The sequence below is a fragment of the Grammomys surdaster genome, unplaced genomic scaffold (genome assembly GCF_004785775.1).
Source record: "Grammomys surdaster isolate TR1022 unplaced genomic scaffold, NIH_TR_1.0 61, whole genome shotgun sequence".
NCBI lineage: Eukaryota > Metazoa > Chordata > Mammalia > Rodentia > Muridae > Grammomys > Grammomys surdaster.
In genome coordinates, this window is record NW_021604563.1 from 17,450,126 (window position 1) to 17,594,304 (window position 144,179).

The 144,179-nt window shown below is 35.4% G+C and overlaps 1 protein-coding gene and 1 pseudogene across 1 annotated transcript; one reads left to right on the top strand and one right to left on the bottom strand.

Annotated features, from left to right (window-relative positions):
* Positions 1–18,986: 18,986 nt before the first annotated feature.
* On the top strand, positions 18,987–19,142 carry LOC114623132 (annotated as a pseudogene).
* Positions 19,143–69,309: 50,167 nt separating this feature from the next.
* LOC114622974 (dentin sialophosphoprotein-like) lies at positions 69,310–111,398 on the bottom strand. The gene is made up of 4 exons (XM_028769635.1): positions 110,549–111,398; positions 106,327–106,416; positions 79,278–81,739; positions 69,310–69,886 (listed from the first exon to the last, which is right to left on the bottom strand). Exons 1-4 carry the CDS (start codon positions 111,393–111,395, stop codon positions 69,845–69,847), a joined length of 3,441 nt encoding a protein of 1,146 aa, XP_028625468.1. The 5' UTR covers positions 111,396–111,398; the 3' UTR covers positions 69,310–69,844.
* Between the last annotated feature and the right edge of the window lie 32,781 nt (positions 111,399–144,179).

A 144,179-nucleotide genomic window follows, 5' to 3' on the forward strand; every position in this document is an offset into this window, starting at 1 on the left:
TTAGGTCATTATACAGGGAGGTAGCTAAATAAACAATTCAGTCTCCTTAGAGCAATAGCTTGAAAGAATCCCTGTGACTCAATTTAGATATCCTGGGAAGTCTGATCTTCATAAGTAGGCTTCAGAATATGTTCTAGGAGAGGAACTTTTTATTTGTATGAATAATTGAGAAAACAGCACACCATGTCTGCTCCTTTGTTTGCATTCTTACTCCCGCTTTATTTTTTATTGTGGAATTTTTACATTATGCTATGGTTTTAATAAAGTTGCTTCTTTTGAAAAAAATACAGGAGAGGGAAATAATCAGGAGAGGCAAAGAGAGAGAAGGACCTGTGCGGGAGAGAGGAAGGGAGGGGAAGGAAAAAGAGGGTCAGGATCAGGATGGGAAGGCAGGAGAGAATCCCAGAGGGCCAAGAGAATGAATGGAGATAAATAACATCAGGGGTAGTGGTGGAGGCACCCTGTAGAAAGTACCAGAGACCTAGAGGTGAGAGACTCTAAGGACTCAATGGGGGTGATGTTAGCCAAAATGTTCAACATTGGGAAAAGGGTACTAGAAAGAGTCCACTTCCAGTAGATAGACAGGGCCTCAAGTGGAAGGACCGGGTTACCAACCCACAGTCAAAATTTCTGACCCAGAACTATTCTTATCTAAAAGAACTGCAGGGACAAAAAAGAAGAGAAGACTGAAGGAAAGATAGTCCAATGCCTGGCCCAAATTGGGCTCCATCTCCTGGGAGGTTCCAAGGCCTGACACTATTACTGCTACTGTGATTTGCTTACATACTGCCATGTCTGTCATCTTAGAGGCTCTACTAGCAGCTGACTGAGACAAGTATAGATACTTACACCCAACCATTGAACTAAAGTTGGGGACCCCTATGAAGAAATTAGGGGAAGGATTGAAGAAGCTGAAGGGGAGAGCAGCCCCTTAGGAAGACCAATAGTCTCAACTTACCAGACCCCAGGGAGCTCTCAGAGACTGAGCCACCAACCAGGAGCGTACACTGGCTGGTCCAATGCCCCTGGCATATATATATAGCAGAGATCTATCTGGTCTGGCTTCAGTGGGAGAAGATGAGCTTAGTCCTGGAGAGCCTTGAGGGCCCAGGGAAGGGGGAAGCCTGGTGTGGGAGAAAGCACCCTCTAGGAGGCAAAGGGGAGGAAGAACGAGAGGAGGAACTGTGGGAGGAACTGAAGGGCACAATGACTGAAATGTAAATAAATAACATAACTTAAATAAAGAAAGAATAAGAAAAAATCATACAAGTAATCTTTCAGTGTAGTATCCTATTGAGACACATATTTAGTTTCACAAAAAGAACTTTATTACTTTGCCTAAGGCATTTTATGTGAAGGTGAAGCTAATTTTCACAGACCATAATAACCAGACTTCGGTTTTACAAGTCTTTGTACAGCTATATACTTTTATTTCTTTGGGAAAAATGCATAAGCCTGGAATGACAGGATCATGTGTATAATACATGTTTAACTTCTGTTTCATAACTTAATTTGCAGTTTCTAGCAGCAATGTGTGGATATTCTAGTCACTCTGTAGTTTCAAAGGTGTTCTGTACTGTCAGTGATTTTTTTTGGCCATTTTTAGTAAGTCATACAATGACTGAAAAATGTTGGAAATTATTTTTCATAATTATTTTTATCTGAATAACTTTGATAAAGAAATGTCAGGTCAAATATTTTTCATTCATAGTTTTTCTATTCGCTCATTGAGAATTCATTGTATATTTTGAATATAACCATATTCAAATACAGGGCTTATAAATATTTTTTCTTCTGTATTTTATATTTTAATTTTCTTTATCACTCAAAAATAAGATATTTCATTCCAATGCTTCAATCTATCAGTATATTTGTGGATTGTGATTCTAATAACTTAGAATGTATATGTTCTTCCCATTATTACAATAATTTATCTTCCCTCCTCCTCCTCCTCCTCCTCCTCCTCCTCCTCCTCCTCTTCCTCTTCGTGTGTGTGTGTGTGTGTGTGTGTGTGTGTGTGTGTGTGTGTGTACTGTAGGGTCTCATGTATGTCAAGCTGACCTCAAACAAGCTCTACAGAAGATGACTCTGACTTGATCTTCCAGTGTTTGCCTATAAGTGCAGGCATTAGAGGCAAGAGCAACCATGCCTGGTTTAAATAGTGCTGAGGATCAAACCAATCACCGAACCAACTGAGTCACATCCTCAGTCCTTTATTAATATGAAATTGCCTTTATTTATTAGTTTTATATAGAGGTCATGATAGATATCAAAATTTATTATATTGTAATTTAATATAATATTAGTAATGTTAATAACATAGATATTATGATTTATAATATATTAATAATACATATAATATATACAATAATGCAATCCATAGGTTGTTTAGATTTAGTTTGTCAACTTCTATTTTAAAGGTTATTAAAATTTTGGCTTTAATTATAATAAAAACAATAAATGACTTTAGAAAGTTATACTGTCTTAATACTACTGAGCCCTTTGAACCACATAATGTCATGTTTTACTTTGAGTATATTTTAAAATACTTTAGCAATGTTTTAAATTTTCTAATGTATACTTTTTAGATATATTTTTCATAGCAATCTCTAAAGATTTAAAATATTTAAAAGTGATTACCTTTTAATTATTTTTGAGTGTGTGTATGCATGTGAGCATGCATGTGTCAAAGCATATATGGATGTCTGAGGACAACTTGCAGAAGTGAGTTCTTTCCTTCAACCATGTGGGTCTTGAGGCTGAAACTCAAGTCTGGCAGTAAGCACCATTATCTGCTGAGCCTTCTTACTAAATCATTCAGGTATTTAGTATATTTGGATAATATTTTACATGGCATTTTAGAATTTTAATTTTGGGTTTGTTTGTGGTTAAAATAAAGATATCCAAACAATTTTTGTACACTGATTTTTAAATCCTAGAATCTTGCTCATTTAATTTACTACACATAGCTTTCAAAATGACTTGGATCAATTTTCTATATAGATAATCAGGTTACCTGTGATAAAAATCCCCCCATTTATCCACCTTTCTTGGCTGACAATACAGAATAAAAATCTCAAGTATAATATTGAATATATAATAGGAATAGGCACTTCAGCTTTCTTCCTGACCTTAGAATGAAATACTTATTTCAAAATTAATTCTGATGTTAAATCTATTTAATTTATGACTATTTTTATCAAATGAAGAAAATTCTTTTTCATTCCTTGTGTGTTGTGAGTTATCATGGGTAATTGATATTGTCATAGGTTATTTTGGTGTCTACTGAATTAGGATAATTTTTAATGTATTTACATGGCATAATTATATGGAGTATTTTTTCACACTGCTGTAGTTAAAAATCCACAATAAAATTTATCATTTACCTATTTCCTATGTAGTTCACTGTGGTAAGTACTTTTTACATTGCTGTTAAATATAACAGACAATTTTTCCTGTCATTTTATTCTTTTGTTGGACATTTTCTTTATTTACATTTCAAATGTTATTCCCTTTCCAGGTTTTCCCTCTGAAAACCCCCTGTCCTATCCTCCCCCCTGCTTCAATGAGGGTACTCCCACCTCTACCCTGATATTTCCCTACACTTTGGCATCAAACACCCTCAGGCCCAAGGGCCACTCTTCCCACATAGAACTGAAATATATCTCTACTAAATGTCTCTCACTTGCTGTGCTCCCATGGTTCAATTTTCTATATTTGTGAATTTAATTAGTTTAGGAATTTTATAGTATTAGTACTTTTATGGCTGGGGTTATAAGCTGCCCTGTGTGAGTACTGGGAAGAGAACTCATTAATATTGGTTATATCAAGGCCAAGCCCTTCCTTCATCTAGATTTAGGGTTAGTTTGTTTCATTGTTCTTACAAGGGTGAATTTTAGTTGTTAATTTTTGATTGTTCTTTTTTCTCTATGTGTTTGTTCATTTGTATTTGTTGAGTTTTGTTTTTGTTTTTTTTTTCAACTTGATGCAAATGAAAGACACTGGGGAAGAAGGAATCTTAATCAGAAAATGGCTCCATATGATTGACCTACACACAGGTCTATTGGGCATTTTGTTGATTAATGAATAATGTAGGAGATGTCTCCTAGACTGGTTGTTTTAGAGTAGAATGCAAGCACTCTGAACCATCCACAGGGAGCAAGCCAGTACTTAGTATTTCTCTATGGTCTCTACTCTACTTCCTGCCTCCAGGTTCTAGCTTTGCGTTCCTACTCTGATTTCTCTTGTCACTGGTGGGGACATGAAAGCCAAATAAAGATTTGGTTTGCCAAAGTTTCTTTTGGACTTGGGTTTTATTATAGCACCACAAAACATTATGGCAGTGTTTATGGTTATAACTTCCTTCTTAGAACTGCTTTTGTTGTATCTCCTAAGTTTTTGGTATATTTTAGATTCTTTATTTTTATTTTTTCTACATCAAAGTATTTTTAAATTTTTCATTTGACTGCTTTGATTCATGTGTTGTTTTATAGTATATTGTTTAATTCCAACATACTTGTGGATTATTTTTTATAAAGTAATTGAGAGTCGAAATATTATTTTGATCAAACATGAAATGTAGAAACTAGAAATAACAATTCATTTATGTTTCGAACCTCTTTTCCCACCAGATCGAACTTAAATAAAGTTGAATTTGACTTATGCTCTCTAAAGAACAAGAGGAAAACAAGTTCTCAATATATGAAGCCTAAAATCTGTGATCAAAAATTCTGTCAGTCTTTTATACATGCATATTCTTGAGAAATTTTCTATATAGAATTTCTACCCTTATCTTTTTTTTCTTGTCTAATATGTCTCTTAAGTTATATAGGCATCATGGTGATACCTATTATAAAATGAACAAGCAATTATTAATCATAAACATAACATACTGCAATTTTTACTGCATTAGGGACTTGTAAACTCAGTCAGATTTCAGAACAAAAATCCCCCAGATTTACTTTAGTTGTAATAAGGGTTTATTTGCTAGAGTCGTCTAAGTTTTGCATGACAGATATATTTCTATGTACTTCATTGGATAATAGCCACCATTTGGAGTTTTCAGTTTATAATTCCATTACTGGCCTTCGAAATAAGTTTTGAATGAATTTACTGTTCTTGAAGATTTTTGGTCTCAAATGCCTTGGCCTTCTCTATTGAGGTGAAAACAGTGAGTGAATTAACATTCAGTGGTTTATGAATGGCCAAATTTAAAATAATATTGACTTCAAAGTTTTAATTCTGTTACTCTGTTGATTTAAAAGGTACATTGACATATAAAATTTCTTTTAAAATAGAAATTAATGTGTTGAGAGTTTTTATATCAAATTAATTAAAGGGTCTGTATTATTTGTAAGGATTTTTATTTTTCTTTCATTTAGTTAAGGAAAGATACTTTTAAAACTTTAATCCTTTTAAAATATACTGAATCTTATTTTATGACCAACTTAGTGGTCTAACCTAGAAAATTTCCATGATTACTTAAGAATGTGTGTTTCTGTTTATTTTTTATGTATTTGCATTTGTTTGTGTGTGTATGCTTTCATGCTTGTATAGTACATGTGATACTAGACATGCTACATGTACTATAGTATGCTTGTGGAGATAAGAGGAAAGCCCACACATTTGGGAGTCAGCATGTTCCTTTTACCATGTAGATAACAGGATGTACTTCAGATCACCAATATTGTCAACAAATGTCTTCACCTTGCCCTTATTTTTTAAAAAGCAACTCTTGACTTAAAGTCCATATTTCTTCTGATTAACTTTGGGCATTTGTGCTTTCAATTAGTTTCCATTTTCTACCACTGTGCTACACACAGCCCCAGCCCCGTTTCCATTTTCATGGGAAAATTTTTCATCCTTTAATTTTCTATGTGCACTTATATAATATGGCTTAAATCTGTTATTTTTTAAAATAAATTGAGACGATCTGTCCTATGATGATAGAATGTATTCCATTTAAATGTAATTACTGATGTTGAAGTAATTGACATTTGTTTGTTTTATTTTTCTCTTAGTATTGTGGCTCTTGTTCCTCTCCTTCCTACTTTCCTCTGAAGTTCATTCACTTTGTTACAGTTACATTCAGTGATAACCATTTCTTCCTTTTGTATATTCCAAAGATGTTTTCTTTCTGGTTACCATTGCAATTGCATAGCATATATTAAAATTTTAATCTTGTATTTTAAATTGACAACTATTTCCATCAAGGTGAAAAACTCTACTGATGGATCTTCTGCATTTTGTTACTACAACAAATACATATATTTATTTTATATACTATCAATATAGATAATTAATTTTTAAAATAATTATTTTAACACAAGATCTCATGATGTAGTTGATGTATCCTTGAGAACCTACTGCCTATGCAGAAGTGTTAGGATTATAGGTCTGTGTTAACAGACCACTTAAAATATTTTTGTCATTTAAATTATATATATTACAAGTTTGTTGGCAGACAAAAATTACCCAAATGTAGGTTACTCTTTTTGTCTATGTGTCTAATATTACCCAAAATATGATTTCACATTAAAGCAAAAGCAAACTCAGAAGCTTTTTGATATTAGATGTTATATCACAACTTAGATCAGTAAAACTATACTGAGATGACATTTTAGTCATCTCTTGAACTCAGTGTATTTTTGTTAAGTAATTATTTCTGTTTTCAAAGTATGCTATCTCACTAATAAAAAGTAAACATAGTTGTAACATAAATATTTGTTGAAACTGCTTCCCATCAAATTACTATCAAGGCTCCACCCTACTTAGCTTCAGATAGCGGATGAAATAGGATGAGTTAAGGGTGATAACAACCATATATGACTTTTAATGTTTTAATTTTCATTTTCCATGTGTATGTTTGAAGTTAATTATATTTCAATATAGACAAGTATTTATCTTAATTGAAACAATTTTATGTGTCCTTTCTTTCACTTCTTAAATAATATCACATTCTATGATTTTGTAGGAAAAATAATAGTAAATACTGAAAATGAAATAATTATAGGCTGACTTTTTACTTCTTTTTCAATAAATAATACTTGTTAATTTTTTACATTACATAAAATTCTTGAGAAAAACTTATGAAGACTTCTGGGTTCTTACTTCACATTATGACATAGTAATTTGAATATTTTAAATTTAACCAGCAAAGATTTATCACAGAGAATACTTTTAGCATTTCTAGACTAGAAAAAAAAATGTGATGGAGAGAATGCCATGGAATACATTCACTTAGACTTCACTTGAACATTAAAAGGTAAGGAGAATGAGTCACATGTTAATTGTCAGTATTAAAACACGTTTGCTTTGAAGCAGCTGAATTTGTTTTGATGTTATTTAAGTAGTCAAATGTCTGAGACTTGTTACTGTTAGTTGTTTTGTATCTAATGACACATTTTAACTCTTTTGTAAGTCATTTAATGAACAGTAATGGATTTAACTCTTTTGAAGTACCACAACTTCTTTTTCTTTTTTTTTTATTGGATGTTTTATTTACATTTCATATTTTGTCCCCTTAACCCATCCCCCACCCACCCAGGAACCCCCTATCCCCTCACCCCTCATCCTTCTTCTCTGGGGATGTAACCCCTACCTACCCCCCACTCCCACCTTCCCACCCTCAAAATTCCCACCCCCTGGGGCATCCAGTCTTCATGAGGTCAAGGATCTCTTCTTCCACCTATGCCCAGCAGGGCCCTCCACTCTTAAGTATTCAACTGAAGCCCTGGATCCCTCCCTAAGTGCTCCCAGGCTGGTGGTTTAGACCCTGGGAGCTGTGGTTGGTTGTTATTGTTGCTCTCCTCATGGGGCCACAAACCCTTTCAGCTCCAATGGCCTTGACTCTAACTCTTCCATTGGGAACCCCATTATCAGTTCAATGGCTAGTTGTGAGCATCTGCCTCTGAATATGTCAGACTCTTGAAGACCTCTGAGGAGACATCCATATCAGGCTCTTATCAGCATGCACTTCCTGACTTTCACATCAGCATCAAAAGAAAAAAACTTCTTTTTCATGAAGACAAGAGGCCAACAGGCATGATGAAACATAAACACTGCCCTTCTTCCCTATTTTTTTCCCAAATGCCAATCTTCTCTTACTTCCTGTCTTGACAGCATAAAATGCACTTATTGTTTAAGTATATTTTTGGTGTCTTTTCAGGAGAATTCTAGCTATTTTAATTAGAATTCTTTTTTCTGGGAAATCTCACATAGCATCTCTGATAATTGATAGAATTTTATTTTCTTAGTTATTAGTTAAGTACTGTCAAGAAGGAGGTTATTTTTTCCTCCAGACAATAAGAAAGTTGTGCTTGGGTCTCTAAGGCATAAATTATAGACAGTAGCAATGAACCAGTATTAAATTCAACATAATTAAAATTGAGATTGGGATATAATAAACTCACTAAGGGAAGAACAACCCTTCCTCCTGGCATGTTGAATACAAATGTTAGCAATATTCTCTTTGAAATTAAGGGTAATTTAATTTAATTTTAATTAAACATGAATATAGAGCCTGGTATAGACAAACATTCCTTGTTAATGTTAGTCAACTCACCTTAAAATTTGCAGGATGTAGTTTAAAATACCAAAAAGATTTTTAAATTTGGAATTAATTTGTGGCAGAGCATATTTTATTTACATGAAATTTTTTGTTACAATGGTAAAATTGCACCCATCTACTTCTATAGACATGGTGTTTAACATACACAGAGATTAAAGGTGATACACTTGAAAGAATAATAGATTTTCAAGTAATTTGTGGCACAGAGCTATAGTCAATTCATGAACAGCAGAATAATGAAGATAAATAAGAAATGATTTGGTAATTGTATTGTGCAGTCTTTCAAAAATTCTAGCAAATTAATGTAAAAGTAATCAAATAACACATGTTTCTTCATTATACAAAACAATATCAGCCTGAAAAAGGCAGCTGAACAACCAGTTTAATAAAAGAAGTTACTAGTATATAGAATATCTTATTTTTTGTAGTTGTAAATGCCAGTACACTGTGGTTATTGATGAATGTTGAATGAAACTATTGTATAAGGTATCTAAAGGTATTTTGGCTCTTAGTTTTACATTGAGTAAACACAGTAAGATAAATATTAGCTCTGATTAAAATGATTTCATTTGTAAATTTGGGCACATTTTTAGATAATTTAGGATAAGGGAAATGAGCACTTATACTTGTATCTGTAGATACTTACATATTAACTTCTGGGGCCAATATCATAAATGCAAATAAATCGTAGTTGTAAAAAGCCCTCAGATAGAAAGTGTAACATTTTTTCTTCCTTAAGAGCAAAATACTGTCTCTGTTTCAGAATATCAGGAGTATATAAAACAATTATGTTTAGAATCATTGCAATTATGCCTGTATTGCTGAAAATTTTATTTTACAGGTTAACTCAATTAAATGTTTAATTGTCCAGAAGTCCTATTTCACTCTTATCTTTCTTATGTCCCCTTTCTAGGTCAGTGTTTCTCAGAGCCCTAGAATCATCAAAATCCTCATCATTATCCAGAGGCTTGTTAAATGATTGAGTTGTATGAGTTAGATATGGGCCCCAGAAATATGTGTTTTAATAAGATCTATAGTATATTCTGACCTTGAGAACCACTTTACAGATTGTTCTCATGTACTCCTATGGCTTCAAATATTATCATCACTGTAGATGATTCACAAATTATGTCTCCAGTTGAATCTTTTACTCTAAGTGCTACTCAAAAGAACTGTCTATTTTAAATTCCATACGATATATGAAGATACCCTACATGCTCTCAGATAAAACTCATACTCTTGTCCCAGAAACATGATACCCTTCTACTATTCCACATTTTACTGAAAATTATGATGAAATTTATCTTGGTTTATGTATCAGACACTTAGTCATCCTTGACACTTTCTACACCTTCAAGTCCCATAGAAAATGGAGTTGCTTTTACCTCTGAACGGTGTCTTGAATATATGTACTGGTTTTCAATTTAATTGCCACCATTATAGTTCAAATAAGTCTTTTTACCTATCTCACTGTAATGCCTTTAATCTCCCCACCCAAGCTTCTTCTTGGTATGATCTTACTTATTTCTGAAATGTGTTTAACTAGATCTTTGCCTCTTGGAATAAAGTTATTTACTTGAAGGCTCATAGACATTTGAATGTATCAATGTACCTTACCTGTAAGCCTTATCCCATCTCATTTATTTCCATACACTGGAACCCTGGTTTTAATACACTAAATCACAACAGAATGAAAATTAAACAAATTTTTATCTTTAAAATGTCATCATTTTGTTTGATTGAAGGACATACCTGTAACATAATTGTTCTTCAATATACATTAAGGAAATAAATTAACACAAACTACTTACTAATTCATCTCATCCAAGCATGTACCAGCAAAGTAGAAATCCTTGATTTTTGCATGGGTGGCTTGGAAAGCACTATGGGAAAAAGGCAAAAAGCAGAGGATTCATTTTCCTTGCTAACAATGACTGGAACATTTAATACAGTAACACTCTGAAAGAACTGAAACAGCCATATAGGAAAATATCTAATACAGTGGTTTTCAACCTGTGGGTTTCATACTCATTGGGAGTTGAATGTTCCTTTCATAGGGTTTGCCTAAGACTATGAGAAAACACAGTATTGACATTGTGATTCATAACAGTAGCAAAATTATAGTTATAAAGTAGAAATGAAGATAATTTTATGATTGGGAGGGTCACCACAAGATGAAGCACTATATTAAGCATTAGGAAGGCTGAGGCAGAGCATATATATAAACACACACACACGTATGTATATGTATATGTATATAATGAAGCCTTTAAAGGTTTAAATAACTTGCCAAAGGTAATATGTTAGCATCAGAATCTTAAGGATAACATTGCTTCTTTATCAGGTACTCTGAGAATATTCTGAATCTTAAAAGATTTGGAGCACGAATTTTTTAAGCAAACTGATGGACTATGATGATTTAATATAACTGAGTTATTAATCAGATTCTATACTTCTGAAGAATAATGAAATTCCTCTCAGACAGTTCTTTTAAATTCCAGTAGGTATTTCTCTATTAATATGTAGAAACAAATAACATGACAATCTTTCTTTAGATCTATGTCTTGTCAATAATAAATGATGTATCTGTGCCTAGGAAATAATTTATATCTATCCATCCATTTATCTGCTTTCTATTTGTCATATATCTATGTACCTATATATTATATAGCTGTCTAGAAAGAAATATGGCACTTGAATACTAATGTCACCTTAGCAATAATATAAATTATGCCTTAGTGGAAAAAAATAGAAATTTTCTGAGGATCCTACTTTGCTTAATTTATTCATTAATATAATTTAATATAACCAACAATTATATATGCATATAATCCCAACTCTCATCTTTTGCTTGCTAGTTTTCCATGTATTTAAATGATATTAGAACTAACAGAAAATTTCTATGTACCCATCATTCATTAATTATTGTATCTCATGGTTTATATTTCCATGCATAAAATATATGCTTTCTAGTAGTAAATTATGGAACTAAATACAAAACAACAGACACTTTTAAAATGTTCTATTAAAACAGAATCCCAAGAGTATCAAATTGAAAGTAGCTGATGTACTATAGAATACTCTAATATTATAGTATATTTATGACACCAAGTTTATTTTGGTCAAAACAAATTCATGCATAGTTCCTATTTCAGTATTTTCCAGTCAATGCAATATAATTTGATGATATCTCTAGTAATAGTTGTGATTGTTCTAATAAATTTTATAAGTCACTCTACAAGGCTGAGTTTTCTGATATCAACTTTTATACAAAAATATCTTTCTATAATCACTTGGCTTCTATACTTTCATCCTATTCTAGCAAGAAACGATCATCCTTATACTGTTTTATTGATTACAATATTATTTTCAATTACTAGGAATTTTACATTTAGTTCAATTCTTTTCTATTCATCGTATGTATTAAAAGGTTACTTTGTGACAGACAATATTCTCAGGAACTGGTAGAAAACATCTACTCTTACTCATCTGTAAAATAGGTATGCTGACCTTGATTAAGAAACTCTCTTTAAGGGCTAATATCCAAAGTATACAAAGAACTGAAGAAATTAGACTCTAGACAATCAAAGAACCCTATTAAAAAATGGAGCACAGAGCTGAACAAAGAATTCTCAACTGAGGAAGCTCGAATGGTTGAGAAGCACCTAAAGAAGTGTTCAGCATCCCTAGTCATCAGGGAAATGCAAATGAAATCAACACTGAGATTCCACCTCACACCAGTCAGAATGGCTAAGATCAAAAACATAGGTGACAGCACATGTTGGCGAGGATGTGGAGAAAGAGGAACACTCCTCCACTGTTGGTGGGATTGTAAACTGGTACAACCACTATGGAAACCAGTCTGGCGGTATCTCAGAAAATTGAACATAGTGTTACCTGAGGACCCAGCTATACCATTCCTGGGCATATACCCAAAAGACGTTTCAACATACAACAGGGACACATGCTCCACCATGTTCATAGCAGCCTTATTTATAATAGCCAGAAGTTGGAAAGAACCCAGATGCCCTTCAACAGAAGAATGGATGCAGAAAATGTGGTACATTTTTACAATGGAGTACTACTCAGCTATAAAAAACAATGAGTTCATGAAATTCTTATATCATCTTGAGTGAGGTGACCCAATCTCAAAAGAACATACATGGTATGCACTCACTGATAAGTGGATATTAAACTACGTATAGACCACATAAAACTCACATAGAAGAAGGAAGATCAAAGTGTGGATGCTTTGGTCCTTTCTAGAAGGAGTATCAAAAGTTTCAACCAGAGCTCCCAAAGTCTAAACTGCCAGCCAGAGAGCACAAAGGGAGGGACTCATGCACCTGTATAGGGAATTGAGGGTAACCTTGTTAGACTTCATTGAAAATGGAGGGCCATGGTCCCCGAAATTTTGGATCCTCTACTATGTGGGAATTAGAGAGCAGGGAGATGGGACTGGGAGGATGTTTGGAGCACACCCTCACAAAAGTTAGGAGGAGGGGCTATGGGATAAGGGGTTTTGGGGGAGAATGGGAGAGGAGATAACATTGAAAGGTAAACACGTATAATATCCAATAAAAAAAACCCCACACAGAGAAAGGGTCTAAAAAAAAGAGAGAGAGAGGGAGAGAGTTTACTTATTTTAAATTATTTTCAAAAGTTTCTAGGAGTTGCTAATTGCCTAAGATCCTATTTTAAGCTCTCCATAAAAGAATTTAAGTCTCTGTTCAATATTCTCAAGAGAGAGGTAAACCCTAATTTTCCTCAAAAATTAATTGACAAAAGAGAGGTAATCTCACAAAAAGTAGAAGAAGCTATTACTAATCGATATATTATATAGTCTGATTAGTTGTCGGCGGTGCTATAGCAGTCCTTTGACAAAAGATTATTAATATAGATTTATATATCCTTAAAGAGGGTCTTCATGTCTCTCTGAGTGTGGAAGGAGCAACTGTTGGCGCTTCTGCCCTGATTTTACAAGAACTCTGAAAAATTGGCTTTAAAAACAAAAGAGGGGGAACAGTACCCCCTCAGAAGGAGTACCCCTGAAATACTCTCCATCATGCCTTGTCCACTTTTATCTCTCTAAAGCTGAAAGCTCATGACAAATCTGCTGCTGACTGCCTCTGGCACCACCAAGACCAACAAAACTTTGCCACAGATATGGGGAAGGACCCTCTTACCCTTAAAGGGAATGGCCCAGACCCAGTTCGAGGATTGATATGCCTGTCTGATACCACAGAAGGCACAGCTAACCAGCTACCAAAAAGATTAATGAAGTAAATAGATACCCCCACAAAGTCAGGCCCAACCATAAATATGATGAATAACAATTTACATCCAGGGAAGAGAAATCTCCCTGAGAATTCCCTTCTTTTTCCTTTCTAAGTAAAAATGAATCACCCATGATATCTGCTGCTAGAAGTTGTAATCCAGATGCTGGCCTCCGAACTTATGCTACTCAGACCTTTGAAGGGCCACTGACAAGAACATCAAACAGCTAGAGATTGACATCACTAATCTTAAGAAATCCCTCATTTCGCTGTCTGAAGAGACTTCCTAAAATTGCAAAGATCCTTATTGGACTTGATTTATTCTATTACAATAGAAAAGGCTGTGTACAGCTCTTGACTGTGTACAGCCCTTAGAGAACAAGGTTGCCTTTACATAGACAAGACAAGGAGGGTTAAAGAGAGCATGAAATAGGTAGTGAAGGCCTTAAGAAAAATCAGAGAAAGAGACAGATGAATTCTGGTACAAGAATTGGTTTTCAGCCTCTCCAAGGTTGTCAACCCTATTTCCTCCCATCTTGGGACCATTATTTGGGTTCTTTTTGCTTTTTCTGCTGGTCCCTGGCCCTCAAATAGGTGGACTAACTCTGTGATACAACAGATAAATAATTTGGTAGCAAAACCTACTCAGATACATTACCATAAGTTAGCTATGGAGGACCATGAGACTCAAGATGAGGTTGTTACTTTATACAGGGTGTTCCCAAAACCCATCTCCACCCAACCTAAAAGAGGGGACTTCGGCCCCTAGACCAAAAAGAGAGGGGCCACACAGAACCCCCTCTGACTGGCGATCTGAATTCTTGCTTAGGCTGCGAGGCTAAGCACTGCAAGGGAATATAAATGAAAGATAAAAATATCTCTCTGGGTTCCCTGAGGGACAAGCCTGACTGCATAGGGGTTGATGTCAAAAGTATCCCCTCTCCAGGAAAAAGATATCAGGACAGGTATGGCCCTCATGCCTCACTGGACAACGACAGGGGGACTGGAGCCATTACAAGGTCCCCTTCAAATACTGGAGGTCAGGTCTCTATCCCCGCCTTCACAAGTTTAGAATTGCCACAGCCCTTCTATACTTAGAGAAGGGAGGAGATGTCAGGGGTAGCCCTGCTTACACACTGAAGGCCTAAAATCAGCCATAGGCCTAAACTTAGCAATAGGTCTGTCATACAAGTATACTAACATCAAGTCTTGGGTCTCAGTGGAAAAACATTGAAACAGATGGCTATAAGCTAATGTAAACAGGCAGCTTTTGTGGAAATTTACAAGCCTGAGTAGTCATAGACCTTGTAAATAGGTAGCCTTGGCAGATAATACCAACTTAGATAAGTACAAGTGAGTTATATGCAGAGTCATAGTGACTTGTCCCCTGAACCTTCACCCAGCCCATACCCGGTTTTGAAGATATCTGTATTCCCCCTGAACACCCACACTCCATTGTCATTCCCTTCCCCACATCCTGCCTTTCTGTGTTTATAACCCCTGTGTGAATGAATTACGATTTGAGAAAAAATAAATTATTATATATATATATGAGAAACTCTCTTTAAGAATTTTTTAATTAATTAATTAATTAATTAATATTCCAGATTTTATTCCCCTCCCTGTAACCCTCCAATTGTTCCACATCTCATGCCTCCTCTCTGCCCTGTCTCCACAAGGATGTCCCCACCCCCCACCACCACCCCACCAGACCTCTAAACTCCCTGGGGCTCCAAGTCTCTTGAGGGTTAGATGCCTCTTCTCGACTAAACCTAGATCCTTTAAAAAATTATTTTCAAGTAAGTCTAGAAATACACATAAAAGATAAAATCCAAATGATTCCTTTTAAGGGAAGCCTTCATTTTGAAAATATTTTAAATGTTTTGGCAGTGTGATAATGAATTAAGAGTTCAAACTTGCTCTTTGGTTGTAGCTTAGCATTAGAGTACATTCCTAGCTTGCTCACAATTCTTAGGTCCATGTTCAGTTTTCCCTAAATCCAGAAGACTGCCAGTTGTTAAATGATTCGGGTAAATACATTTAATCCCTCAGTCATCTCATCTGTTGAAGCAGGATGATACACCCCTTGAGATGTATTATATTACATAACACAGGCAAACTATTTAGCACACTGAAACAGGTGCTACAATCAGACTTTCATAGGATCAGACGTTTTCAAATATTTTTCAAGGCTAGCAACTGGAACATTGTATATACTTGTCAAATGGGTTCATTGTGAGAGTTGAGACTAGATTTGGGTTTCCAAGTTTTATTGTACCAAAAACTATAGATGAAGCAGGTTTTCTGATATTGCTTTAAGTGCATATACATGTGCAGTGGACTTTTAACTTTCTCTTACCAATTCAAGTATATAACTTACTAAATTCCATCAATTTTGGTTTGTATATACATTCATTACAGCTTATAATTATTTGAGATGTTAATTCCAGTAACTGACATATATTCAAATTCAGATATGAAATTCCAATCAAAGAATGAAACCTCAAGAAGGAAAGGCCAATTTTTCAATTGTTAGTTACCCATGGTATGATTTTTCATTTTATGGTTCATAGCTTACAATTTCCTGTACTGCTGCCTTCTTAATTTGTGATACTCTTAGTAACCTAGCAACCACTGTATTACATACTTGCCTACTTCCTGCTATTACTCCCTGGGCTATGTCATCTATCTAGATGAGTGCTACTATTTTTCAATCAGATATTTAGTTATATTTAGTTTATTTAGTTTATTATGTTCCTATGGTAAATATCTCAGAATACCTCAGCTTGTTTCTTTTATGAAAGGAGAAGACAATTTTGAAATAACACCTTTTTCAGCCTTTTAAAAGTAGATTATAGTAGAGCTTTGCTAATATAATTTTCTTTTTAATTTTCTAGGTAACCAAAGGTAGTGTTTTTAAGATTCCAAAAATAAGTTTATGCAAAATTACATTAAATTGACTTGTAGAAAATATTTTGTTTTACAAGTTTTTAGTTTATCCAAGTCCAAGCAGAGACAAGGTGGCTAGTCATATCCAGAAAGACCACTTTTAATAATTTGGAAAGAATGAAGCCATCAGATTTCTGGTTTTAACATGCACCAGTCATTGATCTATTCTATTTCACTTTTGAATAATAGCACTTCTGTAAAATAGCTTCAGAAGGGATACTAATGCAAAATTTATATAGAGAAACAATTAACAGCGTCTATAGTTTGGGTTTATATACAAAATAATGTATAAATTCACAAACAACATCATTTTCAAGAACTGGCTCTTCACATGAAAATGTGCTGATGATATCAGGCATGGTCATGACAGGATGGCTATAGACCATGAGATAATCATCAGCCATATTTTATCTACTTCTAGAAATACTAAAGAAATACAAGTAAAGTTCTTTTGCTGCATCAAGAACAGATGACCTTATTACACAGCAATTTTCACCCTGAATATTCTGAATGATTATGTCAAACATTTGATGCTCTATTTTCTGTAGTCTTTGTATGATGGCATTCAAATTTGACATTAAAAATAGAGCATTCAGTGGCTCAAATAAGGACATATCCTGTTTGTTATTCAACCTTTTTGTTAATCAAACTTAGTGAACAGTCTTTGCATGTCAATGTTAGAAGATTTATCATGGTCAAACGTTTCCATGTTTCAGTGTTCTTTGCCTCCAATTTTAACCTAAGAATAATAGGAATAGAAGAAGATGAATGGATAGAACTAGAAAATTTCATCCTGACTGAGGTAACTCAGACCCAAAGGGACATGGACATTATGAACTCACTAATAAGTGGCTATTAGCCAAAAGAGTACAGAAAACCCAGGATATAATCCATAGAACTCAAGAAGGTTAACAAGCCAAAGGGCCTAAGTGAGGATGCCTCAGTCCCACTTGGGAAGCAGAGGGAGTGAGGGACCTGGGTGGGAGAGGGTACAAGGAGGGAAAGAGGTGAACATAATCAGGTATTGGAGGGAACAGGACTGAAGCCTTGAGGGCCAGCATAAAGAATGGAAACAGGAAACCTCTGGTGGTAGGAGTTGGGGGACCCTCTAAAATATACCAGAGACCTGGGACATCCTCTTAGAGACAGGGGAAGGAGGAATAGGATTGGAACTGTCAGAGGGCAGACTGAGAGGGGGATAATGACTGGGCTGTAAAAAAAGATTAAAAAGGAAGAAGAGGAAAAGGAAAAAGAAGAGGAAGAAGAGGAAGAGAAGGAGGGGAGGAGGGGAAGGAGAAGGAGGAGGAGGAGGAAGAGGAGGAAATAATTACCACCTTTGTCATCTTGGCTCAACAAAATCATAGAAGAAAACTTTCCAAACCTAAAGAAAGAGATGCCACTTCCGGTTTCCATCTGCCCACCCAGAGCTGACCCTGTGCCACAGCAATCTGCACTCTAATCCCACCTGGAGAGAGTTTGTCTCCCAGGAGTGCTGACATACCTAAGATAACAGGTGAGACCACCACTACTGGCCCAAGTGGGATCCGGCCAGAACTGACAGGAACCAGGAACCGTAGAGCAGCCCTGGATACACAGGCAGTGACACGATCCTTCCGGTTTCCATCTGCCCACCCTCCCCCCACCCCCAGAGCTGACCCTGTGCCACAGATATCAGCATCCCAATCCTTCCCAGAGAAAGCATGTCTCTCAGGAGTGCTGAGACACATAAGACTACATGCTCACAGGCTCACAAGAGGGATAAGCTCCCATCAGAGACAGCAAGACCAGCTAACACCAGAGATAACCAGATTGTGAGAGGCAAGTGGAAGAACATAAGCAACAGAAATCAAGGCTACTTGGCATCATCAGAACCCAGTTCTCCCATCACAGCAAGCCCTGGATATCCCAATACAATACACAAGAAAAGCAAGATTTTGATTTCAAATCACATTTCATGATGATGATAGAGGACTTTAAGAAGGACATAAACAACTCCCTTAAAGAAATACAGGATCACACAGGTAAACAGGTAGAAGTACTTAAAGAGGAAACATCAAGTCCCTAAAAGAAATATGAAAAAACACAACCAAACAGGTGAAGTAATTGAACAAAATCATTCACAATCTAAAAATGGATTTCTCTTCTCCTTTCCTCTGCCATTGTGCATACTATACCTGATTCAGTTTCTTGCCATGTCTTCTCATAAGACTTTCAGAATCAAGTGATCCCTAGCCAAGAAACAAAAGCAAAATCGTCCTATTGCTTACTGGATCCGGTTGAAAACTGGTAACAAAATCAGGTACAACTCTAAGAGAAGACATTGGCAGAGAAGAAAACTGGGTCTGTAAGGATTTACACAATGATGAGACTGAGAGTTTATAATGAATTGTGGTAATTGATCAGTCCTACCAGATGGATTTCAACACTTTTAACTTAGAGACTTGTTCGTGTCTAAATGAGGGTGTCTGTCCTGTAATAAAATTAGGAACCTTTCAAAAAAAAAAAGAAATCACAAAAAGAGACAACCCTGGATTTAGAAACCTAGGAAAGGGATCAGGAGTCATAGATGCAACAAGCATACAAGATATAAAAGAGAGAATCTCAGGTATAGAAGATACCATAGAAAACATTGACACAACAGTCCAAAAATGCAAAATGGAACAAGCTCCTAACCCAAAACATCCAGGAAATCCAAGGCACAATGAGAAGTTCAAACCTAAGGATAATAAGTATAGAAGAGAGTGAAGATTCCCAACTTAAAGGGCCAATAAATATCTTCAACAAAATTATAGAAGAAACCTTCTTAACCTAAAAAACGAGATGGCCATAAACATACAAGAAGCCAAAACATACAGAACTCCAAATAGACTAGACCAGAAAAAATTCCTCCTGTCATATAATAATCAAAACACCCAATGCACAAAACAAAGAATATTAAAAGCTGTAAGGGAAAAAGATCAAGTAACATATAAAGGCAGACCTATAAGAATTACACCAGACATCTTAACAGAGACTCTAAAAGCCAGAAGATTCTGGGCAGATGTCATACAGACTCTAAGAGAACACAAGTGCAAACCCAGGCTACTATATCCAGCATCTATTACCACAGATGGAGAAACCAATATATTGCATAGCAAAAACAAATTTAAAAAACCTCTTTCCATAAATCCAGCCATACAAAGGGTGACAGATGGAAAAGTCCAACATAAGGAGGGAAACTACACTCTAGAAAAAGCAAGAAAGTAACTTTCTTTCAACAAACCCAAAAGAAGATAGCCACACAAACATAATTCTACCTCTAACAACAAAAATAGTAGGAAATAACAATTACTGGTTCTTAATATCTCTTAACATCAATAGATTCAATTCCCAATACAAAGACATAGTGTAACAGATGGATACTTAAACAGGATCCAGCATTTTGCTGCATACAGGAAATGCACCTCAGTGCAATGACAAAGATAGACCTTATCTCAGAGTAAAAGTCTGGAAAGATTTTTCCAAGGAAATGATCCCAAGAAACAAGCTGAAGTAGCCATTCTAATATCTAATAAAATGGAATTTCAACTAAAAGTTATCAAAAACATGAGGAAGAAAACTTCATTTCATCAAAGGAAAAATCTACCAAAAATGAACTCTCAACTCTGAAGATCTATGTGCCAAATGCTACAACACCCACATTTATAAAAGAAACTTTACTAAAACTCAAAAAACACATTGAACCTCACATAATAATAGTGAGAGAGTTCAACACTCCACTCTCACCAATGGAGAGATCATGGAACCAGAAACTAAACAAAAACACTGGGAGAGATACAGAAGTTAGGAACTAAATGGATTTAACAGATGTCTACAGAACATTTCATCCTAAAACAAAAGAATATACCTTCTCATCACCTCAGTGTACCATCTCCAAAATTGACCATATAATTGGTCACAAAACAGGCCTCACCAGATACAAGGAGACTGAAATAATCCCAAGGCATCCTATCAGATCACCATGACATAAGGGTATTCTTCAATAACAACAAAATCAAGAGGAAGCCCACATAGACATGGATGCTGAACAAGCCTCTATTCAATGATAATTTGGTAAGAGAAGAAATATAAAGAAATTACTTTTTAGAATTTAATGAAAATGAAGTCACAGCATACCTAAACTTATAGGACACAATGAAAGCAGTGCTAAGAGGAAAACTCATAGTTCTTAGTGCCTCAGTAAAGAAATTGGAGAGAGCATAAACTAGCAGCTTAACAGCATACCTGAAAGCTCTAGAACAAAAATAAGCAAATACACCCAAGAGGAGAAAATGGCAGGAAATAAACTCACTGGTGAAATCAAACAAGTAGATAAATAAGACAACTACAAAAAAATCAAAAAAATCAGCAGCTGGTTCTTTAAGAAAATCAGAAAATTAGACACATTATCTAGAGGGCACAGAGACAGTCTCCAAATTAACAAAAGCATAAATGAAAAGGGAGATGTAACAACAGAAATCAAAGACATTCAAACAATTATCAAATCCTACTACAAAACCCTATACTCAACAAAACTGGAAAATCTAGATGAAATGGATAATTTTCTAGATAGATACCAGGTTACAAGGTTAAATCAGGATCAGGTAAACCATCTATATAGTCCCATAAATTCTAATGAAATAGAAGCAGTCATTAAAAGTCTCGGGGGGGGGGGCGGCCCAAAAAAAGAGCTCAGGACTTTATGTAGAGCTTTTTTGAAAAGATGGTTTTAGTGCAGAATTCTATAAGACCTTCAAAGAAGACCTAATTCCAATACTCTTCAAACTATTCCACAAACTAGAAACAGAAGGAACACTACCCAATTCATTCTATGAAGACAAAGACTCAACAAAAAAAGTGAATTTAAAATCAATTTTCCTTATGAATATTAATACAAAAATACTCAATAAAATTCTTACAAACCAAATTCAAGAAAACATCAAAGCAATCATTCACCATGATCAAGTAGGCTTTATCCCAGAGATGCAGGGAGGGTTCAATATATAGAAATCCATAAACGTAATCCACTATATAAACAAACTCAAAAAAACCCACATTATCATTTCATTACATGCTGAAAAAGCATTTGACAAAATTCAACAAACCTTCAGGTTAAAAGTCATAGAAATAACAGAAACTCAAAGTCCATATCTAAACAGCAAAAGCAATGTACAGCAAACCAGCAGGCAATATCAAACTAAATGGAGAGAAACTTGAAGCAATCCCACTAAAACCAAGGACTAGACAAGGCTGCCCACTCTCATCCTACCTATTCAATATAGTACTGGAAGTCCTAGCCAGAGCAATTAGACAACACAAGGAGATCAAAGGGATATAAATTGGAAAGGAAGAAGTCAAAATATCACTATTGGCAGATAATATGATAGTATACTTAAGTGACCCTAAATATTCCATGAGAGAACTCCTAAACCTGATAAGGAACTTCAGCAATGTGGCTGGACATAAAATTAACTCAGACAAATCAGTAGCCTTCCTCTACTCAAAGAATAAACAGGCTGAGAAACAAGTTAGGGAAACAACACCCTTCACAATAGTCACAAATAATATAAAATATCTTGGTGTAATACTTACCACGCAAGTGAAAAATATGTACAAGAACTTCAAGTCTCTCAAGAAATTAATCAAGGAAGACCTTAGAATATGGAAAGATCTCCTTCCCATGCCCATGGATTGGCAGGATTAACATAGTATAATGGCCATCTTACCAAATTCAATCTACAGATTCAATACAATCCCCAGCAAAATTCTAACTCAATTCTACACAGAGATAGAAAGAGCAATTCTCAAATTCATTTGAAATAAAAAAAAGCCCATGATAACGAAAACTATTCTCAACAATAACAGAACTTCTGGGAGAATCACCATCCTGATCTCAAGCTATACTACAGAGCAATAGTGATAAAAATGCATGGTATTGGTACAGAAACAGGAAGGAAGATCAATGGAATATAATTGAAGATCCAGAAATGAACCCACACACCTATGGTCACTTGATCTTTGACAAAGGAGCTAAAACTGTCCAGTGGAAAAAGGACAGAATTTTCAACAAATGGTGCTGGTTCAACTGGAGGACAACATGTAGAAGAATACAAATGGATTTATTCTTATCTCCTTGTACAAAGCTCAAGTTCAAGTGGATAAAGACCTTCACATAAATCCAGATACACTGAAACTATTAGAAGTGAAAGTCAGGAAGAGCCTCGAATACATGAGCACAGGGGAAAAGTTCCTGAACAGAACTCCAATGGCCTAGGCTCTAAAAGCAAGTATAGATAAATGGGACCTCATAAAATTGAAAAGCTTTTGTAAGGCAAAGGACACTGTCATCAGGACAAAATAACAACCAACAGATTTGGAAAAAAACTTTAACAATCCTACATCTAAGAGAGGGCTAATATCCAATATATACACCAAACTCAAGAAGTTGGACTCCATCATACCAAATAACCCTATTAAAAATGGGGTATGGAGCTAAACAAAGACTTCCCAACTGAGGAATTATGAATGATAGAGAAGCACCTAAAGAAATGTTCAACATCCTTAGTCATCAGGGATGTCACATCAGTCAGAATGGCTAAGATCAAAAACTCAGGTAACGGTAGATGCTGGTGAGGATTTGGAGAAAGAGGAACACTCCTCCATTGCTGATGGGATTGCAAGCTGGTACAACCTCTCTGGAAATCAATGTAGCGGTTCTTCAGAAAATTGAACATAGTACTACTTGTGGATCCAGCTATACCACCCCTGGGCATATATCCAAAAGATATTCCAACATATAACAAGGACACATGCTCCACTGTGTTCAAAGTAGCCTTATTTATAATACCCAGAAGCTGGAAACAACCCAGAAGATCCTCAACAGAAGAATGGATACAGAAAATGGGGTACATTTACACAATGGTGTACTGCTCAGCCATTAAAAACTATGAATTCATGAAATTCTTAGGCAAATGGATGGAACTAGAAAATATCATCCTGAGTGAGGTAACCTAGTCACAAAAGAACACACATGGTATGTACTCACTGATAATTAGATACTAGGAAAAAAGCTTGGAATATCCATGATACAATTCACAGACCATAAGAAGCTCAAGAAGAAGGAACACCACAATGTGCATGCTTCAGTACTACTTTTTAGAGTGAACAAAATAATCTTGGGAGGTACTTGTGAGGAAGAGAGGAGGTGGAGCAGAAAAGGGGGGTAGGATCAGTTGTGGGAGGAAATGGGGGAGATATACAGAGGGTCAAGTCAGAAAATTTAATAGAAGTGTTTAGCGGTGGGGGATGGGGAACTGGGGTAGCCACCATCAAGTCACAGATGCCTGGAAAACAAGAGGCTCCCAGGCCCCAAAGCGGATGACATTAGCTGAAATACCCAAAAGAGGTGAGAGAGAGCCTGTAGAGATCATTTCCAGACGTTAGTCATGACCCTTGGTTGAGGGATGGGGACACACACCTACCTCAAAAATATTAACCCAGAATTGTTGCTGTCTAAAGGAAACACAGAGACAAAGAGTAGAGCAGAGACTGAAGGAAAGGCCATCCAGAGACTGCCCCACCTGGCAATTCATGCTATATGCAGACACCGAACCCAAACACTATTGCTGATGCCAAGAAGTGCTTGCTGACAGGAGCCTGATATAGTAGTCTTCTGAGAGGCTCTGCCAGAGCCTGACAAATACACATGTGGATGCTTGCAACCAACCATTGGACTGAGCACAGGGACCCCAATGGAGGAGTTAGAGAAAGGACCGAATGAGCTGAAGGGGTTTTCAACCCAATAGGAAGGACAACAATATCAACCAACTAGAAACCCCAGAGCTACCAGGGACTAAGTCAACAACCAAAGAGTACACATGGAGGGACCCATGTCTTCAGTCGTGTATGTAGCAGAGAATGGCCTTATCTGGCATCATTGGGAGGAAATGCCCTTGGTCCTGTGAAGGCTCGATGCCCCAGTGTAAGGGTATGTTATGGTGGTGAGGTGCAAGTGCGTAGGTGGGTAGGGGAGCACACTCATAGAAGCAGGGGGACAGGGGAGGGGATAGGAGGTTTGTGGAGGGGAAACTAGGAAAGGGGATAACATTTGAAATGTAAATAAATAAAATAATCAATAAAAAATAAAAGTATCAGTAAAAAATACTTCATCTAAAAATAAGCTTACTATTTTAAAAGCTCAGGTATTTTTGAAGTAAATACTATTTCATAATGTGAATTGTATATTCTTTCTTAATCTTTTTTAAAATAGAAAATTTCATTTAATTACTATACATTTAAAACATTAAAACATGATCAAATTCTATCTCTAAAGTTGCATAACATTGATAGTATAGAATTAGTCTCTACATCTTTCTACTAGCAAAACAGTTCACTTTTAGGGAACTTAATAATTATATATCATATTAAAGAATATTTAGATCATATAATTTGATTTAGCAGTAGAGGAAAGTCACTGGAAACGGTTAGAATACCCTTATTTTTTTGGCAATGTTATACATTTACAATTTTTCTTTAAGTATATGTAATAAATTTAAAGACCATAGCACCTTGGGGCTTCCCTAACTTTTCCCAAACCATAAAGTTGGTTTATTTTTCTCATAAGCAAACCCAAGAGCTCATATGGAATAAATAAACATGTCAGGAGAAATAATAAAATGAAGGTCCAAGAAAATATAAAAAAACAGCAAAATGATGGGAATTATTGTTCATAAATAATATAACTTTTAGAAGTAAGAACTTATCATTTTAGAAGGTTTTTTTTTTTTCGCTATGGACCAGAGTTCTCCATTTTCTTCCTTGAGTGGTTCTCAGTTGATAAGTTCTTTGATTTGATAGCATCATAAACTATAAGCAAACCTATTTTTTAATTTTGAATTTCCTTAAATAATTATACAAGAAATTTAGGTCTATTAGGCTATAAAATATTCCTAATTTTTGGTACTTGAAGTATATATTGCAGCACTTAGTTTACTGTGTTTAAAGCTATATTACCATTTAACTATGTAAATGGCATAAGAAAAAGTATGAATCAAAATTAGAACATGCACATGCATTAGAATTCACCTCATGTATTTTTATAGGACATCAACTGAAGGACTCAGGGGATATTTGAGAATTACAATGTGAAAAACTGGTCTACATATATGTATGCAGTTCATTTTCTTTAGATATATTTAAACACAGTCAACTAAGACAAGATATTTTGATATTTGATTGCTGGTAATTTTCAATTTCTATTTTCCTGATTCTTTCTGTTTGGCTGGACCCTTAAGCTTTGAAGCCACTGATGACCACAAGAAAATAATCAAGCTAAACTCTCTTTTCAAACTATTTTATATAGGTTGCAATAGCTATGTAAAATAGAGTCTGCCTATTATGTTCTCAGAAAGCCTCATTCTGTAAGTAAATATTTTCTTTGCAGTCTCTTGCTGTGTGGCATATTAACATCTGCACCAAATCCACAAGTAGTGGGGTTGGGTATTTGTTCCCTTTCTGCAGGGATTCTTATCAAAGTAAGAAAAAAAAATACTCGTACTATGAATTATTTTCATCATAATGATTGGATTGTGTTTTCCCAATGAAAAGAGCAGGAAAATACTATAAAGAACATAATAAAAATGAGAGGAGTAAATAAAAACTCAAGTTTGGGGGATATGCGATAACAACATATAAAGGTTGTTATTTTAAAGAGACCGAACCCATATAGTTTTATATTTATATGTTTATTTTCATTATAATTTAATGATTTATTTGGATGTCCAAGTGACTCGGACTTGAGCATAACTCATTTCTACTTTTAAATTAATACTGCTTTTCTCATGTTGGCCAGGTAAGGCCTCAAGTGGAGGGACTGAGACACCAATCCAATCACAAAAAATTGACCGACAGTTTGTCCTGCCTGCAGGCTATTCTGGGATGAGAGCCTAGCAGAATCATCAAGGAGACCAGAGAGACATCACCTAGCAACTGACAGGAGCAGATGCAGAGTCTCATGGCCAATCACTAGGGAGAGCTCTTGGTTAGACCTTCTAAGGAGGGTGAAGAAGAATGAGAGGAATCAAAGGGGTCACGGACACCATGAGAACATGGCTGACAGGATCAATAGACTTGGGGATCCTGTAGGGGTCTGCTAGGTGCTCAGCATGTAGGTTATGGCTGAGTAGCTTGTGTTCTTGTAGAAATTCTAGTAGTGGGAATGAGAGCTGTCCCTGACTCTTTTGCTTGTTTTTGGGACTCTTTTCTTTTATTGGGTAGACTCCTCCAGCCTTAAAGTGAGGGAAGTGTCTATTGTTATTCCAGCTTTTTATGTTATGTTAGGTTGATGTCCCTGAGAGGCCTGCGCTTTACTCAGAAGGATGTGTGGAGGGGACATTGATCTGGGGGGGGGGGACAGGAGGTGGAGTGGGAAGACTGGAAGAAGGGGAGGGAAGGGAAACTATGGTCAGCTTTAATATATGAGAGAAGAATTAAAGTAACTCTGTCATTGGTAGATAAAGCACACATGTACATCATAGGCCAGATATTGAAAAATAATGTAAGTTGAAATATTAACTATACATGTATATGCTGTCTAACAACATTCTCATATCTACACTAACAGAAGCACAGCTTTATAGCTGAAATGCTACATACTAAAACATTTTCCCAATGCCTTACTTTAATCATGAATTCTTAAATACTTTAGCAGACATTTTAAGATATAAAATGATTGAAACTATATCACATTTTAATAGTCATTTATTTAATATTATTGAAAAATACTTCTTCAATGTGATGTTCTCTAATTTCTTTCCAAGTTTTCCTGTCTTTTAATGTAATTAAGAAATAATAAATTAACTAATCACATCACTATCATTACCACTCATATATGCCAGTTACAAACTTTGTACCATGTAACCTATTTTTATATCTTTTAACTATCACTTCAGTTAAATTTATTTATTTATTATCCCTTCCTTGGATTTTCTCAAGTCTCTTCATATGTCCTGAATTCTGGTAAATCCAGATATTCTATAATAATATTCTAACTTACACAGTAAAAAAGATCTCATTTAGTCATTTCTAAATAATTATCTGAATAGTTATATAGTTTTTTATATATGTAATTAATATGTTATAGGAACATAATATGTTAATTATCACATAATTAGTTTTGTAATTATATATTGAAATTCCCTATAACATGTTAATATATAACACTTATATAATACCCACAGAGAACAGCATTGACTTATACAATTGTAATTATGATAAATTTTAGAAAGACTTGTAAAAATAAATATATAATGTGATTATTACATAAAACATTCCTATTTTAAAATAGTTTTTAATTAAATGAAGGTAAACAATGAATTAGAGTGGTATCATGGCTTGAGAATATTTTAACTATTAGGTTTATCCTATGAATCTATTGAATATAAGTTCTACTCACAGAAGAATCCTCAAATGCTACTAGTCTGAACAATCAGAATGAACTATAAGAAGAATTTAAAAGTATAAACTGGACTCCTGTTATAGCTCCATTTTAGAGTATTAATTTGAACTCTGAATTTAAGAGTCTATTATTACTTACTGGTCTCTTCTGCAATGTGGAGCTAAGTCAATTCGGAATTCTGGTAGGTATATGAAACCATCAGCCTTGGTGTCCTAGGAAAGAATGAAAAAATATAAGCAGAAGCATTAAGATTTAAGAGAGATTGCTACAACTTGAAATGGAGAAGCAAGAGCCAGGTCTCCAGTATTGTAACAAACATTTTTTCCAGAATGCTTATTAAAGAATGCTGTTTGCTTAGCATGCACTTGAAATAGCTTTCTGCAAAGCAAATGGACCATGCATTTATTAAACCAGCGATGGTAACAACAGACTCTTAAATTAATGATTATACAGAATTATTGGAAAATATGCAAACAGCTCTCACCATCATTAAGGCAAAGCAGACAAAAATATGTATCAATGAAGGCTAGCATGGCAATCAGCTATAGCAGCATTTAGCATGTTACTAAACCTTCAGTTGTCTTACACAGAACGATGATTACATGTATCAATCATTTTCAACTTCAAAGCTTCTAAAACATCAAATAGTGAAACATCTAAGGATGAAATTGTTTAGCATATGAACATCACAAAGCAGATTTTGAAATATAATCTTCCATTCCTTGTCTTTTTATATCATATAAGGAGCTCGTCAAATTTGTAAGGCATCGTCATGAACTGGCACAAAGTTGAACACCTTTCAACATGTTTATAGAACATATTAAGTTCTTGTCATCATAAATCTGCCCATGTTTACCAAGTCACTTTTTTTCTGAGTCACAGTTTCTTCAAGGCTGAAAAAGGGATCATATTATTGCTAGGCTGTAATATTTTTAACTGATAAAGGAAAGTGTAAGTATTAAAGGTATGGGAAAATATGAGCCTAGTAATCTTGAAGTTAAAAGTAAAAAATGTATACATTTTATAATAATCTGATTAAAAAGTCACTCTTGATTGTGGAACCATTAAAAAAGTTGCCATAACATTAATTTATCCTATATCATGTAAACTAATTGTGAGAACATTCTTTAAATGAAAAAACATGATAGATAGAATGTATTATTGCTTTTCTATTTAAGTTCATCATAAATTATGTCAACATTCATCATGTTTCATCAGAATATGAAATCATTTGGTTTTTCATATTTGTTCTTAAAAACTTAAATTTGAAAATGGAAAATTTCCATATTATTTGATACATGAAAAACAGAATATGCTAAGAAATAATATTCATTAAATAATCATGTGACCAACACTGTGCAATTGTTCTTTATATATGTTAACTCTACTATCACAAATATTTATTGATTCAATTATTATATATTGAGTACCTATATTGTGCCCCATATGGGAGATAAATTGCTGACTTAGTGAGGTGATACCAGGGAAGAAAAATATAGTACTTGTGAAAGTTTATGATCCAGGAGAAGAATTTTAATATAAAAACAATAAAGTAGAATTACAAGGGGTCAAATCTGTGATCAAAGTTACACGATTATATGACAGATAATGAGATTTGAATGGGTGGAGTAGGATTAAGAAAGGCTTCCCTAGAAGAATTGACGTACTGAAGTGAGATTTTTAAGGAACAGTGGGTTGTTAATGGAGTTAACAATTGGGATCATGAAATATTACAACAAGAAGGAAGACACATAAAAAGATTCCATGACTGGATGGAGTACAGCACATTAGAGAAAACGGAAGTGGTCAGTATAGCTGGAATGTAAAAATCACAGGATGGCTAGTACAAGATATGAAGAAGAGCTATGCAGGATTCACGTAAGGGGTGCCATTCCACGTTAAGGACATTTTTGTGTAAGAGTCATAGTGGAAAGTTGTTGATGAATTTCATTAAGGAAGAAAAATTTTTAAAAATGTGGTGAGATGAGGTAGTATAGATATGGCAATTTATATTTTAAAAGATATGCTAATTAGAGTGGTAAACTAAATTTAGAGGAAGGCCAAAATGAACAGGACAAGACAGACAGGGGGCTATTGAAATTGTTTGAAAGCTAAAATGGCTTTGACTAGACAGTGAACTGATGAATTTGACAGATACTTAGGGGATAATTTTGGTTAAACTAGATATGGATACACTGTATGGATACACAGTAGGAGGCAAAATAGTACAGGGTTTGAGGCTAACTCCTTAGCAGAAAGTCACAGACAAGAGATCATTTTAAGGATGACATGATAAGGAATTTAGCTTTGTACATGCTGAACAGGGAAAATCTTGAGATAGCCTAATGGAGAGATCATTGAACTTATAAGTCCTAAATGTAAGAAGAGATATTTAGGGTATAAATATAAATATGTGTAAATCATGTATACATATAGTAATTGAGGGTGTATATAAGAGTAAAATTCCGATTGAAAGGTATGTATAACAATAAGAAAACATGATCTGATTCCTGAATAACTGAAACTTGTCACTTAGAAGATACGCCAATTTTGAAAAACTGTTAAAGAGTTGTGGCATGATGAAAAATGAGAAAAGGCCAAGTAAAATGAAGTCTGCAAGCATTGCACTTAGCAACATCAAAATATCAGGGTTATCTTCTGAAATGTGACCCCACAGTGTGTGTGTGTGGGGGGGGTTACATCTTAACTGAGTTAAGGAAAGCAGAAAGTATAAATAATAGTATCATGAAGCCTGGCTATACATGTCAGGGAGTTAAGATCAATGCTCGAGCTTAAATGAAAGATCTGGACTCCTCTCTACACTAGGAATACTTTGAGTATCTTATGGTCAGTATGTCCCAAACAAAATGTATAGGCTTGTCAGTTTTGTACAACAAAATGATATTTGTTGGGCTTTATAACCTGTGAAATGCACCTGGTTCATTTCATTTTATCTAATTGAAAGGATCCTAGCACTTAAAATAAAAGTTTGCAAGATGAACCTGGTTGAGAGGGAGAGGATCAATACATAAGAGAAAGTAGGATGAAAATTTTTGGCAAGCATTGTGACACGTTTTATAGAAAATGGGCTTCAAAGGACATAAGAAACTTGCTTGACCTCTTGAAAGTAATAAGTGAAAGGGCTTGGAGTAAAAGCAGGTATCTTTTATTTCAAAGACATTGATTAAGATATCTTTATTAGACATATTAGACAGCTTTAGACAGCCTTTTTAAAAGTATGAAGTAGCATCAATTGCTCATCCCTGACATTAGGTCTTATTAGCATCTTTTTATTTGCCAGATATATGATCTTACTGCTAACAAAAAAGACTATTTTCAGTGACAGTTCTTTTTTTAAATTGGATATTTTATTTATTTACATTTCAGATGTCATACCCTCCCCCCATTTCCCCCCAGAAACTCCCTATCCCATCCCTCTCCTCCCTTTTGCTTTTATACAATTTTAATTATATGCAAGTATTAAGGTCAATTAAAAAAATTGGATGCCAAGGAACTTTCTGCTGAGTGTCTATGGCACCCTAAAACTAGGCATACTTATGCCTAGGTGAAAAGGAAGGATCCACTTACTTGCATATAGCATGATCCTGATCAGGTATTTAATCTGGGGAAGAGGGCATGTTTGTGTTTTTTTCTGTAAGATGCTGAAGGAGTATGGTGGCTTCCAGAGTGTTTGGTGAGACATCCTGATGCTGGGACAAAGTATGATGCAAACCTGTGAGCTTGCTGAGTGCCCTGACAATGGTGACTGGGGAGCTGTATTGGACATAAGTTCCCGACCCACCATTTCTTACCTATACCCCTGATGGGACAAGCTGCCTTGCCTCAAGTTCTTAGACCTTGTGGAACAGAGAATCAAAAAGAGAAGTTATAATGCCTCTTGTATTTTTTTTAATGTGACCAGTTATTCGGACTCCATCATGTATTGGTTTATAAATCAATCCAATATTTGGAATAACAGTCTTCATTTGGAAGGCTGGTTCTGAACATTTTCAGAGACATATTTGAAAGTTAACTGCAGTTCTCTATGATGTTATGTTTGCAAGAGATAAAGTTGGTACAGGAACTAGATTTTAAACAAGTGTTAGTGCATGGGTTAAGGCTTTTTTAATTGTCAAGTTAAAATTACTTTTGTTTCTTCTACAGTATTTATTGTAAGTTGCATTGATTGTACACTTTCTAAGTGTGTTAGTGTGTTAAAACCCGGCATGTATGTTATGGGGGTCTATCAACCAGCTTTTGTTTTATCGCCGTGAGTATCACAGGACCTTGGTATTCTGAAAAAAGCTTGGAAGAAGTCAGTTAGGCTTTAAGCAGAAGCAAAAGGGTAGTGGGCTTGATTACTGCTGGTATAACAGCTTTAATTACATTAATTGCTAGCACTACTGCTTCTGCAACTGTTTTGACACAAGAAGTTAAGACAGGTAGTTTTGTTAATCATTTAGCAAAAAAAAAAGGTACTAATATGTTGAGTATAGAAGAGGATTTAGATAGACATTTGCGACAATGGATTGATGCTCTTTATCCTATTCAAGTTATTGGAAGGAAGTTCAGAGATTAAGAGTAAGGAGCTATCTTGAGTGTCATGCCAAATACCCATGGAGTTGTATTACTTCTAAAATTTACAATGATAGTCATCATAACTAGTGACAGACCTTTCCTCTGTGGTACACTTACATTCAGATGTGAGAACCAGTAGAGAGTTGAGTTTTTCAAAATAAACCAGTATTTTTTCCAGCTAAAGAGTGAGATTCCTCTAGATGGTCTTTTATGCCAAAGCCATCCCTCGCATTTTCCATGGCCCAGTTCAGTACAGGCAATTGCACAAAATCGATTTTTAGACCAAGAACGACGGTCTTCCTCAGAGAAAAATGTGGGCAAGAGCCTTCTAAACCAGGAACCTGCAAAAACAAACAGGAATAAAATGTTAGTTTGAATATCATAACAATGTAGACTTCAAATTATCATAGCATTTTCACAAGGTTGCAGTAATCTAACAGCTCGCCCTTATTAGACAGTTTTTCTTACCATTACAAATGGCAATATATTAATTTTTCTTTACTTAGAACCATTTGTATTTCTTACTTTGTCAATAGTCATTTTAGAGTTTCTTTTTCTTTTTGTCCTATTCTGTTAATATTTAACTTACTGATTGATATATTAAGAATATTAAAACTTTGTCATATATATTTGAAATTTCTCTCTTTAGTTTATGGCGTTATGGCATGTACATAAATTTTCACTACTTAGCCACAAATATGAAAAGCATATGTTTTCTGCGTTGTTAGAAGTTTTATTCATTTTTACATTTAAATCATGAATATATCTTGATTTCTGTATATTATATAAAATATGAATCTAAGGATACTTCTTCTTTCCAAAGATTATGACAGTTGCTCTAAACCATTTATTCAATAATCTTTTCATTACTGATTTCAAATATTATCATCATTATTGAACTCGAATTATTTTTCACATTAAATATAAATATGTATGCATTTATAATTTCTTTCATTAAAATATCAAAATATTTTAACTTTTCTGGACAATATCATGTACTAATTTTTTGTGATTTATTAATGTATATTTATTGTCAGTTAATTCTATAATTTATCCCTTTTGCTTTTTTCTCATAGAATTTTCCCCAATATGAACTTTTAAACTAGTGTGAGCTTCCAAATACATCCTGTTTGAATTCTGATTGAAAATTTAAGATGAATTTAAGAAATATAATATTTGTTACTACTAAAATTCTGAGCCTTATACATGACCATGTAACTCAACATTTACCAAGACTTCTCTGAAGATATTCTATATTTCAAATACATATTTTATACATTTCCTCTTCTTTAGTCTTTTTCATTTTATAGTTTTTCTTGCAATATTTGATCAAAATTCCATCTCCTTGTTAGTATTTTATTGTCATACAATGAGTGATATAAATGGCTTTGACCAGCAGTTCAATGTCTCTTATTCTACTTTTTGGTAAATAGATTAAGTCTGTAAGGGTAGATATGAAATTTAAATAAAGTAGTTTTAATTAAAGTTACTTAATGGATATAAATCAAAGCTCATTAATATATGTATAAATGAGATTAAGAATGCCATAAAGAAATTAAATTGGCTCTTTTAAAAATACTTCTAGGCTACTGGGAAGACTCCACAGTCTGAAGGTCCCCCCAAGAAGTCTGCTACAATGAGGGCCACAGGTAAGCAACCCTCCCAAATAATAGCAGCAGCTGGGAACCCTGAGAAACCCAGGAGACTCAGGAACCATCTCCACCCTACCCTCACACCCTGCAGGAATCTCACCCACTTGTGGGGCTGCAACTTCTACCTGGGCAGACCATCAGCCAATTTGCTTTTCTGAAGACCCCACAGTCTAAGGTCCCCCAGGAGGTCTGCTACAGACAGGGCTACAGGGCTCCCAGGAGACCTGCAGCAACCAAGGGTCACAGGAGGCAGGTTTCAGACTGATACCCAGGCCAGTTGATTCCAAAGATAACCAGATGTCAAGAGGCAAGCACAAGACCATAAACAACAGAAACCAATATACACTGGTACCATCAGAACCCAGTTCTCCCACCACAGCAAGCCCTGGACACACCAACACACCTGAAAAATAGAATGCTGACCTAAAATCCTATCTCATGAAGATAATGGAGTCCTTTAAGGAGGATATAAATAATTCACTGAAAGAAATACAGGAAAATGCAGGTAAACAGATAGAAGCCCTTAAAGAGGAAACAACTAAATCCCTTAAAGAAACAAAGGGAAACAATCATAAAGATGAAGGAATTGAACAAAGCAGTCCAAGACCTAAAAGTGGGAAGTAGCAACAACAAAGAAAACACAAATGCAGGCAACCCTGGAAATGGAAAACCTAGGAAAGAAGTCAGGCACTAAAGATGCAAGCATCAACAACAGAATACAAGGAATAGAAGAGAGAATCATAAGATTAGAAGATGCCTTAGAAGATACTAAAACAATGGTCAAAGAAAATTCAAAATAGAAAAATATTACTGAACCAAAACAACCAGGAAATCCAGGATACAATGAAAAGACCAAAACTAAGAATAATTGGAATAGAAGAGAGTGAAGATTACTAGCTCAAAGCACTAGAAAACATTTTCAACAAAACCATAGAAAATTTCCCCAGCCTAAAAGAAAGAGATATCCATAAATGTACAAGAAGTCTATAGAACACTAAATAGATTGGACCAGAAAAGAAAATCTTCTTGTCACATAATAATGAAAACACTAAATGCACAAAACAAAGAAAGAATATTAAAAGCTCCAAAGGAAAAAGGTCAAGTAACATATAAAGGCAGACCTAACAGAATCACATCAGACTTCTCAACAATGACCCTAAAAGCCATAAGAGCCTGGATCGAGGTCATGCAGACCCTAAGAGAACACAAACGCCAACCCAGGCTACTGTATCTTGCAAACCTCTCAATCATCATAGATGGAGAACACAAAATATTCCACAACAAAACCAAATTTAAACACCATCTATCTACCAATCCAGCCTTACAGAGGATTCTAGAAGGAAAACTCCATCACAAGGAAGGTATCTACACCAAGGAAAAACAAGGTATTAATCATCTCACAACAAAGCCCAAAGGAGAGAACCACATGCAAATAAAGTTACCTACAAAAACAACAAAAACAAACCTAACAGGAACTAACAGTCATCTGTCTTTAATATCTCTCAATATTAACAGACACAATTCCCAAATAAAAAGACATAAACTAACAGACTGGATAAGCAAGCAGGATGCGTGATATTGCTGCATACAAGAAACACACCTCAATGACAAAGACAGTTACTACATCATATTTAAGGCTGGAAAAAAGTCTTCCAAGCAAATGGTCCCAAAAAACAAGCAGGAGTTGGCATCTTAATATTCAATAAAATAGACTTTCAACCAATAGTAATCAAGCAAGATGGCGAAGGACACTTCATATATATATTCCACCAAAAAAAGTCTCAATTCTGAACATCTATGCCACAACTGCAAGGGTGCATTCACAAAAGTAACTTTACTAAAACTCAAAAGACACATTGAAACTCACAAAGTAATAGTGAGAGACTTCAACTCCCCACTCTCACCAATGGACAGGTCATTTAAATTGAAACTAAGCAAAGTAAAGGGAAACTAAAAGAGATTATGAACCAAATGGACTTAACAGATATATACAGAACATTTCACCCTAAGATAAAAGAATATACCTTCTTCTCATGACCTCATGGAAACTTTTCCAAAATTGAACATATAATCAGTCACAAAACTAGCCTCAACACATACAAGAAGATTGAAATAATCCCATGCATTCTATCAGATAACCACGGACTAAGGCTAGACTTCAATAACAACAAAAACAACAGAATGCCCATAGACCCATGGAAATTGAACAACTCTCTGCTCTATTATAATTTGGTCATGGAAGAAACAAAGAGAGAAATAAAAGACATTTTAGAATTCTACAACAATGAAGGCACAACATACCCAAACTTACGGGACACAACGAAAGCAGTGCTAATCGGAAAATTCATAAAACTAAATGCCCTACAAAAGAAGTTGGTGAGATCCTTAAAAACTTAAGAGCATACCTGAAAGCCTTAGAAGAAAAAGAAGCAAATACACCCCAGAGGAGTAGAAGGAAGGAGATCGTCAAACTCAGGGCAGAAATCATCCAAATAGAAATCAAGAGAATTATACATAGAAACAAAACCAGGAGCTGGTTCTTTGAGAATACCCATGAGGTAGATAAACATTTAGCCAAACTAACTAAAGGGCACAGAGACAGTATCGAAATTAACAAAATCACAAATGAAAAGGGAGACATAACAGAAACTGAGGAAATTAAAAAAATTATCAGATCCCACTACAAAATCCTATACTCAACAAAACTGGAAAATCTAGATGAAATGGATGATTTTCTACACAGATATCATGTACCAAAGTTAAATCAAGAGTAGGCAAATTATCTAAACAGGTCCGTATCTCCTAAGAAAATAGAGGAAGTCATTAAAAACCTCCCAAAAAACAAATGAACAAGCAGACAAACAAAAATCTCAGGGATGGATGGATTTAGTGCAGAATTCTACCAGACCTTCAAATTAAAATACCAAAACTCCTCAAATTATTTCATAAAATAAAAATAGAATGAACACTATCTAATTCTTTCTATAATGCCACAATTATTCTTGATACCTAAATGATACAGAGATCCAACAAAGAAAGAGAACTTCAGACTAATTTTGCTTATGAATATTGATGTAAAAATACTCATAAAATTATAGCAAACAGAATACAAGAACACATCAAAACGATGATCTACCATGATCAAGTATGCTTTAGCCCAGGGATGCAAGGTTGGTTCAATATATAAAAACTCATTAACATGATCCAGTATATAAACAAACTCAAACAAATAAAATCACATGATGATCTCATTAGATGCTGAAAAAGCACTGAACAAAATATAACACCTTTTCATGCCTTCCTAGAAAGAACAAAAATTCAAGGCCCATACCTAAACTTAATAAAAGCAATAAACAGCAAACCAACAGCCAATACCAAATTAAATGGAGAGATACTTGAAGCAATCCCACTAAAATCAGGGACAAGACAAGGATGCTCACTATCCCCATATATATTCCATATAGTACTTGAAATTGTAGCCAGAGCAATAAGACAACAAAAGTAGATGAATGAGATAAAAAATGGCAAAGAAGAAGTCAAGGTATCACTATGTTCAGATGATATGATAGTATATATTAGTGCCCTAAAAATTCTATCATAGAATTTCTATAGCTTATAAGCAACTTCAGCAAAGTATCCGGATATAAAATTAACTCAAAAAAAGCAGTATCTTACCTTTATACAAATGATAAGTGGGCTGAGGAAGAAAATAGGGAAACAACACCCTTCATAATAGTCACAAATAATATAAAATACTTTTGGGTAACTCTAACCAAACCAGTGAAAAGTTCTGTATGACAAGTAGTTCAAGTCTTTTAAGAAAAAAAACAGAAGTAGACTTCAGAAATGGAGAGGTTTTTATGCTCATGGTTTTGTAGGATTCACATAGTAAAAATGGCCATCCTACCAATAGCAATCTATAGATTCAATGCAATCCCCATCAACATTCCAACACAATGTTTTAAAGACATGGAAAGAGCAATTCTCAATTTCATACGGAAAAATGAAAAAAACCCAGGATAGCAAAAACAATTCTTACCAATAAAAGAACTTCTGGGGAAGTCACCATCCTTGATCTTAAGCTATACTACATAGCAATAGTGACAAAAACTACATGGTATTGGTACAGAGACAGACAGTTTGATCAATGGAATAGAATTGAAGACTCAAAAATAAATAGACACACCTATGGACACTTGACCTTTGACAAAGAATAAAAAAATATACAATGGAAAAAATTAAGGATCTTCAATAAATGGTGCTTGTCTAACTGGAAGTAGGTATATGGATCCACATTTTTTACCTTGCACAAAGCTCAAGTCCAATTGGATCAAGGACCCTGGTATAAAACCAGATACACTGAATCTAATAGAAAAGAAATTAGGAAAAAAAAACTTCAAATTCATGGGTACAGGGAAAATTTCCTAAACAGACCTCCAATGGGTCAGGCTCTAAGATCAATAATTGATAAATAGGACCTCATGGAACTGAAAAGCTTTTGTAAGGCAAAGGATATGATCAATAAGACAAACCAGTAACCTAGAGATTAGGAAAAAAACATCTTCACTAAACCCACATCTGATAGAGGGATAATATCCAAATTATATAAAAAACTAAAGAAGCTAAACTCCCAAAAAAACCAAACAACCCAATTAAAAAATGGGGTATAGAACTAAACAGAGAATTCACAACAGAGGGATCTCAAAGGGCTGAGAAGGACTTGAAGAAATGTTGAAAGTCCTTAGTGATCAGGGAAATACAAATCAAAAGGTCCCTGAGATACAACCTTATACCAATCAAAATGTCTAAGATCAAAAACTCAGGTGACAGCACGTGTTGTTGAGGATGTGGAGAAAGAGGAACATTCTTCCATTGATGGTGGAATTACAAACTGGTACAATCACTCTGGAAATCAATCTGAAGGTTCTTCAGAAAAGTAGAAATAGATTTACTTGAAGACCTAGCTATACCACTCTTGGGCACACACTCAAAAGATGCCCCACCATGCCACAGGGACACATGCTCCACTACGTTTATAGTGGCCTTATTTGTGATAGCCAGAATCTGGAAACAACCCAGATATCTCTCAATGGAAGAATGGATACAGAAAATGTGGTTCATTTACACAATGGAGTACTACTCAGCTATTAAGAAAAAGGACATCATGAGTTTTGCATGCAAATGGATGGAACTAAAAATATCATCCTTAGTGAAGTAACTCAGACCCAAAAGGACATGCATGACATGTAGTCACTAGTAAGTGATATTAGCCAAAAAAGCACAGAATACCCAGGATACAATCCACAGAACTCAAAAAGGTTAACAAGCCATAGGGCCCAACTTAGGATTCTTCAGTCCCATTTGGGAAGGAGAAGAAATGAGAGGGCAGAGGGAGGGAATGAACTGAGTGAGAGAGGGAAGGGGATGGGCAAGGGAACAGGGGAACATGATCAGGCACTGGGTGGGGAACAGAAGTGAAACTCCAAGGGCTAGCAAAATGAACAGAAATATACAATTTCTAGAATGTACCAGAGACCCAGGAGGTCAGAGAATCTCAAGGGAAGAACCTTAGATGAAATGTCCTACAGTGGGAAGAGGGAACTTGCAGAGTCTAACCTCCAGTAGAAGACAGGTCATCAAGTGAAGGGATGGGGTTGTCATCCCACAATCAAAAGTTCTGACTCAGAATTGTTCCTGTTTAAAAGAACTCCAGGGACAAAAATGGAGAAGAGACTCAGAGAAAGGAGGTCCAGTGACTGGTACAAATTGGAACGCATCTAGAGGGGAGGCTCCAAGGCCTGAAACCATTACTGATGCTATGATGTGCTTACAAACAGGAGCCTAACATGGCTGCCCTCTGAGATGTCCAACAATCAGCTGACATTGACAGAAACAGATATTTACACCGAACCAATGGACAGAAGCTGGGGACCCCTGTAGTTGAATTAGGGAAAGGCTGGAAGAAACTGAGGAGGAGGGCGACCCCATAGGAAGAACAGCAGTCTGAACTATCCCTGACCCATGAGATTTCTTAGACACTGAGCCACAAACCAAGCAACATAAACTAACTGGTCCGAGGCCCTTGACACATAAACAGCAGAGGACTGCCTGGTCTGACCTCAATGAGAGAAGAAGCACTTAACCCTTGAGAAGCTCCAGGTACTGGGGAGGCCTGTCAGGATGTGGGGGTTGTGGAGGAGTGGGGACATCCTTTTGGAGACAGGGAAGGAGGAATGGGATGAGAAACTGTTGGAGGGCAGAACAGGAGGGGGGATAATGACTGGACTGTAACAAAAGATTAAAAATAATATAAAAATACTTCTAGGGTATCTCAATATAATAAAGATAGAAGTTTGTTTTTGGAATACCTTTATGTATTGAGCTTATCACCCACTGCTTTGAAGAAGGTCATGACAAGCCTATGTTATTATTCAAATATTAAATATGTTCATATTATATTAATTATAACTGTCTTCCATGTTACTGCAAGTTTATTACTCCAGAGTACAGCCTGTAAAAATTACTCTACTTACCAATTTACTCTTTTCTTGGGATTCTACTAACAAGAGCAATTTTTCCAGCAGAAGTAAGTTGAATGTGTTCATATTAGATTACTTTATATGAATAGTTTATGTCAAAAAGTATAAGTCTTTTCCCAAAGCTATACAAAGTTGCACATTTTTCTTATGGTCATCTATTTCTTAGAGTTCATTATCCAAGAGAACAGTTTAACAGAGTATTCTAAAGCCCTAGTATTGCTTATACAATATTTCAGTTTTGTTAAAAAATTAAATAAACATATTTGTAAAAGACATCATCCCTCTTTAACAAAGAGAAAACAAAGTAGGTTTTATATTTTATGAATTTTATGAAAGATAAAAAGTAAAAGATAATGAAAAGAAATCCTTCAATGGATAGATAGCATACAGTTTCATATATGAAACAAGTTTGTAGAAAGACTGACAAAAGGAAAATTCATACAATCAGTGAAATTTGAGTCAGGTATAATTCTTAGAATACATGTGTTTCTATTCCTTTGGACAAAACATAGCTACTAGGATATTTCCATGTAGCATGCATACATTAATAAAATGATCTGTTCATGCTACTATTATTCAAAAAGACCTACAAGAAAAATGTTCTATAACAACTCTGAGAATTTTAGTGCTGACATTATGTTTTAGCTCTTTAATATAAGCAGCAATTGAGAGAAACACATTTATAAGAACATAAGGGAACAAAGCCAACAAAAAGAAACTTACAGTCAATCCAGTTTTGGGCTTTTGCCTTCATGAAACAACTTATAAAATTCTACAAAGAAAAGAACATGCAAATTAACTACTCCGTCAACTTAAATGACTATAATAATTTCCTATCTTCACTTGATCAGGTGATGATAACACTTCATCTTTATTTAAACGTATAAATGTAATACAGAAATACTTTAAAAATATAAAAGTACAAAAGTATCTTACTATATTCAGGAAATGCCACTTATTTTATTGTAGAAGGGAGAATAATTAGAATGTAAGAGCTATAGAATAGGCAGTAATAATGTGAAAGGCTGACCTATGGACATGACATGGCTGCTGCACATGTAAACTCACAGCAGCTGTGCCTATTACACAAGACCTACACAATATCAAGTGAATTTACTATTCCATCTTGGAGTTGGGAGGGGCTCTTGATGCTCTATACCTAGCTGAGGAACTAAAGTCAATTAATGACTGCTAAATAAGGTAGTAGTGCTTTTCATTATGTATGAAATGGTGGGCAAGCCATTGGTAGGTGCTCCAAGAATAAGTGGATGACCCTACACTTGTGAACATATGGGAATCATAAATGTATTTAGTCAGTTATAAATTAACAACAATAATAAATAAATAAACAAAGCCATGAACTTTGGAGGGAAGTGGGAATACGTTGGGGAAGTTGTGGAAGAGTTAATTGGAAGGGAAGAATAGAGAGTCATGTTGGAGAGGTTCCGGGGGAGCTAGAGGAGGGTAATAGGGGATGGATATTATTAAGAACCATCTTACATGTGAAGGAAAGTTTAAAAAGTAATTTTAGGTGATTGTATCAATATCCCCCTTTCTATTAAATTCTCGTGAATTTCTAGAATTAACCTTAGTTTCATGTTATATTGTTTTCAATACATAGTGGGATGAACTTATTATTAGTTATTTTGATATTTTATATTTATACTCATTACTGACTTTTCTGATAGTATATTAGTTTTGATAAGTTGATGATATTTCAAAGAAACTTACATGGAATTAGAATGAGCAACTGAAGTACGGGAAAATAAGCTTCCTAATACTGTGCCAGCCACCTTTGTAGTAGGCATTTTTGTGACTTTTCAAATTTATTATATGTATGCTAATTTGTGAGTTTTTGTATCGTAAAATACTCAGTGAATAAATGTATAAGCAAATAAAGGAAACCCAGGTTGCTGTTGTCTATCCATACTTTGTGACTCTAAGATTTATCTGTAGCACTATGTTTCTCCTTAGGAAAGTGAAAGAAATATGATTGAGTCATTGTATTCTCAGAGCTTATGACATACATGTTTCCAAATATTCATTTCACAAGATACTTGTTTAGTTTTAAATTATGAAAGTACTAAAAGGACAAAGTTAAATATTATGCAAAATATTCAAACAAAATAGAAGTATGAGTTGTAAATAGTAAAACTGTGTTTCTATTCCTTTTGCCAATTGACAATAACATTGTTTGCATTCTTCCAAAATTATCCAGTATATGCAAACAGTTATATTTTATACATTTAATAGTGTCCATCAAACAGAAAAGATAAAATGAATCTATATAAATTGACATGAAAGGATGACTTCAATGTTAACAGAGAAATAAGACTTTCAAACAGTACTGATATTTGAGTAATTTTACCATTAGGAGTGAGGATCCACTTTCATTTTCTTCCTCCTCTTCTTCTTCCTCCTCTTCCTCATCATTGTCAGAAATAGTTCTAAAGAAAAGAAATAAGCAAGTTTTAAAATTACACTAAAAGTAATTCAGAAATAAGCAATGAAATGGTACATATAAGTTTAAAAGTGAATATTCTTATGGTATCAAAGTTTAACCCTTTGTTTCCTACTAAATGTTCAAGTGGCAATAGAAAAATATTATGCAGTATTTACAAGACCAACAAGAATTTAGAAATAATTCTGGAAACAGCTTCATGGTCAATTTCTAATAAACCAAATTAGAAAAAATATATAGAGAAAATTCTAGTGTCTTTAAAAGTTAGTAAGTACACATGTATGTATATGCATGTATGTACTTACACATGTATACACATATATAAGAACTAACACATTTTATTGTTCATATGATATTGGAATATCTTATATTACTTGATCATATAAATATTTATTAAAATTGATTTTATACAAAAAATAAATAATAAAGTAATATATGTGAGCATCTATATTGAGATTACTATAAACATGCATTTGAACTTGTTTCTAAGATGACTTATGATGAATCGAAGTTTATATATTGTATATAAGTAAAATTAATCAAGTAATGAACTTACTAAATATAGTCAATGGAACAATGTAAGAAAATTTAGAAATGGCTACTGAAATGCATATTGATTGCTATAGATATTTGATATTGTTTCACAGATGTTTAATCACAGGCATATATTTAGACAATAGTATTTACCAAGAACTTCCTGAGATTTGAAAAAGTAACAACATTGTTATTTATATCTAAAAGTATATTATGATGTCATTCTAACAAAAATTTTTGCAGTGCTATTATCCAGGCATGACATAGAACAATGTCATAAAGAAGAGAAAATCAAGTTGTATTTATAGCTAATGTATAGATATTATTGAACTAAGGTTGCCCAGTGTGGTAGAATTTATGATTTAGCAAGTATTCCTCTTTTCTGTTTTTGGCTTGTTAGGTTTGGTCATGTTATTTTCTTTGGTTAGTGAAAAGTGGGTAGAATTCTGAGCAAAAACTATAAACATACAGTGTAGCTTGGTTTATGTTCCTAGCATCAGCCATGAGAATGTTATGGTTTCATCAGCATGTGTCTTGCAATGTTACTAATAATGTGGGGCAGAATTGAACACATCTTACCTCAGCTGACTTGTGAATAAGAATAGCTGTATGATGACATATACCTTTTGCTTTAAGAGGGGATTTATACATAATGCTGGCTCAACAGGATCAAAGTTATGCCTGGTACTAGAAAGCTGGTTAAATATTTGGTGTTGGTGAATTCATGGATTTTTGAGGAGAGCCTACAACTACCATTTTCCTCAAACAACACTATCTCTTAATACATTCTAAATATTTTCTTATACTCACAAATAGGTGCGGTTCTCATCCTTTATCAAGGAACTATTTCTTTGCAACAGATGGAAACCATTACAGAAAACCACAACCAATCAAAATGTAGTTGCTGAGCCCAGTACTAATACAAACACTCATGCACCTAACGCTCAAGAAACACTACAGAAAAGGGCGTGGAAAAATTCTAAACGTCAGACAGGATCAGGGATTTTGCTGTGAGACTGTGTAATGTCAGAATCTACACCCATATTCTCACCATCATTACTCTCTAAACAGAATTGAAGGACAACAATAGACATGCTAAAGAAAATGGGAGCTACAGGAAGCTTAGGAATTCTGAAGAGTGGCAGAACTATTCTCTAGGAGAGCACACTAATTGGCTATTCAGGAACAAATGGTGAAGTTTGCAAAATACATATATACAAAGTAACATTATATGGATAAATCAGCTGATATGTGTGTGTGTGTGTGTGTGTGTGTGTAGGCTCAAGTACATGAATATGTCTTATGTATATTATTCATATATGGTATATGTATATTTGTGTGTGCCTGTGTGTGGTTTGTAGGAATGTGTGTGTGTGTGTGTGTGTGTGAACAATTAAAAAAATACAGGCCACTAATTTGAGTAAAAGTAAAAAGCAGTACATAAGAAGGTACAGAAGGAAGATTAGGAGAGAAAATGATGTAATTATATTTTAATTGAATAAAAATAAAGATAAAAAGATGTTTTAAAAAGACACTAAGCTTTGTCAATCACAGGCTATTTAGCTTTAACATGGTGAATACCTACTATTCAATCCAAAGTGTCAAAGTTTGTGAGGTTTTAGTTAATGTTCATGAAGTTCTGAAGAAAAAGATAAGTCAATATTTCTGGGTTTTGTTTTTGTTTTTGTTTTTTTGGTTTTTCGAGACAGGGTTTCTCTGTGTAGCCCTGGCTGTCCTGGAACTCACTCTGTAGACCAGGCTGGCCTCGAACTCAGAAATCCGCCTGTCACTGCCTTCCAAGTGCTGGGATTAAAGGCGTGAGCCACCACTGCCCGGCTAAGTCAATATTTCTGAATTGACTATACTGAAAACTGGATTTCCTCCAGCCATTTACTTTGAATATATAATTTCACCAAGAGTTAAATATTCACATTGCACCAATTAGCATGCTTGCAAGGCAAAAAGTGTCAGAATCATACACCTGGATAAGGAACTATAGGCAAGTGATGACTGATGAAAGATGAAAAAGTAGCCTCTTCTGGGGATGAGTCTCTGTGGGACTGCGTAAGGGTATCCTGGGTCATGGTTGAGCAGGTGCCTAGAACCCCGAGATTCTGCGTGGAATTCTGCACGAGAACCGGCAGGAGTTCGGTCCCCCCCCCATCATCCAGGATCCTGAAAAGCAGTCACATCTCCATAGAGTCACATAGGCCAGGCTATAGGCCTCAGGCCCTAGGGATTTACATACTAATGAAGGCCAGAGGGCAGAGCAAATTAAACATGCCTCCCCCAGGTCCTCCCCCAATCCTCCCTCTTTCTCCCTCCCTATATAACTCGGGACTGCCCGGAGTTTTTTGGGGGTACGCCTAGATCCATCTATTATCCGCCATGACAATAAACCTTTTTGGAACCAAGGACTTCCTCGTGTTACTGGGGCCTGCCGCTGCCAAGGCCCTCAGGCCGCTGGAACCATAGGATCCCCTCCTGAATGTGGGACCCACCACGGCGGCGGAAGCCCCTTCTGCTGCTGTGGCGGCTTCTTAAATTTTCCCCACAAGTCCCTAATTGTTTGTCCAATCCAAAATGGTCATCCCTGAAACCATATACACATAAGCCACAAAAACGGACTCAGCAAGTTGTGTTTTTATTATTTGTGTGCATATGAACACAGACATACATAGAAGATGCTATCAACATATAACTAATGGAAGAAGTAGTATGAAGGAGACTTGGAAGGGGCTGGAGCAAGGAAGGAGAAAGGAAAAGTCAATGTAATTAAATTTTATTTTAAGATGTGCAAAAAAACAAAAAAAAACAAACCCAAAAAATTAACTTTGCTAAAAATAATTTTTAGTAATGCAACATGAAAAAATGACTTCCACAAACTGGAAGGATCTTCTACTACTATACTCATGAAGGAATAAATGCTTTTAATTCAGAATATATTTACTAACTCTAAAGTAGGTATAACTGACATTCCAAAGAGTATTCATTTATTTAAATTGGTAACTATTCAGTAAAGTACGTACTAAAAACTGACAATATGTAGAAAGCTTGAGAGGAAAAGTCAAGTCTTTTAGAGCTAGATTATTTAGAAAATTGTTTTGGCATGTGGCACTTGATGCCAAGTATTTTCTTCACGTAAGGAAACTATGAATGAAACACTGATTTTAAAGTAGTCAAACACACACTGATTTATGTTATATAATTTAGTACCCTATATATAGAATATTCTATATGGAGGAAAACAAACAAAACAGAGACACTTGATAGTCTGGGTGAATCTTGAAGCTATATAATATTGTTCACGTGATTATAAAGTAGAAGATAACTTGATATCATCAATTCAAGTAACTGTAAGGTTTTCTCCACTATTGTTTTTCCATCTTATGTATGATCATTGTTGCTTTTTGAATATTAAGAGACATTAAAATTATTTTATTACTTATTGTTTGTTGGGATATATAAAAACTACTATATTTCTAAAAGGCAAATTTATTGTTTTTCAAATGTTTTGTCACTTTCTGGAAATATCTAATACAATGTTTTTTTTTTTTTACTTTAAAAATTATCCTCAAATAAAAGAGAGATGAAAGTAAACAACGGCCAGGCGGTAGTGGCGCACGCCTTTAAACCCAGCACTTGGGAGGCAGAGGCAGGCGGATTTCTGAGTTTGAGAGTTCAAGGCTAGCCTGGTCTACAGAGTGAGTTCCAGGACAGCCAGGGCTACACAGAGAAACCCTGTCTCGAAAAACCAAACCAAAAAAAAAAAAAAAAAGCAAACAACAGTTTTCCAGTGAACTATTTCTTTTTACTGAATTCCTTCCTTCAAATTCTTAAAAAATCTCCTATATAATGTATCTTTATACTTATAGTTATAAATTGATGCATATGAAAAATCCAGTTTTACTTTAGAGATATAATATATACTGGGCAGGTTATTGTAAAGCCATGTGATAAAAACTTACTGGGTATATGGTCTGGCAAATTGAGAAGTTTCTTCGTCATATCCTTCTGCTGGTTTTACCGTAAGTCCCACTGCAGCTCCCAGAAGAAATTCTTCTTCACGTCTCATGGGAGGTCTTCGCACTGCTTGCAGAGCAATTTCCTGTGGAGAACTCACAGCATGTGTACTGAAAGGACTCAGGGTTCTTGGCCTTGCTTGTCTCTCAGTATATCCTCTTGCAAGACTCACAGCACGTTCTCTACCATATCTCTCGGAGTATCCTCTTGTAGGACTCAGAGAACGGCCCCTTGCAGGAATCATTGTGAGTCCTTGCTCAGGCCTCACAGCAAGATCTTTAGCAGGATTTACAGCATAGCCTCTTCCAAACCCGACAGGTCTTCCTCCTTCAGGTCCCCAAGTAGGTGCTTCTGCTGATCTCCAAATAGGTACTTCAGAAGATCTTCTAGTAATTTCTCTCATAGGTACTGCCAAAGATTCCCCTTCAGCTCTTGAACCACCACCATAGTTACCAGACAACTGAAAAATACAAAGAGGAAACAAAGGGTTAGCTGTTCAGATATTAAAATGCAGAAACTTGGTAGACATGTTAAGATTCCCAAGATTGTCTGAATACAAGTTAATGTTGAACTCTAAAATGTGTAGAATTGAGATTTATACAACTTGTTTCAACTTCAATCAAATTTGAAAGTAAATATAAGATAAATAACATTATATATATTTTCTTTCTGTAAATAAATCATACAAAGATTTAGACAGAAAACAGCTATTAAGAACTTGGCACCTGTTCAGGAATGAATTTAAAAATTTTTAAATATAAAATCAGCTATGATACAACTTATTTTTCAAGCATTTTAAATAACCTTTTTCAAAGCAGAGTTTTCTATAAGAGTATGTACATATTCGTTCAAATTCTCAAAAGAGAAATGGGAGTGTGAAAAAAAGTCAGGTATGGCCTTTGGACAAACACTTGCAGGAGAGAGTAATAATGAAGCACAGGTCAGCAAGAGGAAATCGATGCTGTTTCAGTAAATTTTCTTTAGAAACTTTTATTTCTAAATTAAGCACATATCTTATATATATAAGTAAAATTCAGTAAATATATTTTAAATGCAAAAGCTCTAAATTGACTTCAAGAAGAAAAAACAAAGATATTGGTTTAATCAATAACATACTCATGAAGACATAAAACATGACAAAATTTTAGTGACTATACTCTATGAAGAATGGGAAGGATTATAATATATATTGAGTTTTCTCATCTGGATTGTATTGGTAAACAATTTTGCTACTAATATTTATTGATGGCTACAGTTTTGCAAACATTGTGTGGGAAGACTTGCTGGCAGTTTTGTAAATTATAGCTGCTTTATGATAACTGAAGAAAGAGAAGCAAGTACAGAGTAGACATCATGGAAAAGGGACTCTTTGTTACTTATTTACTAACTTGAATATTGTTCTGCTCAAGTATTAGTTTCTCTTTCTATTGGAACTCCAGGTAGTATGAAGGGAGAAATAAAAATAATGGAACACAAATGGATCTAGGTAGCAGATAAGAATTCAGGGTAGAGGAGGGGTATGGGAAGAACAACTAACACTATAGACCTTTGACAATGCTGTACAGAAATCAACTACTATGGACATTTCCTACAATATATACATATATACACATAAGATGAGTTTAAATGGAAATTCCCTCTAACAGGGGAGGGGCATAGGATATTAAAAAAAGGAAACTCCAATGCCAGGAGTTACCTCTTTTGGTTACCTCTTTTCAATGTGTTTGTCAGTGGGATCCATAAACCTCCTCTACCAAATTACATACTATTACATTGCTCTTGGTTACCCTCCAGAACTTTTCAGTATGATCTTATTTCTGAAGGCACCATACACCTGAGTCATAGGACATGGAGAAATCCGGTTCAGACTACCCCAGAAGTTTTATACTGACTATCTTTTACAGTTCTTCAAGGCTCTATGCGTGCTACTGGGAGAGAAAAATCACCAAATGTCTTAACAAGCTATGAACCCTGTAAGCAACATATCCCTGGTGAGATACACCCACCTGTGCAGTAGTGCAAGCGTATGGAAACAATAGTCACTCTCTGATTGGATTTAAAGCTCACTACACAAAATGGAACTCATGCCTGATACCATTAACTGGGACAAAAATCTGTAGCTAGCTAGGTTATAGGTCCTAGGGAGGAAATGCATCCTATTATTCTGATAAATGGATATAATATAAACTGTCTTCTAAGTTCTTAACTTTATACCCATATATTAGTGTACCTCTCAACTTTCTTTAGAGAAGCTTCCTAAGCAGTAGTTGTCAACTGGTACAGGAATCCATTAGTAGTTAACATGCAGAGGATAAGATACTGTGGACTGTTTAGCTCTCTGTGGGGCATCTATATTTATCTCCTCTGAAGGCGTAGGAATCATCATAGAAGAGGGGATGAAAAGATTGTAGGAGCTAGATGGAATTGATTTCTTTTTATCAAAATGGTATTTGCTGGCCATGAGAGCACAACTGCACACACAAACTCAAGAGTAATTGTGACTACAAGCATATGACTTGCGTGAGATCAAGCCAGTCAATATCCCAACATGGTGAAAGTTGTATAATAGAGACTAGATAACATATAACCAGAATTCATTGATTGCTACTCAAGTGCTTTGTACATGGCAACTCATTCAATCCTAATACGATTTCTATTAGGTAGATACTGTTATTATACTCATGCTATAGGAAAGCAAACTGAAATAGAGTGAATAACTAACTTGTTCATGGTAGCAAGGTAGTTAAGTGATCAAAGTGGAATTGAAACCCTGCCATGCCATTCTGATTCTGAAAGTCTGAATTCTCAGTGCTATAAAGTACTCTTTAAAAAAGATATTGAGCAAAAGTTGGTCATTACAAGTGGTGTTGCATATCTCATTCTGAGCTGAATTAAAAAGGAAAAGGTTATGTATAACAATATTTTTGAATAGCATATTAAGTATTATGTTTTATTATGGAATGTTCTTTCTTAATATTAATTAATTAATTAATTAATTCATATCCAAAGTGCTGCTCTCCCTTCTGGTTCCCCCTCACAGAGATCCTCCCATCCCCCACTCCTTCTCTTCCTGGAGGAGGGACCTCTTCTCGGTATCCTCTTTTCCTGGCAATCAAATCTCTGAGAGATTACGCAACAAAATTATTTTAACACTAATTTCTTTAGAAGTTAGTTTACATACATCTATGTATTAAACATTTCTATGAATGGCAGTGAACTCAACTTCTATAAACTACTGCAAAATAAGTGCTATATGTGTATTTCGATTGCTCTATGAATACTTTAACTACCTTACCTATTTACAGAAATAATTAAATATTTAAAATCCTTTTCTACAGTCACAAGACATAAATATTTAGACTCAAATGCTTTCAGATGTAAGTTATCCAGTTGAGATATCAAGATTGGTCAGAACATCCAGTGTCTGTTAGTTATGAACATATACCATTTTAAGACGCTTTGTCAAGAGGCATTAATCAATGGATCACAATTAATAATGCCATTCTTTTAATATGCTACTAGAATTTAAATCACATAATGCAATATATTTTTAAAATGGAGCAAATGATATCTATTTTCAAAATATAAAGTAAAAATACAGAAAATGTAATCAGTGATTGATTAATACATAAATAATATGGATTATTAAGGAAGTTTGGACAAATCCCCCTAATGGCCAAACACATTTTAATAGAAATTCTCAGGCCTGTTGACACATTTCATAACACAGTGTATTAATCCCTATTAAGCTATAATTATAGGATTGAAACTTGGAAGTAAGAAATATTAAAATGAAAACAAGAGAGGATAATGTTATTATAATGCTCAAATAAATTTTGTGTGATCTCATTGTTTCCTATCATCTCTTACACTAGAGTTAGGCTACAAGGTGAGTATGACATATGTCTGTCATTAGTCACTTACTGACATTCTTTTTTTTTTTAAATTTTGATGTGTTTTACTTGGTTGTTTCAGTAATATATGCAGTTTTCCTACAGACTAACTGGAAGAGTCATACAAAACCATGGCAGTTGCATGTTACCATTTGTGAGAATCACATGAAGAATTATGTTGAAAAGTTGTAGTATACTATTAAAAACTAAAGTTTTCTACAAAATATGGGACACAAGGGAAGCTTCCACAGTGTATGATAGTAAGAAAATTGAGCCACAGTCAATATTTATGCTGAGTAGTTAAGTGCTGATATTGATAATATTCCTGTACTTTGATTACTTCAGAATAATTAACAAGAAATAACTGAATAGCCTAATTTTTTTGTTAATACATTTTTTCATATGTAGGTATTTTATACATTAGAAACTGCTACATGTGGCTCTTAAATTCTATAAATGCTTCATTTTATAGGTGGGCAAATAAGAAACATTGTAGTAAATAACATGTTCGAGATGTCAAAGCTACTTGTGGACAATGGCAAGACAATAAAGCCAGCTAAATCTCAGATCAGTACTCACTTTATTATATCTCTGTATCTTGCTTTCCTAAGTATGATCTTAAGTTTCTGATCATCATATTTCTACCTCCTAAAAGGTGGGATTACCTGTATGTGCCACTACACCAGGTTTTGAGTGTCGAGGATTGAACTCAAAGATTTGTGCATAGTATGTAATTATTCTACCAACTGAACTACTCCTGTATTTCTGAACTAGATTTTTTTAAAAAGATGTATTTATATTTATTTTGTATGTATTAGTGTTTTTTCTGCCTATATGCATGTATACCAGTGCATTCCTGGTGCCCATGGAGGTCAGAAGAGTGTTTCTGACTTCTCAAAACCGAAATTATAGATGGTTATGAGCCACTATGTATGTTCTGGGGAGTGAATCTAGTCCTTTGCAACAGCAGTAAGTACTCTTATCCATCAAGCCACATCTCAAGGCATAACTAGATTTTCAGAAATAGTTTTAAGTATATTTGGGGTGTGGGTTTAAGTTGACAGCTTAAAACTTGGTGAGTTGCTTTGAAATAGGTTTCCTTATATGTAATCAATTTACTTACAGGAACCAAATCCCTTTTAAATAATGTTAAGATAAGTTTTGGGTCAATTAATTCTGAGTTATCATAAATTACTAATAATTTGCGTTTAAAATAATAAAGACTACTCATACTGAGATTTAATAACATAATCATTGACAAAATAATTGACATCTATTAGACTTTACATACTATTCGATTATTAAGAATGTTTCTTTGTAATTGAGTTTGCTACAAAATAGTTAAAATTATATGTATTTTCAAAAATTCCTGAACAGAACGCCAATGGCTTATGCTCTAAGATCAAGAATCAACAAATGAGACATCATAAAATTGCAAAGCTTCTGTAAGGCAAAGGACACTGTTGATAGGACAAAACGGCAACCAATAGATTGGGAAAAGATCTTTACCAATCCTACTTCCAATAGAGGGCTAATATCCAATATATAGAAAGAACTGAAGAAATTAGATTATAGACAACCAAGTAACCCTATTAAAAATGGGGTACAGGGCTAAACAAAGAATTCTCAACTGAGGAATCCTGAATGGCTGAGAAGCACCTAAAGAAATGTTCAACATCCTTAGTCATCAGGGAAATGCAAAACAAAACAACTCTGAGATTCCACCTCACACCAGTGAGAATGGCTAAGATCAAAAACTCAGGTAACAGCAGATACTGGCAAGGATGTAGAGAAAGAGGAACACTCCTCCATCGTTGGTGGGATTGTAAGCTGATACAATCACTCTGGAAATCAGTCTGGTGGCTCCTCAGTAAATTGGATATAGCATTACCTGAGGATCCAGCTATACTACTACTAGGCATATACCCAAAAGATGCTCCAACATATAACAAGGACAAAAGCTCCACTATGTTCTTAGCAGCCTTATTTGTAATAGCTAGAACCTGGAAAGAACCCAGATGTCCTTCAACAGAGGGATGGGTACAGAAAATGTGGTACATTCACACAATGGAATACTACTCAGCCATTAAAAACAATGACTTCATGAAATTCTTAAGCAAAATGCGTAGAACTAGAAATATCATCTTGAGTGAGGTAACCTAGTCACAAAAGAACACACATGGTATGCACTCATTGATAGGTGTATATTAGCCCCAAAACTTGGACTATCTGAGATGTAATTCACAGACCATATGAAGCTCAAGAAGGAAGTATGGATACTTTGGTCCTTCTTAGAAGGGGAAACAAAATACTCAGGGAGAAAATATGGAAAAAAAGTATGGAACAGAGACTGAAGAAAAGGATATCCATAGACTGCACCACCTGGGGATCTCTCCCATATACAGTCACCAAACCCAGACACTATTGTGGATGTCAAAAAGTGTTTGCTGACAGGAGCCTGATATAGCTGTCTCCTGAGAGGTTCTGCCAGAGCCTAACAAATATAAAGGTGGATGCTTGTAGCCAACCATTGAACTGATCATGGGGTCCCCAATAAAGTAGTTAGAGGAAGGAATGAAGGATCTCAAGGGGTATGGAAACCCATTGGAAGAACAACAATATCAATCAAACAGATGCCCCAGAGCTCCCAGCGACTCAACTACCAACCGAGTACACATGGGGACCTATAGCGCCAGATGGATATGTAGCAGAGGATGGGCTTATTGGTCATCACTAGGAGGGGAGGCCCTTGGTCCTGGGAAGGCTGGATGTCCCAGTGTAGGTGATTGCCAGGGTGGGGAGGTGGGAGTGGGTGGGCAAGCTATTTTCCAGGTATTTGGAAAACATAACTAACATAGAAGATCTTAAGCTATTGTCTGCATATGCAATATGGATTTCTAGCTGAGCTGCCTTGTCTGGCCTTAGTGAGAGAGGAAGTGCCTAAGCCTGGAGACTTGAAGTACCAGGGTGGGGGGGGATACATAGTGGGACCTCCACCCACTCAGAGGAGAAGGGGATGGAGGCATTGTAGGAGGGGGTGTCCCAGATGGGGGAAGTGAACAGGACATAAAGTGAATAAGTAAAAATAAAATTTTAAAAATTATCAACAAATTTATATTTTTTTTCATGATAAAGTTGAAAACATACGTAGTGTGCCATGTTTGTGAAATTGTTTTAGTTCATTTGGGGGTTGACCAAAAAGAGACTATTATACATACAAAATGATTTTTGATAATGGAACTTTCACATATTTAAATTAGGCCTTTGTAATGAAAAAGAAAAATGAAATCATTCTTTTTAAATAAGCAGACCAAAAGTGAATATATTTTATTCTAGTTTTTTTTTAAAAAAATATGGCTGTTTTTTTCCAGTAATAGAGTATGGTGAAAAAAAGAAAATACTTGAACTATACCAGGGTTCATCAGAAATAGTCTCTATTTAAGAGTTTTACAGTGGAATACCTGCGCAAGAGTCATCTAGTTATTTTTAACATGAAAATACTTTGACCCTAAAAGAAGACTTAGTGAATGAGGATATTTGAGAAGTGAAATGGAGCTCAAAAATATTCTTTTAAAGAGCGCCTTAGGGAATGTTGAGTACACTAAGGTTTAGAGAAAATATTGGATACTGTCTGCTGGCTTATGGTATAACATGTAGAAGTTCATATAAAAGTTGGTTCCCTTTGGAACCAACAGTATGCTTTAATGAAAGTCCTCATCCAGAGCAAAGTAGTCTCTAGAATCAAAAGCTGAAAAATTGGTTAGGCAATGTAATTTATTAGAGTCTCAATTCTCTTAAATATTAATGAAAAAACTAGTTTCCAGAATTGTGGCAATAAAGTAAAACTTTTGTCAATGAAGTATTTTATGAATTGCAAAAATCTTTTTAAAATCGCCATATATTATTAGTGAAACCAATAACACAACAGTCACCCACATAGACATAGTATTAGGCATACTAGAATCTCACTATAATGCCTTTATGTTCTTTTTTTTGTAGGAAAGAAAAAATGGGATCCATTTCATCATACTAGGTACTGAAATCTTTCAAGGATACATAAAAATATTTAATGTAAAATTCCAGTAACTATATCCAGTAATTATGAATGTGAAATATAGAACTGAATTACAGCATTGCTACATATAGTTAACTTTAAATTCTATTTTATCTTTTTTAGAGCTGAGGACTGAACCCAGGGCCTTGTGCTTCCTAGGCAAGCACTCTACTACTGAGCTAAAACCCCAACCCCAGCTTTAAATTCATATAATATACTCAAAACAAAATTGTAGCTGACCTCTAGTCTCATCTTTGCATTTATCAAGTTATCAAACAAAATTAGTCATTAAAAACTGAAGTGTATTTATTCACTCAGTTTGATTCTTACTCCATACCTTGTGACACACTCTGATTTGAAGAACAAGTCCTGTGATAATCATAATTTGCTATGGATCAAGGCTCTAAAAAATAAATGTTGTTATAAAACTAGGTACTTGAAGGAAGACTAAGAAAAGGTGGGTCACAATCACATGATGGTGTCTGTTACTTTTTTGTGAAGAAACCTGAGTATTTCATTTAACAAGATATTTACAAAACACAAAGGGACAACCACTTAAAAGGAAGTACCCCTAAAATAAAAGCTGATGCAAAAGAACATAGAAGAAATCCTTAATGAGTGACATAGCAGCAAAATATAAGATAGAGTGATTGACTGACAAGATACATGTATACAAAGTGCAACTGTATCTTACCAAATTGCAAAATGCACTTAACCTATCTTTCCATACCAACAAATATCCCCCCAAATAAGGCAAATGTTCCTATTATTTCATGGAGACTGTATTTAAACCAATCTCTAACACAGAGTTTTGTGAATAATGATTTCATATCTCTGTGGTCTTGGTTTTATTTGAAGATATATTGAGATTATTAGATTGCAGCTTACCATGTTTTCTACACTGATATTACCAATATCTGATTTGTCTAATTATAGATCCCCTAAATAATGAATATATATTAGTATTGCTCTGCTTAATTAGGAATTGATCCAATAATTTTACTTATTTGATGTTTTACTGAAGCTACAGGAATCATGTGGGGCAAAATTGTTATGTTTCAGACTTTTCCTAAGAATTTATGATGATCTCTACATAGAAACACTTATTTGGTAATTAACATATATGATTTGAGGAGTTCCTCTGCAGCCCAGCCATAATTTAAAACTATCCTCTTGAAAAATCATGGCAATACAGTTTCAGTAATTAAATAATACAGATGATAATTATTTTCTTGAAATCTCCAGAATATTATTTCTGTATTTTTTTTATTTTCTTGACAATTTTTTTTGGTAATAAGCAAAGGAGCATGTTGAAAACCATACGGAAGGGCAACATAATGTTATTTTTATGTGTATTTATTCTTAAATTAAGAGATTAAAAGTGATGAGACAAAAATCCACTTTCTCATTAATTGTTAAAATACTTATTCATGTAAGTATATATGTGCATGTTTTGGGGAACGTTAATGTACCAGAAGTGTGAGGAAGTTCATAGATTAAAAGAAAAGTTTTACTAGAACTTCAATAGGATGTAACCTCTGACTGTTTGGACCAGTAAATTCTTTATAAAGAGTGTAAATCTTGCCTATTTGTCTTTCAAAGTATACAGTGCTTATTTTATGAAATGGTCTGCAATGAATACAAATAAAATTTTTATTTACCTTTGACAAAAGTTTGTATTAAAGAGATCCTGTCTTTAAATTAAGGTGGAGACTTACTGAAGAAGAAATCTGACTCCATTTGCATTTTTACACACATTGAAACACACATGCAAACACATATACCCAATGTGAATACATAGACTCACACACACACACACACTCACACTCACAGAAACTGAAGAACTCTCTACTCATTTATCTCTGGGTCAGGGAAGAAATATATAAGAAAATCATCCCTTTTGTTATAATTTTCCAAGCAAACACATTGAAGCGGAGTAGATGGCAGGAAATAATCAAAATCACGGCTGAAATTCATCAATTAGAACCAAAATAAACCGCACAAAAACCAATGAAACCAGAGATGTATCTTTGAGAAAATCTACAAGATAGACAAACTTTTAGCCAAACTAACTAAATTACAGTTACAATTTCCAAATTAACAAAATCAGAAATGAATAGGGAGCCATAACATCAGATAACAAGGGAATTCAAAGAATCATCAGGTCTTACTACAAAAGAGTGTACTCCACAAAATTGGAAAATCTAAATGAAATGAATGATTTTTTAGACATATATGTCATCAGAAACACACTCAAAGAGAGAACTGCATATTCTTAGGTCACATGGCATAAACAAAAACAATCATTAAAGGACAAGACAGAATACTCTAATCAAATATACTAGTCCAGTAGTTCTAGAAACTAGTTCCAGAAATGTTCTTTAACAGGAATTATCTAGGTGAATCATAGGACAAAATTTAATACAGGACAAAATTTAACAGAGCACTCATGAATTTTATTAAAGAATTCATGAAGTTTAAAGAGGATAAATAACCTCATCGAATTTCAAGAGGATATCAATAAATGTCTGAATGATATTGACGTAGATAACACAAGGCTGAATGAAATGATGAAGGCAATACATGATTTGAATTCTGAATTCAGTAAAGAGAATTATTAAGGACAATTTAAGCTCAAGTGAAGATAATATTTAAAAAATCTCAATAATACAACTAGAAAACAAGGAAAGTCTTATTAATAGAATGGACATAAGGATAGATTATTGGAACTCGAAGATAAAGGAATTAGACTAAATAACCAAAAATATGAAAAAATTTAAAACTTACTGGTGAGGAGCATATAAGAATTATGGGACACAATGAAATTATCAAATCTAATTACAGGTATAGCTGAAGGAGAAGAATTTTAGGTCACCAGCACAAACCAGATCTTAAGCAAGACTACAGAAGAAAAATTTCCCCAACTAAGGGAAAACATTCCCATGTTTACACAAGAGGCACACTAAACACCAAATAGAGATAATAAAAGAAATTCCCAGTGGCATTTCATAGTTAAATACTAAATAATAAAACAAAGAAAGAGTACTGAAAGCTACAAATTAATAACAACAATAAGACACACGTTATAGACAAAGTAAAACCTGTTAGAGTAAAAGCTTATTTTTCTTTGAAAACATCGAAAGCCAGAGGAACATGGAGTAATGCACTTGAAGTTCTAATAGACAATTACTGCCCAACTAGACTACTGGAACCTGTGAAACTATTTGCCATAGTGGAAGGAGAAAGAAAAAAATTCACAACAAAAACAGGCTAAGTGAATGTATAACTAACTAGCCGAGCAACCTTAAACATAACACAGGAAGCAATACTTTAGATTGAAGAGAGGAATAAGTAATTTTTTTGTCCAAGAAACTGTAGAAAGGAAACAAAAGAGGCTATAATTGCTCAAATACCATGCAATACCAAGTTCATGAAACAGGAAAACATTCACTAAAAGACAGGAAAGCAAACAACAACAATTAAATGGCTTCAATCAACACATACCCATAGTATCTTTACATATTAATATTCTTAATATTCACAGGCTAGCTGACTGGACTAAGCTCTGTTATATATAAGAAACTCAGTCTCAAAGTTAGGTACCATCTTCAAGTTAAAGAATGAAAAAAATTAGACTACTCCAGTAAGATCAGAAAACAAACATATTTGTATCTTATATCTGACAAAAACAGACTTCAAAATAAAGCTCATAAGAGATGCAGAGGAATAATTAATTTTAATTAAGAAAAGAGTCATGAAAAAGACATTATTTTCCTTAACATATCCACACCAAACTCTAGCACATTTAATTTCATGAAAATGATACTACTGGAATTAAAGATAAATATTGACAGCAAAGAGTTAATAGGAGTTGATTCAATACTACACTTTCTCAAATAGACAGATCATCTGAACAGAGATCCATCAGAATTGAATGACTTCATACATTAAACAGAATTAACATGTCTATAGAATATTCTGTCCAAAACCAAGGAATATACATTTTACTCAGCAGCCTACAGAAGCTTCTTTAAAATAGAGCATATTCTGGGACAAAAACTGCATCGTAACAAAAACGCTGTAGTGACTGGTTTTGTGTCAACTTGACACAAGCTGAAGTTATCACAGAGAAAGGAGCTTCAGTTGAGGAAATGTCTCCATGAGATCTGACTGTAGAACATTTTCTCAATTAGTGATCAAGGAGGAGGACACATTATGGGTAGTACCATCCTTTGGCTGGTAATCTTGGTTCTATAAGAAAGCAAGCTGAGCAAGTCAGGGGAAGCAAGCCAGTAAGTAACATCCCTCCATGACCTCTGCATCAGCTCCTGTACCTGACCTGCTTAAGTTCCAGTCCTGACCTCCTTTGGTGATGAACAGTGATGTGGAAGTGTAAGCTGAATAAACTCTTTCCTCCACAACTTGCTTCTTGGTCATGACTTTATGCAGGAATAGAAACCCTGAGTAAGACATGCACCAAAAATTTAAATAACTCCATTTATCCTATCTGAACATAATTCAATGAAACAAAATTGACAGCGAATAAATCTCTGGTGAATACACAAATTCATGAAGATTAAACAAGTCATTACTAAATGATAAATGGGTGAAAGAGGAAATTAAAGACTCCTGGAATTAAATGAAAATTAAATCATAGCACATCAAAACTTCTGGGAAACATTAAAGACAGTCTTATGAGGAAAACTATATCTCTAAAAGCCTGTATTAAAAAATAAGGAAGAATACAAATAATTGACTTAATGATACAAACTCAATAATTTGGAAAAAACAAGAAAAACTACAAGTATAGTATATATGAAAAAATAATAAAACTAAGAACAGAAATTGATAAAAAATAATCAAAACAATACAAGGTATCAATGAATTTAAAAGGTCGTTCTGCTTCTGGTCTGTGCCAGTGCCTGGAGCAGTCCTAGGGCACTAGCTCTGCAACCAATTCCCGAAAGCCCAAAGGAGGCTAGACTCCCAGGAACTCTAACACCCCCAGGATCGGAGGTGAGTAGGCCGGGACACCCCCCCCCACCAAAACAGGGAGTAATTGGGACCCATGGGGACCCAGGAACTCCCTTCCGGTCTGTGTCATTACCCGGAGCAGTCATAGGGCACCAGCTTTGTACTAAATACCCAAAACCCAGAGGAGGCTGGATTCCCAGGAGCTCTAACACTCCCAGGAACATAGGATAATAGGGTCACAGGATCTTAGGAGCCAAGGCACACCAGGATTTCAGGATGCCAGAAGCAGCCTGACTCCCAGGAGCTACCACACCCAGCATCTCAGAATCACAGGATCACAGAGACAGCTGGACTCTGAGGAGTTCTGACACAACAAAGATAACAACAGGACAGACAGGTTCCAGTCAGAGACAGTGAGTGAAGGTAACACTAGAGATAACCTGACGGCAAAAGACAAGCTAAAGAATATAAGCAACAGAAACCAAGGTTACTTGGCATCATCAGAAGCTAGTTCTCCCACAATAGCAAGTGCTGAATACCCCATGACACCTGAAAAGCAAGATTCAGATTTAAAATCACTTCTCATGATGATAATAGAGGACTTTAAGAAGGACATAAATAACTCCCTCAAAGAAATACAGGAGAACACAGGTAAACAAGTAGAAGCACTTAAAGAGGAAACACAAAAATCCCTTAAAGAATTACAAGAAAACACAACCAAAAAGGTGAAGGAATTGAAGAAAACCATCCAGGATCTAAAAATGAAAGTAGAAACAATAAAAAATAAAATCACAAAGACAGACTAACCAGGAGATAGAAAACCTAAGAAAGAGATCAGGAGTCATGGATACAAGTATCACCAACAGAATACCAGGTGATAGAAGAGATAGGAGAGAGAATCTCAGGTGCAGACAATACCATAGAAAACATTGACACAACTGTCAAAGAAAATGGAAAATGCAAAAAGCTCCTAACTCAAAACATCCATGAAAACTTTCCTAACCTAAAGAAAGAGATGCCTATGAACATAGAAGCCTACAAGAACCCCAAATAGACTAGATCAGAAAAGAAATTCCTCTCATCACATAATAATCAAAACACCAAATGCACAAAAACAAAGACAGAATATTAAAATCAGTAAGGGAAAAAATGTCAAGTAACTTATAAAGGCAGATCTATCAGAATTACACCAGACTTCTCTCCAGAGAAGATAAAAGGCAGACGATCCTGGACAGATGTCATATAGACACAAATGCCATCCCAAGCTACTATATCAAGCAAAACTATCAATTACCATAGATGGAGAAACCAATATATTCCATGAGAAAACTCAATTTACACAATATCTTTCTACAAATCCAGCAGTACAAAGGATGATAGAGGAAAACCTCCAACAGGAGGAAGGAAATTATATCCTAGAAAAACGCAAGAAAGTAATCTTCCAACAAACCCAAAAGAAGATAGCCACACAAATATAATTCCACCTCTAATAATAAAAATAACAGGAAGCAACTATCACTTTTCCTTAATATCTCTTAACATCAATGGACTTAGTTCCCCAATAAAAAGACATAGGCTAATGGACTGGATACGCAAATAGGACCCAACATTATGCTGCATACAGGAAACCCACCTCAGCGACAAACACAGACACTACCTTAGAAAAAAAGGCTGGAAAACAATTTTCCAAGCAAATGGATCCAAGAAACAAACTGGAGTAGCCATTCTAATATTGAATAAAATCAACTTTCAACCAAAATTATTTAAAAAAAGACAAGGACGGACACTTCATACTCTTCAAAGAAAAAAATCAACCAAGATGAAATCTCAATTCCGAACATCTATGCGCCAAATGCAAGGGCACACACATTCATAAAAGAAACTTTACTAAAGCTCAAAGCACACTTTGCACCTCACACTATCATAGTGGGAGACTTCAACACCCCACTCTCAGCAATGGATGGATCATGAAAACAGAAACTAAAAGAGAAATACAATGAAACTAAGAGAAGTTATGAACCAAATGGATTTAGCAGATACCTATACAACATTTCACCCAAAAACAAAAGAATATAACTTCTTTTCAGCACCTCATGGTACCTTCTCCAAAACTGACCATATAATTGGCCACAAAACAGGCCTCAACAGATACAAGAAAATTGAAATAATCCCATGCAGCCTAGCAGATCACCACAGACTAAGGCTGGTCTTCAATAAAAACAAAATCAATGGAATGGCCACATAAACGTGGAAACTGAACAACACTCTACTCAATGATAACTTGGTCAGGGAAGAAATAAAGAGAGAAATTAAAGACTTTTTAGAATTTAATGAAAATGAAGGCTTGTCATGCCAAAACTTATGAGACATAATGAAAGCAGTGTTAATTGGAAAACTCATAGCTCTCAGTGCCTACAAAAAGAAACAGGAGAGAGTATACACTAGCAGCTTGACAGCACACCTGAAAACTCTAGAACAAAAAGAAGCAAATGCACCCATGATTAGTAGATGGCAGGAAATAATCCAATTCAGGGCTGAAATCAACCAAGTAGAAACAAAAAGAACTATACAAAGAATCACCAATACCAGGAGTTGATTCTTTGAGAAAATCAACAAGATAGATAAACCATTATCCAGACAAACCAGAGGGTAAAGAAACAGTATCCAAATTAATAAAATCAGAACTGAATAGGGAGACATAGCAACAGAAACTGAGGAAATTCTAAAAATCATTAGATTCTAATACAAAAGCTTATACTCAACAAAACTGGAAAATCTGGATGAAATGGGCAATTTTCTATACAGATACCAGGTACCAAAGTTAAATCAGGATCAGATAAACCATCTAAATAATCCTTTAACCCCCTAAAGAAACAGCAGCAGTCATTAAAAAAAATCTCCCTACCAAAAAATGCCCAGGACTAGAATGGTTTTAGTGGAGAACTCTATGAGACCTTCCAAGAAGACATAATACCAATTCTCTATAAACTATTCCACAGAAGAGAAACAGAAGGAACACTACCCGATTCATTTTATGAAGCCACAATTATGCTCATACCTAAGCCACACAAAGAACCAACAATGAAAGAGAACTACAGAGCAATCTCCCTTATGAATATCGATGCAAAAATACTCAATAAAATTCTCACAAACTAAATACAAGAACATTCAAAACAATCATCCACAATGATCAAGTAGGTTTATCCCAGGAATGCAGGGGTGGCTCAATATTTGAAAATCTATCATTGTGATCTACCACATGATCATCTCACTAGATACTGAGTAAACATTCGACAAAATTCAACACCCCATCATGGTAAACATCTTGGAAAGAACAGGAATTCAAGGCCCATACTTAAACACAGTAAAAAGCAATATGCAAACCATTAGCCAACATCAAACTAATTGGAGAGAAACTTGAAGCAATCCCACTAAAATCAGGGACTAGAGAAGGTTGTCCACTATCTTCCTATCTATTCAATATAGTACTCCATATCCTAGCCAGAACAATCAGAAAACAAAAGGCGATCAAAGGGATACAAATTGGAAAGGAAGAAGTCAAAATATCACTATTTGCAGATGATATGATAGTATACTTAAGTGACCCTAAAACTTCCACCAGAGAACTCCTAAACCTGATTAAAAAACTTCAGCAAAGTGGCTGGATATAAAATTAACTCAAACAAAATCAGTAACCTTCCTCTACTTAAAGGATAAACAAAAAGAAATCAGGGAAATTATACCCTTCAAAATAGTCACAAATAATATAAAATACCTTGATATGAATCTAACCAAGCAAGTGACAGATCTGTACAACAAGAACTTCAAATCCCTGTAGAATGAAATTGAAGATCTCACAAGATGGAAGGATCTCCCATGTTCATGGACTGGCAGGATTAACATAGTAAAAAAGGCCATCTTGTTGAGTGCAATCTACAGATTCAATGCAATCCCCATCAAAATTCCAACTCAATTCTTCACAGAGTTAGAAAGGGCAATTGTCAAATTCATTTGAAATAACAACAACCCAAGGATAGTGAAAACTATTCTCAACAATAAACTTCTTCTGGAGGACTCACCATCCCTGACCTCAAGTTGTGCTACAGAGCAATAGTGATAAAAACTGTGTGGTATTGGTACAGAGACAGGCAGGAAGATAAATGGAATAGAATTGAAGACCCAGAAATGAACCAACATACTTATAGTCACTTGATCTTTGACAAAGGAGCTAAAACCATTCAGTGGAAAAAAGACAGCATTTTCAACAAATGGTGCTGGTTGAACAGGAGGTCAGCATGTATAAAAACTGCAAGTCAATCTATTCTTATCACCTTGTACAAAACTCAAGTCCAAGTGGATCAAGGACCTCCACATAAAACCAGACACACTGAAACTAATAGAAGAGAAAGTGAGGAAGAGCTTCGAACACATGAGAACAGGGGAAAAGTCCCTGAACAGGATAGCAATGGCTTATGCTCTAAGATCAAGAATTGACAAATGGGACCTCGTAAAATTGCAAAGCTTCTGTAAGGCAAAGGACATTGTGAATATGACAAAACAGCAACCAACAGATTGGGAAGAGATCTTTTTCCATCCTACATCTGATAGAGGGCTAATATCCAGTATATACAAAGAACTAAAGAAGTTAGACCCCAGACAATCAAATAACCTTTTTAAAAATGGGGTACAGAGCTAAACAAAGAACTCTCAACTGAGGAATCCTAAATGGCTGAGAATCATCTAAAGAAATGTTCAACATCTTTAGTTATCAAGGAAATGCAAATCAAAACAACCCTGAGATTCCACCTCACACCAGACAGAATGGCTAAGATCAAAAACTCAGATGACAGCAGATGCTGGCAAGGATATGGAGAAAGAGGAACACTCCTCCATTGTTGGTCAGATTCAAGATGATACAACCACACTGGAAATCAGTCTGTCAGTTTCTCAGAATATTGGACATAGTATTACCTGAAGACTCAGCTATACCACTACTGGGCATATACCCAAAAGATGCTCAAACATATAACAAGGACAAAAGCTCCACTATGTTCATAGCAGCCTTATTTGTAATAGCTAGAACCTGGAAAGAACCCAGATGTCCTTCAACAGAGGGATGGATACAGAAAATGTGGTACATTTACACAATGGAGTACTACTCAGCTATTAAAAACAATGACTTCATGAAATTCTTAAGCAAATGGGTGGAACTAGAAATATCACCCTGAGTGAGGCAATCCAATCACAAAAGGACACACATGTATGCACTCATTGATAAGTGGATATTAGCCCCAAAGCTCACAATACCCAAGATATAACTCACAGATCACATGAAACTCAAGAAGCAGAAAGACCAAAGTGTAGGTATTTTGGTCCTTCTTAGAAGAAGTAACAAAATACTCAAAAGAGCAAATACAGAGACAACGTGTGGAGTAGAGTCTGGAGGACCTACTGTCTAGAGAGTGTCCCATCTGGTGATCCATTCCAGGTACAATCACCAAATGCAAACATTGTTGTGGATGTCAGGAACTACATGCTGACAGGAGCCTAATATGCCTGTCTCCAGTGTGGCTCTTCTAGAGTCTGACATATACAGAGGCAGATGCTCACAGCCAACCCTTGAATTGATCATTGGGTCTCCAATGGAGGAGGTAGAGAGAAGACTGAAGGAGTTCAAGGGGTTTGCGGGCCCCATGGGGAGAGTGACAACACCAACCAACAAATCCAGGGTTTAAACAGCTAGCCTGGGAACACACATGGAGGAACACATGGCTCCAGCTGTATATGTAATGGAGGATGGGCTTGTAGGGCATCAGTGGGAGAGGAGGTCCTTGGTTCTGTGAAGGCTGGATGCCCCAGTGAGGGGGAGTATGAAGGCAGGGAGGTGAGAGTGGGTGGATGGTAGGAGGAACACCCTCATAGAAATGGGAGGAGGAAGGATGGGATAAGCAGTTTCTGGGGCCGGGGATGGGAAAGGGCATAACATCTGAAATGTAGATAATAAAGTATCCAATAATAAAACACCCGACCCCCCGCCCCAAATAATAGATACTGGAACTGGCTTTCACAGTCAAACATTTGAGACTTTTGGGCAGGATTTTAATATTACCCATATTACTTGGACTAGTTATAATTGTCACAGACAAGGGATTGTGGAAGGGGCCCATGGAACTTTAAAACAGTATCTTCATAAAATAAAAAAAAGGGAAGTATATTCCTGTATACCAACATTTCTTTAAATCATATTTTTTAATTTAATTTTTTTTAAAATTGGATGCCAAGGAATTTTGTGCTGAGTGTCAATGGCACTCTACAACTAGGCATACATATGCATAGGTGAAAGAGAAGGATCCATTTAGTGGCATATGGCATGATCTGATCAGGTATTTAATCTGGGGAAGAGGGCGTGTTTGTGTTTTCTCTGCAAGATGCTGAAGGAGCATGGTGGCTTCCAGAGTGTTTGGTGAGACATGGTGATGCCAGGACAAAGAATGATGCTGACCTGTGAACTTGCTGAGTGCCCTGACAATGTTGACTGAGAAGCTGTATTGGTTATATGTTTGCGACCTACCTTTGCTTACCTATACCCCTGATAGGACAAGCTGCCTTGCCTCAAGTTTTTACACCTTGTGGAACAGAGAATTGAAAAGAGAAGTTATATTTTTCTTATATTTTTATATTTTTCTTAAATTTGGCCAGTTATTTGGACTCAATTATGTACCGGTCTAGAAATCAATCCAATATTGGGAATAACAGTCTTCATTTGGAAGACTGGATCTGGACATTTTCAGAGACATATTTGGAAGTTAGCTGCAGTTGTCTATGATGTTATGTTTGCAAGAGATAAAGTTGGTACAGGATGTGGATTTCATACAAGTGCTAGTGTATGTGTTAAGGCTCTTTTAATTGTCAAGTTAAAATTACTTTTGTTTCTTCTACAGTATTTAATGTAAGTTGCATTGGTTGTACACTTTCTAATTGTGTTAGTGTTTTGAAACCCAGCATATCAGTTAGAGAGGTCTATCAACCAACTTTTGTTTGATTGCCCTGAGTATCACAGAACTTTGGTCTTCTGAAAAAAAGCTTGCAAGTACTGGAAGAAGTGAGTCAGGCTTTAAGCAGAATCAAGAGAATAGTGGGCTTGATAATGGCTGGTATAACAATATTAATTACATTAATAGCTAGCACCACTGCTTCTACAATTGCTTTGAAACAAGAAATTAAGACAGCTACTTTTGTTAATCATTTAGCAAAAGAAAAGGTTACTAATATGCTAATATGTTGAGTATACAAGAGGATTTAGCTAGGCATTTGGAACATCTCATTTTATTGTGGCTAGGCAAGGCAGTCCAGTTAGAGCAAAGGGATCCAAAGGTGGGCAAGAGAGTCAGATACATCTTCTGCTCCTGGTATTAGGAGTTTAAGTTGTTCTTGTTTTAATATCTCGAGCATACTTTTTCTTCTCATTTTTACTGTTTACTGTCTTATTTCAAGACCATCTGAGTTAGAGTCTATAATAATGCAAGGAGATATATAACAGATAGCTTTCTAGTACCCTTCACTCTCAGGTTCCTCTCAAATCCATCCTCCACACCAATAAACTGTTTTATTTGGAGACCAATCAGAACACATTGTTACCCTGCTTTCAGTTCTAAACAGTTATCTGTTTTCTGAGAGAGACCTTACTTTTCTACTATAGTAAACAAAGTTCTTTCATCTGTTTCCAATGTGTGGTTACTATCACTACTTTATCTACACCATGAACTCTATACATATTAAACTATTGGTGATTCCTCAAATGTATTAACAGCTAAATTGGATGACCTGACTGAACAGTCATTCAATATTGTTTATATGAGGTTTATGAAGAACTAAGTTTTAAGTTGAGGAAAGTTTTATGTTTATAAAGAACATGGTGTGTGTATATACACATAGACACATACTCAGACACACATACATACATACACGTACATACAAAGCAAGGAACAGAAAAATTTGGGACACTTAGCTAGCTGGAGAAGACACTTAAATTTAAGTAAAGAATAGAGCATAAGTTTCTTAACTGTATCTTATATAAAGGTTTGTCAAATTAGCATGGCTTGATTGCCTATGTATGCAGTGCACTTGGAAATGCAAAGTCAAAATATTTATTTAAGTATACATAGAAAACTAGCTCTGCCTTCTAACTGCAAAAGAAATAAAATTTCATCTATTTCGATTGATATTTTTCAGCTCTCTTGTGAAGTTCTACACAATCTGTTTTTTCTTTCAGAATGATACATAGATAGCTTCACTTCAATGGGATAAAATTAAAAAAAACACTGCACAATACTGATGATGCTTAACTGATTTAATTTTGAGCTTGACACTCACAAAACAGTAACAACAATAAAGATTAACAATAAATTATAGGTTTAGTATGGGTTCTTTTAAATCTAGAATTGTCACCACAATACAAAAAAATTATACATCTTAAATTTTTTTAAAAAGTTAAAGCCTTCTTCAGAATACAGAAAAATACAAGGAAGAATTTGTTTGGAAAGTATACCTACATTATGAATACATAGTAGTAAAATTTAGTTTTGTATACTGTCTAGAAAAGGACTACAGTGTATCCTCTTCCTAATTCCATACTTTGCCACATGGAAATAATATGGATGGGGCAACTGTCACGGGGTACTTTGAAGTATTTGTGGCCACAATAGACAATAAAACCATGGACATATAATGAGGTGAATATCTAAGAATAAACATGAAATAAACATTGTTCAGGGAACATTGTAGCTCTTTTGAAGTTATTTGTTCATATCCTCAGAACCTTCTTGGTTGTGCTTTTCTCTTTTCCATCTCAAGGTATTCTTTTCATTAATCAAAGGTCAACATTTTGTCTGCTACCTGTTTGGAGTCTGAGCTGCAACAATAGGATAAAAAGAAACTAGGAAGTTATAAGTGATAATAAAATAAAATATATTTCCTTAAAATAGTTTATTTAATAGAAAATTTTGGATATCACAACCCTTGAAAGGTTCAAATCCTTACCCAAGAAAGTGCTATGATTACCTCACAATAATAAGGATAATACTATTTCTTAAAGTACTAAAATGGGCCACAGCGAAGTTTACCTCATAACCTATGTATATAGTATAGTAGGTTAATTTTATGCTTACCACATTTGATTGTTACAATATCATATTACATCTAATATATAAATTAACTTTATATGCTTAATCATAGGCTCTTTTACTTTATATCTTTTTAAATCATGGAAACGTTACTTAACTATACTATGTTTCTAATTCTTCATTTGAAAAGTGGGGATAGTAGTAATACAAAAATTCATAATTTTAAGTAGTTAGAAGTGCTTGAATAATTTCAAATTTTATATATCTTCTCATTTCATCATTGACTTCTTAACCTTTCATTATCTAATGTCATATACTATCTATAATTTATACTGGAGAATACTTTGAAGGAGGTATATATTGAATTGTTCTGAAGCATTGCATACAACACTCACAATTAAAAATCTTAGTCATTTCTTCCAGTTGAGAACCTTATATAATCATCTAGAAATTGTCATTTCAGGGAATATAAATCAATTTTTCTTTCTATGGCTATATATTTTATTTATCTGTTAAGTTTCTAATAGTAGTATACAATTTATTAGATGAAAAATGTAGCTCTGGTACTATAATAAAGATAGAGGTGAATGAGAAATGCTGAATAATCTAGGAAACTATGATTCTGCATTTTCTACAGGAAGGTCATGGGCATTGAATTGTTTATACACTGGAGCAGTAACAGAGGTAATCCTTACTTGGAACTTGACATCTGGTTCACTTTGGATTCCTCACCTATGTCTGCGTAAGTTTGTATTTCACTAAGAAAACTATACATCACAAAAATACAGAGTGAAGTTTAAAACAAAATTTGAATCATTTTTCTTTTCTGAGACAGTTTGTTCTATAACCTTAGCTAGACTACCTGGAAGTTGTTATACAGACAAAGCTATGCTCAACTTACAGAGACCTATATGCCTCTATCTATGGAATACTAGAATTAAAGGCAACATCTTTATCTTTTATAAAATTAATAACAATTTTCTCCCAAATTATCTAGAGAACAAGTAAAAGATTTACATATTTGAAGGGGCTCTTTTTTAATTGCTCATGTTTTCTCTCAGAATTCTTGTATATATCTTATATGTATGTGTGTGTGTATGTATATGGATATATATATATATATATATATATATACCCTATATACCTTAAAATGCATGTTATTATAACATATCATGTGTTATATATTACATGTAACTTAAGTTACATTCAATCAAGACCTTTAACCATATCAAAAGGAGAATCCAATCCAATATCTCAACTGGATACTTTCAAGTCCTCATCTTAGTTAGAGCAGTAGTTAAATGGTAGATCACTTGCTAATACAAGAGTAGCCCTGGTTTAATAACTCAGCACTATAAAAATTATGGAAGGTTAAAATCCTTATCTGATGAGTAATAGAACATTAAGATCCCATCAAAGCATTTACTAATAGGAAAATATATCAAATTGATATATAAAATAGCTATTTTATAGAAATGTCTGCTACATTGATATTGCTCTTAGTAAGGAAGCTGAACAACTAATAGACCTTGATCAGGTTGCCTTTATCTTTCAACAGAATATCTGTGGTGGTATCACAGACTGAAAATTTCTAAGAAACATATCTGCCAGTCTAAGAAAATATAGCATACTTATAAAAAGCCAGAAGAGGGCAAACTGAATATTTCTACATAAATATAATAAGGAGTCTTTTAATTTTTGAAGGATATTGTATTATCTGGACTATGTGTAAATTTAACATTTATTTTAAGGTCTCTTAATCACACTAATTAAATTTAAAAATATCCCTCCATGATTTTAAGATTAGGAAGGACTTGTTATACTAGGGATAGGGATAGTACTTAAAGTACAAGTCTTGTAACTTTTGTCCACTTCAGACTATCTTCCTTTTTACACATGAACACACACACACACACACACACACACACACACACACCACACACACAAAATCTCCAAAACAGAGAGAGGCTTAACTGTTCCATCTCTCAATTAATCAAAAAACTTATCAATTTAAGAATATATTTACCATAGTATTGGAAGTCCTAGCCAGAGCAATTAGGCAACACAAGGAGGTCAAAGGGATACAAATTGGAAAGGAAGAAGTCAAAATCTCACTATTTGCAGATGATATGATAGTGTACTTAAGTGACCCCAAAACTTCCACCAGAGAACTCCTAAACCTGATAAACAACTTTAGCAAAGTGGCTGGATATAAAATTAACTCAAGCAAATCAGTAGCCTTCCTCTACTCAAAAGATAAACTGGCTGAGAAAGAAATTATGGAAATGACACCCTTCAAAATAGTCACAGATAATATAAAATACCTTGGTGTGAACCTAACCAAGCAAGTAAAAGACCTGTATGACAAGAACTTCATTCCCCTGAAGAAAGAAATCGAAGCCGATCTCAGAAGATGGAAAGATCTCCCATGCTCATGGATTGGAAGGATTAATATAGTAAAAATGGCTATTTTGCCAAAAGCCATCTACAGATTTAATGCAATCCCCATCAAAATTCCCACTCAATTCTTCTCAGAGATAGAAAGAGCAATCTTAAAATTTATTTGGAATAACAAAAAACCCAGGATTGCGAAAACTACTCTCAGCAATAAAAGAACTTCTGGAGGAATCACCATCCCTGACTTCAAGCTGTACTACAAAGCAATAGTGATAAAAACTGCATGGTATTGGAACAGAGACAGGCAGGAGGATCAGTGGAATAGAATAGAAGACCCAGAAATGAACCCCCATACCTATGGTAACTTGATCTTTGACAAAGGGGCTAAAACCATCGAATGGAAAAAAGATAGCATTTTCAACAAATGGTGCTGGTCCAACTGGTTGTCAGCATGTAGAAAAAAGCAAATTGATCCATACTTATCTCCTTGTACAAAGCTCAATTCCAAGTGGATTAAGGACCTCCACCTAAAACCAGCGACACTGAAACTAATAGAAGAGAAACTGGGAAAAAGCCTGGAATACATAGGAACAGGGAAAAAGTTCCTGAACAGAACACCAATGGCCAGTGCTCTAAGACCAAAAATTGACAAATGGGACCTCATAAAGCTGCAAAGCTTCTGTAAAGCAAAGGACACAGTCAATAGGACAGAGCGGCAACCAACAGATTGGGAAAAGATCTTCACCAACCCTACATCTGATAAAGGGCTAATATCCAAGGTATACAAAGAACTGAAGAAATTAGACTCTAGACAATCAAAGAACCCTATTAAAAAATGGAGCACAGAGCTGAACAAAGAATTCTCAACTGAGGAAGTTCGAATGGTTGAGAAGCACCTAAAGAAGTGTTCAGGATCACTAGTCATCAGGGAAATGCAAATGAAAACAACACTGAGATTCCACCTCACACCAATCAGAATGGCTAAGATCAAAAACACAGGTGACAGCACATGTTGGCGAGGATGTGGAGAAAGAGGAACACTCCTCCACTGTTGGTGGGATTGTAAACTGGTACAACCACTATGGAAGGCAGTCTGGCGGTATCTCAGAAAATTGAACATAGTGTTACCTGGAGACCCAGCTATACCACTCCTGGGCATATACCCAAAAGAAGTTTCACCATACAACAGGGACACATGCTCCACCATGTTCATAGCAGCCTTATTTACAATAGCCAGAAGTTGGAAAGAACCCAGATGCTCTTCGACAGAAGAATGGATGCAGAAAATGTGGTACATTTATACAATGGAGTACTACTCAGCTATTAAGAACAATCAGTTCATAAAATTCCTAGGCAAATGGATGGAGTTGGAAAATATCATCTTGAGTGAGATGACCCAATCTCAAAAGAACATACTTGGTATGCACTCACTGATAAGTGGATATTAGACCAAAAGCTCACAATGTCTAAGAATCTACATATAGACCACATAAAACTCACATAGAAGAAGGAAGACCAAAGTATGAATGCGTTGGTCCTTTCTAGAAGGAGTATCAAAAGTTTCAACCAGAACTCCCAAAGTCTAAACCAGAGAGCACAAAGGGAGGGACTCACGAACCTGTATAGGGAATTGAGGGTGACCTTGTTAGACTTCAGTGAAAGTGGAGGGCCAAGGTCCCCGAAAGTTTGGATCCCCTACTGTGTGGGAATTTGAGAGCAGGGAGATGGGAGTGGGAGGATGTTTGGAGCGAGCACACCATCACAAAAATTAGGAGGAGTGGGTATGGGATAAGGGATCTTGGGGGAGAATGAGAATGGAGATAACATTGAAAGGTAAATACGTATAATATCCAATAAAAAACCCACACAGATAAAGGATTTTTTTAAAAAAGGGAGTTTACTTATCTTAAATTAATTTCAAAAGTTTCTAGGAGTTGCAAATTGGCTAAGATCCTATTTTAAGCTCTCCACAAAAGAACTTAAATCTCTGTTCAATATTCTCAAGAGAGAGGTAAACCCTAACTCCCTCAACAGTTAATTGACAGAAGAGAGGTAATCTCACAAAAAGTAGAAAAAGCTATTTCCAATCGATATATCATATAGTCTGATTAATTGTCAGTGGTGCTATAAAAGTCCTTTGACAAAAGATTATTAATATAGATTTATATATCCTTAAATAAGGTCTTCATGACTCTCTGAGTGTAGAAGGAGCAACTGTTGGTGCTTCTGCCCTGATTTTACAAGAACTCTGAAAAATTGGCTTTAAAAACAAAAGAGGGGGAACGGTACCCCCTCAGAAGGAGCCCCCCTGAAATACTCTCCATCATGCCTTGTTCACTTTTCTCTCTCTAAAGCTGAAAGCTCATGGCAAATCTCTTGCTGACCATATTGGTGACCTCGGGCACCACCAAGACCAACAAAACTTTACCACAGATATGGGGAAGGACCCTCATACCTGTAAAGGGAATGCCCCAGACCCAGTTCCCTTATGGAGCCGAGGACTGATATGCCTGTCCAATACCACAGAAGGCACAGCTAACCGGCTACCACAAATATTAATGAAAAAAATAGATACTCTCACAAAGCCAGGCCCAACCATAAATACGATGAATAACAATTTACATCCAGGGAAGAGAAATCTCCCTGAGAATCCCCTTCTTTTTTCTTTCCAGGTAAAAATGAATCACCCGTGATGCCTGCTATTAGAAGTTCTAATCCAGATGGGCCAGAAGCCAGGATTCTCGCCCTTACCCTCACCCCCTACCTTTTCCCACCTGCACAAGGTTCCCTGAAGCTTGGCAACTGCAAGATCCTGCTTGGCAACTGCAGATAGACTCAAAGCAGTGTACCATATCATCTGAAGAATAGCAGGGATACCATAACTCAAGCAGTGTACCATATCTTCTGAAGAATAGCAGGTTGCAGTCCTCCTCGCCCCCACGAATAACTAGGACCTGCTGGTTGGGTCAAGTGCACCCAGACATGGGGCTCGAGGCATGGACCCCTCTGGACGGACCCTCATTGAGAGGATGTGCGCATGACATCAAGATTGAGCAAGACAGAGATCATCGCCCGTGACCTGTCGTCCACGGAACCAGGTTGATGCTGCCATCAAGAAGGCAGTTGAAGTTCATTACCATCAGCTGAAAATTGAAGAGGATCCAGAAGTGACTCCGCAGGAGACTGACACAGCTGTCAGCTCCCCTGCCTCCCCCTACGGTCGACCCCTAGACTTCCACGCCCTCCAGAAGGGTTCCTGGTATGCCTGGCTTTGTCCTCGCTTCTCTCGCTAGAGAGCTTGGCCTCTTGATCACCACAACAAAAATTGGCTTTTTCCTAAACCAAGGCCACCCTTGATATGGCCGCTAACATTGGGGAGCCTTCCTTTATGACAATATTACACCCCAAACTGACAAATGGTTGGTAACTTGAACATTCACAAAGGGACTAGGATGGCTGTGAGTTAGCCCAATGACGGGATTATTGTAGGTCCACTTCCCAGGGGCCCACCCAATGCAGCCGAAAAGGAGTGCGTGGTGCTGGGAGTGGGTGCAGCCTACATGGCCTAAGACAGGGCTCTCACCCTCCTTTCACCCACATCGGAGTCCCTTGACGTTGCCCATCGTCGACAGCCTAAAGCCTTCGACCATAGATGTGACTCGTCTCACATCAGTGTTTTGGGGTTGTGAACTTGTCTAAGACCCCCCATAATTAGACATCCAAATTCAAAATTCACATAGTTGGGATTGATCATAAGATGCCTTCTCTAACTAAACAGAGAAGGGGGAGATGCCAGAAGCCAGGACCCTCGCCCTTACCCTCACCCCCTACCTTTCCCCACCTGCACAATGTCCTCTGAAGCTTGGCAACTGCAAGATCCTGCTTAGCAACTGCAGATAGACTCAAAGCAGAGTACCATGTCTTCTTAAGAATAGCAGGGACACCATAACTCAAGCAGTGTACCATATCTTCTGAAGAACTCCAGGTAGATCATAATTCAAGGCAGTGTACCATATAGACCATGACATGTTTCAAGGCACAGGCCAAGAAGATTTTGTACTTTTCCACCACCTTGCCCTTCTTACCCCCTCCCCTTGTAAAACATGCTATAAAAAAGCATTAAAAAAAAAAGAAAAAAAAGAATATATTTACCGATTAATTTTGAAGCATTTTTTAAATGTATTAAGTAAACTTCAGTACAAGCACATTTGTTATGTGCAGACATTTATTAATGGAAATGCCTACTCCATATTTATGTTTCTAGTTTTAATAGACTATATGAAAGTATTGAATTGTTCCATATTATCATGTTGTACTTCAAACATTATACTGTAAATACAAAATGGCTTGCTCTAAATGATTTTAATAAGTTCTTGAAAGTCATTCAAATCTCATCAGATATGGAATTACATAAATTCTGTTTTTATAATCTAATTTTTAGGTAACTTATTAAGTGACATTAGTCATTTAGTAATGTAGCTCTAGTTCTACTTCAGACAAAATGAACCATTACCATAAAAGAGATGACTTTGGGAATCTTTTTAATTTATTTTAAAACTTGTGGTACAAAATGGTGACCCATACATATACTTCAAACTAACTTAAATATATTGGCAGCATTTCCAGTTACTCTGGAAACTGAGATGCTATTAAGTTTGTTTTTATTTACCTGCTATTTCAAATGTCTACTTGTTTTTATGAAGAATAGTATACTATGAGATCTTCAGGGGCCAGAAGCTATTTTTTTTTAATCTTAGTCTCCATTTTTTAAAGTTTATAGCATTGCTCAAATATTAAATGTCTATTAAATAATTGAATAAAAAAGTGCAAGTGGCTTAATTATGTATGCTAGTGTTGGATTGGTTGTTTTGGTTCACTTATATTTGGTAGAAAAATGTGAGATTTTAATGTGAGAGTCTCTTTTTTTGTTAATTGTTATGATTAAAAAACACCCGTGTTTTCTAAATAATTGTTGTTTTCAATGGGCAAATACGAATGCAGCTGTATAAATCATGTAAATATGAAATATCAAATGTCTAAAAGAAGACAATCACTCTTATGGAAAATATTGTTTTGGAAGGCATATAAAATGCATTGTTTTTAAAGTGATTTACATTTTACTGTGAAATATGTTCATCTCCAATGAAGATATTATAATTGGTTGCAAGTATTTCAATTGTTTAGTCCTGGTATAAATATTAGAAAAATATTACCAGGTATAGTATTTATTTTGGATATATAGTTCATTAAAAGGTCATTTTTAAATTAAATTAAATTTTATTTTATTTATTTTTAGGAAAAATTAAGGGCTTATACTTGAAATGTTTATTTTCTATGTTAATACAGTCTGTTTTGTAGGCATATTTAGTCTTGTCTCCCTTAGTTAGGAAACAGTTCTTAAATGCCATGATTTTAAGCATAAAACACAATATGATAACTACATTCTTCAAAAGTGATCAACTTTAATAAAAACATGTTTTCATTTGGCTATAAATAACAAAAGAACAAAACAGATTTAATTTTTTTCATACTAATGAAAACAAAGATTCACTTGAAAGAAATAACTGAAAAAAGTAAAACTAAAAACATTTTTTAATTTTAACGATTTTATCTCAGCAATACTTTTTTATTACTTATAACTAGTTAGTATTTCTCTTAATTTTATATAAGAAAAACATAGAACCTATACTTGCTGTTTCTAGGAAGACGATGTTTCTTGGAAAAGAAATATAAAACTGTTCTCTATTATAGTAAAAGCATGAAGGAGATGAGTTTGTACTTCTATTGTGGCTATTTGAATCTGTGCTACTTTAAATGTATCATAACATTTACTTACTTATTTTATGGAAAACAAATTAGAGGAAATTAAACATTTATACACAGATACTAAAATAAAATTTAAGTTTATTTATATTGTCTAATGTATAAAAGGGCTAAAATTCAATGTATATAAATTTAATTATGCCAATTGACAAAATTTTGTAGTTTTGTAAAAAATAACAGTACTTTACAATTGTCAAAAATAGGTTTCCAAATTCCATAGCAATCTTAATTTGTTTATGTAATCCAGACTAACAGAGGAAATATTTGATAAAAATATAGATTTACTCATTATAAAGAAAAATAATATAAACAGGTTTTAAATTCAATGTTAAAAAGCTACTGGTGGGGAACTTTGCTTTCTGATATGTCATCAAAATAACTCAAGTGCTATTTATTTCAAAATAATAAGAGTTTAGAACGCCATAGCTACTTCAGATACTCATTTTTAAAACATGAGTGTTTTCTAAGTTTTTTTTTGGTTAAATGGTTTCATTTATAATACTTAAGATGAATTTAGATCATTCTTCTTTTTTATCCTCCTTCCTTCTGTCCCTTTCTTCCATCCCTCTCTTCATATTTCCTCTATCACTGAAGAGAAGTGTAACAAAAATGAGGGTACATGCATGTGGTACATGTGTAAAAACATTACTAGCTTTCCTGTGACTAGATTTATATTTATGAACGATTCAAATATTGTTAAGCAGAGAAGTATAAACGTCTATTACAGCCTAGTCAATGCTATTTTTCTATTCACCAAATGTATATTAGATGGATATTTCCTACTGAAAATTATACTCCTGACATTCAGGTGTCAAATAAGTAACTGGATAACTTATCTTCTTGATTCCATAGTTTACTTATCCAACTAAATAAAATAATTTCAAACTATGTTTAATACACTAGCAGTAAACTTAAAAGAAATGGAGAATGAATTTGAAACGTATATTTAAGTGAACTTACCTTAAATAATTGATTCACAGCACCTGATGATATAGCAAACGTCACAATATCTGGTAGTTCAGCTTCCACTATAAAATCAAAACTAGGGAGTGGAATATTTTGATTGGAAAGAACCTTGAAAGGGGAAGAAGGATCCTTGATGCCAATTGTATTCTGGATCCTAGAAAAGTCTTTTAAAAAGCCAGATTCTTTGGCATCAAGGGCATCCATGGACCCAGTGGCACACGGAGAATTATCAGAATCAATGTATCCAGCAGAATCTTGGGATGGAGCACTAATATTTTTGTTATCAAAAATTTTATAAGCTCTACCAAGCTCAAGGGGTTCATAAAATTCTGAGGTTATAATAAAATCAGAATAGTTTGTGCCAGCAATAAAATTTGAGATATTTATATAAATGGTTTTAAAAACAGGTAATATGGAATTTATTTCTAATTCAGTGGCAGGTAGATTGTTAATATTGCTGACACTAGTAGAATTATTAGCATTATGAATATTTTTAGCATTATAATTTGAGTTGATGATAACGTAGAAACTCCTGAAATGACTAAATCTAGGGAAATGTTTAGTCCCTAGGGCAGAGATTTTTCCAGCAGTAAGCTGAGAGCTAATAGCACTAGTACAGGTGGTAACATTACAAGTATCAATGGCATCAATAGTAGTAAGTGCAAAGCTGAGTATAGCAGCATATTTCTTTCTGTCAAAATAGTTTGAGTTGACTACAAAACTTGACCTTACTTTGTATGTAAACCCTGTGACATCATTAACGTCTGAATAATATTTTAGGGCAACTGTCTGTTTGTAAATAGTAGTGTTCATGGGTTCTGTGTCATAGTTAGGGTTAACAATATTGTTAGTAGCATTACTGGGATTGATATTAGAGTTAGAGTCAGGGTCTTTTGGGAGCCCATAGCTGTTTTGGGGGCTTGGGTTGCTACTTGGGTCACTCTCATTTTTAATGACATTATTTTGATGAGTGTTGGAACGCAATCTAATATTCTCAGCATAAACAATATTTCCTTTTATGATAGTATTTCTAGGGCCAGTATCCACATTGTTGGAACCAGAAATATAGTCCAGTACAGTTCTAGTTTTGTTTCCAGAGGCTAGGTTTGTGCTACCCTTGAAGTCAGCATTATTGTGGTGATTGAAATATTCTGCCAGATCTGAAGCATTGTCTAATTTGTTGGTACCTATCTCATCAGTGTTATATTTCAAGTTAACATCATTGTTGGTAGCATTATTGTTGGTAGGGTGAGATTCACTCGTATGATCAGTTACATTTTTAGAGTCACCATCATTGCTGGAATCAGGTCCACCAGTAGGTTCAGAAGAACCACTAGGATGAGACCCATTGTTGCTATCAGTATTATTTCCAGAGTTGCCATCTTTGGGATCACTGCCATCAGGGTCAGAGTTGTCTCTAGGATCTTTCTTATCTTTGGTATCATCTTCATCTTCAGTGTCTGTTTCATCTTCACCATCTGTTTCATCTTCAGTATTTATCTCATCTTCATGGTCTGTATCATCTTTATAAAGACGTTTATCTTCAACATTAGCCTCAGCTTTGATATTTGTAGCACTGATAAATGTAATATCACTGTCATCAGGAGTATCCTTATTTTGAGGTTGGGCAGTAAGGTTAAACTGGCTTTCACTTTGAGACAATCTTACAGGTGCTGACTTTAGGTGGCCATGAGTACTCTGTTGGCCCATGATGTCCTTAGTGTTCTTAGAAACAGTATGTGTAACAGAAGAGCCCTTAAGGTTTTGGAGAGATGAACAACTTTCACAATGTAAATAAGAGGTGGAATCTATAGAATATTTAGAATCTTCCCTGTGCAGAGAGCAGCGGCTGACCACAGGATGCTGAGGATCCAGGGACCGAGATAAAGGGAGATTTCGTGAAGTCTTGAAACGTCTGATACTTTTAGAGTGCAGAGAATATTTAGAATATGAGGAAATCTGGCCACGTAATGGAGAGTCAGAGTCAGAATCATCAGAATTTGTGGGGCATTTATGAAAAGAAGAGTTACTGGTTTCCATAAAACATCTAGTACATTTTTGAGCTCCCAATTCTGGAGAATATGTAATACTTCTTCGAGTCTTCTTTCTTGTGACAGACTTAGAACTTTTAGAAGTTGGGCTGCCAACAAATGATGATACATTAGAGGTGCAAGTCTCAAAACTTAGAGGAATGGGACTGATTTGATACTTCAAACTTTCACAACTATGGGAATATCTATGCCCCTTGCAATGGCGCTTATAGACAGATATTTTCCGGCTAGCTTTTTTGTGATGCTTTTCATCTGTGAATGTGTGAGACTCTGGAGAAAAGCTATAGCTGTGCTTTTTCTTTAACTTTTCTTGTGAGAGTTGCTTGTCACTGAGACTTGAAGATGCCTCTTTAAATCTCACATTTTTGTCTTCACTCTTGTATCTTGTTAGCTGAATTCTAGAAACTAAGAGAGAAGAATATAGTATGAACAAAAGTAGGCAAAGCAAAATGAGTCTAACATTAATGTTCACATTACAATAGAAATCCATGCAAACAAAATATAATTTCCACCAAAGTATTCTTTCTTATTTTTTTTCAAGGAGAAGCAATGACCCTAAATTTTCTGCTTAATTAAATGTTATTTTCATCTTTTCAATATATAAATTAAACATGGTCATTTACTTCAGATAGTCATTCTCTTAGGTTGATAGAGCTTATTCTTTACAAAAGACATCATTATATAGAAATAATGTGAGAAATATAAAACTATGACTTTACTAATCCACAATGCACCTCATCATGCCACAGGGGCACATGTTCCACTATGTTCATAGCAGCCCTGTTTGTGATAGCCAGAAGCTGGAAACAACCCAGACATCCCACAACAGAAGAATGGATACAGAAAATGTGGTTCCTTTACACAATGGAATATTACTCAGCTATTAAGAATGAGGACAACCTGAGTTTTGCAGGCAAATTGATGGAACTAGAAAACATTATTCTGAGTGAGATAACTGAGACACAAAAGACCATGCATGGTATGTACTCACTAATAAGTGAATATTAGCCAAAAAATTACAGAATACCCAAGATACAAACCACAGAACTAAAAAAGGTCAACAAGCTAAAGGGCCCAAGTGAGGATGCCTCAGTCCCATTAAGGAGGGAGAAGAAAGCAATCATAAGGGGATAGGGAGGTAGGGACCTGGGAGGGAAAGTGGACAGAGGAGGGGAGAAGAGGAGAACCTGATCTGATATTGGGTGTGGGAAAAGGACTGAAGCCCTGAAGGCCAGCAGAAAGAATGGAAACAGGCAACCTATGGAGGTAGGAGGTTGGTGGGGGGATCCTCTAGAATGTACCAGACACCCAGGAGGGGAGAGACTCTCAGGACTCAAAGGGAGGGACCTTAGATGAAATGCCCTACAGTGGGGAGAGGGAACTCGTAGAGTCCACCTCCAGTAGAAAGACAGGGCATCAATTGAGGGATGGGGTTGCCATCCCACAGTCAAAACTCTGACCCATGATTGTTTCTGTATGGAAGAACTGCAGTGATGGAAATGGAGAGGAGCCTGAGGAAAAGAAGGTTCAGTGACAGGCTCAAAGCGGGATCCAGCTCAAGGGGAGGTCCTAAGGTCTGACACTATTACTGAGGCTACGGAGTGCTCACAAAAGGGACCTATCATGACTGCCCTCCGGAAGACCCAACAAGCAGCTGAAAGAGTCAGATGCAGGTATCTGCACCAAACCAATGGACAGAAGCGGCTCGCTCCTGTGGTTGAATTAGGGAAAAGTTGGGAGAAGCTGAGGAGGAGAGTGACCCTGTAAGAGGACCAGCAGTCTCAACTAACCTGCACCCCCAAGATCTCTCAAACACTTGACCACCAACCAGGCAGCATACACCAACTGATGTGACGTCCCCAATACATATACAGCAGAGGACTTCCGGGCCTGGGTTCAGTCAGAGAAGATGCATCTAACACTCAAGAGACTGGAGGCCTCAAAGAGTTTAGAGGTCTGATGGGGTGGCTGGTGGGTACATCCTCATGGAGACAGGGGCAGAGAGGAGGTATGGGATGTGGAACAGTTGGAGGGTACACCAGGAAGGGATTAAAATGTGGAGTATAAATAAATAAATAAATAAATAAATAAATAAATAAAATCCACAATACAACTCACAGATTATATGAAGCTTAACAAGAAGCTTCAGTCCCACTTAGAAGATGAAACAAAATAATCACCAGAGGCAGAGGGAGGGAAGGACCTGAATGCAAAAGGAGAAGAGTGGGGAAAAAAGGAGGGGCAGGATCAGGTATGGGAAGACACAGGAGAGAAGTCCAGAGGGCCAGGAGAATGAATATTAATATGTAGCACTGGGGGAGGCAGGGAACAGGGAACCACTAGAAAGTTCCAGACACCAGGCATGGGAGAGGCTCCCAGAACCCAATGGAGATGACCTTAGCTGAAATGCCCAATAACAGGGAGAGAGAAACTAAAGAAATCACCTCCAGTAGATAAACATGGCCTGTAGTTGAGGGATGGGGCCACACACCCATCTCAAAAGTTTTAACCCAAGAATTGTTCCTGTCTAAAGGAAACACAGGGACAAAAATGAAGCAGATAATGATCAAAAGGCCATACAGAGACAACCCCACCTTGGGATCCATCTCATCCACAGACATCAAACCCCGACACTATTGCAGATACCAAGATGTGCTTGCAGACAGCAGCCTGGTATGGCTGTCCTCTGAGAGGCTAAACCAGCATCTAAGACTAATGCAGATACAGCCAACTATTAGAGTAAGCCTGGGGACCCCAATGGAGGAGTTAGGGGAAGGAGTAAGGAGCTGAAGGGGATGGCAACACCACAGAAAGAACAACAGTATCAACTAACCAGACCCCTAAGAGCTCCCAGGGACTAAACCACAATCAAAGTGTATACATGGGCCTGTTCATGGCTCCTGCTACATATGTAGCAGAGGATGGCCTTATCTGACATCAATGGGAGAAGAGGTGCATGGTTCTGTAGAATCTTGTTGCCCCAGAGAAGGGGAATGCTAGAGGGGTGAGGTAGGAGTGGGTAGGTGGGTAGGAGAGCACCCTCTTAGAGGAAAAGAAGAAGAGGATGAGGTGGGGGTTCATGAAGGGGAGACCAGGAAGGGGAACATTTGAAATGTAAACGAATACAATAATTAATAAAAATAAAAATCTTATTTTGCATGTAAATGAAGCACACATGTATGTGTACCCACATCCATGCATTTATTTATTTGTATGAGTGAGGGCACATGCTATACCTTGTTTGAAACAGTATCTCTCTACATATATTCACTACTGTATGTGACAGACAAATTTACATGCCAGTCTCTGGTGACTTTATTCTCTCTGCCTGCTTTCTGTTGAGAGTAGTGGGATTAGAGATAAGTATTCCTATTTGTGGCTTTTACTGGGCTCTCAGGGTAGGAACTTACATTGTTAGGCTTTTACAGTAAATGATTTCATACTACTCCAAGAAAATGAATCTTAATGTATGAGGAGTTAGTCTCTTAGAGAGAGCTAGTATATTATAGGTGTCTGTGAGTTACTGAGGGCTAAAGCAGGCTACTTAGTCAGGATATTCTCTTGAATATACCATTTGTATAAAATTTTGGAGAGGTGGCTTTTTTAATGTGCTGATGATAGTATGAAAAGTCAAAGAGAACAATAAAATAGAGAAATGTGTTCGTAATAAATAAAAGAACTGGACACATATCCAGAAATTGATTCTAATGAAATTGAGATATATGATTTACTTAAAACACAAATGAAAATAGTAGTCATAAGCATGATCAGCAGTTTAAGAAAAAAGCCATCAACAAAGTGAGTTTCAAAGATAACATGTTACAAATGTATCAAGTAGAAAACAAAGAGCTAAATAATACAATAATTAAACAAAAAACTTCACTAAAGTAGTTCAGTAGCAAACTAATGATGAAGAAGAAAAATCAAATAATTTGAATATAGTAATTGGAAATTTTCTACTTGGGGGTAAAAAAAGGAAAAAAGAGTGATGACATTATAAGAAGGTATAAGACAGCAACAAGAATACACATTTTCAGAAACTCAACAATAATATCAACCAACCAGAATCCCCAGAGCTCCCAGGGACTAAACCACCAACCAAAGAGTACACATGGAGGAACCCATGGCTCCAGTTGCATATGTAGCAGAGGATGGCCATGTCAGATATCAATGGAAGGAGAGGCCCTTGGTCCTATGAAGGCTTGATGCCCCAGTATAAGGGAATGTGAGGGCAGGGAGGCTGGAGTGGGAGGGTGGAGGAACACCCTCATAGAAGCAGGGGAAGGGGGAATAGGATAGTGGGCTTCTGGGGGGGACCAGGAAAGGGGATAACATTTGAAATGTAAATAAATAAAATATCCAATAAAAAAAGAAAAAGAAAGAGAGATCAAGGAAAAATTATTTGAACAAATATGGACAAAAAAAATTCCCAAATCTAGGGAGGAATATGTTCTATGAAGTCATACAAACCTAATATAAACTATAAAATAAAATGAAATAAAGTTATACCAACCAAATATAAGTCCAACAAAATCCATACAAAGATACATAATCAAAATAGCAAATAAAAGAAATTTTAAAACAGTAAGGAAATCATTTACGATATGTAGAATAATCACGGGTAGCAGAATTCTCAACAGAAGATTCAAGCTAAAAAATAATCAACTGATATATTAAAAATATTGGAAGTAATAAAAACTGTTAACAAAGTGTACTGTGTCATGCAAAACTGTTTTAAAAAGTAAATAAAGAGAAATAATTTGTCTGACTAACAAAAGCTTACAAATTCTAATTCTGAATTCCCTTATAGTAAAGAATAAAAAACATTTTTTCAAATTGAAATAAAAATGTCAACTATGAAAACATAAAATTATAAATATACTAGCAAGAGTAAATATACAAACTAATACAGCCTATTGTAATAGTATATCTGTGTTGAGTAAATGACTTTTAATCCCAGTATCAAAAAATTTGAACCTTTAAGAATATTTAAAATAATTATTATAAAAACTATAAATTATAATATTAAATATGTAAACTGACCCCAATACTCAAGTGTGTAAGTAAGAGGAGATGTGACTCATATGCAATTGAAGTTAAGTTTTTATTCAACTTAAGATGGATTTTATAAGTAAAAACTGTTTTACTTAAGCCTAATGGTAACCTCAAATAAGGTGTATCATATATGTGATACATAGAAGAACGATATTAAGCACATTCACACACACACACACACACACACACACACACACAAAGGTTGGGGAGGGATAGGGAAGAAATGGAACATAAAGGAAGATAGAAACATAGGAAAAGAACAAAGGAATGAACCATAACACTATCACCACAAGAGAAAATGTTTCCTTTGCTTAGGGTAAATCAGAGCATGGTAATGTGTCTTAAAGATCCCTGCACTTGCCTAACTAATTGTGAGTGTTACTCAAGTGAAATCAGTGAAGTTACCACAAACCCCACAGCCTAGCAAATAGAGAGACTGGACTGGGCAAAAGCAAATAGTAAGAAAAGTTAGTATCTTTTGGGGGCCAAAGGATGTTTCCTGAAAGAATTTGTAGGAGTAAACTTTTTCTTCTGCCTTCATCTAAGTTTTCCTGTATATTTTAATTACTACTTCTACTATGTTGAACATTTTAGAGTCAAATAATCTCCTGTATTTCTACATTAATTAAGATGGTAATTAGTTTGAATTTGCATGTATGTATTACTGTTTTTTATTTTACCTAGATTTTCAAATAAAAGATAACCTATCTGTATTTACACACACACACACACACACACACACACACACACACACACACACACATACACACACAAAGAAAATGTCAATCCTGACTCCTCCTTTATTATCTATTGGTTTAAACTTAAAGAAACTCAACAAAAGATGCTGTGTAGCATCTTACATACATTTACAAGATTCTTATTTTAGTTACATGTACATTGTAGTTAAAGACATGATAAACGAAAATACATTCAAATACTAACCCAAATAAATCAGAAATACTCAAAAGCAAAAATGAGTATTTTTAAGGAAAAACTGATAGAAGATAAAGAAGGTCATAGAATCATAAAGTATCAACTCATCAAGAGATACAGCTATGTATATGTGTATTTACACATACACATTATATATAACATAGCATTTGAAAGCACAGACAGAATTAACAGGAAAAGAAATATAATGCTAATATTTAATAGTGAATTTTGTGCACTGAATGGAACAAGACAGAGAATCAGTATGAAAGAACTTGAACACAATAAATTCCACATTACATAGGTCCACAAAGGCTCTACAGAACATTAAAATTAACCACTACAAAATGTAGTTTTCTAAGCAGACCAAGAATAATCTACTCCAATACTTGGCTTTATACTCTTCTGTAATTTTGGTATTACGTGATCAAAAACATTGCTATGTTTTAAGGGTAGACTCCATATTCAGCAGTAGATGGTCAAGATAAAATGAACTCAATGGTATTTTGGGAGGAGGATTTTTTTTCACCTTACAGATTTTTTGATTATATATTATGGTTTCTGATTTGGGTTTTATGAAATTTTGGTTCATGCAAATGTGTGTATCTCAGCTTCTGTATATATCCCTTATGTTTTCATTGGCTTCTTCATTATTTTCTGTCCTATTCTGCTTTGTTTTTATATTATTATTATTATTATTATTATTACTATTACTATTATTATTATTAGTGACTGAATTCTAAGGTAACTAAATGGTTTCTTAAGTTTTCATATTGTCAAAACTTCACCTAAAATTTTAATATGGTCACTGGTATAAAAAATAGTTCTTTTAAAAAGTATTTAGTTATTTGCATATGTCTTATTACTAGAAAAATCAAAATGCAATGCAACCTTTCAAAATTTAAAAAGTGGATACCTGAAATAAATTTTAAAAATTGTTCTTTCATTTCCAATCATCCTATTAACTTCTGAATTAACAAAAAAGTCATGAAGATGCTAAAAAATAAGAGTTGTTCATTTCTTGGCTCTTAAAATGTATTTCAGCCAAAAAAGTACAGAATACCCAGGATACAATCCACAGAACTCAAGAAGGTTAACAAACCTAAGGGCTCAAGTAAGGATGTCTCAATCTCACTTGGGAGGGGGAAGAAAGTAATCACAGGGTGGGGGGCAGAGGGAGGGAGGGACCAGGGAGGGAGAGGAGACATGGAGGGGAAAAGGGGAACATGATCAGGTATTGGGGGAACAGGAGTGAAGCCCTGAGGGCCATCATAATGAATGGAAACAGAAAACCTCAGAGGTAGGAGGTGAGGGGGTACCTTCAAGAATGTACCAGAGACATGGGATGTGAGAGACTCTCAGGACTCAAAGGAAGGGGCCTTAGATGAAATGCCTAACAGTGGGGAGAGGGAACTAGTAGAGCCCACTTTCAGTAGAAAGACAGACCATCACATGAAAGGACAGGATTGCCATCCCACAGTCAAAAACTCTTGACCCAGAAGCGTTCCTGTCTAAATGAACTACAGGGACAAAAATGGAGAAGAGACTGAGGGAAAGGAGGTCCATTGACAGACCCATGGTAGGATCCAGCTTGGAGGGAGGCAGGGGAGGCTCCAAGGCCTGGCACCATTACTGATGCTATGGTATGCTTACAGAAAGGAGCCTAGCATGGCTACCCTCCGAGAGGCCCAACACTCATCTGCATGAGTCAAATGCAGATGTTTACAGGTAATCAATGGACTGAAGTCTGGAATCCCTGTGGTTGAATTAGGGAAAGGCTGGAAGTAGCTGAGGAGGAGGGCGACCCTATAGGAAAACCAGCACTAGCAACTAACCTAGACCTCTGAGATCTGTCAGACACTGAGCCACCAACCAGGCAGCATATACTAGCTGGTCCAAGGCCCCTGACACATATACAGCAGAGGACTGCTTAGTCTGGCCTCAGTGAGAGAAGACACACTTAACCCTGCCTTAACTTAAGGCCTTTAACTTAACTTGAGGTCTCAAGGATTGGGAGGCCGGGCAGGGTGGAATAGGGGCTGTATTGGAGTTTGGATAGGAAGAATCAGATGAAGAATTGTCAGAGGGTGGACCAGGTCAGGGATAAAGACTGGACTGTAAAAAAGATTAAAAATAATTTTTAAAAGATATACAGGAAAATAAAATCAAACAGGTAGAAGCCTTTAAAGAGGGAAAAAAATCTCTCAAAAATATATAAAAATACAATTAAACAGGTAAAGGAATAAAACTGTTCAATATCTGAAAATGGAAATATAAACAACAGAGAAAATACAAACAGAGGGAACCATGGAGATGGAAAACATAGGGAAGAGAACAGGAAAAACAGACACAAGCATCATCAAGCAAATACAAGAGAAGACAGAATCCAAGACATAGAGAATACAATAAAAGAAATAGATACCTCTGTGAAAGAAAATGTTTAATCTAAAAATTTCCTGATACAAAACATCCAGGAAATCTGGGATACCATGAAAAGACCTAACCTAAGAATAATGGGACTAGAAGAAATTGAAAAGTCTCAGCTCCAAGAAGTAGAAAATCTCAACAAAAATCAAAGAACAAAAATTTCCCAATCTAAAGAAGAGGTGCCTATAACCATACAAGAAGATTATAGAATATTAACTAGACTGGATCAGAAATGAAAATCCTCCTGGCACATAATAATCAAAACACAAAATCTACAGAACAAAGAAAGAATATTAAAAGTAGGAAGGGAAAAAGGTCAAGTTACATACAAAGGCAGACCTATCAGAAATACTTGGCTTCTCAATAGAGACTCTAAAAGCAGAAAGGCCTGGACAGATATCTTGCAACCTCTAAAAACCACAGATACCATTGTAGGCAACTATACCCAGCAAAATTCTGTATCACCACAGATGGAGGAAACAAGATACTTCAAGACAAATCCAAATTCAAACAATCTCTATTCACAAATCCAGCTCTAGAGAAAATACTATAAGGAAAACTCCAACCCAAAGGGAATAACTACCCCCAAGAAATAACAGGAAATAAGCAATACTATACCAGCAAAAACAAGAAAAGCACACACACACACACACACACACACACACACACACACACACACAAACACAACATCAACATTAAAATAACAAGAATTAACAATCACTGGTCATTAATATCTCTCAATATCAATTGACTCAATTCCCCAATAAAAAGACAGGCTATCAGAATTGATGCAAAAACAGGATCTCTCATTCTGCTGCATACAAGAAACACACCTCAGCAATAAGATAGACATTACCTCAGAAGAAGGGGCTGGAAAAAATTTTAAGGAAGGGAAAGGACAAAAAAAAAACACAAAAGCAAACACAAAAACAAGCTATTATTAATAAAGTAGACTTTTAACCAAAATTAACCAAAAAAGATGAAGGACATTTCATACTCATCAAAGGAAAAATCCACGAAAATGAAGTCTGAACTCTGAAAATATATGCTCCAAATGCAAGAGCACCCACATTCTTAAAAGAAAGTTCACTAAAGTTCAAAGCACACATTGACACTCACACTATAATTGTGGGAAACTTCAACACTCCAGTCTCACCAATGGACAGATTATGGAAACAGAAACTAAACAGAGACACAGTAAAATTAACAGAAGTTATGAACTAAATGGATTTAACAGATATCTAACATTTCACCCTAAAAGACTAATATAACTTTATCTCAGCACCTCGTAGTACCTTCTCCAAAATTGACCATATAATCGGTCACAAAACAGGCCTCAACATATAGAAGAAGATTGAAATACTGGCTTGCATTCTCTCAGACCATCATGGATTAAAGCTGGACTTCAACCATAACAGAAATACAAGAAAGGCTCGTTGAAGCTGACCAACTCTCTACTCAATGATCTCTGGATCAGGGAAGAAATAAAGAAGGAACTTAAAGACTCTCTAGAATTAAATGAAAATAAAGGCATCTGTGTTGTGCTTGCAGAGAGGAGCCTAGCATAACTGTCCTCGGAGAGGCTCCACTCAGCAACTGACTGAAACAGGTGTAGAGACCCACATAAACATTGGACAGAGTTTACAGAATATTATGGAAGAGTTGGGGGAAGAATTGAAGGCCCTGAAGGGGATTGGAACTCTACAAGAAGACCAACAAAGTCAACTAATCTGGAGCTGTGGTGGCTCTCAGAGAATGAACTACCAATCAGAGAGAATACAAGGACTGGACATAGGTCCCCTGCGTGTGTGTGTGTGTGTGTGTGTGTGTGTGTGTGTGTGTGTGTCTGTGTGTCTGTGTGTGTGTCTGTGTATAATGTGCAGCTCAGTTTTCAGGTGGGTTCTCAACAACTGGAGCTCAGGCTCTCCCTAAAGCTGTTGCCTGTCTGTGGAATATGTTTTTCTAACTGGGCTGCCCTGTCTAGCCTCTAGACAGAGAGTGGGACTTGATGGAAGAGAATGCTCCTAGCCCTACAGGGACTTGATATGTCAGGGTAGGGGGTTACCTGGTTGCTATCCACCCTCTAACAAGACAAGTGGATAGCATGGGGAAGCAAATCTATGAGGGAGCACCTGGTACAGTGATCATGTAAGTGAATAAATAAATAAATTATAATGGAAAATACAAAAAAATAGTATCTATAAAAAGGCAGGTCAATGGATGCAACCAGAAAATATTATCCTGAGTGAGGTAACCCAGACCCAGAAAGAATATTATGTATTCACTTATAATGGATGTTAGCTGTTAAAATCATTAATAAGCAAGATATAATCTATATTACTACAGAGGTTTAGTACAGAATAAAGGCCTGGGTGTAGGCATACATTTACCTAGGAAGGAGAAATAGAATAGCTATGAATTCTCAAGGTGAGAGTGTGGCTGGTACAGGAGGAACAAACAAGGATGCAAAGGAAGAGGGATAAAAGAAGAGCATGCAGGGAGAAACCACTAAACTGGGGGCCATTTGAGGGTTCACATGAATACTTAATACAGTAGAAGCTTCCTAAAACATATGCATAAATGAAGGCAACCTATATGAAATTGCCAAATAATGAGAGAAACAGAGCACAACTGGACACCTCATCATCACATTAAGCTTCCAGTACCAGGAACTGGTTACATCTAATAGAGCTGTTAGCCAAAGAAGTACCTTTGAAAACCTTAAACAACCCAGACTATTGCCAAGGATTTATGATTGTTTTCCACAAACAAATGGTAAGGCCCTATTGATGAAGGCAACACATACATGACTCTATTGAGTATGGAGAAGTTGAGCTGGTGCCTAACTAGAGCCTTCACACCTATGGACTAATATCATGGTAGTGGAAGGAACTCTGCTTGCTACTACAGGAGAAAGGTAAACACCAACCCAACTAGAAACACTTCAGTCTATAATGGTAACCTGCTTCCAAAATACACTGGGTATAATAATGTCATAAAGCTTGTGGTAATTACCAACCAATACCTGCTTTGATTTAAGGCACACTCCATGAGATTCAATCCATATCCAATGCCGCTAGGGTGACTAAAAACCTAAGACTAATGATCTAGGAAAAAAAACCAAATACTAGAGTTCTGCTAAAGAATATAGCAATAAAATTTCTCCTAACAACATTCTGCTATAATCACAGACCAGTGCCTTCCTCAGCCACCATCAGAAAAGCTTCCTCCTGCAGCACATGAGAGTTAAATACAGAGACCAACAGCCAGAAAAAATGCAGAAAGAAAAGAGATATTGAAACACTCAGCCCTATATAAAATATCTCCATTAAGCCCCTCCCTTTGAGGTTCAGGAAACTCTGTAAAAAGTGGTGGTGGATCAAAGTAAAGGGCCACAGGGGATTGTGCATAGCACGTTTGTTTGTAAAGGACTAGGGAACTGAGAAGAAATTTCTCAAAATAAGAAATATCCCCTTCCCCATGTCCTGCCTGTTTGTGTTTATAACCCCTGTGTGAATGAGTATAAATTACGATTTGAATAAAAATAAATTATAAAAAACCCTGAAGATTAATTCATATCAACAAAATTTTTGTTATTGACATGAAAATTTTTAATAAAAAAGTTTAGAAATAAAAAAAGAAATACAAATTTTTAGTTGATTATTGAAAAAGTGCGCCATATCCTGAACTATGGGAAATGCAGGATTAAAATTACTCTAAGATTCCATTTCACCTAAGAGAAAATGGCCATCGTAAGAATTGTACAAATGGTAAGAGCTGCTGGCATGGAAGTGGGGAAGAGGAACCCTTATACATTGTTGATAGCAGTTTAAAGTGATGTACCCCCTTTGAATAGTCAGTCTGGAGTTTTCTCAGAAAACTAGAAACAGATATACTTACTATGCCATTCGAGGCATATATTCAAAGGACTTTATAACTTATGCAGAGATAATTGCAATCCAAATTGATTTTTCATCTCTTTTCACAATTGCTAGGAAGTTGAATAAACATAGATGCCCATCAACTGATGAATGGAGTGAAAATTTGGCATATATATACACAATGAAATATTACTCAGATGTAAATAAAATAAAACAATGAGGACTGTAGATAAATTAATGGTTTTAAAAGATATTATACTGAGTGGGAGTCACCTAGGCTCAAAATGACAAATGTTATATTTCTTTTTTATATATGACTATATTAGATTAAAGCCTTTTCTTTACTCTGTGAATTTAACCTGGAATACAAGTGGAATCCAGAAAACTAGAAATGGGCCATGGTGTGACATATTTAGGGGAGGGGGAATCTATGATCTAACAACTCAAATAAAAGATACAATTAGCAATCACATATGATATGAAAGGATAATGGAAAATATTGGAAATCAAAAGTTTAAGTGGGAATAATGGTAAGAGTGTAAGACAAGAGAAAAGGTGGTAAGTATAACAAATTAATGATACATGCTAAAGCTTCATGAAACTCCACTAGTTTGTAAGCTACTGAAAATATTTTTTAAAAGGAGTTTGAGGACCTCATATCAGCTGGTATATGCTACCTTTTTGGTGGTCTAGTGTTTTAGGGAACTCAAGTGTCCATATTAATTGAGACTGCTAGTCTTCCTATAGGGTAACCCTCCTTTTCAGCTTCTTCCAGCCTTTCCCTAATTCAACCTCATGGGTCAGCAGCTTCTGTCCATTGGTTGGGTGCAAATATCTTCATCTGACTCTTTCAGCTGCTTGGTGGGTATTTCGTAAGTCACAGGTCCCTTTTTGTGAGAGCTCTATATGAGGTCCCCAACACATATACAGCAGAGGACTGCCAGGACTGTGTTCAATCAGACATGATGCACCTAACCCTCAAGAGACTGGAGACTGCAGAGAGTATAGACAAGATCAGGTGGGGTTGGAGGTGGGGGCTGGGAACAGTCTCATAGAGACAGGGGGATTGGTTGGAGGTTTGGGATGTTGAACAGTCAGAGTATGGACAGGGGGTAGATAAAATCTGGAGTGTAAATAAATAAAAAATAAGAAAACAAATTAAATAAAATAAAAAAGAAGTTTGAACAGATGTACCACATGGGTGAACAATACTGTTTGTCAAGTATATGGGCTTAATAAACATTTCAGTGTCAGGCATGAGTTCCTTCTCTGTCATGGATTCCCTGAGAGACACTAAAAAATGAATATGAATATATCTATTATCTATATGCATATATATGTATACTTAGATGTATTTGTATAGATACAGAGATAGATATAGATATGTGTGTGCATGGATGTATGTATATAATTGCTTTTGGTTGCCTGCCATAACTAGATGGCAACACTCTATTGCTGAAGACATCCAACATTACACTTGTAGTACAAAGAGAAACAATTGTTGAACTGACAGTGTAACTACTTCCCTCTAGCCTAGTTTTCACAATGCTACAAAATGCTATGCAGGCTCTTTGGTGAGAAAAGCCATAAATGGTATGATACAATTCTCTCTGGGCTCCAATACTCACTTACCAGGCAAGATATGCCCGCTGTTGTATTAATGGCAAGACGATTTATGGAGTCACCTGTTGGGAGCCGACTCCTAGCAGAAAGCGGCTATCTTCTTTGCAGCCATCTCAGGCCATACACCCTGACAAGAGACTTGTTTTCAACAGCCCACAACAGCTGAGCACACGCTGATAAACATCTTGTTTTTCTCACATATCTTATTTTGCTGTTTAGTGCCGCCAGCTGCAAGGCGCATGTGGTTACCACGCTGCTAGGCGCACATGATATCCATGCTGCAAGGCACATGAGATAGTGCCTTCAGCTGTGTTCCCCTGCCTACACACAAGGGCAAGGCACGTGGTAAAGTGTATAAATACCCAGGATTTCCTTTCAAAAGAGGAGATTTGAATAGACTCTCTGTCTTGTCTCCATTCTTCACGTATCTTACCCTTCTATTCCCACTCTCTCTCTTGCTAGACCCTGACCTGCGGACCGGAGCAGCAGCTCCGGCTGGGACAGAGTGGCCCCCAAACATGGGGCAGAATGGGCTGGTACAAAGTGGCACTCAACTCGAGGCAGCAAGAACCAGAGACCCAGTGAGGGACTGGAAGAAGGGTCGACTGAAAATTCAGAAGTGAAACAGAGGTGATTGCCGCGTGAAACTGCCATTTGGAGACCAGTAGGTCATAGTAATGAAAATGGGGCAAGAAATAAGTCAGCCTGAATTCAACTCTCTGTTTTTGTTTTGTTGTTTGCTGTTTATGCGTGTCAATTGTCTGCTTAGGTTTCACTGTTTAAATGCTGTGTTTCATGTTCTAAAGAAAAAGAAATGCATAGAATCCAAAACACGACCAAAGGTTGATGACGATTTGTTAGAGCCAGATTGTGCTGACCTAGAGGAAGAGGCAGCCAAATATTACAACCCTGAATGGCCCTCTTCCCGAAGGCCCCCTCCCTGTGCGCCTCTGCCTCCAGATGCTCCTGCTATGGTGATGGTGGTTGTAGATCCCAGAAAGGAGTTACAGGACAAAATTTCTCTCCTTAAACAACAAATAAGAGTTAGAAAAAGAGTATCAGGACTTAATCAGTTACAAAAATTAAGGACAGGGAAGATGTCTCAATGCGAGGACAATCAGTAAAAGATATTTTTGGCAGGTAGAGACAAAAAGGCCTGTTTTAAGTGTGTGGCAAGCCTGGATACTTTGTAAAAGATTGCAAAGCAGAAAATGAGCTAACCCAGAGATGGCCTAGAAAACAGCCTGGGCTATGCCCACTTCTCAAACGTGGAAGGCACTGGGCTAGTGAATGTAGGTCCAAGACAGATGCACAAGGAAACACCCTTTCCCATAATCAGGAAAACGGGAAAAGGGGCCAGCCCCAGGCCCTGAAACAACACAAGCCAAAACAGGCTTATGGGGCAGCCATTTTCATACCAGCAAACAACAACCCCTTTCAGAACTTAGTGGAGCAACACCAGGAAGTGCAGGACTGGACCTCAGTTCTGCCACCCACACAGTATTAACCCCAGAAATGGGACCTCAGGCCTTACCCACCAGAGTGTTCGGATCACTCTATCCAAATGTGTTTGGCCTGATAGTGGGAAGAAGCAGTGCAACTATGCAGGGACTACAAATTTTTCCTGGAGTTATAGTGATTAGCAAGGTGAGATTAAGGTAATGGCCAAGGCAATACAGAATATAGTCACTATTCCTACAGGAAGGAGGATAGCTCAACTCTTGTTATTTCCATTGATTCCTACTAATCACAAATATAAGAGTCCTAAGAGAGGGGATCAAGGCTTTGGTTCCTCTGATGCATATTGAGTACAACCTGTAGTTAAACAAAAACCTATGATGACAATATTGCTCAATGGAAGGGCATTCCAAGGTTTGGTTGATACAGGAGCTGATGTGATGATTATCAAACAAAGTGATTGGCCCACTACCTGTCCTCCGACCTGAACCTTAACCAATTTAAGGGGTATTGGCTAAAGTCAAAATCCACAATAAAGCTCTAAGGTGCTGACATGGAAAGATAAAGAAGGAAATGCAGGGAGTATACAAGTCTGTGTCATCTCGGGCCTTCCCATTAATCTCTGGGGCCGAGATTTGTTATCCCAGTTGGGATTGATTATGTGCAGCCCTAATGAAGTCTGAAGGAAAATCTGCTGCAGATAGATTTTGGCATCCTGATACCAAAAAGAATTTTGCAACAGTCCTCTGGAAAGATCCATTAACTGGAATCTGGAATGGGCCAGATCCAGTGCTTATCTGGAGAAGAGGTTCTGTCTGCATATATTCCCAAACAGCAGATGCCGCACACTGGCTGCCAGAGAGACTGATTAAACAAATAGACAACAATAACAAATCCAGGGAGGAGAAATGCCCTGAGAAGCGTATTTTTTCTTTACAGGAAATATGAAGATGCTTCACAATTGTCTTCAAACTGGAACAGATCAACCAACAAACCTGACTTGGGAAGTTCTCAGTGCGGAAGAAGACATTACCACCCGCACCTCCAGGGTGGCTCTATTAGACTCTTGATTCCCTGACTTATGATTTAGTGGAGTACATTGTTTAGACCCAAGAGAGAACCCATTACCACAGTTACTATAGTTGGTTTTTTTTTTTTTGGGGGGGGTTGAGATTGATTGGGGCAGGGACAGGGAATTCCTTACTTGGTTTGTTAAGATCAAAGCTATGATGAGTTCTGTATTTCTATAGATTTAGATTTAGAAAGAATGGAATCTGCTATAATGCATTTGAACAGAGGGGGTTGTGTGCGGACCTTAAAAAAGAGTATTGCTCTGAGGCAGAAGGTATACCAACCATTCAGGCATTGTTAAGTCTCTTGTCTCTTGGGTTCCTGTTGTTCAACAGACTGATGGCTTTTGTATAACAACAGATAGATGATATTCAAATGAAACTCATACAGATCCGTTATTACAGGAAGTAGGGGACTCTAAAACCTCTGTCATCAATACTGACAAGGATTAACCCCTAACTTATGTGCTAAGCTGGATAGTCAATGACAGGTAAGAGAATACCTCAAAACCCTTGCCCCTAACTGGGAGGCCTCACCTTCCTAAGACAGTAGCTCAACCAATGGCTGTTGAGTATCCAAATACTGGAAAGGGAGGCTGGGGTCCTTTGTTCCAACCTAAGGCAGGCATAGTTTCTGTAAGTTTTCCCAACCTTCCCTTTTGAAAAAAATTAAAAAGGGGGACCTGTTGGGAGCCGACTCCTAGCAGAAAGCAGCTATCTTCTTTGCAGGCATCTCAGGCCATATACCCTGACAAGAGACTTGTTTTCAACAGCCCACAACAGCTGAGCACACTCTGATAAACATCTTGTTTTTCTCACATATCTTGTTTTGCTGTTTAGTGCCTCCAGCTGCAAGGTGCATGTGGTATTTATGCTTCAAGGCACACGACATAGTGCCTTCAGCTGTGTTCCCCTGCTTACCCACAAGGGCAGGCATGTAGTAAAGAGTATAAATACCCAGAATTTCCTTTCAAAAAAAGGAGACTTGAACAGACTCTCTGTCTTGTCTCCATTCTTCTTGTCTCTTACCCTTTCATCCCCACTCTCTCTCTTGCTAGACCCTGACCTGCGGACCAGAACCACAGCTCAGGCTGGGACAGAGTGACCCCCCAAACGTGGGGCAGAATGGGTCAGTACAGTCACCAACCACTATTTGATTGGAACTGAGGCCTGTTCCACAGGAGGGGATTTATGCTTGGTTCGGCAAGCACAGTCAAAACTCATGACTAGGGAAATCACAAGCTCAATTGTAGAATCTGGTAGTGGAAAATTCACTTTTCACTACTAGTGGTGGCCAGTGGTAGGTTAGACATGTCAGTGGATAATCTTGTAGTTATGTGCATCTGTGCAACACTAAGTGGACTCACTGTATATTATAAAACATTTGTAAGGGTGAAATAAAGTTAAAGGAGGAGATGTGTTAGTGTGAATGAATAGTGAGATGGTATGATCAAGAAACATTATCTACATGTATGATATTTTCAAAAAAATAAAGAAGTAGGAAATAAAACTGGAATCCCTGGGAGGAAATGATGGTATTTTAAAGGAATATTTCTGTCCTTCACTATGGCTATCTTGACTGGTGAACAAGGCACCCTATAGAATCAGAATTATCCAAAGGAGAGAATGGTGCTAGCCAGAGGAAGAACTTGTCTCTTACAAAGGAGAAGGAATTTCATATACTACTAAGACTATATGGCTTGAAAGATCTTTTTGCAGAACAGAATAGAGCTAAGGAAATACTGAGTCAATGATGGGCATGACCACACCTTAACCATGACTTCCTTTATGCATACCTCTTGCCAATCTATTGAAAACTAAATCTTATGTCAAAACCCCAAATAAGAACTTGGTGGAGGTGTCAGTAGATTTATTTTCTCCTCTTTCCAATTTGGCCACATTGAGTAAATTTTCTTTTTCTTTTTTGTCTTCATTACTACTTTGGTTACTTTATTAGGCTTATTGAGGACAGGGGGCTGGTTGAACCTGGTTTGTAAGGACTTCCAGGGACACAGGCTCCCATCTAATCTAAGAAAACATTATTAAGAAGATGAACTCTTTGGGAGGTGATTATATTAAATAAACATAGTCAAGTGAATACTGCTGGTTTGAATACTTATTGCTTTATAAGAGAAAGAAACAAGAAAGTACACAGCTAATTATGTGTTCTATGTTAGTTATTATTTATTTCTCTGTATGAACTTAGGACTCTGCTAAACAAAATGCTATCACTGGACATGTGCTCTCAATTTACACCTTCAGAGCAATGCTACAAAGACGTTTTCTTTATACTGTAACTTGCTTCATATACTACATTATGGTAAAAAATGAACTAATGCACTAAGATATGTCTTCACTGTTATCATTAAAGCAGCTGCCTGCACATTTACTTTATTTCCAGAATATCTATGAAGTTGTAATGCTAATTCTGAAAATTCTAAATTTACTGCTTCTGCAATTGGAAAAAATATTTTAAATTAAAATGAAGCTAATACAGTGATAAAAATAATATGACTTTCAGGCCTGTGTCTTCAGCCCAGGCAGACCATCAGTGTGTCTTCCACTATGAAGATCCCATAGTCTGAAGGCCATCTAGGAGGTCTGCTATAACCAGAGCCACAGGTAAAGGATGCTCCCAAATAAATGCAGCAGCTGGGAAGCCTGAGGAGCCCAGTGGAGCCAGGACCTATCTCCACTCCAACCTCCACTCCCTGCTTGAACTCCACACACTTTCACTCCTGCACCTTCTGCTGGACAAACCATCAGCTTATCTGCTCTCCCAGAACACTCAATAGTTTGAGGGCCTCCAAAGAGGTATGCTACAGACAAGACCACAGGCCTGTGCCTTCGACCTGGGTAGACCATCAACATGTCTGCTCCTCTGAAGACCCCTTAGTCTGAAAGTATCCCAGGAGATTTGCTACAGTCAGGGCCACAGGCCTCACAGGAAACCTGCAGCAATCCAGGGACACAGGAGGCGGGATCCAGACAGAGACAACCATGGCAGTTAACAAGAGAGAAACCAGATCACAAAAGGCAAGCACAACATAAACAACAGAAGCCAATATACAAACGCACCATCAGAACCCAGTTCTCCCACCACAGAAAGCCATGAATACACCAACACACCTGAAAAATAGGATACTGACCTAAAATCCTATCGCATGAAGATAATCAAGTCCTTTAAAGAGGATATAAATAACTCACTGGAAAAAAAAACAGGAAAACACAGGTAAACAGGTAGAAGCCCTTAAAAGGAAACAAATAAATTCCTTAAAGAAATACAGGAAAACACACTCAAAACAAGTGAAATAATTGAACAAAATGGTCCAAGACCTAAAAATGGAAGTAGAAAAAATAAAACACAAATAGAAGCAACCCTAGAAATGGAAAACCTAGAGAAGAAGTGAGGAAATAGAGATACAAGCATCAACAACAGAATACAAGAGATTGAGAAGAGAGATTCTCTGGTGTAAAAGATACCTTAGAAGATATTGACACAATGGCCAAAAAAAAAAAAAAAACTCAAAACAGAAAAAACTCCTAACTTAAAACATCCAGGAAATTCAGGACACAATGAAAAGAACAAACCTACAAAGTTTAGGAATACAAGAAGAGATCAAAGATCCCCAGTTCAAAGAACCAGAAAAGAAAATCCTCTTGTTACATAATAATCAAAACACTAAATGCACAAAACAAAGAAAGAATATTAAAAGCTGCAAGAGACAAAGGCCAAGTAACATATAAATGCAGACCTATAAGAATTACACCAGACTTCTCTACAGAAAACCTAAAAGCCACAAGAGCCTGGACAGAGGTCATGCAGACCCTGAGAGAACATAAATGTCATCCCAGGCTATTATATCCTACAAAGCTCTCAATCATCAGAGATGGAGAAAATAAAATAGTCCATGACAAGACCAAATTTAAACAATGTCTATCTACCAATTCAGCTCTATAGAAGATTCTAGAAGGAAAACTCCAACACAAGGAGGATACCTACACGAAGGAAAAAGCAAAATATTAATCACATCACAAGAAAACCAAAAGGAGAGTATCACATACACGTAACAACAACAAGAAACAAAGCAGGAACTATTATCTGTCCCTAGTATCTCTCAATATCAACATGCTCAATTCTCCAATAAAAAGACATAAACTAAGAGATTGGATAAATAAGCAGGATCCAGCATTTTGCTACATATAAGAAACACACCTCAATGACAAAGAGAGTTTTTACCTCAGAGCTAAAGGTTGGACAAGTCTTCCATGCAAATGGTACCAAGAAACAAGAGGGAGTTGCCATCCTAATATCCAATAAAATACACTTTCAACCAAAAGTTTTCAAGGAAGGTAAGAAAGGACACTTCATATTCATCAAAGGAAAATCCACTAAGAGACAGTCTCAATTCTGCACATTTATTCCCCAAATGCAAGGACACACACATTCACAAAAGAAACTTTACTAAAGCTCAAAGCACACATTGTAAGTCACAAAGTAATAGTGGGAGACTTAAATAGCCTACTCTCATCAAGAAACAGATCATGGAAACAGAAACTAAACAGAGACACAGTGAAACTGACAGAAGTTATGAACCACATGGATTTAACAGAGATCAACAGAACATTTCACCCCAATACAAAAGAATATACCTTCTCCTCAGCACCTCATCGTACCTTTTCCAAAATTGACCTTATAATCCCTCACAAAAAAAGCCTCAGCTGATACAAGAAGATTGAAATAATTCCATGCAATCTATCAGATCATCGCGGACTAAGGCTAGACTTACATAAAAAAAAAGAAAAGAAAAAAGAAAAGAAACACACCACCCAGAAAGCCCACACAGGCATGGAAAAGTGAGCAACTACCTACTCAATGATAACTCGATTAGGGAAGAAATAAAAGAAATTAAAGACTTTTTTGGAATTCAACAAAAATGAGGACACAACATGCCCAAATTTATGTGACACAGTGAAAGCAGCACTAAGAGGAAAATTCATAGCACCAAGTGGCCTGGTAAAGAAATTGGAAAGATCCTACACTAACAACAGCACACCTGAAAGCCCTAGAAGAAAAAGAAACAAACACACCCAAGAGGATTAGGAGGCAGAAAATAGTCAATCTCAGAGCAGAACTCAACCAAATAGAAACAAAGAGAACAATACAAAGAATCAACCAAACCAAAAGCTGGTTCTTTGAGAAAATCCATAAGATAGATAAACCCTTAGCCAAACTAACTAAAGGGCACAGAGACAGTATCCAAATTAACAAAATCAGAAATGAAAAGGAAGACAACACCAGAAACTAAAGAAATGGAATATTATTCAGGTATTAAGAACGAGGATATAATGAGTTTTACAGGCAAATAGATGAAACTAGAAAATATCATTCTGAGTGAGGTAACTCAGACCCAAAGGGACATGCATGATGTACTCACTAATAAGTGGACATTAGCCAAAAACAAGTACAGAATACTCAAGACACAATCCATAGAACTCAAGAAGGGTAATTAGCTGAAAGGCTCTTTTACTTGTCATGTTAAAATTACTTTTGTTTCTTCTACAGTATTTAATGTAAGTTGTATTGATTTGTAAACTTTCTAATTGTGTAAGTGTGTTGAAACCTGTCATGTCTGTTACAGGGGTCTATCAACCAGCTTTTGTTTTATTGCCCTGAGTATTACAAGACCTTGGTATTCTGAAACAAGTTTGCAAATATTGAAAGAAGTGAGTCAGGCTTTAAACAAGCAAGAGGGTAGTGGGCTTGATTATGGCTTGTATAACAGCTTTAATTACATTAATTGTTAGCACTACTGCTTCTGCAATTGCTTTGACACAAGAAGTTAAGACAGCTACTTTTGTTAATCATTTAGAAAAAAAAGTGTTACTATGTGTTGAGTAGTCAAGAAGATTTTGATAGGCATTTAGAAGAACCGATTGATGCTATTTATCCTATTCAAATTATTGGAAGGAGGTTCAGAGATTCAGAGGAAGGAGCCATCTCAAGTGTCATGCCAAATACCCATGGAGTTGCGTTATTTCTAAAATTTACAATGATAGTCATCATAATTAGGAAACAGTTTAAAGACAGTTGCAGTGTATTTCACATGACCCTAACACCTCTTTGGATGTTTTAACTTTGGATAGTGAGGTTACAAATTTCAAGAATGCTGCTCTACTGAACTTTGATGTTGCAGATACCACTGGTAAAATTATCCATGACTTGAGGTCAGTATTTCCATTTTGGTCAAGCTCCAAGAATGGCATATATAGCTTGATCATGCTAGCCCTTTTTGTCTTGGGAAAATTTTATTCCTGACCATCATGTAAAAGCTTGTCTTTAACAACATCAACATGCTAGCAGCCAAAGTACATGGCTTGAAATTGAAGATGGACCCCCCCAGACAGAGCTATTAATTTAACAGACTAGCAAGCCAAGGATGAATAAGATTCTGTACAGAGCCTTACCAACCTAAGACAGAAGTGCATTGCTTCGGATAATGCATATTCTACGATGGTAAGGAAGGAATTCCTGACAGAATGACCTAAGACAGGCTCAGTCTTTTTTACAAAATAAAATACGGGGAGATGTGGAGAGCTTTTGGGGCTGCTTGGCAGAAATCTGACAATGGTCAAGGACAAGGAAATTGGCTTCAGGCAAGAATCTGACATTAGGCTAGAATAAAGAAGTAATTCCAGGCAGGAATCTGACATTAGGCTAGAATGAAGAAGTAATTTCAGGCAGGAATCTATATCTTAGGCTAGAACAAAGAAGTAATTTCAGGCAGGAATCTAAATTTTAGGCTAGAACAAAGAAGTAGGCTTTAGGCATTAAAATGAATTTGGGCTAGGACAGGGAAGTAGGCTCAAATATTTTGGTCATCCCGATAAGCCCTTAGAAACAGTGATCACAGGAGTAATAACAGGAGTGATCATAGGACTTTGTTTATTGCCTTTTGTTCTTTGACTGTTTGTGTTTATTGTCTTGCTTGTTCCTTGACTATTTGCATCTATTGTATTGCTAGTTCCTCAACCTAGAACTGACCTTAATATTTGCATGAAATTAAAATGGTATAAAAGCAGATTGGGAAAAAAAAGATTCTTGACTTGTATTTCTGGTTAAGTTGTATACAATTTTTCTACAAAATGTTTTTGTTACATTTTCTTACAACCCAATCAAGACAAAAGATCTTGGTAAATATGAGATAACTTAAAATATAAATAGTGCCAATAGGACATATTGAGTGTATATTAATAGATTATAAGCTGTACAAATGTATACACAGACTTCTAATAGAGAATTTAACGATCTTTGCCTTTTATAACTGTTTAATTCCCCCCCCCTTTCTGAAGGAAAACTTTCTTAGGTAACTGTTTGAGGTACTGTAAGTTCTTTGAATTTATTTGGCTGCTGACCCTAATATCATACCAGGCAGCACTGAGTATGAGATAGTAGGGGACAATTTTAATTCCAGTACATTACATGCACATACTACAGGAAAAAATAAAGCATTTTGAGGTTTTGACTTATATGCTGGTCAAGCAGAACTACCTGGAACGATCAGCCTTAATGCAGTTGTTCTGAAAGCAGACAGAACTGACTTAACTAGGTTACACTGAAAACCCTAAGAAAGTATATCTACTGGCAGGAATCCTGTTAACCTGTTTGTCTGATTAATGTATGTTTTATTTGCTATGTTTACAAGGGCATCAAATGTGCCTTTTGAGACTAAACTTCTGGTTTCTGTACTCTAACAATCTGAGCCTGAAACAAATTTTACAATAGAACTTTCTAGTAAGGAACTTCTGTTCTAACTAGATGAGGGAAGATTAAAAAGCATAAACTGAGCTCATTTATACAGCTGATGTCATACAGTATTGTGGTTTTATTAATAACAATTTTCTTGTAAAGCCAACTTGGAGAAGGTTTAATGGAACAAACTGCATAACCGATTTAATAAAGCCATTCTTTTTCTTTTTGTCAGAAGGCAAAGGATAATTTTTATGAATGCCTATGGATTGTCCTTGTTCAAAAATTTTATTTGAAATAGCTATTTGAAGCCACAGATCACAAGCGTTCATTTCCACATATTGAAAATGATTTGAATATAACCAAAATGTCTAAGAAAACTTATAGTAAAAAAATAAAAATTAATTAGGTTTCCTAATATAACAACAAATGAATTTTTCTCAAACAGACAGTAAGGTTTCCCTAGGTCCTTGGCTTTGATCTAGATCCAGTTTGGAAAGGACTTACAAGATTCAAGAATGAATTACAGACATATTGTGCCAAAATTTTACAAAGTAATATTTGTTAAATATATGCTTCTTATTAATAAGTATTATATTAAATATTCATATATACATATCATTTGTTTATATACTTAAGCATTGCTATGTATTATGTCAAGTGAATTCTTCTACAGCAGCACTGTATTTGAATATTTTCTTGGAATAACTCTAACACTTCAGATTCTGAATTAATTTTCCCAAATATTAACAAATAACATGGTTAAATTTTTAGACAACTTCTACTGAATATACTCACTTCTGTTACCTTTTTGCTGGACAGACATTTGCTCTTCGGTTTTCTTTTCCTCGACAAGCTTTGCAGGCAGGGTAATGGGCCTCCAAAACCCTAGAATTGTATTAAATGGACTCAGTTACTTTTGAGTTACTACTAAAATGATATTGTGCAAAAGAATGTCTACAATATAATTCCACAATAAAAATCTTGTTTGATACCGTAACATCATTTTCAAAATATACTTATTTGTAGTAGTGTTCCTATTACCAAATTTCACAAAGTGTACTAAAGCCATATTTAAAATGAAGTTTAAATTGTTATGACATGCATAACTCTAGGTGATAATTTTAAAAAAGTCATCGCTAAAAACTGTGCAGAAAGTTCAAAATTATAGACTAGTTTGTTAAAAATTAACAATGTACTGTGTACAGTCACAGAAGGCAAGTAAATTTAGTTTTAGGTGTTGGAGATAAGCACACTCTTTTCCTTACATCTCTTTGCTGTTATAACAAGAATGGCTACATGTGGTAAAGGCCTCCTTTAAGAATTATTGCTCATTTTGAAATGAACAGGAGATGTTTAGCACAAAGAACAGGTTTTGTCTGTGTTATAAACATCTTTTACATATTAATAAAAAGGGAAATCTCAGGTATCATATAAAAACAGCAAATTTGTCAACAGACATTTTGTTAAAGAAGACATACCAGTGAATAAGAACTCTTTCCCTAAACTCTGAAATTTCAATTATAATTATAGCTTTAAAAAATCTCATTTTCAGTATCAATTTATATTTTAAATATATAATAGGTAAATATGAGTGAGGAATCCCAGATACTCCCCCTGAAAATGTCTTTGGAATATTTTTTGAATTTTTGAGTGCATGGTATCTTAACAAAGTAAACAGAAAACCCTAATATTATCAAAATAAGTTGAGAGATAAGAAATTGTGATTAAGCATTCTAATGGCAATGTGTATAGTATTTGTAAAATCAAAGAACATTTTTCTAAAATTCCAAAATTTATATAGATTTCTCGACCATAAGACTTGAAAATTTTATTTGAGACTTTTTAAATTGTTTATATATAAAGCAAATCAGAACACATACTGAGACATGATTATGTTTAGAGAAGAAAGGACTTTAAAATATCACATTTCCTAAATGTAAGTATACATTTTAGTTTAAGAAACTGTTGATATCACTTGGGTGGCAGAGGCAGGTGGATTTCTGAGTTTGAGGCCAGCCTGGTCTACAGAGTGAGTTCCAGGACAGCCAGGGCTACACAGAGAAACCTTGTCTCGAAAAAAACCAAAAAAAAAATAAATAAATAAACCCTGTTGATATATTGCTGTTAATGTGATTATTTACACAAAGCTGTTTTTTGTGATAAAAATAATAATGATGAGTAGCAAAATTTAACTTAATGTTTGAAAGTCTTTCTATCTTCTGATAGATCATATACCAACATGTGCTTTATGTTAATTATTAAGAAATTTGACAAGTATATTTTCCCTTAGATTGCTTGGATCAAACTAAAAGAAAATAAACTTACTTGATCAGTTTCAGAACAAATAGTATTTTCTCAGTGTGCTTGAATGAGAATGGCCCCTGAAGGCTCATATGATTGAGTGCTTCATCCCCAGTAAAAGGAACTGTTTGAGGATTATGAAATATGGCCTTGTTGGAGTAGGTCTGACCTTTTTCGAGGATGTGTATCACTGGGGGTATGCTTTGAGCTTTCAAAAATCCATGCCAGGCCAATTTTATTCTCCCTTTCACCCTGGAAATTTTGGATCAGATGTGATCAGCTAGTGACTGATCACCATGTTTGCCTGACTGACTGTCGCCATGCTCCCCATCATAATAGACAAATGCCCTGAAAATGTTATGTAAGCTCAAATTAAATGATTTACATTATAAATTACCTTAGTAATGGTGTTTTGTCACAGCAATAGTAACCCTAACTAGGACACTCAATTATAAGCACATTTATAAGCATCCTAAATTCACAGGTGTACTTGAGAAAACACTAGACTAGGAGTTTCTGTACTCTAGCTTAGTCACTAATTATCTATGTGACAATTTAAGGAAGATGTCTATTTTGAGCTACAGTTCTCCCATGTTTGTAGAACACACATACATACTATATTACCATTGCTATTTATTTTGTGTACTTACCTGTGTGCTTGCTCACAGTTATGGGTGCACATATATATACAGATAGACATGCATTTGTGCATGCATGTGGGTAGAGGTCAGAGGTCAACATCAAGTGTCTTGCCTCAGAAGTTATTTTTTATCTTTTTGGATTTTAAACAGTGCCTCTCAATGAGAACTGGTGTGCTCTGATTAAGCTAGGCTAGCTGGCTGGCCATGGAGCCTTAGTAATGTTTCCATCTCTGCCACTCCATGAGTAGGATTAGAAGCATGTGGTAACATTCAGATTTTTTTTTAGGTTTCAGTTTCTCTTTTTCTTTTTTAAAATTTATTCTTTAATCTTTTTTCAGTCAATTCATATTTTTAAAATCTGTTTTTATTAATTAGAAAATCTTTAGGATAAAAATGTGAAAAAAATTTATAATTATGCTTGTAAACTAAGGCACTGTACTCAGATAGCCTAAGTTCAGAGTACAAGACAAATAAATTGTACTTATTATTATCATGGTTCTCAATGGGAAATACCTCTTAGAGTTGACTGATAGTGCATCCTCACGGTCAACAACATAAACTTTGAAGTATGAGTTCACACTCTACTATTTACTGTGCTACTTTGGTTACTTATTTGTGCCTCAGTTTCTCCAAAGTAAAATAAAGATGACAATAGTAACCCACGTTCTAGTATTGGGAAGACTTAATGAGTTTGTATATATAAAATCTATGAGAATTAATTAACTAGCAATGCTGAATCAATACTAATCAGTACATATAAAATGTTAGAGTAATTCATAGTATCTCTATGTAAAGCATATACATTTGTTTAAAAGAGTAAAATTGTCTAGGGCAGTGGTTCTCAGCCCTCCCAATGCAGTGACCCTTTAGAGTTCCTCATGTTGTGGTGACTTGTAATCATAAAATTACTTTCTTTACTACTTAATAACTGTAACTTGATACTGTTATGAATCTTAATGTAGGTATTTCATAAGCAGGATATCTGATATGTGACCTTTGGGAAATGTCATTTGACCTCAAAAATGGTGACAGCCCACCAGATGAGGACTGGGCTAGGGAATTGAGAATTATGACATACTATGATAAAATAAGCATGAGTAACAGATAAATGAAAAGTATACATTGATAATTATGGAACTTGAGGAATATCTTCATGAGAAATGAAAGATATTTTGAAAGCTGATGTACTTAGGCTTCTATACTTATATCGTTTTACAGTAACTAAATAGCAAAGTTCTCCTTTCACTTGTTCCAGAATGATGGGAGGTAAATTTAACATTATTTCATAGGCCACTATAAATATTGTTTCTATAAGCACTTTAACTTTACTCTTTTTAAAATGAAGAGATTAAAAAAATCACCGAAAGCAAGATGATATTCCTAATTTTAAAAGTGAAATAAAAATCTGAGACTAAGAAGTTTAGTCTCGCCACAGCCCTTCTTTACTTAGAGAAGGGAGGAGATGTCAGGGGCAGCCCTGTTTACACACTGAAGGCCTAAAATCACCCATAGGCCTAAAATCAGCAATAGGCCTGTCATACATGTATACTAACACCAAGTCTTGGGTCTCTGTGGATAAACACTGAAACAGATGGCTATAAGCTATTGTAAACAGGCAGCTTTTGTGGAAATTTATAAGCCTGAGTAGTCATAGACCTTGTAAATAGGTAGCCTAGGCAGATATTACCAACTTAGATAAGGACAAGTGAGTCATAGGCAGAGTCATAGTCATCTGTCCCCTGAACCTTCACCCAGCCGATAACCTGTTCTGAAAGAAATATGTACTCCCCCTGAACACCGACACTCCAGTGTCATCCCTTTCCTCACATCCTGCCTTTTTGTGTTTATAACCCCTGTGTGAATGAATTACGATTTGAGGAAAAATAAATTATTTATGTAAAAAACTAAAATATTTTTAAACTAGAAAAAAAAGTTTAGTCTCTGAATCACTTAATGGTTTTCTTAAGTGGTTTCAGTCCCAAATCTATCAATGCTACTGCTACTTTTGGAAATGTTGTGATGTTATTAATAAAATGCACAATATATTTTTAGAAGCCACATACATTTTACCTTACCTGGAGGACGATTCTCCTTTCTACGAGCACCAAGCCGGTAGGCTTCTAGCAGGTATGCCTCATTTTCTGAATCACGGCAGTCAGACTCCACAAGATATCCTTCTCTTTCCTTATCCATTTGAAACCCATCATTGTCTAATCCCTTCTCTGTCATTATGAAGTGTCTTTTACTCTCAGGTTCATTTTGATCTCTTTCGTTTCCAAATTGTGTCTGATGTTTATCAGAACTGGAGCCTACTTCATTTTTTTCAGTGATACTCTGAAACGTTTGAAAGTCACCCTGATATTTTCCAAAGCTCCCTTGAGGTACAATAGACTTAAACTGATATTTTCCGGAGCTATCCCAGTATCCAGAATTATCAGCATCTAATTGTTTTCTTTTAGCATCTAACCAGTCCAGTAGAGACTCAGACTTGTGAGCCACCTTCAGTCTTTCCAAATTACAGGTACTTTTGCATGTTTCAGCTTTCTTCATATATTTCATAGAATCAGAGGGCATCACAGGGCTTTCAGAGTCTGAGTTTACTGTTCTACTTTCAGACCATGAATCCTTTGGGAACTGTTTGCTAGAACTGCTCTGGTGAAATGTTTTTGTATCCATGAAACATTTCACAGCTGCTGAGGCTAGCTCACATCTTTCTGAATCTGAGTCTGTCTCACTTTGTTCAGAATCAGAGTCCATCATATATCTCTTAGTTCTTGGTTTTTCTGTTTCATCAACCTGTATCAGATGTACTTTAGATACTGATGCTCTACCTTTTTCTGTGTGTGAGTCCACTGAATAACTCTCAGAATCAGGGATCATCCACAAATTTTCATTCTCCATCTTTGTTTTTTCAGATTCCATCAGACATTGCATAGAAGCTGGAGCCATTTGGAATTTTTCTTCTTTCTGTATTTCTGTGTCAGAGTCAGAGAATCTTTCAGAATTAGAATCTTCCAGGGACTTTTCTGAGCCAGACGGCATCCAATGTTTCAGAGATCCAGATTCCATCTGGCACTGTTCAATTCTCACCAGGTGTTTCCCAGTCTTGACAAAGTCTTCAACAGAGACTGAATCCAGTTGATAACTTTCTGCTTGTAACAAGTGTTTTCTAGAGTCTGAATCCCTTGGAGACTTTTCTGAGTCAGAATGCAGTCCCCATAATACTGATCCCGAGTCTTTAGATTGTTCTTCTAACTCAAAATCTGAGACAACACCTCTGTCAGAGTCAGAACCAATCACACACTTTTCAGAACCAGAGTCCATAAGAGGAGTATCACTTTCAATTATTGTTAGGTCTTGGAGAGTTTTATAATAAAAAGAACCTCCTAAAGTTTCAAATGCATCTGTATCCTGAATTTCTGTTTCAGATTTGTACCCTTTGTCACATTCCAGTGTAAATGCTCCTTCATCACTTAAAGAAAAAAAGAACAAGAATACATGTTTAAATATTTACCAGTGGGTATCATTATGGCTCTATTTAATTCTTCTGAAAGACCATACTATGAAGCACATGGTCCTTCTGTTCATGATATAAACCAAAAGACCACACAAAGCTTTATTTCAAAAAAATAAAAATATTAATGTATTAATTTTACAATCACTAGCATCTTTCCCTAAGATTAACTATTTTCCAATATATATAATATTATTTACCTGAATAGAAAGAATACTTTCTTGTTAATATGTGATTTTCATGCCTCTATCTGGTCAATATGTCAACATTTAGGGATCAAGTATTATGTTTAAAGTATAGTGCAAAATGAAAGTAGATATATTTTTACTTTCAAATCTAGGTGAAAATTGTACATAGGTACCTGATTATTACTAGAGATATTTACCTTGGAGAGTCAACTCTTGGTGAAGATAAATAACTCTCAGATGCTCTTTCAGTTTGAATAGATGTATATTGTACAGGAGGTCCATATGAAAAACCAGTTGTTGTCACTGGCTGAAAAACAAATAAATCATAAAGTAATAGTTTTTTAAATAAGCACAAAATACATCAAATTAAATCACTTACATTAGAGAGGATATTAACTTGATTAGCTACAGTTGTGCTTGATAGGCTTTGTAGAATATTTCTGGGTAAAACCTCAGAATTAATACTAAAATATAAGGGTAGACAAGGTGACACATTATGGGACGTTTGTTCACCATCTATGTTCTTATAAACTAGATTCCACTCCTAAATACAAGAAGTGTCCTATGAAACAGTCTTTGGATTGTATGTAAGTAGCATTCTATTCAAAAGGGAGTAACCAAATTCTCTTTGTTAGATATTTAGAGTGAGTATTCAGAAAAAAATTTCTCTGCTAGTTGTGCGAATGTAGGTAGGCAATCTCCATCTCCATACAAAAGCTAATACTGTCACGTGCTTAGAGAAATATATCAAACAACATTTAAAGAAGAATAAAAACAGCCATAGATAAAGGAAGTACAAGCAAGTGATAATACTCTTTTAAAAAAACAGAGATGGGAATATTTTATATCAAGTTTTTGACAATGTATCAGTTCTGAATTCAGGTTTCTTCTTTATTAACTCTGTATCTCCTCCTTGAATATTTTAAAGTGATAATAGGTTAATGAATTTAGTCAACACAACCTGTTCATTTCTCCTTCCTCAAGGTTAAGTAAAGTTTTTTTCAAGTACAATGACTTCTGTTAAGATCCATCATTTTGCTGCATATGAAAAACACACTTCAGCAACAATGACAGCTGCTATCTCAGAGTATAGTGCTGGAAAAAATTTTACAATCAAATAGTCCCAAGAAACAAGCTGGAGTAACAATTCTAGTATCCAATAAAATAGACTTTCAACCAAAAGTTATCAAAAAAGATGGGGAAGGACACTACATACACATCAAAGGAAAAATTCACCAAGAGGAATGCTCAATTCTGAACATCTATGGCCCAAATGCAAGGGAACCCACATTTGTTTCATTTTTTTCTGTTTTTTTGGTTATTTATTTATTTATTTATGGTTTATCGAGACATGGTTTCTCTGTGTAGCCCTGGCTCTCCTGGAATTCACTCTGTAGACCAGGCTGGCCTCGAACTCAGAAATCCGCCTGCCTCTGCCTCCCAAGTGCTGGGATTAAAGTTGTGGGGCACCACTGCCAGGCTCACATTTGTTAAAACAACAACAACAACAACAAAATATTAGTGAATCTCAAAGCACACATTGAACAATACCCAATAATAATAAGAGACTTCAATATACCACTCTCACTAATGTACAGGTCATTGAAACAGAAACTAAACAGAGATACAGTGAAAGTAATAGAGGATATGAGCTAAAAGGATTTAACAGATGTCTACAGAACATTTCACACTAAAACAAAAGAATGTACCTTCTTCTCAGTACCTACAAAACTGACAATATAATCAGTCACAAAATAAGCCTGAACCAATACATGAAGACTGCAATAATTTCATACATCCTTTCAGATCACTACAGACTAAGGCTAGACTTAACGACAAAAATAACAGAAAATATACATACACATGAAAGCTGAACAACTCTCTATTCAATGATAATTTGGTCAGGGAAGAAGTAAACAAAGAAATTAAAAGACTTTTTAGAATTTAATAAAATGAAGGGAAAACATATCCAAACTTATTGGACACAATGAAAGCAATGCTAAGAGGAAAACTCATAGTTCTGAGTGCCTCCATAAAGAAATTGAAGACAGCATAAATTAGCAGCTCAACATCACATATGAAAGTTCTAGAACAAAAAGAAGCACCCAAGAGGAATAGACGGCAGGAAATAATCAAACTCGGGCTGAAATCAACCAAGAGAACTATACAAAGAACAACACCAGGAGCTGGTTCTTTCAGAAAATCAAAATGAGAGACAAACCCTTAGCCAGACTAATCAGAGGGCACAGAGAAAGTATCCAAATTAACAAAATCTGAAATGAAAAGGGAGACGTAACAACAGAAACCGAACAAATCTACAAAATCATCAGATCCTACTACAAAAGCCTATCATCTACAAAACTGAAAAATCTAGATGAAATGAATAATTTCCTAGACAGTTACCAGGTACCAAAGTTAAATCAGGATCAGAAAAAAAATCTAAATAATCCCATGACCACTAATGAAACAGAAGCAGTCATTAAAATTCTCCCAACCAAAAAATACTCAGGACCAGATGGCTTTAGTGAGGAATTCTATCAGGCCTTCAAAGAAAATCTAATACCAATACTTCTCAAATTAGTCCATAAAATAGAAACAAAAGGAACACTGCCCAGTGCATTCTATGAAGCCACAGTTACACTGATACCTAACCACACAAAGCCCCAACAAAAAAGAGAACTTCCGACCAATTTGCCTCATGAATATTGATACAAAAAAATACTTAATAAAGTTCTTGGAAACCAAAGAACCAAGATCCAAAAACACATCAAAATAATCATTCGACATGATCAAGTAGTCTTCATCCCAGGGATGCAGGATGGTTCAATATATGGAAATCCATGAACCTAATTCACTATATAAACAAACTCAAAGAAAAAACCACATTATCATCTCACTAGATGCTGAAAAAGAATACAACAGCACTTCATGTTAAAAGTATTGGAGAGATCAGGAAATCAAGATCCATACTTAAACATAATAAAAGAAATAGACAACAAACTAAGCAGCAAACTAAATAAAGAGGAACTTGAGGCAATCCCACACTAAAATCAGAAGCAAGATAAGACTGCCCACTCTCCTCCTATCTCTTCAATATAGTACTGGAAATTCTAGCTAGAGCAATTAGACAAAAAAGGGGAGGGGGATCAAAGGGATACAATTTGGGAAGGAAGAAATCAAAATATCACTATTTGTAGATGACATGATAGTATACATAAGTGACCCAAAAGTTCTACTAGAGAACTCCTAAACCTGATAAACAACTTCAGCAAAGTGGCTAGATACAAAACTAACTCAAACAAATCAGTAGCCTTCCTCTACTCAAAGGATAAACAGGCTGAGAAAGAGATTAGGGCAATGAAACGCTTCACAATAATAATAAATAATGTAAAATAACTTAGTGTGACTGTAAGGAAGCAAGTGAAATATCTGTATGGCAAGAATTTCAAGTCCCTGAAGAAAGAAATCAAAGAAGACATCAGAAGATGAAAAGATTCCAATGCTCATGAATCTGCCAGATTAACATAGTAAAAATAATCATCGTACCAAAAGCAATCTACAGATTCAGTGCAGTACTCATCAAATTCTCACTCATTTATTCACAGAGATAGAAAGAGCAATGCTCAAATTTTTCTGGAATAGCAAAAAAATCCAGGATAGCAAAATCCATTCTCAACAATAAAAGAACTTCTGGGGAAATCACCAACCTTGGCCTGAAGGTATACTCCAGAGCAATAGTGATAAACACCACATGGTATTGGTACAGAGACAGGCAAGTAGATCAATGGAATAGAATTGAAGACCCAGAAATAAACACATGTAACTATAGTCACTTGATCTTTGACAAAAAAGCCAAAATCATCCAGTGGAATAAAGACAGCATTTCAACAAATGGTGCTGTTTCAACTGGCAGTTGGCATGTAGAAAAATTCAAATTGTTCCACTCTTATCTCCTTGTACAAAGCTCAAGTCCAAGGGGATCAAGGACCTCCACATAAAACTAGATATATTGAATCTAATAGAAGAGAAAGTGGGAAAGAACCTGGAACACATTGACACAGGGGAAAAGTTCCTAAAGAGGACAACAATGGCTTATGCACTAAGATCAACAATTCACAAATGGGACCTAATAAAATTGAAAAGTTTCTGTAAGGCAAAGTACATTGCCAATAGGACAAAACAGCAACCCAGATTGGGAAAAGATCTTTATTAACCATACACACACACACACACACACACACACACACACACACACACACACACTAGACTCCAGAGAACCATACACACACACACACACACATAGTTGAAAAAACTAACATTCACACTAAAAATTGAAAGGAGACAGAGAATCAGCCATCAAAGTTACAATAGCGGATCTAGATAAAATAAGCAAGGAACATGAAAATTAAAAATAAAACAGGTATGGAATACAAAGGGAATGTGGGACACCAAGAAAATGGAAACCTTTGAAGTATAGGCATAGATGAGAGAAAAAAAGCCCTAAGTTAATGGCATAGCATATGTCTCCAACAAGATCTTAGAAACAAACTAAGAAACAACCATACAAATACAAGAAGTATACAGAACACCAAATAGACACAATTGGAAAAGAAAATATGCACAGCATATCATTGGTAAGGAATTCTCAATTAAGGAAATCCGAATGGTTGAGAAACACATAAAGAAATGTTCAACATTCTTAGTAAACAGGGAAATGCAAATCAAAACAACCCTGAGATTACACCTCACACCAGACAGAATGGCTAAGATCAAAATCTCAGGTGATAGTAGATGCTGGTAAGGATGTCAAGAAAGAGGAAAACTCCTCCATTGTTGGTGGGATTGCAAACTGATACAACCACTCTGGAAATCAGTCTGGTAAGGTTCCTCAGAAAATTGGACATAGTCATGTTGAACATTTCTTTATGATTTTCTTGGCCATTTGAATTTCCTCAGAAAATTGGATCAAGTTATATCATTCCTGGGCATAAACCCAAAAGATGCTCCAACATATAACAAGGACACATGCTCCACTATGTTCATAGCAGCTTTATTTATAATAGCCAGAAGCTGGAAAGATCTCCAATGTCCTTCAACAGAGGAATGGATACAGAAAATGTGGTACATTTACACAATGGAATACTACTCAGCTATAAAAAAAACAATGAATTCCTGAAATTCTTAGGCAAACGGATTCAACTAGAAAATATCATCCTGAGTGAGGTAACCCAATCACAAAAGAACACACATGGTATGCACTCACTGATAAGTGGATATTAGCCCAAAAGCTTGCAGTACCCGAGATACAACTCACAGATCATATGAAGCTCATGAAGAAGGAAGACCAAAAAGTGTGGGTGCTTTGGTCCTTCTTAGAAGGAATAACAAAATATTCATGGGAGCAAATATGGAAACAAAGCAAGGAACAGAAACTGAAGGAGGGGCCATCTGGAGACCATTCCACCTGGGTATTCATCCATGTGCAGTCACCAAAGGTAGATGCTGATGTAGATGTCAGGAAGTGCATGCTGACCAGAGTCTCATATACCTGTCTCCTTAGAGGCTCTGCCAGAGTCTGACATACACAGAGATGGATGCTCACAGCTAAACATTGAACTGATCAAGGAGTTCCCAATAGAGGAGTTAGAGAGAAGACTGAATGAGCTGAAGGGGTTTTTGGCCCCATGGGGAGAGTAACAGTGTCAACCAACCAGAGCTCCCAGAGCCTAAATTGCAAGCCTGGGAGCACACAGGAAGTGACCCATTGCTCCAGCTGTATATGTAGGGGAGGATAGCCTTGTAGGGCATAGGTGGGAGACGAGGTCCTTGGTCCAGTGAAGTCTAGAAGCCCCAGTGTAGGGGAATTTGAGAGAAGGGAGGTGGGAGTGGGTGAGTGGGTTGGGGCACACCCTCATAGAAGAAGGAGGTGGGGATAGGATAAGGGATGTCTTGGGGGGGGGAGAAATGGGGAAGGGGATAACATCTGAAATGTAAATAAATAAAATATCCAATACAAAAGACAAAAAATTAAACATACATGACAAAGAAAGTGTACTGAAAACTGAAAGAGAAAAACAATGCAAGTTTCATATAAAACAAAACCCATAAGAAAAACAGCCAATTTCTCAGTGGAAGCACTGAAACCTGGAAGAGGGTGAAGCAGTACATTCCAAGTCCCAAAAGACAGCCAACATAAAACAATACATCCATGAAAACTATCAACCATGATTGCAGGAGAAAAATTTTGCATGATAGACACAGCACACACACATACACACACACTCATGCATGCACACGCACAGGCATGGGTGTGCACTCTTCCCAAACCAAACTGAGGAAATACAGGAAGCACTATTTTGTGCTGAGAAAAGGAATGGGCATAGCTGACTGTGAAAGAAACTATGAATTTATAACTATTAAGACACAATGAACCACTGGGAACACAAACACCAAAAAATCAACAGCACTATGATGATCACAACACACACATTTCAATAATTTTAAATATCAATAGCATCAATTGTGTAATCAAAAGACAGACTAACTGAATTTATCATGACATAAAATTTATCTATCTGCTTCCTATATGCAACATATCTTAGTTTTAAAGACAGGTATCATCATTAAAGTAAAATTATGGATAAAAGTACTACAATTTAACAAGACCAGGAGATAAGCAGATGCCACTATACTAATATCTGAAAAAATAGACTTCAAAATAAAACTTATCAGAAAATGTAAGAGGAATATGTTATTCTAATCAAGAAAACATTTAACCAAGAAGAGTTTACTATCCTAAGCATATATGCACCCAACTCGGATGCATTATTTTATTAAAAAAAATACTACTGGTATTAGATACAGATTAACATCAATCTCTTAATAGTAGGTGACTTCAACAGCACACTTTCTCCAAAAGTGTGTCATCTAGACAAATATAAAGAAAAATATCAGAATTCACATCATATAGCACCTGAACTTAACAGATATCCGCCGAATATTCTACCAAAAACACCAAAGAATTCACATTTCACTCACTCAATAGCACATGGAAACTTTTCTAAAATAGACCATATCCTGAGACACAGAACAAATCATTATAAAATAAAAATGATTTAAGTCACTCATTGTATCGTATCTGACAAAAATGCAGTAATACTGGAAACTGGCATGGCAGCAAATAGATCTCTTGCAAACCCACACACTCATGAATAATACAGAACTCACTACTGAATGATTTTTGGGTCAAAGAAAAAGAACATAAGAAATTCCTGGAAAAAATGAAAATAACACAACACCACAAAATCTCTTGGACATAATGAGAGCAATTCTGTGAGAGAAATTATAGCCTACATTAAAAAGATCAGAAAGAATACAAATAAATGGCTCAATGATGCATCATATCCAGTAGATGACAAGAAATGATAAAAATCAGGGTAGAGGTCAATGAAACAAACAAAACAATGCAAAAAAACAATAAATTAAAGAGCTACTTCTTTGAAAAGATAATACTGACAGACCTGACAGACCCATGACCCAACTAACCAAGTGAAGGAGAGTACCCAGATTAACTCTGAAATGATCAGGGAAACATAACAGACATCAAAGAAATTCAGAAAGCTAAAAGTAAATACAAAAACCTGTACTGTATGGCTGAAAAATACAAAATAAATGGATGATTTCCTAAATCAGTCCAAACCCCAAAAATTAAATCAAGAAGTCAACAACCTTACATACCATTACAAATAAGGAGCCTGAAAATACCAATAAAAAGCCTTCTTGTCAAAAGAATGAATAATAAAAAAAATTCAAGTCCAGATTGATTGGATTTACAGCAGAATTCTTGCAACTATTCAAAGAAGATTTACAGCAAGTCCTTCTTAAATTATTTGAAAAATGAAATGAGGAGTAGGAGAAGGAGGAAAGGAAGAAGAAAATATTGTTGTTGTTGTTGTTGATGATGATGATGATGATGATGATAGCTGGAGCAGTCAAGGCAATATAAAGAAATTAAAGGGATAGAAGTAGGGAAAGAAGCCAAACTATGCCTATTTACAGATGCCATTATTAGAGATCATACTTTTGAGATACCTACCAGAAAACTTTTAGAAATGATAATTCATCAATGTGGCAGGTTGCAGAATCAACATGCACAGTTCAATTGGTTTCCTGCATACCAGCAACAAGCACATATTCAAGAAGGTTATGGACACACTCCCATTTTAGCCTCACAGAAAATATGTCTAGAAATGAACCTACCAAGGAAGTGAATGACCTCTATAAAGAAAAATTTAAACATCTGAAGAAATGGATAAAGAGAAACACAATAGAAAGAATATCCCATGATAATTGCTTGGTAGAATTAACATAATGAAAATTACTACTCTATCAAAAGCTATAAACAGATTTAATACAATTCCAGTCAAAACATTCATCTCATTCTTTACAGAAAAATAAAAAAAGCTGTCATAAGATTCATATGCAGCCACAAAAGTTCCAGATTAGGCAGCATAGACCTGAGTAACAGTTACCCTAACTTAGACAATTTGGTACCAGAATTGGGGTATTGCTGTGACAGACTGATCTTATTTTGGGGAGGATTGTGGAAGGTCTTTGGATCTTTGGCCAGGAAGTCATTGAGTGTGGGTGGGTTTTTTGGGGGCTTGAAAGATAAAGAATGTTGAGAGCAGTGCAGACAATGGAAGCCTGGCTTGTAAAGTTTCAAAGGAAGGCAGAGACTCTATTGGGCCATTTTTGTTAAGTATCTGTGATGTCTGATCACCTGGAACTGAAGAATCAGCATCAATTAGAGATGAGACAAGAACAATTGTAATAAAACTTTTGTGTTGCTGAAACAATGGATGCTGGTCAACTAGAGCTGAGAAATTAGTCAAGGACTAAGAAGACACCAGCATCACTGAAGTGAAATCTGGGAAATGATTCCACAGGAACTACAGACAGAAGCTGTGTTCCCGAGTCAGCCAAGGTTTTACTTTGTGCTAGCAGCTGAACTTGGTAGTTTAAGAGTCATCTATATGGTAACTGTATTTAAGAGGTCATAGACAGCAGCTGAAGCTTGGTACTGTATTTAAGAGCCAGTTAGAGGTTACTGGTAAGAGCGTATCCAACTTACAGGAAAAAACCCCAGAATTTTTGGAGATGCCAGAACCATAAGATCATCACCAAGAACAGCAACAACAGTGGAATGGAGCTAAGCAGAGCCCCAAAGACAAGCTATGTGTATAGCTGATGGCAGAGACAGAAAAGTGACCCAAGCTGTTTGTAGACAATTATGAGTTAATCCCAGATACTGAACACTGAGTTATTTACACTGTTGTAGATGGGCTTTGCTTTATTCAGATTGTGACTGTCCTGGTTCTTCCCTCCTGAAGTGAGAAGGTATGTTTTTCATTTTATATGAGCCTACATATAGAAAGTTTAAACTTTTAAAGAGATCTTGGAATTTTAGAAAGACATTGTATTTTAAAAGAGACTGAATTTCCAGTGTTTGAAATGTTAAAGACTGTGGGATGTTCAGAAATTCAAATATTTACATATGTACACACACATATATGAACGTGAGTACACAGACACACATGCATATATCTACTCAAAAAAGCAAACTTGTGAATAAATACACATAAAGATGTGTAAGACCTCTGCAATAAAAAATTTAAGACACTTAATATGTAAAGTACTAAAACATGAGAAGACATTTTATACTCATTCAAAGAAGAGTTACTCTTGTGAAAAGGATCACCCTACAAAAAGCAATGTAAATATTCAATATGATTTCAATCAAACTTCCCCTGATGTTCTTCAGAGACATTTATAATAATCCAAAAATTAATTCAGAGGCACAAAAGTCAAAGGATAACTAAAGAATGATTGTGGTACAAAAACAGAAATATAGATTAATGGAATAGAATTCAGAATCCAGACATACTATTCCATGTAATTACAGATATGTGATATTTGCCAAGAACACAAAACATATACACTGGAAAGAAACCCAACATCTTCAACAAATATTGCTGAGAAAATTGGGTTTTAGAAAGCATAACAACACAATTTAATCCTTATCTCTTACCATATATAAAACTCATCTCCCAATGATTCAACATCTTCAGCCTAAGATACGATACCCTGAAACTACTATTGGAAAAAAATTATGCATCAATATTTAGTCACAGCAAAGGGATTTCTAAGTAAGATCTTGGTCATATAGGAAATGAGAGTAGCAACTGACAAATGAAGTCCTAGGAAATTAAAACAGCAATCGAAACTAACACAATGAACAGGCAGATTACACAATGAAGAAAATATCTTTGCTAGCTATACATGCAACAGAAAGATAATGAGTATTTAGAATCTAAAAAACTCTAAAAGTTAAACATTATGAAAATAATGACACAAAAATATGGGCTATGAAACTGGTCTAGTTTGTTTTGCTGTTGCTATGATAAATACCATGATGTAACTCAACTTTGGAGAGAAACATTATTTAGTTTATAGTTCCAAGTCATAATCCGTCATTGGGCGAAGTAGGGACAGAAAATTAGCTCAAAACTACGGAGGAATGTTGTTTACTAGCTTATTGACTCCTTCTCTCTCTCTCTCTTTCTCTCTCTCTCTCTCTCTCTCTCTCTATATATATATATATATATATATATATATATATATATATGTATGTATATGTATTATGTATATGTATACACACACACACATTCTTTCTTATATGTATATCTTAGCATCAAATGGCTTACTCTGTGTGTTTAACTTGGAATACAACTGGAAGGTAGAAAACTAGAAAGACAAATTTAGGGTGGCACATTAAGAGAGAGGCATAGTGAATGTAGATTATAAGTAAAATGAAAGTATAGAGTTGAAAACCTGGGCATGGCAAAAAGTGAGGGGCAGAAGAAAATACAGGGAATTATGTCAGGAGGGCTAATTCCAGGAAAGGTTTATAGAAACCTATTAATAGTTTACTGAAAAGTACATATAATGCATGATAATAATAATAATGCATATAATACACACGTGTATTGTGTATATGTATGTATTTATATGTATCCACAGTATAAATGAAATTACACTACCTGAGGTGATAATACCCAAGAGCCATAACTATCTAACAAAATTCTAGTACAACGCATGAGAAATCTACATTTGCACTGTTGAACAGAGCAGTCCAATACATTATTTCTGCCTGGTTGCCTCCCAGAAATTGAAGTCCCTGTTAGTGAAGTCTCCACAAAATTAGACTTGGAACCTGGAAGATATGAGTTGAAACTGACTTAAAATCCTTCTATTTAAGGACTATCTTTCATAGAACTGGAAGTTGATATGCAAACTGTAAAGGGAAGAAAGCAATTATTTCTACCCAGCTGTCACACCTGGGAACAAGTACTAACATACTAAGATAACTGTACAGGTGCAATAGTGACACCTATCTTGGCAGTAACTGCAGCTACCTAATTGCACTCACGGCCCACTTAATATAACTCAATGCCTAGTACCATAAATATAGCCAACTAATTGTGGCTGGATAGTTCAGAACTTGAAAAGAGAACCTAGGACCTTCACTTTCCTAAACCAGTGTAACTTCTGGTTCTGTTTTCTCAATACATATACCAGCAGGTAAGTATAGGTCTCACCATCAAAGAAGCTTCTTTCTGCATCACCAGGAAAATAAAATGACATGAATTAAAAATATGTAATTGAAGAGAGAGTACATATGGTAGGAAAGAATAAAGAAAATGCTTGGAGTTAAAAGACTGAATGAGAATGTTTTTCAGGAGATAGAACACATAAACTGTTGCTGTAGAATCCTCTGGAATGTCGAACCTTCTTAGTATCAATAATCATTACTTTGTGGTTTAGAACTTAGAACTAGGTCATACTCTGGGTCATCAATTTTCTGTTTAATATAGTGCTTGAAGTCTTAGATAAGTAAGACAAGAGATGGAGGGGATGCCAATTGGAATGAAAAAATCAAAGTATCCTTATTTGCAGATAATGTGTTTTGCAACAAAAAAGACACTAAATACTCCCAAATATCCTATAAGTTGAAAAACACATTCAGCAAAGTAGCAAAATACAAAATTAATGAACAAAAATAGCCTTCCTAATATATCAATGAGAAGCATACCAATAAGGATGGAGACAACTAGTATTCTAGTACAGATACTTAGCCATGTTCATTGCTATTATATTCACAATAGTTAGAAAGTAGAAACAACCTAAATATCTTTTAACTGATGAACAGATAATAAAAATGTGGTTCAAATACAAGATGGAATAGTATTCTAGTGTGAACAAATGAAATTATGAATTTTACAGGAACTGAAAATAATTGTTCCATGTGAGTTATTCCAGATACAGGAAAACAAACGCTGCATTTCCTCCATTACCTATAGTTACTAGCTTTGAATATTTAGATATGTGTGATTAAATTGGAGTACCAAAAAAATTGAGAAATTACTAAGCTTCCAATTGATTTTCTTCAAGGATACAGCCCTTAAGAGACTTTCCATTTTTCTGTAGGTTGCTAAACTCCATGCACATAGCAGGAAGCTTAACTAAACAGATTGTGCTTTAAAAAGGATCACAAAAACATTTTTAAAAATCTCAAAGGGAGACTACCCTGGAGATAGAAAACCTAGGAAAGAAATCAGGAGTCATGGATACAAGTATCACCAACAGAATACCAGGTGATAGAAGAGATAGGAGAGTCTCAGGTGCAGACAATACCATAGAAAACATTGACACAACTGTCAAAGAAGATGGAAAATGCAAAACGCTCTTAACCAAAAACATCCAGGAAATCCAGGACACAAGGAGAAGACTAAACCTAAAAATAATAGGTATAGAATAGAGTGAACATTCCCAAATTAAAGGGTCAGTAAATATCTTCAACAAAATTATAGAAGAAAATTTCCCTAACGTAAGGAACGAGATGCCCATAATCATACAAGAAGCCTACAGAACGCCAAATAGACTAGATCAAAAAAGAAATACCTCCCGTCACATAATAATCAAGACACAAAATGCACAAAACAAAGAAAGAATTTTAAAAGCAGTAAGGGAAAAAGGCCAAGTAACATATAAAGGCAGACCTATCAGAATTACACCAGATTTCTCACCAGATACTATAAAAGCCAGAAGGTCCTGGATAGATGTTATACAGACCATAAGAGAACATAAATGCCAGCCCAGGCTACAATACCCAGCAAAACTCTCAATTACCATAGAGGGAGAAACCAAGATATTCCACGACAAAACCATATTTACACAGTATCTTTCCACAAACCCAGCACCACAAAGGATAATAGCAGGAAAGCTCCAATACAAGGAGGGCAATTATACCCTAGAAAGAGCAAGAAAATAACCCACTTCCAACAAACCCAAAAGAAGATAACCACACAAACAATGCCTCCACTATTAGCAAAAATGACAGGAAGCAACAATACCCTCTCCTTAGTATCTCTTAACATCAATGGACTCAATTCTCCAATAAAAAAGCATAGGCTAACAGACTGGATATAAAAACAGGACCCAGCTTTTTGCTGCTTACAGGAAACCCACCTCAGCGACAAAGACAGACACTACCTTAGAGTAAAAGGTTGGAAAACAATTTTTCAAGCAAATGGCCCTAAGAAACAAGCTGGAGTAGTCATTCTAATATCGAATAAAATTGACTTTCAACTTAGAGCTATCAAAAAGGGTAAGGAACGACATTTCATACTTGTCAAAGGAAAAGTCAACCAACATGAACTCTCAGTTCTGAATATCTACACACCAAATGCAAGAGCACCCACTTTCATAAAAGAAACCTTACTAAAGCTCAAAGCACACATTGCACCTCACACAATAATAGTGGGAGACTTCAACACCCCACTCTCAGCAATAGATATAGATCATGGAAACAGAAACAAAACAGAGATACAGTGAAACTAACAGAAGTTATGAACCAAATGGACTTAACAGATATCTATAGAACATTTCACCGTAAAGCAAAAGAATATACCTTTTTTCTCAGCACCTCATGGTACCTTCTCCAAAATAGACCATCTAATTGGGCACAAAACAGGCCTCAACAGATACCAAAAACTTGAAATAATCCCATGTATCCTATCAGATCACCATGGTCTAAAGCTGGTCTTCAATAATGACAAAGACAATGGAAAACCCACATTCACATGGAAACTGAACAACACCCTACTCACTGATAATCTGGTCAGGGAAGAAATAAAGAAATTAAAGACTTTTTAGAATTTAATGAAAATGATGACACATCATACCAAAACCTATGGGATACAATGAAAGCAGTGCTAAGAGGAAAATTCATAGCTCTAAGTGCCTACAAAAAGAAACTGGAGACAGCATACACTAGCAGCTTGACAATGCATCTGAAAGCCCTAGAACAAAAAGAAGCTAATACACCCAAGAGGAGTAGATGGCAGGAAATAATCAAACTCAGGGCTGAAATCAACCAAATAGAAACAAAAAGAACTATACAAAGAATCAACAAAACCAGGAGCTGGTTCTTAGAGAAAATCAACAAGATAGATAAACCTTTAGCCAGACTAATCAGAGGGCAGAGAGACAGTATCCAAATTAATAAAATCAGAACTGAAAAGGGTGACATAACAACAGAAACTGAGGAAATTCAAAAAATCATCAGATTCTACTACAAAAGTATATACCCAACAAAATTGGAAAATCTGGATGAAATGGACAATTTTTTTAGACAAATACCAGTTACCAATGTTAAATCAGGAGCAAATAAACCATCTAAACAGTCCCATAACCTCAAAAGAAATAGAAGCAGTCATTAAAAGTTTCCCCACACACAAAAAACAAAAGTCCATGACCAGATGGTTTTAGTGCAGAATTATATCAGACCTTCAAGAAAGACTTAATACCAATTCTCTTCAAACTATTCCACAAAATAGAACAGAATTGATATGCCTGTCGATACCACAGAAGGCACAGCTAAATGGCTGCCAAAAAGATTAATGAAATAAATAGATATGCCCACAAAGCCAGGCCCAACTATAATTAAGATGAATAACAACTGACATCCAGAGAAGAGAAATCTCCCTGAGAATTCCCTTCTTTTTCCTTTCCAGGTAAAAATGAATCACCTGTGATGTCTCCTGTTAGAAGTTCTAATCCAGATGCTGGCCTCTGAACTTATACTACTCAGACCTTCGACGGGCCTTTGACAAGGACTTCAAACAGCTAGAGACTGGCATCACTAATATGAAGAAATCCCTCATTCCACTGTCTGAAGAGACCCCCCCAAAATTGCAAAGGACTTTATTTTTTACAATAGAAAAGACTGTGTATAGCTCTTGACTGTGTACAGCCCTTAAAGAAGAATGTTGCTTTCACATAGACAAGACAAGGATGATTAAAGAGAGCATGAAAATGGTCAGAGAAGGCCCTGAGAAAAAAACAGAGAGAGAAAGAGAAAGATGAGAACTGGTACAAGAATTGGTTTTCAACCTCTCCATGGTTGTCAACCCTACTTACTCCCATCTTGGGACCATCAATTGGGTTATTTTTGCTTATTTGTTTTAGTCCCTGGGCCTTAAATAGGGTGACTAACTTTGAGAAACAACAGATAGATATTTTGGTAGCAAAACCTATTCAGATACATTATCATAAGTTAACTATGGAGGACCACGAAACTCAAGATGAGGTTGTTACTCTATTCAGGGTGTTCCCAAAACCCATCTCCACCCAACCTAAAAGAGGGGACTTCCACCACTAGACCAAGCAGAGAGGGGCAACCCAGAACCCTCTCTGACTGGCGATCTGAATTCTTGCTTAGGCTGCAAGGCTAAGCACTACAAAGGAATATAAATAAGTAAAAAATATCTCTCTGGGTTCCCTGAGGGACAAGGCTGACTGCATAGGGGTTGATGTCAAAAGTATCCCCTCTCCATGAAAAAGACATCAGGATGGGTATGGCCCTCATTCCTCACTGGACAATGAAAGGGGGACCAGAGTCATTACAAGGTCCCCTTCAACTACTGGAGGTCAGGCCTCTATCCCCGCCTTTGCAAGATTAGAATCACCACAGCCCTTCTATATTTAGAGAAGGGAGGAGATGTCAAGGACATCCCTGCTTACACACTGAAAGCCTAAAATCAGCCATAGGCCTAAAATCAGCAATAGGCCTGTCGTACATGTATGCTAACACAAAGTCTTGGGTCTCCGTGGAAAAACATCAAAACAGATGCCTATTAGCTATTGTAAACAGGCAGCTTTTGTGAAAATTTACAAGTCTGAGTAGTCATAGACCTTGTAAATAGGTAGCTTTGCCAGATAATACCAACTTAGATAAGGACAAGAGAATCAAAGGCAGAGTCATAGTGAACTGTCCCCTGAAACTTGACCCAGCTGATACCCTATTCTGAAAGATATTTGTACCCACCCCTGAACACCCATGCTCCAGTGTCATCCCCTTCCCCACGTCCTGACTTTTTGTGTTTATGACCCCTGTGTAAATAAGTAAAAATTACGATTTGATTTAAAAATAAATAAAAATAAAAAAAGAAATTATTCTGCAAAGGACAAAAAAATGCAATTATGAATTTCACAGGAACTGAAAATAATTGTTCCATGTGAGTTGTTTCAGACACAGGAAAACAAACGCTGCATTTCCTCCATCACCTTTGATTACTAACTTTGAATATTTAGATATGTGTGATTAAATTGGAGTACCAATAAATTTGAGAAATTAGTAAGCTGCCAATTGATTTTCTTCAAGGATGCAGCCCTTAAGATAAGTCTATCCATTTTTCTGTAGGTTGCTAAACTCCATGCACATAGTAGGAAGCTTAACTACACAGGTTGTGCTTTAAAAAGGAGACATGGAAGTCATGATAGTAATCGGATGGGAGAGAATGTGCTGGATTTGATCAAAACATAGTGTCCACTTATATGAAATTCTTGAAGACTAAAATCTACATGAATAATAAAAAGGGACATTAACATAGAAACAAATGTCCTCTGTTGTTAATCACCTGTAATAGAAACTATAAGTAAATTGTGGTAATTTCAACAAATGTATAAAATAAAGATGCATTATAAAAAGTTTTGGGTGCTTTACAAACCTGCTAGATGTCACAGAATATTTGTGAATTTCAATAATATAATGTACTATGTAAATTTATTTTACTTAGCTAAAATTTTAGATTTAAAGTCTTCATGCACTAGATAAGAATGGAAAAGTTTGAAAGTAATGGAACATTGTACTAAGCTTTTCTTAACAGTATAAGATATTCTATAAATCATATATTAGTGTAAAAATGATATTTTTGCCATGTGGACAGTGTTGATTCTTCAACTCATCACTCTAATGTGGCTAATAGGAACATTTTTCTAGTGGTGAGACACATCAAATTTAGGTGAAGGATGCTGAGCTAATACATCAATGTACTTATCAAACAGGCTTTAGTCTCATTTAAATACCCAAATATGTGAGATTAGTATTTAGTAGTCTGCTTATGGCTCCCAAATATACATCTCAAAAAAATTAACAGTAAAGTTATTAAGCATGCAAGTCTAATCAAATTGTAGCAAATGATAGTATATGGTACACTAGTGTTTTGTTGATAATAATGGTGTTAATACTGTGGCATGAATGCATGTGCCTCATCTCATTTCCTGAATGTAATCTATTTATGAAGCAATGCAGAAGTAATTTTGGAAAAACAGTTTAAATAGTCACATTCTGTTTCAGGTAAAAGTGTTTTGTAGCATATTACTATAACATAATTTATATATGATTTATAGACTGAAAGAAAATTTCTAATTCTGTTTAGTTTTTAACACACAAAAAATTCTCCAAACATATATATTCTATGTAAGTCATTACATTCAATTTTTACAATTTTAACAATGCTGTAAAAATTCTTGGCTAAAATTTCTTTGATCTTCCTTAAGGGAGACATTCCCAAGGTTAAACAGCTAGTTATAACTGCTATATTTCTCTTATATTCTATTAATGGTTTTTATCTCACAAAGTTTTAAAAGTAAAACTAGTGTTTGTCACATTTAGGATTTTACATGGCATACATATTTTGTGCCAATATTTTTAAGGAAATTTCTGTGTAAAAGCATGTTATAATAAAAATTTTCAATTACTGGAAAGATGTAAGTGAAAAGTATGTTTTTTAAACAAACTAAGGGATTGTTTTATTTTTACAGAGAAAATTTTAGAATTTAAACATCAGTTGGGTTTTATACATAAGTCTGGAAGAGTAAGTCATAAATTTAAAAGTTTATAAATCCTTTCAATATATATTGTATTAATGGAATTTTAAAACTTCAAACTATATTAATAAAAATTGCAATGCTGAAAATTATTCAAGAAAAATTTTTTGAAGAATCCTTTGCGAGTAATACTGTATTTTATTTATTATGTATTACTATACTAAAATGCCATTTAGTAATAAGAAAAATCCTATGTCTACAAAGCTAATATATAAAGCTATGCTCATTAAATGTAGCTTCTAGTTACTCTTTCATACTTTGTAAAGACTTCTAATCCAATTGCTCTTTCTATTAAGTACCCATTTTAAAAGTTAGTTTGCACAGTGTAAAGGTGAAATATTAAGATCATCATAAAACACTTATGACTTATGATCAGTATAGATAATTTACCATCTGCCTATGATAGCGAACTTCAGGTAAAAAGGTATTAATAAATATATAATATGCAAAGTTGGTATTTCACATTAACTATTAGTAGAAAATGAGTTTTGAAGTCTTTTCTCACATGTTGGTATATTTTCTTGGAACATTTTTAATTTTAACTGCTGCTTTCTGAAGAAAACTGAAAATATTTAAATGTTGAACTATCTGTTGTGATTATATAAAGTGAAGGAACCTGGCCCATGTAGGAAAGAATGTGTGAAATTTCGCTGAATCAGTATTTTTCTTTCTTTTCAGTTTTAGTTTAAAGTAACTTGAGAAATGCTAAAACATAGACCTTTGGTCATTCAGTAGGTGCAGACAGGCATGCCAATTTAAGAGACAACAACCAGCAACAAACAAGAGACAAGAAGTACTACTTCATTTAGAATAACTTTTGGTCACATTATCATTGATATCATCTAAAATATAACAAATTCTCCTGTTTTTCTTGGTTGCATAGGCCAACAAGACTAGCAAGGCAGCTTGTTGAGTCTAAGCATATATATTATCTCTACTCCTCTACTCCTCTCTCTCTCCCTACTGGTTTCCCTCCATTCCCTCCACTCATCTCAGGTTTTTCCTACCACCTCTTTCATCTGGATCCATTTCTTTTCTGTCTCTCATAAGAAAAGTATAGGCTTCTAAATGATAACAATAAAATATAACAAATAAAATGTAAGACAAAACAAAAATTATCACATTGAATTTGTGCAAGACAACCTGACAGAGGGAAATGATTCAAAGAAAAGGCATAAGAATCTGAATTCCCACTTGTTTTCACAATCAAAAATACCATAAAATTAGAAAGCATACACATACATAGAGGACTTAGAACCTAAAAGTCTTCCTTTCTTCCATTAAGTTATTTGTGTATAAATGTGGATACCTGTATGATACAGTGAGTAGGTGTGGAGGTCAGAAGAGAAATTGTAATAGTGGGCTTTCTCCTTTCACCATGTGGGATCCAGAGATTGTACTCAGGTCATCAAACTTGATGGCAAGTGTCTGTACCCTGATTCATGTAGCAGACCCATCAAAAAAACTTTTTGAGAGGGTTCACCATATATTTTAATTAAAAATAAAGTATTTTTAAAATATTTTGCTGTTTACAGCTTTAGAATTAGTCCCAGTTATATACGACTGAACTCCACTAATTTAAAGTGTGGTTAAAATGTGAAATTAAAAGTTTCTCCTGTTTGGGATTACATTGTAGAATAAACAGTGTAATTGAGCTCTCATCTATAAAACCATCTCATTTGCTCTAGGAGTTTTCATGTTCATTTACCATTCTACATGAAGTTTTATATGAGAATAGTGGGTTTCACACAGATAGAAAGTAAAAAGTAGTTTCTACTATATGTACTTAGGTTTGCATAACAGTCAGCCCTTCCCCACTACTGAAGGACTCAAAATGGATTATACTTGGTCTAAACTAGCTTAAATAAATTTATTGCATAATAATAATAAAGAATAGTTTTAATAAAAAATTCCTTTTGCAGTCAGGTATGCCTGGGACAGAGTCAAAACAGAGAGGAGCCTAGTATAACTGTCCTCTGAGAGGCTTCATCCAGCAGCTGACTTAAACAGAGGCAAAAACCCACAGCCAAACATTAAATGGAGCTCAAGAAGTCTTGTGGAAGAGTTGAGAGACCCAAACATGTTAGGAATTCCACAGGAAGACAAACAGAGTCAACTAAACTGGACCCCTGGAGGTTCCCAGAAAATGAACCACCAAACAACAGGCATACATGGATTGGACTTAGATTCTACCCTGCACATATGTAGTAAATGTGCCTCTCTCTCCTCATGTGGGGGTCCCCCAATAACTGGAGTGGGACTTACTCTGACTGTTGCCTGCCTATGGATTCTACTCTCCTAACTAGGTTATCATGTCTGGGTGAGAGAAGGATATACCTAGTCCTGCAGTGACTTGAGGTGCCAGAATGGGTTTATACCCAGTGAAGATCTCTCCCTTCTTAGAGATGAAGGGGAGGGGTCATGGGGTAAAGGCCATGTGAGGGGGGAACTTAGAGGAGAGAAGCTATGATTGGGATGTAAAGAGAATAAATTGATTAGTGGAGAAAATGCCTGAAATTCACAAGATAAAAAATGCTTCAACTGAGAAACTAAAGACTAACTGAAACATTCATTAAGCTTTTCAAAATATTATTCATTTTGAAGAAATAAAACACCTTTTAAAAATACAAGCTGGTCTATATTAAGGGTGTGTGTGTGTGTGTGTGTGTGTGTGTGTGTGTGTGTGCGTATCTAGGTCATAGAACCACTTTCAAGAACTGGTGCTCTACCTATTTACCATGTGGACTCCGGGAACTGAACTCAGGTTATCAGACCTGGCTTCAAATGACTTTACCTGCTAAGCTAACTCACTAGCCTTTTATTCTGAATTTTAATTAGGTCTCTAGATATTTAGAGAATTATCTTTTAAGAAACTCAGAATGGGAAACTTTTACAGGTCAACCATGTTCTGTTGGATTTTTAGAAAGTGCCTCTCTATGTAGTCCAGGCTAAAATGTTGGAAATATGAGCATGTAACAGCATGCCTGAATTGGTCATATTTGTAAAGTGTGTATCAGATTTGTCATATTCATAAAACCTAAAATAAGGAAACAGATGAGCCAACTGTGGTAATTCTAGGTCTTGGTAAGAGGAATGATTTACCCAGAACCAGGCTGACTCCATGACAGGCAGCAAACTGAGTTTGGGAGACTAGGTCTAAGCTTCTGTTTCCCAGAAATGAGACGACGGATTACTAGGATCCAAGAACTCATGGTTAGCCAACCATAGACACGGGCAGCCAATCTGAGGACACATTGTCATCTGGCTTGAAGTAAGAATATATAGCTAGAATGAGTAAGCAAACACCTAGGTAGTCTCCAGAACCTAGCCAATTATAGAATCAATCATATCCCTAGCGATAGTGGTAACCAATCAAGGTAAGAGGAAACATATCCCTCCCTAGAATTCCTCTAACTGACAATAAAAGTTGAGCCTGCAATTCCATCAGAAGGAGATCCCTGAATGCACAAAATTCAGCTGAATAAACGCTCTTTGCTTTTGCATACCATTTTTGTCTAGGGTATCATTCTTTGGTGATTCTTGGACTCGAACATTGGGAGACTAAGGAAAGCAAAATAATCATAAGTCTGTGGTTAGCCTATGTTATAAAGGGAATTCCTGCTTACTATTACATAATATATACATGTATATATACATACATACATACATATACAAACTATATACATAATATATAATCTCTCTCTCTTGAATATATATATATAAATGTACACATACACACACAAACCAAAGGGGGAGGGGAACTACACCCCTACACCAAAGTAGATGACAGGGGCATGTTAACAAGAAATATGCATTATCATGATTGAACTAATTCCATTATAATAAGGAATTATGAAAATTTAGATTGTGACTTATGTTGAGATCTTCAAGTATAAAACTGTTCACTGACACAAAGAAATACAAAAATAAATATAGTAATCCTAGATCATTCTAGTAACAGCATGCTTTTTATAAGGACTGAAAATGTCTTCAGGCTCTTTATAAAATGTTGATAAATTGCAGTCTAATTCATATGTAATATATTATTAGTTTTATAACTCCATGTACTTTACAATACAGTTTTAAAGCGATCAAAAGCACGTCTGGTGAGATGGCTTAGTGAGTAAGACACTTGCCTTCAATTTTGACCACTTCAGTTTGATCCTTAAGACAAGGTGTAAGGATAGATTCAAATATCTGCTAGTTGTCATTTAGATCCATGTTGGCACAGTGGCACTAATGAACACATACATATAAATTAATAAATAACCAAATAAATAAATAAATATATGTAATAAATTTTAAAGAAAGAACAGGAGGGGGTAATGACTGGACTATAGAATATATAAGTAATTGTTAAAAAAAGAATCAAGCACTATCATAACATTTATATATGTGTATAGTTTAACATTTTTCCAGGAAAAAAATCATTTATCTATCATCTTTTCTAAATGTATAATTATTTTAAAAGTTTTAAAACATTCTCAATGGGGAAATATGCTTCAGTATATTCAACCTTAATTTTTAAAACTGAATGACTGAAAAATAGCTAAAGAAAATCTCAATTGAATTTAGAGAGCTAGTCATTTGCCATAAGAGAGGCTATATCTCAAAAGGATTAAGAGCCTACAGGTCACATCTGCCTTCTCTGACCCAACGCTTGTCTTATTTTTAATCTGTTATTTGCTATCAAAACCCAAATGACATTTCTAAAGTGCAACTTGGAGATTTCCATGATTTTTACAATGTAACATCTGAAATTACATGACAATGGAAAAAGAGAAAAAAGGAAAGTAGATGGTAGCAAAGGAGAAAAGAGAAATAGAGACAAATAGAATGTAAGAGACTGTCATTTGGATCTAAGTCATTCCAAGTTTTCCAATCCTAAACTAGTGATATGTATCTCATGATTTCAGCCTTCAACTTTAATGCTAAATGTACCTTTATGTACCATTTTGGATATATGTACCTGATCAGTATAGCAAGCAATATTGTAATATACATACGTTACTAAAGATGTCCAGTGTCTCTGTCAAGGTAGCAAACTTAAATATTTTCAGCCAATCTTTAAATATTCATGAATTTTTCACAGGAAATTTCTATAAATAATTTAACATTCTCAATGGGGAAATATGTTTCAGTATATTCAACCTTAATTTTAAAAACTGAATGACTGAAAAATAGCTGAAGAAAATCTCAATTGAATTTAGAGAGTTAGTCATTTGCTATAAGAGAGGCTATATCTCAAAAGGATTAAGAGTCTACAGGTCACATCTGCCTTCTCTGACCCAACTCTTGTCTTATTTTTAATCTGTTACTTGCTATCACAACCCAAATGACATATCTAAAGTGCAACTTGGAGATTTCCATGATTTTTACAATGTAACATCTGAAATTATTTGTAGAAAATTATATGGCTAGTAAGTGAACTGGAAAATAATCGTGCTTAGTATGGTCAAGGAAAGCCTTGGGTTGATAAAAAACAAAGTTCCTTTTTGAAGGAAGTTATATCCTGATAACAAGGTTATCTATTAGCATAAATGAAAAACAATATAGTACAACATATGAAGAGAAAATTTTATGACACTATAAATATAGCAAGTGGGTATCAATTAAAGAAACATCATGTTAAGATAAAACTCAATATTGAAGAGACAACAGAATTTAAAATATAACACAAAAGTAATTTGACATCTTCAGTGATATGATCAAAGAAAAATAGTAATGAAAAAGGGGATTTTAAAGAAAGTATCACACTATAACAAAGACAATAAATAGATATATGGTTAGACAGATAGATAAAACATAAAAGGAATTAGAGATATTAGGAACACAGGAGTTATAAGTATAGCAACTTTCATGAATATGTTCACTTATGAATAAAAGTATTTGGAATTAGCTTTCAGATAAAGGACAGTAGCAATAAAGGGAATGATACTAACAAAAGTGATTACAGAACAAATGGGCTTTTTTTCAATACATAGAATAGGTGATTAGTTTGGAAGTTATTAACTTTTAAGTTTGTGCTTCATTTATAATGACAACAGAGGTTAGGTAGTAAGAGATCACTGGAGAAAAGTGGATCTTCCAAAGAAGGAGAAATAGAATATAATGTTATAAAAGGATAAAAAGGAGACAAGGAGAAGTAAACAAGGAAGGAGTTGGAAAGGCAGTGTAATGGAGGGAATTGGGGCAGGAATAACTAAGAACAAAGTCCAGTTGAAAAGCACCATGGAAACCTATTAAAGGCGCACACACAGTGAAAGAAATTTAAGTAGAGTCATATAATGGGGGAAGACCATGCCCCAGCTAGAAACCTTACTATAGTAAGTAAAATTCCCAGTACTTAGAAGGTGTTCAGATATCGGATAAAGGAGGCTGTAGTGATCCCTCAAACATCACAGATTATTGCCAATATTATTTACTATCCTCTACAACCTGACTGGGGGAACCCTATTGCTAAAGACACCACTTATATATGGCACAAAGCATGGAGAAATCAAATTGCTGCCCAATTAGAAGCTTCATCCCTACTGTCTAGCATTCAAGATGCTGAAAGATATTATATACATTACTGGTGGAGAAAAGTAATCATTAATATCACCAAGTTACAAACTTTAAGACCTACAAAAGCACATATGTACATGTGTACAAGATATAGAAGCACACATATTATAGCAATAACCAACCATTTTTGAAGCACACATATTATAGCAATAACCAATCATTTTTTGAATGAATTTAAGGTCCTCGGTGTGAGATGGAACCCATACCTAACATTGTTAATGTGGCCAAGAACATGAATGTAGATAGGTCATAGGCTCTAAGGAAAAATCTACTACTATTATTCTGCTAAATGAACATAGCTATCAAGCTATAGCTAATAACATATTTTTATAGCCATATATCAGTGCATAGTCATCATCTGAGAAGTTGTTTTTTATAGTAGGAATAAACAGAGACTTGCAACTAGACAATGTGCAGACAGTGAGAGGCTTCGAAGCAGTCAAGCCTAAATTGGATGTCTTTATCAACTTCCTCCCTTAAAGGATTAGACATATATGCAGAAGATGAAGTAGAAAAATTTTAAGAGCCAGAGGTGGTGGATGATTCTAAGCAAACAGTAAAACAGGGGCAACAGACACATAAACTCAGAGACTGTTATAGTCTACACAAGAAAATTAGTTTTTTTCCAAGTGACACTGTGTATGACAGTCCTGTGATCAGGAGTAGTAGGAAAACACAAAAGGGACTCCATATGTTGCATGTGTGTTTCTGTATGCATTTTTGTATATTTGGTATTTTTGTCTTTTTGTTGGATTGCTTTATTTTGATATTTTTCTTTCAGTAGTCAAAGAAAATGTAGTTTCGTGGATAGGGAGGTGGGGAAATCTTAAGGAAACTTGGTAGTGGGCAAATAAGATCAAAATATATTGTATGAAAAAAATTTAAGCCAATAATTTAAAAGAAGCCTGTGAAATGTGAGATCTATGTAAAATTATGTTTTATAAGAGGAAAAAACTTTGGAAGCTAGATGGAATTTTTAAACATAATAGATAATATTAATAATAAGATATGTACTAGCAAAATATCTGTAATCAATATTCATGTTCATATTTGAAGCTACTATCACCACAAAATACAAAAATGCTGGTTTCTAGCAAAGGCTGATACACATCAATTAGGAATGTACTTTATGAATTCCTAAAAATACAAGAGTAGGGAGGATATGAATAGAAAAATCTCTCTTGAGAGGAAAAGTAGATGGTCAGAATATATAGGCATGCTATCAAACTGTGTACAGGAGCAATCTGTGGTTGATGCTATAAATAAGAAAACACAGGAGAATACACTGATTGAATTTGAAAAACATTTTTGACAACTTGCAAGCTGTTTCGCATAACTAGTATTGTTTGTTGCCATTTTTCTATGTCACTAAATATTCATATATCTTAAAAGGCAAAACCATGTAGCAACATGCTTCTCAGTTAATACAACGGGGACATATACCAGTATAATATAAATAAAATATAGCTTTTGTTAGGAATAGAAATGTTAAAAGGGTGAATATTTTTCAGTATGGACACTAAAAACTATCTCTGAGAATGCAGGCTAGTGAGATGGTTGAGTAGGTGAAGGACCTCAATGCTAAGCCTAATGACCTTAGTTTAATCTTCAGGATCTACACCATTGAAGAAGAGAGCCAACTTCTTCAAGGGGTCCTTTGATCTCCACTCACACACTGTGGTATGCCTCTCCTTCCAAAGAAAGAAAGAAACACCAAACAAATAAAAAGATAAAAATAAAAGGAGAATTTAATATTTTACTACTATACATCATCTTTTCAGAAATCTACTTAACAAGTGCCATAAAATGGTGTTGATAATTTTTTGAAATAGATATTATCAGTGCTTTTAGTCCAAACCACTTAATTTTTTAAGATACATGAACCAAATTGGGACTGTTTAATTTCTAATTTCCTTTAAAGGCTGCTATTTGACATGACAAACACCCAATTAGAAATATAAGCATGGCATTTATTTATGCTTCTTAAGTATTGCATTATTTTTGACACCATGGAGTTTCTGTAGAACTATAGTCGACCATGCTTTGTTAGTTAATAAATATAAATTATATGATGACACAATTGATACCATGTGCTTTTATGATTATTCATTCACATCTAACGTGGCTAGATAGAATAATTTATTATTTTTTAATGCTACAGTTTAATGTTAGTTTATATAGGAATATAAATAAGGTAACTATGATATATGAAATTGTTTCTATTAAAACATCTAAACAATTCTTATTTACGTACGGTAAACGTTTTATTTTATTTATGAGAAAATTTATGAGAAAATATTTCCAAGCTTATTATGTGAAAAGATTTATGTGATATGTACTTCAGTGTAGGAAATTTACTGTTTACATATAAGACTGGAGGCTTGAATAATGTAATTAGTAAATGTACGTTCTTATCAGAGTTCCCTGGAAGTATTTTAAATGTGTTCTTTGTGTGTTTGAACAGTGGAAAACTAACAGATTTTATCTAAGATAAAGTCTGAACTTTATTTTTATAGAGTACAAAGAATGCAATTGTCTGAAAAATAAATATAATTCACTGTGCTCATCAGGGGAAATTTTGTCTCTTATTTTCTGAAACAGGTGGGCCAATTAAGGCATCTGATTAGTTATACATGTTCTTACATTTCTGTCCGGTCTACTGAAAGTGATAATTTTTAATATCCCTTTACTCCCCCCAAAACTGAACTTTTGGCTTGTCTCACAGCAAAGTTAATAAGCCTTGAAGTAATTTTTAACTGTATTTAACCTGCCACCCCACTGTAAGTTTAACCCGCCTTTAAGAAAAAAAGCCAACAGTGTAACAGTCAACTTCACTTGCCTGGGATTTCGCGGACAATGAGCTTTTGTAACCCATAATATAACATAGCTTTAATCTTTTGTTATGTACTCTGACCTAGAGAAATGGGTATATGCATATGCATATGTATGTGTGGTTAATCAGTTGTCAAAAGCAGCCAACAGGTTGTAAGTAACCTTATACAACAAATATCTGCCACAAATATTGAGAGAAACCTTGGATATGGATTGATCACATGTTTGCAGTATTGTTTAGTAATCTGGGTCAGTTATGTAAGTCAAATAACTTCTTCCCATGTAAAATTGTTAAGAATTTCTATAAAGAATTTTTCATTTCTTTCCCATGCCACTTTTTTTGGTGTAATTCAATAAATACATATCAAAACCCTTTGTTAGGGGCATGCAGGGAAGAGAAGTAGTGTTCAAGTTTGGGCTCATTCTTGATCAAATTAATCTAAAGAAGGAATAAGTATTTTTATTTCTTAATGCATAATCTATTTTTGTGTCCCAGAGAAGAAATAGTTGATAAGTTAGTGAAGTACCTGTCTACAGAGGAATTTTAATCTAATAATATGAATGCGCTCACAAGGAATCACATCCAAAGACCTTCCAGGTCTATGTGATCCAGCTGGAATACAGGTACATCCTTAATACATTTAATCCCTCTGGATAATACAGACATGCCCTTAGTATACACATTTAAACCCTAACAATGAAGTAAAGTTAGTTTGTAGAAGAAAGGTGCCATATTTGAAAGTGACATCTAATTGGGGGGCAGATATAAGGAACCAGGGAAAGGTCTGACAGAATGAATCAGAGATAGGAAGGATATGCCCAATTCTCATGAGAACAGCGCAGGAAAGAGATGTGACTTAAGAAAGCAGTGCAGAGAGAGTGGTGAAGGTCAGCATTTTTTGTTTGTTTGTTTGTTTGTTTGTTTTTAACCAGGATAGTGTTATAGAGACAGCTTGCAGAGAGAACAATCTAGACACAGGTAAAGACAGAACACAATGACAATTACATCTGGCGAATGAAAGCTTTACAACCATCCACTCACCTGTCTACTCACCTTTTCATCTGTATGATCTATCCTTCCCTCTACTCATTCATCCATCCCCTCATACATCTCTCCATCCTTCCATCTATCCATTCATCCCTTCATCCATCTCTCCATCCTTCTACCCATCCATCCATCCATTCGTGTTTTCTTTCATTCAACACGCATTAATGTCCTACCTTTACAATAGCATTAGTAAATGCTGTAATTAGAGAAACTAATAGGAAAAATATCTCAGACTGAGGAGAATGTGAGATGATCTTATTACTTATGAAAAATTATGAAAATAATTAACAAAGCAGAGAAAGAAGAATAAGAAACTGAAGAACAATAGAAAGGCCCAAACAGTTAGAAAACATGGCATGTCAATGAATATGGGAGTATTTATAGTATAGCTAGTGATTCCTAGACAGGGAATCATAGAAGGAGTTGAGGTTGAAAGATTGATAAACTTACCACAGATGTGTATATGATTATAAGGCATTAAGCTACTAAAATTTACTTATATACACAGAAGCAGGGCTGTTAAAACTGATTTCTTACTATAGACCATGGTAGTAGCATTATTTATATTTATATCCAAATAACACTATACGAAGACAGATTTTTATCTATATCTTTAAATTCTAGTAACATGTGGTGCATTTCTTAAGCTACTAAGTGTATCCCTCACAAATATTCAATTTCTCAATACCTGCAATTAATTTAAGTTACTTACCATTGATAGATGTTGAATAAGTGGCATAAAATCAGCTTTGTGTTTCACTGAAGAACTCATTCTTTCAGGTTCAGTTGTAATTGGCTAAAAGCAAAGGTAAAATAAGCTTAAATAAGACACAAATTTGATTTAAAAAAGGAAACAATACTATTTATAGGAGACCCAGATAGCTCAGTTAGCATTTTTAATATTTCCATAAAAATGTCATATCATAAACACCTGTACACTGGTATACATAAACAGTGCATGAAAAAAGAGAATTTATATGTTAGGCATTATTCTGAGGGTTTAGGGCATATTTGCTCTTTAAATCCTTTTAACAACCTTATGAGATAGGTACAATTATTATAGATATGGAGAAACCAAGACATGGGGAAGTAATTTAATCTGATCAGTAATTCAGTTATAGAATTGAAATTTGATCTCAAGAAGACTAAAAATGGAATCAACCCTTTTAACACTAAACTGATTTAATAAATTTAGAACTCTAAATTTAACAGCATCACGTGAAATGATTTCTTTGAGAATTTTCCTATAAAATATAACAATTACCAGTTTCTATTTTACTGCTTTAGAAATATTAACTTATTTAGTATGGCTTAGTGTTACATTTATTTAATATATTAATGAGTACATTATATAGACTATATTATTTTTTCTTGAACTTCTGGAAAATTGATTAACTAGTAAACTTAAGTAAGTAGATGAATGACTATATTATGAATGTATTTTATAATGTAGAAAATAGAAAATTTACATGAAGATTTAATCATGTAGAAATACAAACTTAAATGACAAATGAGTAATATGTGTAAATGCCTAATTAAATATTTCATCAAAGAAAAGCTCAAAAATATAAGGCCTGACTGGTGATTTTTATGAAACATATATAGGGAAAATACCACAGATTTTAATTATTTTGTGAAACTGACCAACAAGTAAATTTTTCAAACTCATTCTAAAAGGCCAGCATTTCTATGAGACCAAACAAAACAGTTCTAGAAAAAAACAGCATAAAAGTAACCTATGAACCAGCATCCTTAACTAACATATATATGCATCTTCAACAAAACATTAACAATAAAAATCAAAAAATGTATGAAAAGTTATCCACTGTGACCATGTAGAACTCAACCTAATCTCCAAAGGGAGTGCAACATGAATGAATCAATAAGAATAATAAACACATTGCCAGAATAAATAATGAAACTATATAATAATCTCTGTAAGTACAAAGTCAATATTTAATAAAACTCAACATAAGAATGATGGGAAATGGCCGGGTGGTGGTGGTGCATGCGTTTAATCTCAGCACTTGGGAGGCAGAGGCAGGCAGATTTCTTAGTTTGAGGCCAGCCTGGTTTCCAGAGTGTGTTCCAGGACAGCCAGGGCTACACAGAGAAACCCCGTCTCGAAACCACTCCCCCCAAAAAAAAGAATGATGAGAAATTAGGTACAGTGAGAATATTTCAGTATAATAAAAACATACAAAGATTAAAAAAAAACATTAAACTGAGTGCAGGAAAGCTAAAAGCTTTCTGTCTTAAAATTGGTGAAAGCCAAGGATATATATTACAAGTTCATCAATTTAATTCAATATACTACTGGAAGTCCTAGTTTGAATAGTTAACATAAACAAACAAACAAAAAATACATAAAATGGAAATTTTTCTAAGTCAAATTGTCTCTATTTGCAGATGGACATTAATATATATATTAAACAGACCTAAGAAAATTGATTAGAACTAATATATGTGTTCTTATTCCCAGTGTAGGAGATTGATCTTGGGGCCTCATAATGTTGGGCAATCAGTCTACTATTGATCTACATTCCCAGACACTAAGGTTAATAAACTAATTCATTAAGTTGCAACCTATATAACCAATACATAAAAATGAGTAGCATCACCATATGCCACTTACAATAGCTACAAAAATTTAAAGCGTTTATGAATAGATTTAATCAAGGCACTGAAAGATCAGCAAAATTGAAAATATAGTATGTTGATGAAAGGAACTGTGCAAAATGCAAAAAAAAACAAGATATATTGTTATATTCATAGGTTGGGAGGCATAGTGATATTAAAATGCCCGAAGTCCTGCTCCTCAAACAATTTATAAAATCTTGCAACACCATTTGACATGCCAGTGATCTTTTTAACATAATGAAAAAAGTCTAAAGTTTTACTGGAACCACTATAACTCTAAACAGCAAAATAATCTTGAGCAAAAATAGCAAACAGGAGACATTACTACCTGACACTATGGTAACCAAAACAGAATGTTATTGACATAAAAATAACCACATAAATAAATGGAACAAATAAGTAACCTAGAAGTGAGTCTATATATTTACAATCCGATGAATTTTGACAGTCTTAAAAACCCACATTATAAAGTATAGTATTTTCAGTAACTGATGGTGAAAAAATTGAATGTCTACATTTGGTTTAATACTACACAACTCTTGCTGTCTAATAGGTTCCAAAAACATCAATCTAAAATAACTCAATATCTTAAATGTAACTCTGGTCTTAAATATAAGGCCAGA

Coding starts and splice junctions, on each gene's coding strand:
- LOC114622974 (XM_028769635.1), bottom strand. CDS start 111,395: ATGGAATCTGAAAAAACAAAGATGGAGAATGAAAATTTGTGGATGATC. Junction 106,417..110,548: donor AAAGGAGAATCGTCCTCCAG/GTAAGGTAAAAT, acceptor ATACAATTCTAG/GGTTTTGGAGGCCCATTACC. Junction 69,887..79,277: donor CTGTGAATCAATTATTTAAG/GTAAGTTCACTT, acceptor CTATTGTTGCAG/CTCAGACTCCAAACAGGTAG.